The 144,179-nt window shown below is 44.7% G+C and overlaps 2 protein-coding genes across 2 annotated transcripts; one reads left to right on the forward strand and one right to left on the reverse strand.

The window, feature by feature from the left end:
* The first annotated feature begins 768 nt into the window (after window positions 1-768).
* MORC2 (MORC family CW-type zinc finger 2) lies at window positions 769-77,845 on the forward strand. Its single transcript, XM_056859327.1, has 26 exons — window positions 769-836; window positions 14,940-14,993; window positions 16,439-16,473; window positions 17,910-17,978; window positions 23,837-23,927; window positions 29,723-29,831; window positions 30,887-31,046; window positions 34,937-35,048; window positions 50,981-51,106; window positions 52,088-52,167; window positions 55,108-55,190; window positions 55,966-56,051; window positions 62,390-62,530; window positions 64,706-64,860; window positions 65,027-65,155; window positions 65,607-65,712; window positions 67,281-67,410; window positions 68,357-68,431; window positions 68,519-68,908; window positions 69,421-69,561; window positions 70,520-70,574; window positions 71,399-71,540; window positions 72,774-72,968; window positions 73,422-73,515; window positions 76,483-76,671; window positions 77,749-77,845. Exons 1-26 carry the CDS (start codon window positions 769-771, stop codon window positions 77,815-77,817), a joined length of 3,084 nt encoding a protein of 1,027 aa, XP_056715305.1. The 3' UTR covers window positions 77,818-77,845.
* A 17,888-nt stretch (window positions 77,846-95,733) lies between these two features.
* On the reverse strand, window positions 95,734-96,883 carry LOC130486364 (apelin receptor-like). The gene has a single exon (XM_056859626.1). It carries the CDS (start codon window positions 96,748-96,750, stop codon window positions 95,734-95,736), a length of 1,017 nt encoding a protein of 338 aa, XP_056715604.1. The 5' UTR covers window positions 96,751-96,883.
* Between the last annotated feature and the right edge of the window lie 47,296 nt (window positions 96,884-144,179).

The following is a 144,179-nucleotide window of genomic DNA, read 5'->3' on the forward strand; positions in this document are numbered from 1 at the left end:
GTCCCACAAACGGTCCACGAAGCTTCGGCATCTTCCCAGTACGAAGAGGACAAGGTGATCACAACCCGCAACCAGCCTTCCCTCCGCGCACGCGCGTGACAACACCCCCCCTCCCCAAATCTAACCCGTGGGGGGGGGATGTGGAGACAAGCAGAGGGAGGGGAAGCCGCACCTTTCTTTCTCTCACGACAGGACGCGTGTCCGCCGGAGAGCCGAGCTTCGCGTGTCACGTGGCCCCGCCTCGCCCAATCGCCGGGGAGCAGTGACGAGCCCAATCATTGTCGAGGGAGCGCGGCGAGGAGAGGCAGCGCGGCTGCGGAGCGGCGGTCGTGACAGGCCGAAGAGGAGGACGAGGAGGACGAGGAGGACGGGGGGGGGGGGAGGAGGAATCGCGGCGTCTCTTTGGTTTCCCCCTTCTCCTCACGATATAGATCTATATCGAGAGAGAGAAGTCACTCAGGGATTGTGAGAGTAGAGAAAACGGGGTCGGTCGGGGAGGGGAGCGGGGGCGGTTGTAAAGGAAGGTCCGTATTTTCCTTGCGGCGCTGTGACGCGAAAAGAAGAAGCGTTTCTGTGGGAAGGGGTGTGTCTCTCACTCGCGTGCGTCTTTTGTCAACGGAACTGCGGCGGGAAGGGCGCGCATCTCTCTCTCAAAAAAAAGAGAACCTGGTAGTCTCGCTTCTCGCGCTCCAGATTTTAGGGAGGCTCGTGAAGGCGGGGTGCGCGCGCGCGCGCTCTCTCGTGAGGGGAAAAGAACGGCGCTGCGTCATGGCATTCACCAACTACAGCAGCCTGCAGCGTGCTCAGCTGACTTTCGACTATCTTCACACTAACTCGTGAGTAGGAGGAAGGGGGGGGGCTAGAATGCGGCGTTAGGAGGTCTCTTTTCGTGGCATCTTTGTGCATCCGCTGCGGTTGATGATCCAAATAAGGAAAAGGAAAACAAAAGGATTCGCGTGGAAGAATGGAAGAGGAATGTCCTCGTAGGAAGAGAGCGATGGAGAGGGCCCGTTTATGGAAACGCCAGCCAGGATTCAGCGCACTGGATTCCCACCCACCTGTGTGAAAATTTCGTTTTGAGCACTTGTGACCTCAGCACATAGGATTTTGAGGAATCTGCTAGCTCCGTAGGCTGAGATGCCCCCCATTGGCTGAAGGAACAAGAAAGAAAACAAAATGGGTAGTAAGGAAAGAAATTGGCGGTGAAAGGCAATGCGAAGGCAGGATGCCGAGCTGGAGAAGATAACATTTTGGTGGTCATAATGGTGCAATATTTTCTGTGGAAGTGATGTAGATAGTATTGCTGATCTTTTGAGGTGCCTAATATATGTGTTCCTTGATAAGGCATCAAAGCCTCTGTAATGGGGTAATGATGTTCAGTCGGGGAATGCAGATTTTGTGGAACTATTGCAGTGTCAAAGTACTTATAACTATTTTATTCATATTGGTGACAGGAGTTATATGACTGACTCTTTAATACCAATGTAGAGATTGGTAATAGAAAGACGGTCCCAAGGCAGCCGAAAACTGCTAAACAACTATATATGCAAATCACGGGATGGATGGGGGATAGGATAGAAAGATGTTAACTTTAAAATAGCACAGTAACACATCTGTACTGATAAATTAGTTTGTTTCTAAATGACATGCTTGACAGTAACATGTCATTTGATTCATATAGCTGTGATTTAATGTGGTCATGTTTCTTGTGCTAGAGAAGTAACATGATTTACGGTCGTGGCTTGTTTGGCTTTCATTCAGTGGATGTAATGTCTTCGATATTGAAGACCCAGTTCGACGGCATCTAGTTTGTGTGTGTTAAGTGCCATCAGGTCACTTCTGACTTAGGGCGACTTATTAGTCAATGTCTTCCAAAACATCGTGTCATTAACAGCCTTGCTCAGGTCTTAAAGACTGAAGGCTGTGGCTTCCTTCATAGAGTAAATCCATTTCATGTTGGGTCTTCTTCTTTTCCTGGTGCCTTCCAATTTTCCTAGCATTATTGTCTTTTCCAGGGACTCTTGTCTTCTTATAATGTGACCAGTAGCCTCAGTTTAGTCATTGTAGCTTCTAGGGAGAGGTCAGACTTGATCTAGAACCGACTGATTCATCTTTTGGCGGTTCACGGTATCGGTAAAACTCTCCTCCAACTTTCCAACTCCAACTTTCACATGCACACATAGTAATAGGGAATACTATGGCATTAAGTAACTTGATCTTTGCTGCCAGCAACATCCGTACACTTCAGGATCTTTTCTAGCTCCTTCATGGCTTTCCTTCCCAGTCTCAATCTCCTGATTTCTTGGTTGCAGTCTCCCTTTTGATTGATGATGGAGCCAAGGAATAGAAAATCTTTAACAATTTCAGTTTTTTCATTGTCAGCCGTAAAGTTGAGTAATTCCCCAGTAGACATTACTGTTGTCTTGATATTCAGCTATGATCCTGCTTTGGAACTTTCTGTTTTAATCTTCATTAGTAGTAATTTCATTTCTTCACTATCCATATCTCAAATTGTTAATGTTCCTTCTGCCAATTTTCACTCCGCCTTCATCTAAATCTAATCCAGTGATATGCTCTGCATCCAGATTGTCTGGCACCTTTGCTAATTGGAAACTATTCTGTTTCTCCATATTCTGTCCTAACAGTAGTCTCTTGACCACATCAAAACAATCAGGTGCTGTGGCACACCCATTTTTTTTAAACCAACCATTGCTTTTCATGATCCACACAGTCAAAATTTTTGCTGTGATCTATGAAACAAGCTGATTTTCTTTTGAAATTCTCTCATGTGCTCCATGGAACCAACGTAAATGTGCAATATGATCTCTAGTGCCGCTTCCTTCCTGAATCCAGCTTGAATATCTGGCATTTCTTGGTCCGTGTATGATAACAGTCTTTGTTTTAAGATTTTGCACATCACTTTACTCACATGAGAAATTAATGCAATGGTCCGATAGTTGCTGCAGTGTTTGATGTCTCCTTTTTCGGAATTGGGATGTGAGTTGACCGTTTACAGTCTGGGCCATTTTTTGTTTTCCATATTTGTTGGCATATTCTTCTTAAGCTTTTGATGGACTCCATTTCTGTGGCTTGGAATAGCTCTATCGATATCCCATCTAGTCCTGGTGATTTGTTTCCCCCAATTGCTCTCAGTGCAGCTTTCACTTCACTTTCTAAAACTGTAGGTTCTTCAAAAGAATCTTCCTGAAAGGAATCTGTCATTCTATTTTGTATAGTTCTTCAGTATTGTTCCCTTTTCTTTATTTTGTCCTGTTTGGTTAATGTACTTCCAAGTTGATATCTCAGCATGCCTAATCATGTTTTAAATTTACCTTTGATTGCTTGGATCTTGTGGAACAGATCTTTTGTTCTTCCTTTTTTTGTTCTCTTTTTTTACTTTACACGAGTTATTGTAATAGTTCTCTTTGTCTCTATGTGCGTGTTGCTGGAACACTGCATTTGAACTTTTGATTCTGTTTCTGTCATCTTTTACGTTTGCTTCTCATCTATCTTTAGCAATTTTAAGAATTTCCTCAGTCATTCATCAAGACTTTTCATTTCTTTTTGCTACAGGAATAGTCTTTGCGCATTCTTCCTTGATAATATCTCTGGTTTCAACCCATAGTTCTTCTGGTTCACCTTCACTTGAACTTAGTCATGCAACTCAGTTCTTTACATGGTCTTTGAACTGTTCAGGAATGTTGCTTAGATTGTAGTACAGACTATGAATTACTAATATCGAAAATTAGAATAAAGCTGTAGAAAAACACCGAAACATTCACAGTGCCAAAATACAATCTGCTCCTGGTCTCATTTTAGCAGTAAAAATAGGGTTTCTCCATCTCCTGCTTCCAATTATGTAATCTATTTGATTTCTTTATTGGCCATCTGATGATCATCTGTCTGAAACATGTGGTCGCAGTGAACAACTTGTCTTCACAGAATTCTTTGAGCCACTCTCCAGCTTCATTTCATGCCCCTAGCCCAAATATTCCAACAGTATTTTATTCCACTTTGTTTCCTACTTGTGCATTCCAGTCACCTGTAGTTACCCGCACATCTTGTTTAGGTGTGTGATCAATTTCCTCCAGGACTGTTGCATAAACGTTTTCAATTTCTTCCTCATCAGCATCTGTAGTTAGGGCATAAACTTGAATGATGGTAATATTTATAGGCTTTCTATGAAGCCTGATTCAGACTTTGCATTATAGCCCCTGACTGCCTGTACAACGTCTCACCTCTCTGCTAGAGCATTTATTTTGTGTTTGTCATTCCCTGAGTAAAATACGTGGTAATTTTCTGACTGAAAGTGTCCTAATCCAGCCCCCTTTAGATCATTCACTCCCAGGATTGAAATGTTTACATTTTCCATTTCTCATACGATTTCAAGTTTAACTTGCGTCATACTTCTCATGTTCCATGTTCCTATTATACAGCTTTGGATTTTCCTTTTACATCCGTTCATGTCAACAACTGAACATCCTTTTGCCTTTAGTCCAGCTGTGTCATTAAGAATAGCTCTACTTATACTTGTCCTCCACTCTTCTCTAGTAGCTGACTGAGTGCCCTCTGACCTATAGGTTCCATCTTCCAGCACTATATCTTTTTTCATTTTGGATTGTCTCATAGGGTTTTTGAGGTAAGAGTTGGTCAGAAGTGGTTTACCATTGTAATCTTCTCAGTACTAACCAGGGTTAGCTGAAGTGGCACTGCCGTTGTATACAAAAGATCCTCCACCAGTGGCACCTTCCATTATTGCTGCTGTCCAGTAGTTATCCTTCAAAGATTCCTCCGTCCCCATCACCATTGGAACTGTCCTCTTCTGCTGATGTGGCCGTTGATCCCTGAAGGGGGTGGATGCATCTTAGTCTGGTGTCTCAGGTGTGACCATTCTGCCTTCAGTGACTTTGCTAGGAGTTTAGCCTCTTGACAGAGTCTAGGCCCCTTATGGTATTGCTCTCAGCTTTCCTGATGCACACAAACTCCCTCACCGTGTAAAGGTGCATCTAAGAGAGGGGCATCTAACTTGTGTGTGTGTAAAATGACTTCAAGTCGCAGCTTACTTATGGAGACCCCTTTTGGGGTTTTCATGGCAAGAGACTAACAGAGGTGGTTTGACAGTGCCTTCCTCTGCACAGTAACCCTGATATTCCTTGGTGGTCTCCCATTCAAATACTAACCAGGGCTGACCCTGCTTAACTTCTGAGATCTGACGAGATTAGGCTAGCCTGGGCCATCCAGGTCAGGGCTGGCAGCTAGCTTGCTAATTGTTAAATAATGCATTCTCTTTTTGAAACCTAGTTATGCTATTGGAAGCCGATATTTTGAATTTGTATTAAAACAGTCGTATTCTATAGATATTCTTGCCAGAAGGAAGGTGATCTGAATGTGCAGGAACTAAGAACAGACCCCTTGTCACAGGGAGATCATAACTTGCTTGGGTTTAGAATTATTGGGGTACACAGACTCAGCCAAGGTGGAGGATCAGTTAAGACGATCTATCCCCAGAGCCGGATGGATCCAAGTGGTTTTCTGATGGCTTTAGGGGATTTTTCTGATTATATGGTTGGCGCTGCTGTCAATGTCCTGGTTGACCTGTAGAATGAGGAAATTAAGATGATCTGTCCCCAGAGGCAGATGGATCCAAGTGGTTTTCTGATGGCTTTGGGGGTTTTTTTCTATATGGTTGGCGCTGCTGTCGATGTCCTGGTTGACCTGTAGAATGAGGAAATTATGCTGGCAGTTGACATGGTTGTTCCTAGGTGTCCTCTTTCAGGTCTTAAACCCCTAGGTTTACTGAGGGACTATGAAAAGATAAGAGAGAGAGCTAGAGCAACAGTGGGAAAAGACTCATGACGAGACCAACAAGATACGGGATAAAGCTCATTTTAACGCCTAGTTCTTGGCAGTGAAAAATGATACTTATCCACCACCATCGTATCCTCATAGAGGGTTGGATTCAACCAACTTTTCTTCTGGTGAAAACCATCCAAAAGGCTATTCTGGGATCATGGGACTTCAGTTGACAAAAGCTATGTGAGACCAACACTAGGAAGAGAAAGAATTGGGCAAGGTTGAGTGAAAAAGTGGGCTGGATCCAACCCAGTACAGGCCTGTGGAAGTCTTCTGGGTTGTCAGGGGCCTATAGGGATCTGGCCTATGAAAGTTAGATGACTGCTTGGTGGCCAGCTATAACTAGATTTCTCAGCACTCTGTAGATAGTGATGGTCAGTACTAAGGTGTCGGACACTTTTCAGTTTGTTCAGTCTGAGGATATGAACAGAATTCTTAGCAGTCAGACCTGCTGCCTTCTTGTGTGACCGGTGCCACTCCTGGTGGCTTAAATCTGCTGAGGGAGGCTGATTGACTGGACTGGGAGACAATAAAAGGCTCCTTAAGAGATGGGATGGTCACTCCAGCCTTGAAGCAGAAGTGTCCGCTCCTAAAGACATCTACTTTGGACCCAGGAGACTTAAATAACTGGTCAGCTTCAAATGTACCATTTTTGAACAAGGGTATTGAATTGGTGGTTGCTGGACAATTTAAAGAATGATTATTTCTAGTCTGGTTATGGGATAAAAACAGCCTTGGTCACCCTGGTGGATGAACTGTGCATGGAGCATGGTCCTGTTGATTCTTGTGGACCTCTTGGAGGTTTTTAATACCATTGATAATGTTATTCTTCTGGACTAACTTTCGGAGTTGGGAGGCTCCCATTTTGCAGTGGTTCTGGAATGTGGATTACTGAGGGTGATGCTGGTGGACTGCTGCTTGGCCTGAGGGAACCTGCAAGGTTCCATCTTGTCCTTCATGGTTTCTAACATCTACATTAAAAAGTGGGTGAGGTCATCCAGAGTTATAGGCTGGGTTGTTACAAATATGTGGAACAAGCTCATCTTTATCACACTCTTCCAGCAGATCTCAAGGAAGCTATGGAACCAGTGTCTGCAGAGACTTTGGGGATGGATACGGACTAATACCGTAATCTGAAGCTTAATCACAAAGCAATGCTTTGTAGGTGGGTGAAAGTACTGGCCCCAGTATTGACGTGATGGGGTTGCACTCCCCCTAAAGGGGCAGGTTCACAGTTTGGGTGTTCTGCTGGACCTGTTGGATAAGCAGGAGGCAGCGATATCTGGGATTGCCACCAGCTTCTGTTGGTGAGCCATCTGCAGCCTTTCCTGGGTAAAAAAAAGATCTTGCCACTGCAGTGTGTGTCCTTTTAACATCTAGGTTAGGCTAATGCAGTGTGCTCTAGCTAGCGCTGCTCTGGTCTGGAAAGTACAGTTGGTACAGAATCCTGTGGCAAGAATGCTGACTTGAGTGAGATGTAAGAACCATATTACTCCTGTGTTGTTCCATCTGCAGTGGCTTCCAGTGTGTTTCTGGGCCCGATTCAAAGGGCAGGTATTGGCATTGAAGCCCTATACAGCTAGGGGCCCACATAATTTTAAAACCACTTATTCTCATATGAACCTATAAAATCATTATGGCCCTCATTTGGGGCCCTACTTCAGGTGCCTTATAATCTGAGGCTGGATGGGTGACAACCTGAGAAAGGACCATCTTAGTCTTGGCACCAAAACTGGAATTCCTTGCCTGGGGAGGTTTGTCTCCCGTATCATTATCTTCCACCAGCTGGTGAAGACATTTTTGTTTTGTTTAGTATTCTGTTGTTGACCTCCTCCCTGTTTTTAATTGTTATCTTGTTCTAAACGTTAGTTTTTAATGTTGCAGGGGTAATGTGTTATAATATGAAGTCCGTTGTCTTGCTCTCATAAGTTCTGCATTTTAATCAGAGTATTTTAAAGGCACATTTGATAAGGTGTCCCTCTTGTAGAAAGGTTTGTTCCCTTTAGACGTTTCCTTAGTACTAATTGTTGTTGTAGAAGAGACTTGGTTCTAGAATTTTCTTTTTGTCATAGTTTTTGAAAATGGTCCACTGTGATAGCATGGAGCCTTTAAAAAATTGTCAGTTGTACTAGAACAGCAATGTATTCCACACAGTGCATGATTAGATGTTTTGGAGTTTTTGTGTTAAAATAAACTATATCTCACTTTAGATCTCTTGCCTTTTATTGGTAGTAATGGCGTATGTATGGCTACAGACCAACTCTGTGTAGAGAGAAGGCAACATTATTACAGTGATCTGGAAGGCAATGGTAGTATGGTACTGGTGTACTCCCTTTCTCCACCCCTTTCTTTTAAAGCTGAGAAGGGTGATCTGCAGAGAGCATCAGTCAAGAACACAATTTTTTCTGTAGTGGTTTGTGGAAGCTTCACCAAGATTTAGCTACAAAGAAAGATGGAGAAAGAAAGTGACCCCATTACTACTTGTTGTGTTGTCTTGTCCCCAAGTGCAGATGCATGAGTTTCCAAACATCAAGCAAAGGGCATATTATGTGGAAACCCTTCTGCCCTTACTGAATTTAATTGGAAGAACTTCTGGAAAAATGATTCTACAGCTAGCAGTAGTTTCTCGTCCCTGGTACTTTACTAGGAAAGGCCAGGCTTTCTGTTTGAGTGCTTAGGAAATTACGTGAACAATTGGTCAGGGAAGAAGAGAATGGTTGAAAATGGATAGCAAGTTTAATTGTATGACTAGACAGTTGCTGCTATGACCTGGATAGTCCAGGCTAGCCCAGTCTTGTCAGATCTTGAAAGCTAAGCAGGGTCAGCCCTGGTGGTGATGGGAAACCACCAGGGAATACCAGGGTTGCTACATACTCAGGCAGTGCAAACCACCTCTGAACATCTCTTGCCTTGAAAACCGTATGGGGTTGGCATAAGTTGGCTGTAACTTGATGACAAAAAAAAAGTTGCTGAGTACCTTGTTTTGATTACAATTTCTTTATGTCCATGTGCTTATTTCCTTAAGGACTTTATACTGCATCATGCTAGACTGTGGGTAGAAAATATACACTACTCAGTTGTTGGAGAAGATTACAACTTGTTGTGGTGGATGTGGATAGGGATAATGCATAGACTTGTCAATTTTGCTAGTAGCATCAGTAACTATTTACTTTTCAACCTTGTCATAGCCTGTCTTGAAGTTTGAAGAACCACATTACAGTTATTAACTTTGGTTACAAACTCAATTTTACAAGTTGTGAAGACTTTCAAAAACCTAAGGCGGCTGAGGGGAGACATGATAGAGGTCTATAAAGTTATGCATGGTTTGGAGAGAGTGGACAGGGAGAGGTTCTTAATACAAGAATGCGGGGTCATCTGCTGAAGCTGGAGGATGAGAGATTCAAAACAGATAAAAGGAAGTATTTTTTCACACAACACATAGTTTAATTGTGTAACTCCCTGCCCCAAAATGTGGTGATGGCTGCCAACTTGGCTTTAAGAGGGCAGTGGACATGTTCATGGAGGAAAGGGGTATTCATGGCTACTAGTTAAAATGGATACTAGTCATGATGCATACCTATTCTCTCCAGGATCAGAGGAGCATGCCTATTATCTTGGGTGCTGTGGAACACAGGCAGGATGGTGCTGCTGCAGTTGTCTTGTTTGAGGGCTTCCTAGAGGCACCTGGTTGGCCATTGTGTGAGCAGACTGCTGGACTTGATGGGCCTTGGTCTGTTCCAGCAGGGCTTTTCTTATGTTCATGTGACTAAAGAAATGCATCTGACTAATTTTACCCCATGTGTGTTAATGTGGGGGGACTGCAGTATCTAGTTCCAGGACTGAAATGTCTGAAGAAACCGTGGTATAACAATACTGGACTCTAGAACTAATTGATGCATTTATTGGCCTAGTTTTTGCTCTACTGTACTGTAACAATCTATGTTACTTTTGGAGAATGTTATTTCTTCTGTACCTACTTGATAGGTGGCTGAGAGTGTCAAGATGCTCTGAATTTTATTTCCATCAAATCATAGTTGACTTATGACGACCCTGTAGGGGTTTCAAAGCAAGAGACGTTAGGAGGTGGTTTGCCATTGCCTGCCTCTGCGTCACAACCCTGGTATTCATAGAATCATAGAGTTGGAAGGGACCACCAGGGAAATCTAGTCCAACCCCCTGCACAATGCAGGAAATTCACAGCTACCTCCCCCCCACACCCCCAGTGACCCCTACTCCGTGCCTAGAAGATGGCCAAGATGCCCTCCCTGTCATCATCTGCTTAAGGTCATAGAATTAGCATTGCTGACAGATGGCCATCTAACCTCTTCTTAAAAACCTCCAGGGAAGGAGATCTTACCACCTCCTAAGGAAGCCTGTTCTACTGAGGAACTGCTCTAACTGTTAGAAAATTCTTCCTAATGTCTAGACGGAAACTCTTTTGATTTAATTTCAACCCGTTGGTTCTGGTCCGACCTTCTAGAGCAACAGAAAACAACTCGGCACCATCCTCTATATGACAAGTACTTGAAGATGGTTATCATATCACCTCTCAGTCTTCTCCTCTTCAGGCTGAACATTCCCAGCTCCTTCAGCCTTTCCTCATAGGACTTGGTCTCCAGACCCCTCACTATATTTGTTGCCCTCCTCTGGACCTGTACCAGCTTGTCTATATCTTTCTTAAATTGTGGTGCCCAAAACTGAACACAATAGGTGAGGTCTAACCAGAGCAGAGTGAAGTGATAATATCACTTCGCGTGATCTGGACACTATACTTCTGTTGATACAGCCCAAGATTGCATTTGCCTTTTTAGCTACCACATCACACTGCTGACTCACGTTCAGTGTTTGGTCTACTAAGACCCCAAGATCCTTTTTGCACGCACTACTGGTGAGACAAGTCTCCCCCTTCTATAATTATGCATTTGATTTTTCCTACCTAAATGCAGAGCTTCATATTTATCTTTGTTAAAGTTCATTTTATTAGTTTTAGCCCAATTCTCCAGCCTGTCAAGATCATCCTGTGTCCTGGCTCTGTCTTCTACTGTATTTGCTACCCCTCCCAATTTAGTATCATCTGCAAATTTAATAAGCATCCCCTCTATTCCTTCATCCAAATCATTTATAAAGATGTTGAACAACACAGGGCCCAGGACAGATCCCTGAGGCACTCCACTAGTCACTTCTCTCCAAGTGGATGAGGAACCATTAACAAGCACTCTGGGTACGATCTGTCAACCAGTTCCAAATCCACCTAACAGTAATAGGATCTAAACCACATTTTCCCAATTTGTCAATGAGAATACTATGTGGAACCTTATCAAAAGTCTTACTGAAATCAAGATAAACTATGTCTACAGCATGCCCCTGATCCAGCAAGGTAGTGTAACTTTCTCAAAAAAGGAGATAAGTCTGACATGACTTGTTCTTGAGAAACCTGTGCTGGTTCTTAGTGATCAGATCCATCCTTTCTAAATGCTCAAGGACTGACTGTTTGATGATTTGTTCAAAAACCTTTTCTGGTATAGAACTCAAGTTGATGGATTGGCAGTTACCCGGATACTCCTTTTTCCCCTTCTTGAAGACGGGGACAACATTTGCCCTCCTCTAATCTTCTAGCACCTTACCTGTTCTCCAAGACTTCTCAAAAATAATGGACAGAGGCTCAGAAATTACATCTTCAAGTTCTTTGAGTACCCTTAGATTCAATTCATCTGGCCCTGAGGACTTTGTTTCATTTAAAGAAACTAGGTATTTGCCACTACCCCAATGCCAATCCAGTCTATGGATTCCCCATCGCTGCTTAATCACATAACAAAAACTTCATTGCCTGGCATCCTGTTCACCAAGTGAAAAGGCAGGATATAAATGTTTTAATACAATTCATTAAAAAGAAAACGTTTTTGGTAATTTTCTTAGACTTGGTACAAAAAATTAAAGAGGTAAGGGAAAGCATAATTTTTAAAAAGCTGCCAACTTTTATCATCATCATCACTTTTATTAGGCATTTACCGCACCGTAGTTATAAAACAAGATTACAAAACCAAATAGTTTATAGAAGCATTAAAATAACATTGTTAGTAACATTACCTAGGAGCGCGTACAAGCAGTTCGCATATCCTTGATACAGCTAGCAGGTATCTGGCTATTTGTTGAGTAATACAAGAATTTCTGGATGAATAGAAAGATACACCACCAACTGCTGGTCTGAGAAACTCTAAGCACTCGACAACAAAGGTCTGATATAAATATTCATCAGCCTTAAGTAAAACTTACAGGGCAGTAACAGATGAATTAAGGGTTCAGGCACCCCAACCATGTATGGACAATAACTGTCACTGAAGGAATTCTCTTACATCTACCATATAAAATGGCTGATAAAAGAATATTAAACCTGGCAAGCATAAATGCTCTGTGGACATGCCAACTTTATTGACCTTGATAGCCCAGGCTAGCCCGATCTCATCAGATCTCAGAAGTTAAGGAGGGTCAGCATTGGTTAGTATTTGGATGGGAAACTGTCAAGGAATACCAGGGTCATGACATAGAGGAAGGCAATGGCAAACCACCCCTGAATGTCTCTTGCCTTGAAAACCCTACTGCAGGGGTGGGGAACCTTTTTCCTGCCAAGGGCTATTTGCACATTTATAACATCATTCGGGGGCCATACCAGGTGTAGATCTCCCGGCGCGGGGAAGGCTAGGGTTGCCAGGTCTCCAGCCACCACCTGGAGGTTCTTATATAAATTACAGCACACCTGCTTCACCTTCAAAAATATCAAATATCAAATAAAATTTTAACATGAAACCATAAATAGTTATGTATATCTATTAAGGTTCAAACAAGAAAATATACAATAACTGAATCATACAGTCTAGTAATTAGGAATGTTACCATCACATGTCCACAATACTGAGATATACAATTGTAAAAACATTAAAGAAAAACAGTACTTCGTTCTGTAGTTACACAGTATCAGTGTCCAAAGTTCATTCACAGTTTCAGTTAGTTTAAGGAAGTCCGTGTGCTCCCGTTGGAGACTCTGCGATCCGTTCCTCTTGTCAATTTCCTTCACCAAGCTGCATACAGCATTGCTCAGTGCTCCAAGCACTTTTTACCCCTTTATTAAAAGAAGAGGGGTACAAGGGTTGCTTCACCCAAGGAAATCCCAAAGGGGATACCTGGTATGGTGTGAGAGTACGTGCCTTCCAGATATAACATGTTTCAAAAGCTTTCATCAGCTCATAACCCCTTATAATTATCTCTTCATTTAGACATTTCCATTTTTCTATAAATATAGATACATATAAAAATTAAACAGTACAGAACGAAGGAAAATTAATAATTATATTATATACAAGTAATTTCATCAAGAAAGTGGTTGCGGGCTCTTGTACATAGGAAGCACGGTGAGACCGGTTAGACTACGCATTGGGGAACACCGCTCCCGCATAAGGGCACGCACGAAAGACACGCCCCTAGTAGAACATTATATTCAGAGGCCCCATGGGGAGGATGATATAGCAATTTGGTATTATAGGTGTATAAACCACGCCCTTATCAGTCCCAAAATGTACAAAAGATTATGTTGCAAAACGAAACAAAATTTATTTATTTATTTAAAACATTAGCCCCTCATGGACTGAATACAGAGTTTGATTTATCCTGCTTTATATAATCATAGGGTAAACTCTTTAACAATGGATTCTATAGGAAGATATGCTAATACTAAGTACTGCTCTAATAGATAAGTGCCCTTTAAGATGTGGATCTGGCATGTTGAATACCTAATGAGATCCTAACACCTGAAATCTATTAATGACATAGCAACCTCAGAGATAGTATGGCTACTCACAGGAACCCACAAAATGAAATCTTGAAAATATAAGATAAAACATTAACCTTGATGAAATTACTTGTATATAATATAATTATTAAATTTCCTTTGTTCTGTACCATGTTTAATTTTTGTATGTATCTATATTTATAGAAAAATAGAAATGTCTCAATGAAGAGATAACCCTAGGAAAGGCTATGCAGAGGAGGGAAGGGAAGGAAGGAAAGAGAGGGAGGGAGGTTTCCCCACACACACACACACACACCCGCCCGCCCGCATGGGGATCTCACAAACATGCACTCATCGGGCCTCGCAGCTGCCCGGAGGCTCCCCGCCCCTGCCCTACTGGGTCGCTGTAAATCACCTGTGGGGGGTAAAAACATTTACTGACTGATAACCAATTGCAGAAGAGATCATTGGGGCTACATTCTCAAATTAACGGTTGCTATCTAATCTTTTATATTGACTTAGAATTTGTTTAACAAACGCTTCTTGGAGTATAGACTAATTTAAGACTAATTAATAGGTGAATAATAAAAATAAAAAGAGGAAGAGGCTAGAGCGGTATTACTGGCAAGGAACTACTTCCTCATCTAACTGCAAGATTGTTGCAAATGTATTAAGTTTGAGGATTGGAAAATACCAGGATTTGGCTGATGGACCTAGCATTAAATAAGTATAATTGTTAGACCAAATCAGTAGACTCAGTAATCTTTTTCTGGATTAGCAGTAGTTGCCAATATGTACTTTATGATGGTAATCTTACTGGACATTTGGAACACCTGAAAGTATCTGGATGCAGAATTCCTGTGTGCTGGAAAATAACTTGTGAAATCCAAAGAGCTGCTTTCATGAAAAGAAACCTCCTAACCCCATGCCATAATAATTGTTACAGGTTTTTATTTTTAAATGTGTTACAAATATTTTAAAGAGCATTAAAATCCAAAATACATGATAAAATATTAACATTCACAAATTGTGATTTCCCGTTAACTATTCACATCACTGAGCCATGTATTATGTAACTGATTCTTCATTTCTAAATTGGTATCTCAGTAGTAGCTGAGATGGCATTGCTCTGAGTTCGTGTTTTTGTGGGCTAGCATATATAATGTTTTTTTTTTTCCATTTTGGCAAGAAGCACAGTTTCAAATTAAGAGGGTTTTCAAAGGTTGACTATAGCTTTAAAGTAACAGTTAACATGTATCCATTCCCCCACATTCAAAGCAACATTACTATGTTTGTATTGCAGAACCACACATGAATTCTTGTTTGGGGCCCTTGCTGAACTTGTTGATAATGCAAGGTACGTATCGGAGATTGACTGCCACAGAGGCTTATTGCATTGTTGTGGTTGAGCCAGCTTATGTAACTGAGGCAAGTTGGCTCTAGATCTTCATAGGAAAGGGAATTAGTGCTTCCATTCAGCTTTGTACAAAAGGATGCCTCTTTCAAGCACATTCCCTACATCTGTCAGATTTCCTTACTTACTGCACTGTTCTTGTTTTATATCAGTTTGTAACTAGAGCATGTTATAAATTTGTGTCTGAAAGAAGAAAAAATCAGGCAGTTGATACAGTATGGAAGAGATGTTCTAGGAATGGAAATCGCTGCAGAAAAAAAGCTGAAAGACAAAGCAGAAGGTGATGGGGAAAGTGATTTTGAAGATGTGTTTGCAGAAAGATTGAGAAGATGGAAATACTTGAAAAGAATAATTACTTTGTGGTTCAGTATGTACACTTATCTGACCTGAAGCTTGTGTCTAAAAAAAATCATATTTTCAATGTAGCGGTTCTTAAACTGTGGATTATGACTCTCCCGGGTGGATCACATGGTGAACTTCGAGAGGAACCTTAGCAGTAAATTTGGGTTTGCATCTGCATAATTTTTGAATTGCCATGAAATACAGCCTGTTGTTCAGTAGCGCTATATATTTATAAATTTATAAATATGAAACCTGAAAAAATAAATTATAAACTTGTTCATTGTTAACTGTTGTGAAATTCTTACGTTTGATTTTGGGAAGGGGAAAAGTAGTGTGGAGTTACTTTGCAAGTGGTACCTGAAAACTGCTGCAAGTTTAGAAGTGGGTTCTAGTTAAGAAAGATTTAGAACCATTGTCTTCAGGAATTGCAGTGGAACAAATGTGGGATGCTGTTTTGTAGAATTGGAAGGGACACAGCGGCCTTCACCATAAGTCGATTCTCTAAGATTATAAGAATGTTAAAGATATTTGGCGAAGTGTTATAAGTACTTTCTGTTTTTACATGTTTCCTCCAAAACTGGTTTCCCTCTACTGCCAGTATATTAGCTGTAGAGCCAGGCATAGTGTGTGTATTCACCGGGGAGAAGAGACTGCCAGAGCAGGGAACAGTTAATTAGGAGCTTGTATTTTTTTTAGCAGTTGCCCATGCTTCCTTAAAAAGAAGGCTTGTTGTTTTTTAATCTAATGGCTTTAAAAGAAGGCCTAATAACTTGTGTTTCATTTTCGTGTTTACATTTTGTGTTCAAATAGCAAGGGTCTCATTTAATTTTGGTCTGTATATGTATGCTACTTTTACGATCTTGTTGCAAAGCATTAGCCTTGTAAGGATGGGGGTGAACAACATTCAGAGCTTACCCAAGTAATGTTGGCGCAGCCTTCTATGCGTTTTCATCCATGCTATCCCATCCTGATGACATTGCTACTTTCAACAGCTTTTCTTTCCATTCCATGTTTGGATACTGATTTTTGTGTCTGCTCTTTTTTAGAGATGCAGATGCCACAAGAATAGACATCTTTACTGGTAAGTTAGGTATATTCCGTTTCTGTAGGTGTCTGTGATATGCCTAGAGTGAAGAGTATGACTGAAAAGGAAGAAAGTTGAATACAAAGAAAATGAAGATTAGAACTACATGATGTCTGTAAATGTCAGATCTCTTGATAATAAGCTCAGTGTAAGAAAATGCTTACTTAATTAGTAATCCATGAAGATTATAGGATTGTTAGTAGCTTGATAGAAGATTTTTCTTGATTTGCAGTTTTTGGATACAGAATTAAGATTTTTTTTAAAAAACCAAACTAATTCCCAAAGGCACACTGAAAAAGAGGTTTTTACTTGCCTTGAGTGCAGTGCGAGTTCCTTAACTCCAGGACTGCATTAAAACAAGCACCTTGTATTGAACCTGCAGCCAAACTGGAAGTCAGGATTGGAGATATCTGAACACGGCAGCTCACCCACATCAATACATGGCAACATTTTGCACCTTTGGAAGTTTCTGAATTATTTTCAATAGGAGTCTTATGTAAAAGAATATGACAGGAAACCCTCCCAGCATATTAATGACAATGGCTAAGTCTTTCTCTTCTAGCAGCAAGTGTAGGTGTAACTGGTGTTATCAGCCAAAGCGAATACAAGGTCCTTTGAGCCACAGCGTCTTTCTGTGAGTCTAGAAGTTATGCCTGATCCAAAAGTACCCCCAAATTGGGAGGTATAGATGGAATATAACCCTATTAAGATTTTACCATTAGCCAGCCCATCAAGTTCCTTACTACAATCAACTCTGTGTTGTCTGGATTGAGTTTGTTCTATCTAGTCCAATTTCTGCCCCCTAGCATACATTCAGGATGTATAGCTAAGAGATAGCTTTTTTTAAAAAGGACCTAATGACCACCTCTTTCAAGGTAGTTGGTAGGAAAGCTTGTGGCAAAAAAATATTAACCAGTATTTGGCCACTTGACTAAACCATTTAGTCTCAGATGGCTAGAATTTATAAGCCAATATGAGTTAATTCCAAGAGAACCAGTTGTGGTCCGTACAGTTCTAAGCATCTTTTCTGTATCTTCACGTGAAATCAACTGAAACGTCTCCAAGTAATTTCATTTGACAGCTGCTTAGGAGCTTTGTGTTCAGACTCTGATGCTGATATAGTGTCTGAATTGGAGCAGATAAGATTGACATATCCTCAAAATATTTCCAGTCTGGTTCATGCCAAACAGCTGATCTAGGTTCCAGGCAGCTGGTGTTTTACTTTGCATGCTAACATTTTTATAACAAACACTGAACTTTAAAATCATTGTTATTGGTAGCTAGCAGATTAATCACATTCCTGAATCCAAGTGAACTTTACATGATTCTGTGTAGCCTTCTGTGTTGTTCCTGTGGTGTATATTGGACCTGTTTTATGTACATCTGAATTTTCATGCCTTTCGAGTTTAGGACTGTTAATTCTTCTCTTATAGAACATCGAGAAGGCCTAAGGGGTGGGTTCATGCTCTGTTTTTTGGATGATGGAGCAGGAATGGACGCAAGTAAGTGACAGTACATTGTATTGCTATTTATTCTGAGAGGAACTGGACATTTAAACCTGAAATGCTATTTTACAGCAGTGATTATAAAGGTATTGGTGAGGATAATCCATTACATCTCAGTGCGGTTATGTGAGATGTAGGTGTATGTTTATGCAAGATACCTTCAAAGTGAGAACAAAATTTGCTTTTTGTTTTGAAGAACCATTGTGAACCAATTAAAGGAGTGCCTACTGTGAATGGCTGGCTTAAAATGGTTTTTTATAACCAGAAAGATGATTTCTGATGATGATCTGTTACTGCTAGAAGATACTGAAGATGCCAGAAGATCTCCTGAAGAGCCATCTCTACCTGTATCTGAGCAGTCTGCTTATACACTCGCACATATTCAGGTGGAGGGAGAGGGATGTCAGGGAAATGATCAATAGCCTTATTTAACATGGTTTTCTAGTAAACCTTGAAAAGAGCTCCCTGATTTCATCACAGCATCTGATCCACCTGGTAGTTCTCTTCCACAACTCACTAAGCTACATAATTCTACCAGTGGAATGGATTGTCAAACTGCAAACTGTGATCAAAGCAATCATTTCCAAGACATCAGTGGATCTCATGGTCCTGGCACTGGACAAGGAGTCACGATCTCCTTATATGTTATATAACCTGGGCAAGGCGACATTCCAAGCTACTCCCTTAACAGCATGAGATTGCCAGCCAACACCATCTTCAAATAATAGTCCCATCTTCTGTCAGACTCTTCTTTTGCTGGTGGCACCGTCACCCCAGGCTGTTAAATGGTGCCTTTCAGTCATCCTCCATGCCTTTGCGTTACCTGGATAGGCAACCCTCCTCAAAAGACAAAGTGGTGTAGGGGTAATGGATGAAACGAGCAGTGTCCCACAACATAGCTGCCTGGATTTCAAGGTGGTACACCTTGCTCTGCAAATATTCCATCCAATTGTCTGGCAAGTATCTCTTAACTGGGACTGAATGCATGGTCACAAAAACATATATCATCTGCTAAGGACTGATATAGTTTTGTTGCCTTCACAAAGAGGCTTTTTGTCTCCGCAGCTGAGTGGAGACCAATCTCTTACCTCATTGTTTATGTAGGACATTGATAATTCCACGGCAGAATGGTTCATCCAGCAAGATCTTGCAGAATGGGCATTCAACTCCAGGGTTGTTTTTTTGTGTGTGTGTGTGATGCAGTGGAGTTTGGTGATTCATTGCTAGACATTTTCATCTCTCCAGTGAACCAGAAGGACTCACTCCTTTTTCCATTTTCTTCAAAAGGGGCAGAGAGATTGGGCACTCTCATTTTGGGTTGTATGTCATGTATACATCATGCATTCCCTTCCACACAGTTACTGGCCAGAATTCACAACAAAATCAGAGTCTCAAAGGGTGCAGGTCATTTTGGTGGCCCTGTACTGGCTTCCTAGGGCCTGATTTCCAGATTTAGTTCAACAGACCAGTCAGCCACTGTGGCTGATCCCAAAAATCTGCAGGCTGTTCCTCCCGACGCAGTTTATCTACCCAGATCTAGTATGGCTCCACTTTGCCATCTGGGGCTTGAGCAGCAACAGTTGGAAAGATGCAGATTCTGTGATACTGTCATCAAGACCAACCTATCCTCGTTTGGGGTTTCTGTTAGTTGGAATGCATTCTAGAATATCTTATAGATCCCTCAGTGGTTTTACTGTAAGCAGTTAACACCTCACTCCATTGGTACCAAAGAAGAGCTGGTTTTCTGCAGTTCAGCCTAGGTCATGGCCTCTGGCCAAGCATCCTCTGGTGCCAGGTCTCAGCAATCCCATCTGTTCTGACAGCCAAGGGATCAAAGTATCTGTCTTCACACATTTTTTCCATTAAACTCTCTCTCCTCAGTTCTCTGCCTATCCACAGACCCCTTTCTGGGATTTCTTGGAGCACTAACCAAGGCACTTTTCATACCTATACAATCAACTTATTTGTGCAACTTGCTATTTTCGTAGCATTCTTAGTAGCCTTTACTGATGCATTTCAAAACTCAACACCCTCTCAGTCCAAAAGGAACTATGCTTGTTCCATAATGACCACTTAGTTATTAGTCACACAGAGCTGACTTTGGAAGAATTAACACGGTTTCCCATACATCACAGGAACTAATTCTACTTTCCTTTTGCCCTGACCCACAACATCCTAGGCAGAAGGAGTGGCCTAAGTTAGATGTTCCACATGAAATGTAGAGTTCAGAAAGACAGGCTCCCTGTGCATGTCTGTTCATCTATTCACAGCGGGTAGGGCTTCAAAAGCAGCCTTGATGAGAAAAATCAAGGTCTGGATCTTAGCTCACAAAGTTCAGTGATGGCCTGTTCTTATCAGAGTAACAGCATGCACTGCCACGTGGACCTTTGCTCTCTGTTCATGACTACAAGCTAAATGTCTGTGTATCAGTAGATGCTGCATTTGGAAGGCAAGATATGATTTCTTTATGTAAATTAACGGTAATTCAGCAACCTTTCCGGGATGCTCATATTGCTCATCAAGATCATGACCTGTGAAGGTTGCTTCTTGGTGGATGAAAATAATTTGAGTCCACCTGGGATGGTATAAAGGGTAAACCGTCACTTGCATAATTCAGCCAGACACCCTCCTTTCAGCAGCAGATCTCAGAGCTTTCACTGTTCTTGGGCTTTTTTCTGCTTCAGATGTGTTTCTTGCTATTTCTCACTGTTTTTCCTTTGATGGAGATCTCCCATGTGGCGATCACATTATCTGCCTGCACTGGGGTGATGCCTCTTCTGGTTGAGATATCTAATTAGCTTAGTCTTATCTAATTAGCTGAGCCTTATTTATAGAGCAAGTGGGAGGAGTAACCTGACCAGGATTCCCTCTGTCCAGCAACAGGAAGAAATCTTGTTCCAGTGTTCTGAACTCTACACTAAATTGTCTCTGTGAAGGAATGTGAAGTACTCACAAGCCCCTCCAACCACCCACCCCATTTCTTCAGGTTGGTCCCCAGGAAAATGGAAATCCCTTGTGGCTGTCCCAAGTGTCCATTTTGCGCTGTTGCCACTTTCCCTTGCTTCCCAAGGTTGCCATAAAAAAGTATAACCCAGTGCCATCAGCTACCCTGAGAGTATCTACTACCAGATGGTGTTGCAAGTCTATGACTTTGTACCTACTTTGCCATTTAAAGAATCTGCCTAGTTGCTGCACCATCCAGCTTTGCTTCACTAGCTAGGACAGGGGCAGTCTACGTGCAAATTTGAGCTATTGTGTTCCAAGGATGGCGAGCTTACCCACTGTCTTTCCCTGTCACCACACTAGATGGCAAGATCAAATAGGTGTGGTATGTTTTCAGCGATCAGGCTCACAGCATTCAAAATATAATGAAGTTTAATATATGAATAAAAAGAATATACATGGTCTGTTCAAGCATTCAGGCTGAGCCAGAGTAGAAAGAAAAGGCGAACACACACAATCCTATTTGTCTGTATTAGGTGTGTGTCCTAAACTGAGATCCCTAACCTTTTGGAGTCCATGGGCACCTTTGGAATTCTGATACAAGGTGGTAGGCGCAACCACAAAATGGTTGCCATGGGAGGCAAAACCAAACACACATACAGAGAGAGAGAGAAGAAGAAAAAGAATGCAGGAAAGAAGAGAGCTAATAAAAAAAAGAAACACTGGGAAGAGGAGCGAGAGACAGAATATGACCAACACTATGATGACAGCTGCTACTGAAACATTTTGTAAAATCTGCACAACCAATCAAATCTGCTGTGGCCAGTCAGATCCTCTGCTGGCTCCACCTACTTTCTAAAAACATTTTGGCAGGTGCCAGGAAAAGTGTCAGCAGGCACTATGGTGCAGATGGGCACTACATTGGAAACCTTTGTCCTAAACAGTTTAAATAGGACATGCTAGCATTATTTGAAGTAGTAGTCGTTTGAAGTTCAGCATTACCCTGGTTCTGTTGGTTGGGACTTCTCTTCATTGCTCCTTGTCATGTTAAGAAGATGGAGTTCATAGGTAAAAGCTCAGTCCTGCGTGGCATGTGGCTCCCTGGTCTAAAGCTGTCGAACATACCTTTTTCCTTCTGTCCAGAGTTTAAATAAACTCTGTCTTGCTCCTTGAGATGACCTTACTATTCCTTCTTGTTCCAAAGAAGACTTTGTCTTCCCAGCCTGTGGATATGACATCCTAGCAGTATGTGAAATGGTAAACCATTGTCTTACCCTCAGCAAAGGCCACTAAGCAGGAGTTTGAGTGCTGTCTGCTTGGAGCTTGGTGTCTCCCTCCTTCAGCTTCCTGCTTTCTGTGAGTTTGCAGCTAGATTTCTGAGCACATACAGAGTGTAATCGCAACTGAAGTACTGTGGTGAATTCTTGGGAGGAAGTCATTTCTACATAGGTTCTATAAAAGAACTAAGGAAAACCAGAAGCAAATTGCCAAAACGGTCTCCAAGCTGTGCTGAAACCAGGATGCTATGAGGTCACCTGCTACTCATCAACAGCTTAGCTATTCCCTACCATATCATCATGAAATCAGCACTTGTCACCCTGAAAACAGCAGTGTTTAACATTATGGTCTGGTTTAAAAGAGCTACTTGTGTTTGGTTTGGTTTGCAGAATGGCCTAGTTGCTACTACGCCATATTCTGCTTGCCTCCTAAACTGGAAGAGTCTTGCGCAGGACAAGTAAAAATGCATAAAAATACCTTGAACAATCCTCAAGCGTTTTCAAGACAACAGAAAATATAGTATTGTTTGGCAGCTACATCTGCTATGGCTTACCATTTAGATTCAAACTGCATGAGGCTTATAGGATGGCATGGGTAGCTGCTGCAAGCTGGTCGCTTTCCAAGAAAGATGCAGATGGTGCACCAACCAAGTTCATGAAAAGTGATTCATGCCTGAAAGCTATGGGCTTCCATTAATAAGGACTGTTCTATAAACCCTTCAGATTACAAACCTGTTGTGTAAAAGGAATGCTATCCCATCTAGCACAGGCTGAATACCACCTTCTGGTACTATTGAGCCATCGGCTAACAGAAGCTCTGTCCTGTTGGGCTAAACTTCAGTTTATAATCTAATTAGCTGGCTTAGCCCTCATCCGCCTCATTGCTGGCTCCAGGCTCTTATTCAGTGTATCTCTAACCCTCTCTGGATCTGATGAAAATGGAAAACAGCTGAGTTTTGTTGGTGTCATGACGGTGCCTCACCCTAAGCCTCTGGACAATCCATTTTAGTAGTGGAAGTTCAAGTAATTGAAGACTACTGAAGTAACGCAGGGCAGCTGAATGAAATGGATTTCTGCTGATTGGGGTTTCATGAATAGAATTGGAAACAAAATTCTTCGTACGCAGAAGGTTGTCCAGTCTGCTTTCATAGAATCACTGGGGCGTGTAGCAAGGAGGCTGCATCAGAAAGGGACTCCAGAAGTAGCCCTGTTTGAACCCATAACCTTAAAATCACACCAAATGCTTTGTGCATCATACCCTAATATTCCATATATTCATCACTGTAAATGGAATGAAAACATCTGTCTCACTTTACCGAACACGAAGAGCATTGCAATTCTTGCCCCCCTCCATTTCTACTCAGCTGTGTGAACGATGTACACAAATAAATTACAGTATAATTATAATGCCTTTGTGCCATTAACGGTATTTCTGCAGAGACCACACAAGCACATCTGTGGACATTCAGCTGGAATGGTACAGACACCGTGAGTTGATAGAGGGAAGATCTCATATTTCTCAACTGGATCAATGCTGTTTAGATTCAAGATACCATTCATGTAGATGAAACTGAAGAAAGCTAAGCTATTGATATTGGTGCTTTGAGTCCTCATTTTCTTTCTCTCTTTTTTTAGATGATGCTGCAAGTGTGATTCAGTTTGGTAAATCGGCTAAACGAACACCAGAGTCAACCCAGATTGGACAATATGGAAATGGTTTGAAATCGTAGGTATATGGATGCCAGCCACCTGGAACTTGGGATTTGGCTTAGAATAAGTCATGTTGTTTATAATAGAAAAGTGGAACATCTTTTCTTAATAAATAAAAAAGAAAATCAAGTATCTGTTCTCCCTATCAGGGTATAATTGCTGAGAGCCTTTGCTTGCTTTTTAGATTTAGGTTTTCCTGCGTGAGTCTTTGTCTTGTTATTCTGCCAGGATATTGAGCTTAGTTGTACATCCACAGTGTTGCTGTGCCGTTACTGCAGATATTTTGTTAGGCTTTATAGGTATTAAAGAGCATCTTGAATCAAGCTCATTGTTATTCTGGTGTACGGATAATTTCATAAAGCAGTTGTGCATCGATGGTAATTGGGGACAAGATTAACCTTGTGGTCTCTTTTTCTGCCACTACCCACAAGGAGCTAGAACAGCAATCATGCAGTGCTACCTTCAAAAGCATCACTTCAGCTAGGAGTAGAACCACTATAAAGCACTGCCCAAACTTCAGATCTTCTCAGTCACATGAGAATAATGTGATGATTTGTTGCGCTGCTGAGAAGATGAACAGTGTCTCATTTCCTTCTGTCAAGCCACAGATCATCCACTAAGGCAATTAATGCAATTTCTATACCAAATCATAGCTTGAACCTTTAGCAGATGTGAGACTTGAAAGTTACTCATCAAAGAACGTTTCGAGTTGGCTGGAGGCTAAATATTCAACTACCTTGTCCAAGAATGGACTATTAGAGATTAGACAAAAGAGTCTGAATATGCACATTTGAGATTTGAATAATGGTAGAAGCCATATGCACCCATCTCTGCTTGCTATTTTTAATTAGCCCAAATGAGTGAGGGTTGATTGAAACAGTGGTAAACTGGAATATTCACATAACCTGGTACATATATTTGGGCGATATTGAATGAAATATTCATCTAAGAATATGAAGGAGACGTCTACTGCTAGATTAATCAAAATAACCTAACATCAGTTCTTGCTAAGTCTGCCTTTGAACAGAGCTCTCTTACCAGCTGAAGAATTGTTATTGTCAAGAAAGTCAGTTGATGCCTCAGCATTCCAGGCTATGGTGGTTCTGCAAATCCATTTGTCTGCCAATTCTAATTCCACATGAAGACACTAAACGATTATAGAATGATTCAGCAGGAGGATATTCGGACCGAAGTAGGCATCACTAAGTCATGTGCTGATATACCCCAGCCATTGAAAATGTCTTCATTTTCTTTATGATCAAATGTGCTCCACTCTCATCTTCTCCCTAGATATTCTACAAGCTCATGGTGGCTTTGTTGCTCACTTGTGTTTCTGGAACAGGCTCTATACTTTTCAGTCATTCAGAAATGAAAAAAAAGAATGGCGAGGAAATGATCCAGTACTTCTCCCAAATTCCAAGTAAATCTTGAAAACTCCCTGGTTCCAACCCCAAGACTGAAATATCTAGGAGTGGTGTTTAACATTATTCTGGACAACAACAGGATCACAAAATTGCACTTGGTCATCACATCAGTTCTTCATAAGACCATGGCCAATCTCACTGGTAGTCTGGTGTACAGACAATCTCTTTACTGTGGAACGTATTCAGGGGTTTATGGTTTCCTCCATCCCATCAAAGTTGTACTGGGTGATACTCCAATAGTTTGTGGTCCCATATCAAGAGGATATCAAGATGAAAGTTAAAAGAGAAAGTGCCAAAGCAGGATTACAGCTGAACATCAAGAAAACAAAAGTAATGACTACAGGAGAATTACACAACTTTAAGGTTGACAATGAGGAAATTGAAATTGTTCAAGACTTTTTATTCCTTGGCTCCACCATCAACCAAAAGGGAGACTGCAGTCAAGAAAATAGAAGGAGATTGAGACTGGGAAGGGCAGCCATGAAGGAGCTAGAAAAGATTTTGAAGTGTAAGGATGTGTCACTGGCCACCAAGACTGGATTAATTCATGCCATCGTATTCCCTATTACTATGTATGGGTGTGAAAGCTGGACAGTGAAGAAAGCTGATAGGAAGAAAGTAGATTCCTTTGAAATGTGGTGTTGGAGGAGAGTGTTACGGATTCCATGGATTGGCAAAAAAAACAAATCAGTGGGTTATAGATCAAATCAAGCCTGAACTGACCCTAGAAGCTAAAATGACTAAACTGAGGCTATCGTATTTTGGTCACGTCATGAGACGACAAGAGTCACTGGAAAAGACAGTCATGCTAGGTAAAGTTGAGGGCAGCAGGAAAAGAGGAAGACCCAACAAAAGATGTATTGACTCAATAAAGGAAGCCACAGCCTTCAATTTGCAAGATCTGAGCAAGGCTGTCAAAGATAGGACATTTTGGAGGACTTTCATTCATAGCGTCGCCATGAGTCGGAAGCGACTTGACGGCACTTAACACACACACACATCAAGAGGATGTTACTCTCCAACACAATCATCAGGTTCTGGTTCCAAAAGAATTCAGAAACTTACTGCTGGTGGTTTCAGCAACCCATCTGTCCAGGGGAGTGTCCTGCTGGCCTGGAGATGTGAATCTATTCATTAGAGATGTGAATCTATTAGGGTGGAGTGCTTGCTATGTAGACTCAAGGATAGTAGTCAGTGGGAGAACCATCACAGTATAAGGTGGTTGGAGCTCAGAGCAGTCCCACCTCTCTTTACAAGCCTTCCACAATTACTTGTTCTAGTCCAAATGGTCAACATGAGGTAAAAGTCCCATTGATTATCAGGAAGGAACAGTCATTTTGCTCCTGGTACAAGAGATCCTTTGGCCTCATCTAGTGGACCGAGTCCATCTTGGCATTTCTAACATCAGTACACGTTTAAGTCACTTACACGTTTAAGTCACTTACAATTCCATAGCAGACTGTAAGTTAATAAGATCTTGATGCCATAAAAGGGGTCTTCAACCCTACAGTATGTGGGATGGATTCAAATTTGACACCCCTCAGTGAACACATCTCTAATGAACCACAAAGTGCAGAGGGTCTGCTGTTTTCTTGCAGGACTGGCCATCAGACTACCCCTTCAACATGTTGCTAGCCAGGGTTCTTGGGAAAAATCAGTGCTTCCAGAGCAGAAGTCATCTTAGTGATAGCATGCTGGGCTTGCAAGTCCTGATTTTCAGTTGTTGTCTAATAAGCCATGACAGCTTATTCTGTCCATGATCTTCTACCCCAGGGTTCGTTTCTTCATCCGGATATGGCTTGGTTCTACCTCTCCGTCTGAAGGTACTGCCATTATTCTGCCTTCAAGTGAAATATCAAATGCAGAAGAAATGGCATACGTTTGATGTCCATTGAGCCCTGCTGATCTATATTAGATTTGCCGAAGAGCTCTGTTGAGCAAACAGCCTGTTGGTTTCCTTCTACCCAGCCTCAATGGGGGAAACCAGTATCAAAAACAACACTTGTAAAATGGATCAAGGCATGCCATCTCTAGCCTCTTAGGTCCAGTGCCTATCTGCGTTGTCCAGATACATTCTACAAAAAGATGTAATGTCAGCCACTTTCAACACCCAAGCAACTGTAATATGGTCATGTGGACGTCACTTTCTATTTTTACACACCATTACAAAAATGGTTGCATAATGTATTTGACATCACAGCTTTTGGATTGGGCTCAAACGAGCCATCTCTCCCTAAAATCATCTAGTAGTTAATCAGATCACCAAAGATATACACACTGCTTTTCAGCATTCTGGATTGGATGCCCTCCTTTGCTAACAGAATGGAACATTGGAACTTACCATGAGGTCTGTTTCTTGTCAGTGGATAGAGAATTCTACTTCGTCAAAACTTCCACCAATTGAATGTTATTTCCCTTCTAATGTGGCCATCTGCAGACAGCCTACATTCATCCCAGCACCTTGGTGACAACGATCTCGACCCCAGATCGAATTAGGAGGTTACTTTGGGCAAGCTGCCTTATACATGACAAATGAAGCACATGAGACTATAGCTTACATGTTAAAGCAGTTTCAACTTGAGTGTCACGTTAATTGCCATCTCTTTCAAGCCCATAACTCTGAAGGAAGGATATCTAGGTTTCTGGACAGAGTGAATTTGTACATTGACAAATAAGAGGTATACTTCTTTGAGAATATACTAGGAAACTGCCTGTCTCTGGGAGATGTACATTCATTCCATTTCCTCAGTGACGGTGTATGTGGCAGAGACCTTAAACATATTTACAGAATTTTTTAGTAGAGCAAAAATAATACTCATGAATGATGGCTTAGGATGAAGTACCTTAGACCTGTCTCTGTATTGGGTTGTCCAGTACTTCGAGTTCTACCAACAAAAAGTTCCAATTGCTTTGCAATGATACATATTCTTCTCTGTGTTTCCATGAGTAGCCAAAACTCTCCAGAAGCTTAGGAGCACAAGCACTATTTGAAATCTGGTATCTCTATTGAATTTGCCAGCAATAGTTTACCATTCTCTCTTTTTCACAGTTACATGTTTATTCCTCCAGGCAGAGAATTCCTAATCTAAGGCAAATTCTCAGTGACAGCATGGATATTCTGCTCTTCTCCCTCTTGCATATTACCTCATTTATATGATGAACTTCTTGCCAGATTCTTTGATATGAAGATTGCTATATCCTCAAAGCCAACGTCTGCCGATTCTAAGAAATTTTCTAATACAAACTCTCAATATTAACTATGAGTGTGAACTTAACCGTTTACACTGAGCCACATGCTTGATACCTCCCATGAGATTCTTCTAGGACTTAAACTTCATGTAGTGACCAACACAGGAAAATTGAATAGAGCAAAATATAATTGACAGTTTCACATCTTTTAAAATTTATATTGATGAAATGCATCATTTTTTTAAATTTCACGTAGCCATAGCCCTATTTTAAAAGCTTGTATCCAAGTCTAAAATATATAATGCATAATATCAAACCATTTAAATTAACTGGTTGTTAGTTGTAATACAATAAGTAATTTTGTCCAAGTAATCATTTGCATTTTAATTAAGTTTGGCACTGATCTTCTTATACCCCCAGAAATTGGCATTAAGACTAGATCTCAGAGGAAGTTATGGAATGTGAATTGTTAGATATGGTGGGATTATTTGAAGGAAGGATTGAAATTCCAGTTCCCATTGTAGATGTGAATAGTAACTATCTGCTTATATAGTAGAAATGGTTGATACTGAGTGCATGATACTGGATTAATAAACAAGAACGTATTTCTTTACATAATTTTCTCCCTACAGTTTATTAGGAAATCCGTAACAGAAAATGATTTTTTTATAGCTAAACTAAACTTGTGGAAGGTTATAGTTAAGGGCCTAACTGTACAGTGTATTTTCCCTTGATCTGTTCTTCCCAGGCATGCTTGGGACCAATTGGCATCAGGACCACAGTGCACTGAGAGAATGGGCTTACACCTTCAAGTCATGTCATATTTCCAGCCTGAAACAACTAGGGTGGGGAGTATTCATGTTTCCATAGAGGGCAAATAGTGCCCCACCCTGGCTGTTTCATGTTGGAAAATGGCCTGGGTGGGAAAGTCTAAGCTCTCTTTCCACATCCTGAGGTTCCAGTCTGAATTGGGCCCTTACATACCTGGGAAGTATGGAACTTCAGAGTATTCCTCTCCCCATAAGCTGGGGATGTCCCAAGAGAAAACATAATGTGTTGTTCAGGCCATAGTTAATGTACGTAAACTAGCAAAATAAGCTCTAGCCTACTTCTGTTTAATATGTGACTGACCATTACACATGTTATGTTTTGAGTAAAACCAGTAATTATATATTCCAACACTGAAATCTCTTTGCAGGGGCTCCATGCGGATTGGCAAGGATTTTATTCTCTTCACTAAGAAGGACAGCACCATGACCTGCCTTTTCATGTCTCGCACATTTCATGAAGAAGAAGGCATTGATGAGGTTTGCACACAGTTTATGACTTTAAAAATCAAATTACAGACACAGGTCTATGTAAGCGATAAGTCTCTTTCTTGATTATCAAGGGTAAAGACTTCTTTAAATGGGTTTTTGTTGTTTGTGATAGCTTTTGGCTTTTCCAAGATGAGACTTTGATGTAGGCATTTCTGAAAGTTTTCTCAAGAATTGATATATGTTCTTTGCTAATCATAAGGCTATATTTCTTGACCTTTTATATTTATAAGCAATTAAAAGTTCCAGTATAAAAGAATCACATACTTTAAAGAAACATAATTGAGAGCCTGAAGGAAAAATATCTTCAGCTGACATTAGAAATTTCACGAGTTTGACCCCGGCTAAAAGACTTTGGGGAAGGTGTTCCATAATTGAGGAGTCACCCTAGAGGAAGCCCTGTATTATGTGGCAATCCACCTTACTTTAGGTAATGGTGGCACACTGAGTGAATAGGGCAAGTGAATCAGTAACCAAGGTTGTTTCTAGCACAGGTGTTTTGCTCTAATTTATTTCAGACACTAGTCTTGCTGCTGTATTTTGAACTAGTGGAAGCTTCCAAACTGTCTGCAAAGGTAGCATCATGTAGTACATTGTCATAATCTATCTTGGATGCAATTTGAACATATAAATAACTGCTTAAATGAGATTTTTCAAGGAAGAGTTGTAGCTGGTGAGCCAGCCAAAGGTTACTACAAGATACGATGTGGCAAAGAAGAGATCTGACTTTTCATTTGTGAGCACTCCCTGACTGAAAACCTGTTATTTGAAGGGGCGTGCCCTGAGTCCAGAAAAAGCTGTCTCCTCAATTCCAGATTTGGTCAGCCAACAGCACTTCTTTCAAAGGAGGTGTGTTGCAGGTCATCTGCGGCTGAATCAGTGTTCATCTGTTGTACTCCTAGGAAGATGCTGTCTAGTCACTGGAAGCAGCAGAAAAAGGATCAGCTTTATATATTGGGCTTCTGGAAGCAATGGTGTCATTGTATTATAGCTCAACTGATTTTTTAATAAAATAATCTTTTTCTCTCTCTCTCTTTGGCCTTTAGGTAATCGTTCCTCTCCCCTCCTGGAACGCTCATACCAGGGAGCCCATAACAGACAACATGGAGAAATTTGCCATTGAGACTGAGCTGATTTACAAATATTCCCCCTTCAAATCAGAGCAAGAAGTAATGGAGCAGTTTAGGAAGATTCCTGGAGAGAAAGGTGAGGTGTAATCACAGTGTGTGTTTGTGATAAGGTCAAGGCTATGTGTACTCTGCATTAAAAAAATCTAAAGTATTTTCTCTGTATCAGCTGGAGTACATCCTTGCAAGATAAATTATCCCAGTCACTCTGTAGGCAAAGCTGTGTAGGTTAGGTAGAGCCATGGCGCCGCCAGGACCTTTCCTGGTGCCTGCCAAGTGTTTTTAGAAAACGGACATGGCCAGGTGGGGCTTTTGCCCAGCAGGGCTTTTGATTGGCCATTGGGGATTCGATTGGCTGTGCAGATGTTTTAAAACTTTGATTTGGAGCAGCTGCCATCACAGCACCAGGATCTTCACTGTGTGACTAAACATAAGCTCCGACAGCCTTTTGGGGGCTGGCTCTGCCTCTTGTGGCTGCCATTGTGTGGCCGCCATTTTATGACTGTGCCCACCACACTATATCCAAATTCTAAAGGTGCCAGTAGACTCAAAAAGGTTAGGGACCCCTGAGCTAGAGACTTTCCAGTACCTGAATGGGAGATTCTTCAGTCCTTGTCCTGCCGCCTTTGTAGCAACAAGACCCATTCAGAGCTCCACCTTTTATGCTCAGCCATCCTGGCAACCTTTTTTCCATTCCCTCTTTTCTCTTCTGCATTAGCCAGCTAGACAAGGAGCCAACAGCATGCCTAGAACAGCATAGAAAAGGATTGCTATGTTTGTGGCCCTCTCACAGCTGATGTTCTCTGCAGCTGGAGCTGGCATGGAAGCTACAGCAGCCATGGTCTCTAATGGCTGTCTGACAACTTTCACTGTGCCCACCTCCAGTCAGATGGCAACAACAGTTCTGCTAACCAGGCTGCAGCACAAGGTACCACTAGTTTGGTGCAAAAGGTGGCCATTTTGGAGTTCTGGGTCCAGAGGGAAGTTCAGGGGGACAAAAGCTTGCCATTAGCCCAATGGTTCACTCCTTGACATAGGGCTCTTTGTACCTCGGCACGTTCCTGGAACAGCTATACAATGATCCATGATGTTAAGGAGGCCTCATTCAGATGCGTAGAAATGTGGAAAGAGGCACAACAGCTAATGGAGGCACTGCCCTCCCTCAGCCAGCCCAGTTGGTGTTCAACTGCAAGGAAGACCCAGAAAGAGCCATGTTCCATTCAAGTTCATCCCATATAAATGGTTGGGTACTGCCTAACCCCCTCTGTTCCACAAGGAGTAAAGGATCCTCCAGGCCCAGCAAACATGCAATAAGGGGTCTATCCCTAGCTTTGCATCTAGGCAGGTTACACCTTTCCCATATGTGGGTAACCCAATGTAGTTCAGTTTTGTGACTCTGACACATAAACATGTATGTGGAGTTAGAACAAAGAGGAATGGCAAACATACCCTGAGAACTTATATAAAATTATATTTCTTACCTGATTCCACCATGGACTCATTTAAGGTTCCTTTGGTGATTGCTCTCACATCAAGGATGTCTAGTGGTATATAAGGATTGTGGCAGATCTGTTAAGAACCCCAGGGGATCTCTGTCGTGTAAGACTTGTGAGGCCTCAGAGTTGGCTGCTATGTCTAGCGCTGCTAAATCTTTTTTTGCAAGGACATCCATTTTCTGGCTAGAAGTCCTACAAGAGCAGCAGTTTGATGAAGATTTTGATGGACTCTCCATAAGTGTCTGATGCTTCCTGTGGCCTTCATGCTTGACTATAGCTTGAACTCTGTTCAGTTGTCTGCACAAGCTAGAATAATGGTTTGAAGACACTTACGGCTAACATACTGCAGTGTGGCTTACCCATCTAATTTTTCTGCTGTTCCTTTTTGGTGTGTGGGTGGTGAACTCTTCAGGATGCTGCACTCAAAGAAATTCTGGATGAGATCAAGGATGAGAGGAAGGCCATCCCTTCAGTGCCTAAAGGAGACAAAGGAACAACCACTCTGGGTATAGCACCTTTAAAAGTCTCGACAGGCCACAATATAAAGTTCAAATTCAGCAGACATCTAGCTCCAAATCCAGCTTCCAGACCAGAACCAGTCATCCTTGGCTATCTTATAACACTGCTTCCTCTAACTCAAGACCATTCCTTTCAGGCATGATGGCCAGTCTCCCTCTATGAGGGGCGTTTTAGAAAACATAGGCAGTTTTCATCTCACACTATTGGGTTAGATGCAGAAATTCTTAGGCTCCTTTTTGTATCTGTTATACCCAAGAATAATGGTAAATGGAGATAACCAGACTAAAACACCAACAGACTTGTGAGCAGAGAAAAATTCCTTTTGGCCTCCCCTCAGTCCTACAATTCTTCACCAGGCTCATGATCACTTTCATTGTACACCTTTTGGTTTGGGGCATTCACTTGTACCCTCTACCTGTACAGTTTTCTCTTCACTCCCCATCTCAACAGCAGGGGAGCATGGATCTGTAGAGCACTGCTGACATTCTTAAAATCACAGGTTCTTGGTAAACTATCTTAAGAGGGGACAGCTTCCTTTTTGGTCAGTCAAACATCTAGGAACAGTCAAAGATACCTTGAATGCATATACTCCCTTTTGGAAAGGACCATCAAGACATCCTCCATCCCATCAACAAGTCCTTGGTGGATCTGATAACTTTGGCCAAGATTCTGGTGGTGGTGGAAAGTGCTGTCAAGCTGCAGCCAATTTCTGGGGACCCCATAGTGTTTTCAAGGCAAGAGACATTCAGAGGTGGTTTGCAATTGCCTGTCTCTGCGCAATAGCCTTAGACTTGCTTGGTGGTCTCCCAACCAAATACTAACCAAGGCCAACCCTGCTTAGCTTCCAAGATCTAATGAGATCTGGCTAGCCTGGGCCATCCAGGTCAGGGTCCAAGATTCTAGACCTCATGATTACACGTATGGATATGTTCTGGGAGCAACCTGCACTCACGAAAGTTCATAAACAATCAAAAATGTTGATAGTCTTTAAGGTGCTACTGGACTTTTGCTCCCATCCCCTGCAGTGGATGTTGTGGCATCATCAGGACATTGTGGCATCATCAGGACAGTGTTGTACAACAGCAGCACCTTCAGGTGGCTGTCTTACATAAAGCCCACCAGTTGTTCCTATGGAGGCTACAGTACTAGAATATTTATGAAGACAAAACCCTGAAAGAACATCACAGCAGAGGTTGCCAAAAATTGCTGAGGCAGCACATACTCCATTTCTCCAACAGAAAACGTTTTCTTCATTGGGCAGAGCAACACACTTTGCCTCAGTCCAGTGCTTTCAAGGTGTGGTTGAAATCAAGGTGGACTGGCTGAATTGACAAGACATGAATCCAGGGGAGTGGGTTCTCAGCCTGAAGAGTATTCTGCACAGTAACCAGGAGATTAGGCCAGCCAATCTTATGAATATCAACCCAGAATGGTAGCCATCTTTTTAGTCCTTGCAAGGATGCTTTTCTCCACTGATGTGACAATTAAACTTCGCTGTAAGGGGTTCTTCTCATTGTTGGAATGAAGGGTATTCTTCTTTACCCTAGAAGTTTCATGAATGACTATTGGGATACAGTAAAAAGACTTGTTCCTGGGTCTTATTTCTCTGTCACTATATTTTTTGTAGTTTATGCTTCGTATTTTAGCTGTTAAGAGGTTTCCAATATTTCACTCTTGTGAGCATTAACTGGGGGACCACCAATATAGGAACCAGAGAGACACTAGCTGATCTATACAGCCCTGCTTATAGAGTGAGTGATGGTTAACCCCTTAAAAAGAAGCCCTCAATTCCCTACTGAGAAGAAAAACACCCTTTCTTCCACAGTGACTCATGTTTAATTTTCAAGATGCCAAATCTCAATTTTGTACTGATAGATGAAATACATGTGGCTTTCTGCCCAAAAGAGGAAGTAGGTATATGCAATGATTAATCCCCTTGTGTCTGATGCCTCAGGGACTCTGGTGATCATTTTCAACCTTAAACTAATGGATAACGGAGAACCCGAGCTGGATGTTACCTCTGACCCAAGAGATATTCAGATGGCAGAAACCCCACCAGAGGGGACGTAAGTGTGACACCACTGGCTGCTAAACCTTGTTAGAAAGCATGACAAGATTTCCCTTGCTCTCTAGTAGCTGAAATGTTTATTTCTGGGGAAGGAAAACTTCCTTCTCTGAATTCAACCCTTCATGGAGGCAACTGCATGCAATTTCTGAGCTGCAGCCCTGTGGGGAAGGAAGATGAAATTGTGGGCAATGAGGGGACAGTGCCATTCAAAACACTGAGATTGAAGCCTAGAGTTAGGATAGTCATTTACAGACTTTCGTTTCACAAGCAGGTTTGAAAGCACATAGAGAAAGTTGAAGGATGGAAGGTTAGTACAAAGCAGCCTTGTGTGTTCATCTTACAGTGACAACTTTAACAGACAGCAGAGAAGCAGCGTTGGCAAAGAGGACAGATTCGGGCTTACTTCCAAGGAAGTCAACCCAAACTCAGAACTCCACAAATTTAGGCAGGATCTGGTAGCAAGCTATTGCCATCCACTCTGCCTGTTTTTTTGCATCCTTGGCATATGGAGGGAATTCCAGGGAGGATTTGGATCTCATCTGTCACTTTGTGTCAGTTTTAGAATTTCTCCACTGAGGGAAGGGCATCTTCCATTCTGGGTGGTTCTCATTTGCTTGGCCGGGGATGCAGGAAGAAAAGAGTTAAAAAGGGTTCCACCCCCTGCTCCACAGGCGGGAAACCGTCCCTTTCAGTTTCTCTTCCTGCCTTTGCCGGGGAGTGCACGCTTTGTAGCAGCTCTGCTGTATTTTTCCTACAGAGTTAGATTCTGTACCTTTTACCTTCTTTGTTCCTATTCCTCCGTGTGTGTGAGTGGCTTACCTCTTGTTTTTCCTTCCCTCCTCACTAATTCCTCCCAGTCCTTGTCTGTTTGTCTTAAAAAAAAAATTTTTTTAATGGCGGCTGCTGCTTCTTCAAGAGGGGACGACTTCCTCTCAGGAGACCACGATGACGGGCAATTAACGGCCGATCAGGACAATGGCCCCAGCCCACCTGGCAGCCGCAAACTTGGTTTTGCCAATGAGAAACCCTCTGGTGAGGCCAGAACGACCAAAAAGAAGTGGCAAAGCGGGCCGAGAGAAAAAGCCGCAAAAATGGTGCCGGCCCCTCAAGACACTGCTGCAGCACTCTGTCGAGCCAAGACCAACTTTGACAGAGCGCAGGACCATCAGGAAGCCGCATGGAGAGCCGTGGTCGGTAACCTGCCCTCTAATTCTTTTTGGGGGGATGAGGAAAATAAAATTCGCCTGCATAGGGAAATTAATGCAGTTGCGGGGAGCATCCTTAGAGACCTCTTGCAGGGCCTGCAGGTTTCTTCCTCCCTATCACAGGTTGCCTCTCAGGCTTCCCTTATCAGTGCCAGCCATCAAGGCTCTCCTGGGCACACTAGCTTTAGAGGGGCAGGGGAGCAGAGCCAGGAAGATCACAGTGGCCCTTGGCCAACCAAGGCAGCCAGAAAGGTGGGGGGACAAGTGAATGTGGATTATGGGCAGCATGATCTTTCTGACTCCCTACAGGGGTCTGATATGGAAGATAAGAAAGGGAGTTCTCTTCTGATGAAGAGGCACCTCCCATAGATAATCAAAAGACTAGACTGTTTTCTAGTGATGACTATCAGCCCCTTTTGGCAAAAGCCTTGTCTGCGCTGGATCTTAATCAACAGACGCAGGCAGAGGACCCTAAAGGGCAACCGGGGCCTGTGGGCCCTAAGGACTATTTCCCTGTGGTAGAGGAACAGAGCGTTACTGTCCCCTTCCCAGCTTACTTTAGAAAGCTGCTAACTGCGGAGTGGGAGAAGCCCACTTCAAATCGCCAGTTCCATGCCAACGTCGGGAAGTTCTACACCCTGGACCCGAAGGCCATGGATCTTCTCAAGGTTCCTCTGGTTGACGGTCCCATCGCAGCCCTCCAATCAGCAGAACTCATGTCTGATGATGGCATGGGGACCATTAAGGACCCCTGGGATAGAAAGGCTGGTTTTACTTGTAAGAAAACGCATGAAGCAGCAGCTCTAGCTGTTCAGGCTTCAGCTACAGCCACCATATTCACCAGGGCGTCCTTGATATGGCTGAAGAAGCTCATCCAATTGATTCCCAGTGAAAATAGAAGGGTGGCAGAGGGCTTCAGCAGAGTTCTGAAGGCCACTAATTTCGTGGCGGACACCACGCTGAACTCAATGACCTTTGCAGCAAGGGCCCTGGCTTCGGCTACTGCCACCAGAAGAGCTCTTTGGTTAAGAGTCTGGCAAGCAAGGTACAATTCTAAGAGTGCGGTCATGGCATACCCCTTCCAGGAAGGTCGCCTTGTAGGTGACGCCTTGGAAAAGATTTTGGTTGAAACAAGAGAAAAAAAGAAGGCTATGCCTAAATCATTTCGGAGGGAGGGGAGGTGGTCTTCCTCATCCTATCCTTCCTTTTGATCGTTCCATACCATTCCCAGACACAAACAGGACCAGAGGAGAGGGGGTTGGTTTAGTGGGAGGGGTTATTTTTGAGGAGGAAGTAGGTTCAACAGGTACTCCAGCTCTAGTGGATGCAGTGGCAACAACAAGATTGATAAACAATAAAAGTCATTCAAGCAATGATGCCAAGACACAAGATATTGGGGAAGACTTCAACAATACCAGACTCAATGGGAAGCACTACAGCTGGACCAGTGGGTGAAAAATCTGATACAGGACGGTTATTGTATAGAATTTCGCAATCTTCCCCCGGACAAGTTCATTCAGTCTCCAGCGTCCCCGCAGACCAGCAAAACAACTAAGAACTATCAAGGCCATTCAACATCTGCTTCAAATAAAGGCCATAGAAATGATGCCTCCGGAGGAACATCAGCAAGGAGTTTACTTCATATTTTTCACAGTCCCCAAGAAGAACGGGGTCTGGAGGGCCATTCTAAACTTAAAGTTCGTAAACAGATACATCATCAAAAAACATTTCCTCATGGAAACGTTAGTCCATCCTGGAGGCTCTTCGTCCAGGATCCTTTCTGACTTCCATCGACTTGACAGAGCCATATCTACACCTGCCAATACATATTTCCCACAGAAGGTTCCTGCGCTTCTGTTATCAAGGGAAGCACTATCAGTTTCGGCCCTACCCTTCGGCCTCACATCAGTACCTCGGGTATTTTCCAAGGTCATGGTGACGCTGATTGCTCACATGCGCAAGGAAGGTCTTCAGTTGTTCCCGTATCTCGACGACATCCTGATCAGTGCTCCTTCGAAAACTCTCGCCTCAGAACATACCCGAAGAGTGATTCAAGCCTTAACATCTCATGGCTGTCTCATCAATTGGGAAAAGAGTTGCCTGTCACCTCAACAGAACATCTTACACCTTGGAGTAGTTATCAATACTCAAAACAACATGGTCTCCCTGCCAGTGGAGAAAGCCAGCAAGATTGCATGCGCATCCAAAGAAGTCATCAGGTCCTCGTCGGTGCAACTGATGTCCCTTGCTCGACTACAAGGGTTGATTATTGCCTGCATCAGATGTGTGCCGTGGGCCCAATTTCATGCCAGGCCTCTTCAATGGCTCCTGCGTCCCTACCAGATACAGATCCTAGCCAAAGAGACAAGGGCAGTCATCGTCACACCGCAAGTCAAACGGAGTCTCAGATGGTGGACCAGAGTTTTTTTTTTAAATTTTTTATAATGTAACACATACAACAAAACAAATACAATAATAAAAAAACCAAAAAATATATCAATTATATAATCTGCTTAATACAGTCAAAATTGCAAAATTACAAAATTCAAAATATCCTTTTGACCCACCACCCACCATAGAAAGTGACCCATCACCAGACGTCCGGTGTCGCGGTCCGTGCTGTTAAGGTAGCCCAGCTCCTAGAATTGACCCCTTCCTAAAAAGGGGTCTGTTTCTATTCAGCCTGTTACCCACTAAGCAGGGATCAACACTTTCCAACTCTCGTGAGATAGACTTTCTATTGAATTGTTTCAGTAAAAATATGAAAAGAATATTTGAATAAAAATACTATTTATTTCACATAAATTATATGCATGTAAACAGTTACAGAAATAAAAACTATATTAGTTCAACAGGAACAATAATGTCCTTTTATGTATGCAACAATATTAGTAATATCAACAATCTCTATGACTATATGAGAGTTTCTCAAGTATATATTTCATTCAAGAAATAATACAGTTTACAGAAATCTTGTAAAATAATGGTTAGTGCATTGAATAAGTTTTCTACTTCAAATTATTTAAATTTAAGACATACTTTACCCAGTTATGTCATTGCAGGGTTTCTGTAAGGATTCTATGAGTTCATTTAGAATAGTTAGATTTCCTTCAGGTATTCTCTAAATATTATTCTGTTATTTCAATGCCTTTAGTATTTATAAAAATAGGAGAGATCTCTTTGGTTCCATAGTTTCATGTTAGAGCTGGTTCTATAGCTCTCAACATCAGTCTATTTGTGACTGAAGGCATGAAACCATAGAGTCTCTATATGTTTGAGGTTTAAGGGTCTGAAGCCCATGTTCAGATTATAAAAAGGCTATGTGAAAGACAGTTCTAAGCATGCATTTGATGTAAGCATTGCTGTATAACTAAGAGCCGCTTTGATGGTCTAACTATACTGTAATTAATCAGTATTTGAAGCTATGTGTAAAGCTTAACATTATGTGTAGAGTATAAACTCTATTCTACAATCTCTCTGGCAGTGCCAATCTTTAGAGAGTATTGAATATAGTTCAGTTTAAGAGCTTAGGGCTCCATGGATCTCCATCCATGTATTTCCAATTATGTGTATTTCAATTAGAGTAATTCTATGTGTAAGCCATTGTTGGCTGTGATGCATGTTCATGTATGCATGTGTATGTCAGACAGTTCTGTGCGAGATCTTAGTCTTAGAACTGACTGCAGAGTATATTCAGTGCTCCCTCCCTGTGTAGAGAAACCCCTGGAATATGCTCAGTGGGCTTCTTAGAGAAGCTGCATTTACATCTTGTCTGTCAGAACTAGGAAGTCTGTATATAAGACAGATCTTATGAGAAGACAGAAGTCTTGTTAGAATAAATGAACTGTCAATGTCACCATATTCAAACATGGTAAGATCCATACCCTTATAGTCCTTAGAGCATAAGAGTCTTCATCACATATTCAAGATGAAGCATTTGTACAGACAGTTATTCCAGACAATCAGTCTTCAGAGAGACAGACTGTGTGGCATAATAACTCTCTTTGTAAAAGTTCTCCAGAAACAGAGACAAGAATAAATGAAGTCCTGATTCACGCAAGAATCAGTTTCCTAATCCACGCAAGGACTAGGCTGCCAAGGCTTTTACATCTCTTGGTAGATGGAGGAAGTCCATAGGTCAGCATGTTCCGACCATCAGGAACCTCTCTAACCTGTAGTCAGAGAGAGATCTCTATTTATACCTTTTCAGAGCCATTTTATCTTGTAGATGGGCTGGTTCAGCCATCTTTTAGTTCCAGCATCCCTTAGATAAGGCATTCTATAAATAAACCATAGCTAGTTTAGTCAGTAGTTCAATAGGCTATTCAATTATAAACGGTACTGTACACTTGACTGACATCTGTAATAGTTAATGGATATGACCTTGTCTATCTTTGTCCAGCTGTATGCTTTGCTTAATCAGCATCCCTGCAGCTGTGACCTTTAATGATATGAAATGATTTTAATAGCAAGTTACTAGCCTTGAGCTTAATGCAGTCACAGGTGTTCCAGTCTATGAAATGACATCATTTCTATAACATATTTCTGTCCTCATGAAGCCTAATGGGACATGCTTTCATATCAAAATCCTGTTCACATATGATAGCCCATGACACCGGAGAAGTGTCTAAACAGTTTAAAGATTACATTATTGACAATAAGATTAAAAAAAGTTAAAATTATTTCTATAACTCATTAACTAAAATAGTAAAATCCATTTTTGCCAGTTTATCCCAATATGTGACGGCCTTCGCCCATGTTTTTTTAAATTCTTCCATATCTTTTCCATGTAGGAATTCTGTTAATTTGGCCATCCTCATATCCACCATAATTTCTCTCTCCAGTCACTAATTGAAGGTTTATTTACTTGCTTCCAAACTTTGGCTATTATAATTCTTGCAGCAGCAAAACTAAATTGACAAATGACCCTATCATTTCTATCCATTTTTTCTTCAGGAATCCCCAATAAACAGAATGCAGGATTTCTTTTTACTCTCATATTAATCAAATTATTAGTTTCTCTTATTACTTTTTTCCAATTTTTTAAATTTTTTTACATATCTACCATGCATGCATAAAAGTTCCTCTTTCATTTCCACATTTCCAGCATAGATCCTTGTCTCCTTTTTTCATTTTGCTTATCACAGGAGTTATATACCATCTATAAAACATTTTATATAAGTTCTCTCTAATTTCGTTGGTTATTGTAAATTTGAATTTTTTCTTCCATAAGTTTTCCCATGTTTCCAAATCAATATTATATCCTAACTCCTTCATCCATTTCACCATTACTGGTTTAATTCTTTCTTGTTCTAAATTTACTTCAGTTAATAACCTATATATCCTTCCTATCAATCCTTTATTTTGCTTTATTAGTATACCAGCGGTACCCGGCCACGCGTTGCTGTGGCCCAGTCTGGTGAAATGGAAAAGAAAGAAAAGAGAAAGCACACGTTTCTAATACGTTTCATTTCACAATGCTTGTGGCTATACAGTATTTTTTGTTGTTCCATTGTCTGTGCAGATATAGAGATTGTGTGGTTTGCCGACTCTAGAACATGCAACATATAATTGTCCATGTGAGAAGCACTCCGTGTCTAGATCTAAACCGCATAATTCATAAGATTGCCCGAGCTTTGTTGATGGTGATTGCAAACGCCAATCGAATTGGGAATTGCAATCTCTGAAATTGAAATGGCATATCCGTTGGAATCATATGAATGCGAGGAATGAGGACATCTTCACCGTTGAAAGGCCCTGTCAAGATTGTTGCTTCTACGACGTATTTTTTTACTCATGAATTTTTTTACTGCAAGCCGCGTGCCGTTGCAAAGCTTTGGCTGGTTGATATCTCGCAACATGATAATTGGCACGCCGATTTTCAATTGCAGTACGTGCGGTGGCATCCCTGGCAGATCAAGTGAATTCAAAAATTCTGTTGGATAATTAACCGTTTCATCTGCTTCTACAACAGTGTCGACGGACTTGTATGTGACTGGCTCGCTTTGAATGTGAGACTGAATAATATTGTTAAGTTCGTAGACGTCGTTCTTGGCCGCAAGAATAGCTCGTTCACTCAGCCAATTGTGATTCTTATAATTGGTTTGAATATTGGGAAATACTTTTTCAACCAATTCTTGTTTTGATGTCACTAAATTGCTGAAGTTATGAAGCAATGAAATTCATCCTGAGGTCAGATCAACCGGTACCTTTCCGTTCCCAATTTCCAGCAATTGATGTGAGAATATCTCAGCTGATCGATCGTTTTGCAGCTGGACACGCATATTTGTAGTTAATTTTAACGTCTTTACGTGTCGCCACAAAGTAGAGTATTTCAGGCAAGCATTTATTTCGTCCGCTGGTGTCGATCGAGGAATTACAGGTAATGTTTCCTGAAATCTCCTGCAAGCAATATTCATGCGTTCCCAAATGGTCTGATGTTTCCATGCAAATCTTGCAATGATAGATCAAGAGCCTCGAGCGATTTCTTGTGCGCCATTGTGCATTCATCCCAAACAATAAGTTTGCATTTCTGCAATACTTTTCCCATGCCGGATGCTTTGGAAATGTTGCACGTGGTAGTTTCAATTAATTGCATGTTCAATGGCAATGTCAAAGCGGAATGAGCAGTTCTTCCACCTGGTAGCAATGTCGCAGCTATTCCGGACGACGCAAGAGCTAAGGCTATGTCATTTTGGGATCGCATTGCTGCCAGAATCAGTCTAATTAGGAACGTTTTACCAGTTCCTCCTGGTGCATCTAAGAAGATAACGTGTGTTGCTTTTACGTCCGACAGATGGCGCTGTTTTTCAAGAAAAGCATGTTTTTACCTGTCACGGGTGTGACATCTATATAATATAGGTATATAAAAATACGCGTGTATTCGAATGCAACATTGTCAAAATTTCAAAGCAATCAGTGAAGAACTTTTGGAGATTTAAGATTTTGAACAAACGAACATGTACATTTTTATTTATATAGATTTTCTAATTTGGATTTATTTTTATTAAATCCAACTTGCTTATCTTTGATAAATGTATCTTTTAATTTATAATACATAAACCAATCTTTAATATTAAGTTCTTCTCTACTTCTTCAAACCCAGTCTCCTTCCTTATAATCTACAATTTCTCTATATACATCCATATCTAAATTTAATTGTATCCTTCTCTTCATAAATGCTTCTACTGGATTAATCCATCTTGGAGTTTTATTTTCCAAAAACCTTTTATATTTTTTCCAAGTTTGAAATAAACCAAATCTAATAATATGAATGTTAAAATCTTTGTTTACCTTTCCCTTATCATACCACAAATATGCATGCCATCCAAAACGTAAGTTAAAACCTTCTATTTCCAATATTTTGGTATTCTCTAACAAAATCCAGGTCTTTAACCAAACAAAACAGGATGCCTCATAATACATTCTCAAATCTGATAACCCCAAACCTCCTGTTTCTTTTAGTTCAATTAAGTTATTATATGCTATTCTATGTCTTTCTTTGCCCCATAAAAAATTTAAAATATTTTTTCCAAATTTTAAATATTTGAGCCCCTTTTATAATTGGTAAGTTTTGAAACAAAAAAAGCATTTTAGGTAATACCATCATTTTAATCACCGAAATTCTACCCCATAATGATAGGGGTATTTTTCCCCAATTTTTTAAATCTATAACAATTTGTTGCCATAACTTAATATAATTGTTTTTGAATAAATTAAGGTTGTTTGAAGTTAACCAAATACCCAAATATTTTATTTTATGTTCAATAGAGAAGCCTGCCCTTTTTGATAATTCTTGCTGCTGCAAAAGTGTCATATTTTTAACCAATATTTTTAGTTTTATTTTTATTTATTTTAAAACCTGCAAGTTTTCCATAAACCTCAACCATTTGTTCCAATTATCAATTTGACTAATAGGATTAGTAAAAAAAAAAAACTAAATCATCAGCATAAGCTTTAACCTTAAAATGATTTCTCCCCAATTGACATCCTATTATATCTGGGATATTTCTAATCTTTCTCAGTAAAACTTCTAACACTAAAATAAACAATAAAGGTGAAAGAGGGCAACCTTGTCTAGTGCCTTTTTGGATTTCAAATTGTGATGTCAAGTTACCATTGATCAGCAATCTAGCTGATTGATAAGTATAAATATTTCCAGTAGCTGAGTTGAAATTTTTTCCCAAGCCCATATACTCTTAATATTTTTTTCATAAATTTCCAATTTACATTATCGAATGCTTTTTCTGCATCTAAGAATATCATTGCTATAGGAGTAGTGAGAGATTCTGCATATTCTAAAAGATCTATTACTATTCTAACATTTTGACTAATCAGTCTACCTGGGAGAAATCCAGCTTGATCTTCATGTATAACCTGATTTAATACTATTTTAATCTATTTGCTAAAATAGCTACAAAAAATAATCATTATTCAGTAGTGAAATTGGTCTATAATTTTTGACAACCAATAAATCCGAGTTTGGTTTTGGTATTAAAACTGTGTTTGCTTGTTTCCAGGTTTGTGGGATGGATCCGTTCTGCAAGCAGTGATTCATCACCTTTAATAAATGTGGAGATAGTTGTTCTATGAAGGTTTTATAATGCTGTAAAACCATCTTCGCCTGGAGATTTATTTAATTTGCTTTTATCTATAACAGTTTTTAATTCCTCCATAGTTATTCTAGAGTCCAATAACTCCTTATGCTCTTGTGATATTCCATCCCAGTAAAATTGATTTAAATAAACATCCATTTCCCTCTCTGTAACAACATTTTGTCTATATAAATTTGAATAATAATCTATGAAAGTTTCCATAATTTTTTGTTTGTCTGTTGTTATTTTACCCTCCTTCTTAATTTTTAATATTGGTAATTTCTTCTCTTTGTGTTTAAGCTGCCAAGCTAATAATTTACCCGGTTTATTGGCATGTTCAAAAAATCTCTGTCTGTTAAACATTATTTTTTCTCTATTTCTGAAGTTATTAAAAATTCATATTGATATTGTAACTTTTTAAACCTATCTATCTGTTCTTGTTTGATTGATTTATCTTGTGATTTTCTTAGCTGTCTTTCTCCCAGTTTAATTTCTTCTAATATCTTCTTTTATGCCTCCCTCTCTTTAAACCATCTTGAATTTTGTTGTATCAAAAGTCCTCTAACTACTGCTTTACCGGCATCCCATACTACTTCATCTGAAATTCCTTTATCTTCATTCTCAGAAAAATTATTTTGTATACCTATTTTTATCTTATCTACAATTTTTTATTTTTTTAAATAAAAATTCATTTATAGACCATGGTTTATTTCTCTTGTCCCCAATCTTAATTCTAATTGAAACAGTGTTATGGTCAGATAATACCTTAGGTAAAATTTCCGGATTTTCTGACAAGTTTATAATTCCTTTAGAAAGCCATAACATGTCTATTCTTGAATGGGTAAGATGTCTAGATGAATAATATGTATATCCCTTTTTATTACCGTTTACCAATCTCCATATATCAAACATTTCCCACTGGTCTATAAGATGGTTAAAAATACTGGGTAATTTACCCTCACAGTTACCCTTTTTTTTTCTTTGCAGATCTGTCCAACCTTGGTTCCATCACTCCATTAAAATCTCCCATCCAAATCATTTTTTCTTTAGCATATTCAGCTAATATTAATGCCAAATTATTATAAAACATTTTTTGGTTTGTATTAGGTGCATAGATACCCACCAACAATATCTTTTGAAACCACTTACAGTTTCTATCAACAGAATCCTCCCATCTTTATCTTTATATACAATCTTAGGTTCCAATAGCAAAGGAACATACATAGTTGTTCCATTAATTTTTTTCTTTTCATTGCATGAAGTAAAAAGTTTACCCAGTTTTGATTGTTCCAATCTTATGCTATCCTTTGGTAAAAATATGTGTTTCCTGTAAACAAAAAACATTGGCATTAGATTTTTGTAAATGGTAAAATATCTTCTTCCTCTTATTGGGAGAATTCAAACCATTAACATTCCATGACAATACTTGTAGCATATTAACGTTCAATTAACCTCATTTCTTAACGCTTTTTAAAAAATCTAGCCCCCCCTCCCACCCCCCATTCTTTTAGTATCATTTTTATTTTTAATAGTTCAGCCATCATCTGAGAGTCCTCCTCAGTTGTTTCTGGTAACTTTGGCCCACCAATTGCTTCTGCCGCCTTATCTTCTTCAGGGAGATCCTTTTCAGAAAGATCTTGGGATGGATGACTTGTTGGTTTACGGAGATTTCCTTTGTATCTTCTTAGAAATTGTTCAGCCTTGACAGTGTCTATAATCTTGAATCTTTTAGCTTTGAAGAGAAAAGATATACCTTGTGGAAATTCCCATCTGTATTGAATCCCGTTGAATCTCAGCTGTTCCACAATCTCTGCAAAATCCTTTCTTTTCCTAAGTAGTCTTCTAGGAATCTCCTTCATTAGCCTCACCGGTGTACCTTCTATTGTAAGTGGATTTGAATAGTGTTTGTCCAAGATCAGATCCCGATGACTTCTGGAAAAAAGTTGAACTAGACAATCCCTTGGAACTTCATTTCTTGTTGCGTAAGCAGAGTTGATTCTGTAAGCTATTATGATCATTCCTTCCACGATTGCTTCATCTTCTTGGATAAAATTAACCAACAACACCTTTAAGAATTTTTTTAAATCTTTCCCTTCAAATTTTTCTTTGAAACCACGTATGCGAATGCAACTTTTTTATTTTAAGTTCCAACATCGCTGAGTGGTCATCACGCTTTTCTTCTCTCTCTTGGCTTGCTTCCATTGACAATTCCAAAGTATCAACTCTTCTTCTGGTTTCTTTGTTATCCTTTGAATGTTTCTGAAGTTTAGCCTCCAACTTGTCCTGTCGCACTGTCAAAGATGAAATGAAATCTTTCAAAGCAGAAATGGTGGCTGTATTTTGTCCAATAGCCACTGTATTTTGAGTCAGTTCTTTTTTTACTGATTCTACCTCCTGCTTTACTGATGACACCTCCTGAAATGTTTTAGTCATCAGTTCATGTAAAGAGTTCAGGGTGACTTCAGTTTTTGGTTTAGGTGTCATTTTTACAGCCACAGATATCCCTGTTTGGACTGGTGAAGTGGTTAATGGAACAGTTATATTAGATGCAGAGGCTCTTCTCTGGGGTAGTGAAGTTTGCTGAATCTGGAGCTGCTTAGTATCTTTAAGGAGTCCTTTAGGATGTTTTTCTGTATCTTTTTTGTCTTTGTTTCCCATTCCAAAAAGCCTAGATTGGCTGCAGTTTGTAATCCAGAGGGGGGGTGGCACTTGTAGTTTAAATCATCAGTTTAAAAATCACATAAAGAACTGGAAATCAAACTTAGTTCAGAGAGAGCACTTTAGCACATCAGTTTCTTCAGTTTGCTGTCATTTGCCAGCTTTTCTTCACCACAGAAATCTTATTTGAGCACTTTAAAATGGTTGGCTGAGCTGGCAAGACTGAATTTTAAGTGCGCCACAGCTGGCAAAAGGCCAAGTTTCAGTTTAGAACTGTTAGTGAGTTTTAGATAAAGTCCGGAGTACTTTCCTTTTGTAAACAAATACGCTGTCTGACACGTCAGTCGTGTGAATTTTTAGTTATATATGAAATATAGAAAAAAAACTTGCTATGTGAAGATCAGGGTCTCCCCACCACTCTTCCCGGCTGCTTGAGACGAAAATGGCGGCCGCTCCTCGGCTCACCCGTCCGAGCGATCGTTGCCGCTTCTGCAGCAACGACCGCTCCTAGGACGGGGAGCTCACCGGCGTCCCGTTCAGCATCCCCTCTTACACAAGGGGTGCCGCTTGCCAGGTGGGGGGGCGGTTTCCCTGCCCCCCCGGCAGCTTCGAGCCAGCCTGTGATCAGTCGCGTGACCGCGGCGATTCCCCCCCAATCCGAAAGTCGTGGACCAGACTTTCCAGCCTGCAGAAGGGCCTAGAATTCTTTCACGGAGAACCGAAACAACTGTTCTCCGACGCGAGCCTGAAGGGCTGGGGGGCTACCCTAGAGGGACACATGGCCCAAGGCATCTGGTCTGTGCAGGAGAAGACCCTACATATAAATGTGCTGGAGATCAGGGCGATCTGGAAAGCATTATTTTCCTTCCAATCCATTCTAAAAGGTCACCACGTCCTAGTACGCACAGACAACATCTCTGCCAAAGCCCACTTAAACAAGCAGGGGGGCTCTCGGTCCTCCACGCTACACCAGGAGTCGGAACCCATCTTGTCCTGGGCAGAGAACCATCTGAAGTCCTTAAAGGCGGAGCACATCAGGGGAATCCTGAACCGGTAACGGCTTGACGAAGCGGAATGGACACTCAACAAGGAGATTTTCCAGGAACTACCTCACAGATTCAGCCGTCCAGTAATGGACATATTCGCATCCAGCTGCAACAATCAGCTCCCAAGGTTCTACTTGAGATTCCACGACAGGAAGGCCTAGCAGACGGACGCACTGATGGTTCCATGGCCAAAGGGCACCCTGTATGCATTCCCGCCTCTCCCTCTGCTACCTCAGATTATTAGAAAGATTCGACGGGAACAGGTGAGCATGATCCTAGTGGCTCCGGATTGGCCTCAAAGGCTCTGGTATCCATCCCTGAAGAAACTATCCGTCTGCAAGCTGTGGACATTACCTGTTCATCCTCAGCTCCTGACACAGGGTCCTCTATACCGTCCAAAGCCAGGATGGTACAGGCTCACCACTTGGTTTTTGAAAGGAAGCGGTTCTTAGATGCGGGATATAGCTCTGATGTAGTAGACACCATAATGGAAGCACATCGTTCTTCCACTAGAAGGATATACAACTGCTCCTGGAAGGCCTTCGTTCGGTGGTGCAGGAGGAAATCAATAGATCCTATACACCCGCAGACATCTCAGGTCCTATTCTCTCTGCAAGAGGGACTGAAACAGAAACTTAAGGCCGCCACCTTGAAATGTCAGGTAGCCGCCATCACAATGGTGATTCCCTCTTTGGATGGCTTCGACTTAGCTCACCATCCTCACATTAGGGCCTTTTTGAAGGGAGCAACCCAAGTTTATCCAGCCACAGCACAGAGATTTCCAACCTGGCGGTTACATATTATACTGTCTGCATTAACCAAGGCGCCCTTCGAGCCCCTCAAGGGGACCTCAATGATCCTACTCAGGTTGAAAACGCTATTCCTAGTAGCCGTCACTTCGGCGCAAAGAGTATCTGAACTGGGCGCTCTTTCCGTTAACAAGGGACTATGTGTCTTCCATAAAGACAAAGTGGTTCTGCTCCCAGACCCAACTTTTATTCCAAAGGTAAATACCCCCTTTCACAGAGATCAGGAGCTCTGCCTTCCGTCCTTTTGCCCAAATCCGTCCTGCCAAACGGAGAATGACTAGAATACCTTGGACATGCACAGGGCCTTAAAGATTTACATCGCCCGCACGGCATCCATTAGAAAGACCGAACCGATGTTTATCTCCTTGTCACCGGCCAGCAAGGGTAACAAGTTATCTAAGTCTTCAGTCAGCCAGGTCATCAGACAATGCATCGTCCAAGCATACTCCTCCAGTCGGATCCCAGTTCCGGAGGGCATTACAGCACATTCAGTGTGACCTCTGCAGCCTTCGCAAGCAAGCCTCTGTGGAGGACATCTGTAAAGCGGCCACTTGGTCGTCTATTTCAACCTTCGTACGTCACTATAGAATAAATTCCTTTTCCTCAGCAGATGCAGCCTTCGGAAGACGAGTCCTTCAACAAGTGACGAGCGAATTACATTCCCACCCGTAACAAGGGACAGCTCTTGGAGGTCCCAGAATTGAAGATGCCCTTCTCTCAGTGGAGAAGGACCCGTGTTTACTCACTGTGAAGGATCCTTCTCTCTGAGGTAAGAAGGACATCTTCCCCACCCGGATGAGAAGACTGAAGAAGAGACTGGAAATGAAATGTAATACAAATAAAATAAAATAAAAAAGGGGGAAAGAGGCAGTATATTTACAAGGGATTACTTAGGTCAACTAGCAAACCCAGTTACTAACTCATGGTGTTTATTCTTATTGTTTAAATGTTGCAACCTATTGTCAAGTTTCCTAGTCAGTTGTTCCTGTTCTTTCAATGTTGATTTTCAGCTCGTTAAGAATAGAAAACTGAAAGGGATAGTTTCCCGCCCATGGAGCAGGGGGTGGAACCATTTTTAACCCTTTTCTTCCTGCCTCCCCGGGCAAGCAAATGAGAACCACCCAGAATTGAAGATGCCCTTCTTACCTCAGAGAGAAAGACCCTTCACGGTGAGTAAACAAGGGTCATTCTCTTGCATCTTCTGATCTTCCTAGAGATGCGAAGGCCTGGAAAAAAATTATAGAAAAAATAAGTTTCTTTCCCTCTGAGGACTCCTCCTTTCCCCTACATTTGGAAATTTTGGAGAGCACTGGGGGAGGAAAACTCTTGTAAAACTTTCTGGAATGAGGGTGATGTTTTCTCAGATTTTCTGCAATTATTTTGCTCACTTCAGTGAAGGGTAGAGAAATGTATGGGTTGGAAGGTTTGATTGAAACAATCATATGAAGAATTACATCTGTTGGGTTTGCCATTTATGGCAGACTACTGTTAACCACATAATGGGGTGCAGCTTGCAAATGGGTGGAATTGGACTAATTTTTCTCTTCAAGCAGGATTCGTGGACTGTTTCTAGTCCAGAATGGATTTCCTGGTTTCTGTAAGCTCTTTTCTCTTTTAGGAAGCCAGAGCGTCGTTCCTTCCGTGCATATGCTGCCGTGCTGTACATTGATCCTAGAATGAGAATATTCATCCATGGACACAAAGTACAAACCAAACTCCTTTCCTGTTGCTTATACGAGCCTCGGTATGAGCCTTACTAGAGAGTTTCCATTGCTACTGGTGCTGTGTGTACCACTGTCTTAAGCATAGTGTTTGTTCTGACCACCACATGGATCTTGACAATGTATGTGTGTGTGTCAAGTTCCATCAAGTCACAGCTGACTTATGTTGACCCCTTTAGGAGTTTTCAAGGCAGGAAACTAACACAGGTGGTTTGCCATTGCCTTCCTCCGAATCTTGACAATAATGTAACATAAAAATGAAGAAGAGTTGGTTTTTATATGCTGACTTTCTCTACCACTTAAGGAAAAATCAAACCGGCTTACAATCAGCTTCCCCTCCCCACAACAGACACCCTGTGAGGTAGGTGGGGCTGAGAGAGCTCTAAGAACTGTGAGTAGTCCAAGGTCACCCAGCTGGATTCATGTGTGGGAGTGGGGAAACCAACCCAGTTCATCATCTGCCACTCATGTGGAGGAGTGGGGAATCAAACCCTGTTCTCCAGATTAGAGTCCAAAGTCACAAGTGGTAAAATCTCCATATTACTGGGCATTGATTATAATAGTTTGGCCTTTCTCTGTCACCACTATCTGATCTGGCCTAGATCCTGTTAAGTATTCCTAATGGTACAGAACATTCGAATGCATCTTTATGGATATCTACTCCTTCCAGTACCAGAGGTAGTATTCTTCCTTAAATCAGTTGCTAGGGAGCTCAGGTAGAATGTTACTGTTGTGGTCTTCCTATTTGAGGGCTTCCTAGAGGCAACTGGTTGGCCACTGTGTGAACAGAATGCTGGACATGATGGACCTTTGGTCTGATCCACCATGGTTCTTCTTATGTTCTTATGGTTCTTTCTTAAGGATAGGCTTGTTCTGCCTGATCGTTTCATCATTCTCATTCACCAAAGGCTGACTGCCTGGCCTAGAAGAATTAGCAAACCATTGAAGTTATTGCTATTTTACTAGTGTTGAGATTGTATTTTGTCTCTTTCCCTTTTATGCAGGATGTATAAATATGCTTCCAAACGCTTCAAGACCAGAGCGGAACAAGAGGTGAAAAAAGCTGAGCATATGGCTCGGATAGGTGAGTCTGTGGGGCGTGTTGCTTCCCTCCCTCCCCCCTCCCCCCTCCCCCCTCCCCCCTCCCCCCTCCCTCAGTAAAAAGGAATGGTTGAGAGGCCTCTTCAATAGCTATTACTGAAGGATTAAGATCAGCTGAACCTGTCCTTTGTGCTTATTTTCCTAAATAATCCTTCCTTAGGCTGTGGTCAAAGAGGCACCTTTGGAGAGGGCCTGTGGCTCAGTGGTAGAGCATCTGCTTGACATGCAGAAGGTCCCAGGTTCAGTCCCTGGCATCTCCAGTTAAAGGAACCAGGCAAGTAGATGATATGAAAGACCTCTGCCTGAGACCCTGGAGAGCCGCTGACAGTCTGAGTAGACAATACTGACTTTGATGGACCCAGGGTCTGATTCAGTATAAAACAGCTTCATGTGTTCATGTGTTCAACACAAAGCAGCACTTAACCTTTACAGATAGTTGCATGTAAACAAAGTTGTAAGCAGCCTGCTACCTTCTGATCCCGTTCCTTAAGTTTGTTCATAAAATACTATTTGGGTCAATGCAGAGCATTATTTTCAAGGCAGTAACTTACTGCAGTAGGTGGAATATTGCTAGGTGATGAGAGTTCTCGCAAGTCCAGGAGTGTAGTGAGATCATCCTCACCACTTGGAAGGGAAACTGTTTAGCCGAGTAGTTATATGCACCCTGTGGCACTACCACTTCACAAATGCCTTTCAAGGGGTTTGCCCATCTATATGGGCAGAACCAGGATATTAGATTCCCTTCATTTCTGTTTTGTCCTCTCACTTGCAAAATGTCTGTAGCTGTTAACATCTTCAAGCACAGGAGAGTTTTTTGTCTTCATCCTGTTTTGGTCTGGTTCCTGTTTTTGTTAGTGCGAAACTGTTATTGGTCGTGCATAACATACAGCAGTCAGCAGCATGATGAGGTAATGGAATTGACTATATCAGGGGTATCACACTAACTTGTCATGAGGGCTGGATATGACAAAATTGTCACTTTGTCAGGCTGGGCCATGCATCGCCAGCCCAGATCGGCTGTCTTGGCTGGCTCGCAGGTCGGATAAGGGCTCTCAGAGGGCTGGATACGGCCCCTGGACCATATGTTTGAAACCCCAGGACCATATTGCTTCAGGTTAGAGGTGAGAGATGTCATTTTTTGAATGCTTCCCATTTATAAAATTATTTGCAGTTAAAACAAACAAATCTAGTGCAGCAGGAAAAAATTCTAGTCCCGCCTTTTTACTTTGCTAACTCTGCATGTTCAGAAAGCTTTTTTTGCTTTGCCCAGTAAATATTTTTAAATGTCAGCTCCCACCTGTATTGTAGAAATGGCACACAGCATTTTATCACCTCATTCCCCCCTCTTAAATGTATTGAACATTCATTGAGGTGGTCAGGTGCGCTAACTCTAATTTTTGGGATAGCTAAATATTGTTGTTCTTTGATCTAAAAGCCAATAACCTGCAAGCGTGGACTGGCCTTAAAGGCCACCGGGGAAAGGTCTGGCAGTCTGACCCCTATGGCAGTGCTGCTTATAGTATGCGGAAACTGCTATCTGCCAGCCTTGCAAGGGGGGTGAGAGCTGTCACCGCTACAAGCCAGTGGCCCTCCCCCCTGTGAGCCAGCCCCACCTCATGGGATCCACCTACCCCACCTCATGCAAGGACGACACAAGCCACCATTTCAGCAGGGGCTTCTGCAGATGCCAACCTGACAATAGGCAAAATCAGCAACTGCGTATATGTGTTCTTTCTCCGTTGTGACTCCCGCCTTGCAGAATGGTCTTCCCAAGGAGGTCAGGAAAGCTCCCATTCTCTTGGCTTTTCACAAACTGTGCAAAACTACTCAAGAGGGCTTTTCTGTTCACGTAACAGGGTTGCACTGTACAAAATGTTTCACAAACTTACTTGGATAAATGATTGGGACTGTGGGCCTATACTGTGTGTGTAGCTTATTGTAAGCCGGATCCTATTATGTAATTTCTGTACCGCTTAATGTTAGTACTTATGCTAAGCTTCAGTTCTTTCTAGTGGTTCCAGACTTCTAGAATCTTAATGCATTGGTTATTGAATGTCTCATTTTGTAGTTTGCATGGACTCGCTATGTGTAATACTCCTTGAGGTGGACTATGAATAACGTAAATAACGCTCCTTGTGGGAGCCAGTGGGAGCTGCTGCCACAGTGAGCTGGCCGCTCCTGCCTAGCACAATGCAGATAGGAGCAAGCTGGATTGAAGCCATGGCAGCTTGCTCTTTCTTTTCCTTCCCCATTGGCGAAGCAGGCCCTCTTTCTCCCCTCCTCCGTTGGAGGGCAGGGCCTCTTCCAGGGCTGTTTTTGCTTCCCAGTCTACCCTGGTAACATAAAAATAAAACAAAAGCTTGGTTTCCCTTTTGCTTCCTGTGAAGTATGTAATCTTTGTAGGATGAACAACAAATTAAAGTAAATATATCCATTGCCATGTTACATTTGAAGTAGCCTACAGGTGCCATGTGGGTTCTTGTCGATATTCTGAAAATGGTTGCTTGCTTCTGGTAAATCATATATGTGGCTTTCTTTCTCTTTCTTTCTTTCTTTCTTTCTTTCTTTCTTTCTTTCTTTCTTTCTTTCTTTCTTTCTTTCTCTTTTTCTCTTTCTCTTTCTCTTTCTCTTTCTCTTTCTCTTTTTCTCTCTCTCTTTCTCTCTCTCTCTCTTTCTCTCTCTCTTTCTCTCTCTCTCTCTCTCTCTCTCTCTCTCTCTCTCTCTCTCTCTCTCTCCCTCCCTCCCTCCCTCCCTCCCTCCCTCCCTCCCTCCCTCCCTCCCTCCCTCCCTCCCTCCCTTCCTTCCTTCCTTCCTTCCTTCCTTCCTTCCTTCCTTCCTTCCTTCCTTCCTTCCTTCCTTCCTTCCTTCCTTTTTGGCCAAGTCCTAGTCTCCATATTAATGCTAATATTTCTCTTTATTTTAGCGGAAGAGAAAGCTCGAGAAGCAGAGAGCAAAGCCCGTGCATTAGAGCAGCGCCTAGGAGGGGATCTCTCAAGGGAGTCCAGGGTAAAAGAATAAATAAATACAATGTCTGGCTGGTGATTTGAAATTCCAGGATTCACGAGGAGGATTCAGGTCAGCTGCTCCTTAAGAGAGAAGAGTTGCCACAGATGCTAAATTGTCATCAGTGCAAGTGGCCTGTGGTATGGCAGAACTCATTCCTTCAAAACAGCTTGAGTGTCTGTGCGCAGGTGGGAGTTAAAGCTTGCCCAGGTCTGACCTGACTTAATGCTGCCACAACTGGTCATCCTATATTTCAAGGAATCCCTGTTAATCTTTGGTGTATATGTAACCCAAGGCTGTGTCCAGGGGTAGTGTGTTGGGTGGGTGGGGGTTCTAAAGTGGGATGTAGAAATTTTAGAAAATCCTGTTTATGGGATTTAGCAGTTAATTCTGATGTCCTGATCAAATTCTTACCCTTCAGTAGTTAAGTTAGAAAGTATATGATTTTATTTAGCAGGAGTGGAGTCTGTCCTTGGAGTAAGATGATTTAAGTTAGAGTTGGCCAAAGGTCCTAGTGAGGAATATAGAAAACTTATCCTGTTCAATAACTTATATTCAGCAATCAGTGGAAAAAAACTGTGTTGTGTGTTTCTTTTGGGGTTGCTGAATATCTTCTGTATTATAATCCCTCAGAGAGCTCCATTCCCATTGCTGCTATTTGGATAGATGTGTTTTATGGTGATTTGAGAGAGAGAAAAATAGTTGTAAAGACAGCAATGATAAAAAGTTAGTGCTGTGTTCACCCTATTTAAGATGTGGTGCTGTTTTTCATCTGCAGGTCATGTTGCGCCAGGCCCAGAACATGGCAATAAACATGCGCAGAGAGGCTGATGTCAAGAAGAGGATGAAGGAGGCAAAACAGCAGTAAGTGGCCATGTTATAGTTCCTTCATGCTTCTTCCTTTGTGGTTGCTTTTTTTCCCTCCACAAGTGAATGGCTGTAGATGGAGCAACACCTTTGAAATTGTGTAGTTATTTCATTTGTGACCCACACTCCATCCAGGGGATTCAGGGTGGTGTATATTGTGTGGGGGAGGAGCTGTTCCATTGTAGTTTCCAAAGAATCTTGTGTGGAAGGTTATGCTGAGAAAATAATAACTTTGTTGGAGGCCATCCAGTGTGCATCAGGGATGAGCAGTGGTTTAAACAGATGTTTTCCAGCTTTGTGTTCCATATGCTGTCCACTGTCCTGCATTTGTAGATAACCAACAGCAGTTGAGTTCGTGTCACACTTTACCTCTGAAGGCTTTCGCTGGAACAGTAAGCACTCTGTTCTTTTGTAAGGAAGGTGAAGCCTGTGGTCCCAACCGAGGTTTGTTATTTCTGCCAGTTGCCTGCCTTCTGGTTTTCAGATTTGTGTGTGATACGGAATCCCTCATTTCCTTTAGGTAGTTGAGCAGAAATCAGTCTTCTTGACAAGTGTTGTTATAAACAGTGTTGTTTGTGTGCTGCAATTCCGTGAGCGGACAAAAACCCTACAGAGAGGTCCTGAGGTGTATATGTAGGTGGCATAATGGTTGTGAAGATATCTCTGAAAATGAGTGGCCATTCCCTACTGAAATATCAGAAGCTAGAGGGGATGCTGAACGAGACTTAACAGGGATTCAGTGATCCGCCAAGCTCCTTGCTGTGCTTTGTTCTATCAAAAGTGGTGTAAATCATGCAAAAGAATGAGATTGCAGAATAAATCAAGTACATTTGCATAGCTCCTCTTATTTGGTACAACTTGAATAATTCATGCAGTTTTCAAAACTGGGTGATCTGCACGCTGAATATGGATGACCTTGGTACAGAAGTTAAATTATTGTGCATTCATGGCTATAGAAGGCATTATCTTCAGTAACTGCTCATTTGCTGCAGTATTGGGAATGCTGAAATTCTGGAGGGCATTTTCCCCCTTTGTTTCTTTGCACCAAATAGACTCTCATGAACAGAAACCCTGTTGGGATTATGTGTTCAAAATATTACAACCTCCAAGACAATACAGTCTTTCTTGCTGGGAAGGTAATATCTTGAGGAATTACCTTGAACGAAAAGCACTATTTATTCAGCCAGTTCCCTATCTGGCTGAATAATTGTGGATTAATTTACAGGGTGATTTTGAGGTCTGATGGGAAGGGCCATAAAGTGCTTCTGTAGTGCTGGTCAGCAATGAGTTTGCTAAAGAACTACTTTGTCACAGGAACAGTTGGCAGAAGCCCTCTACCCCATCTTTCCTTCCTTCCAAAATTAATTTCTACCGAGTCTCATTCTTTCTCATGTGTTCATCCACACATCTAATTTTCTTTTGGAGTTGGAAGGAGGAGACATCACTGACGTGAAGAAGTGGATTTGCTAACCTCTCTTCTGTAGCAATGAAAGTGCCCCAGCTGCACATGGCAGTGATCGTTCCCTCTTCATAGTATGGCACTGGTCTGAGGATAAGAATAAGCGTTGCTGAAGTCATCTTATTTTGCTGTTGTATAGTTGCTGCAACTGGAAAACTGACTGTCCAAAAGTTAACCCTACCGTTAAGTACATGGACACATGAAGCTGCCTTATACTGAATCAGATCACTGGTCTATCACAGTCAGTATTGTCTGCTCAGACTGGCTGCGGCTCTCCAGGGTCTCAGGCCGAGGTCTTTCACATTACCTCCTACCTAGTCTTTTCAACTGGAGATGCCAGGGATTGAACCTGGGACCTTCTGCATTCCAAGCAGATGAAGAAGAAGAGTTGGTTTTTATATGCTGACTTTCTCTACCACTTAAGGCAGAATCAAACTGGCTTACAATCACCTTCCCTTCCCCACAACAGACACCCTGTGAGGTAGGCAGGACTGAGAGAGTGTGACTAGCCCAAGGTCACCCAGCTGGCTTCATGTGGAGGAGCGGGGAAACATCTAGTTAACCAGATTAGCCTCTGCCACTCATGTGGTGGAGTGGGGAATCAAACCCGGTTCTCCAGATCAGAGTCCACTGCTCCAAAACACCGCTCTTAACCACTACACCGCTCTGGCTCTGTACCACTGAGCCACAGCCCCTCACTGTTAATTTGCCTTGGTGTGGATTCAGCATGACATTGTTTCTGTGGTTAAAATTATATACTAATAGGGATTTCTAGCTCCTGAGATTAAAAAAAAGTTCTGATACCTGGACAGGCCCCAAGATGGAGCCAAGACTCAAAGCTCACCAGGTTTGGTGTACATCTTGGAGCAAAGCCCAGCACAAAAGCTGTCTCTTTACGTGAGCTGTGCAGCTAAAATAAATGACCTTGCTCTTGTTTTTCTGTTAATTGGCCTGAAAGCAAAAAAAAATCCCCCCATTGTTTTGCAACCCTTCTAATTGCTAGAAGCAACTTCACCTCTGGGGCTTTCATCTGGTGGGCTTTCATCTGTTTCAAAACAAATTAGTTATATTGAGATAATATATCACTTTTCCTTCCTGCCTTCTCCAGGAAGCCCCCATATTCCTCCATTCAGGCATTGTCCAGGGTGAGACCAGCTTAGCTTTAACAGTTGTAACAGTATCTCGTGCTGCTGAGCAATGCTTGTTCAAATGAATGAGATGTTGAAAGTGGTCCCAGGAGCTAGAGCTACTGTAGAAAACAATCCATTCCCTAGGCTTGCAAATAATTACGTAGTGTGTTGTTGCTTTGTTGATTCCCACAGAACATGAGCCAACTTACCTAGTTTGTTATACTTTAAAAAAAAAATCCTTTTGGACTTTCCATGTTTCCATAGCCTGCCTATAAACCAGCTTTCTACTCCTTTCACGTAGTTTAGAAATGAGAGCTAATCGCAAATTATTGTACAGGAATTTTTGTTGCTTATAAGCTAATGCGGGCTAGGGCTGTCGATTCGGTTCCATCTGACATGAAAAACAGCCGAATTTTCCCTGATTCGCCAGTTTCCAGTTTGGATAGAGCCGAAATCAAAAAAGGTGGGAAAACAACGAGCCGAACTCGGTGAGTTCGGGCGGACGCTGGATAAATTCGTACAAATTTGGCGTCCCCGAATCAGCATTCTCCCACAGCCAATGGTGGCCCAAGCTGGGTCTTCTTCTGGCCAATTAGAGCAGGGATTCTCTTTTGAATTGGCCAAGAGAAGAGTATAAAAACTCCCGTCCCGAGTCTGTATTCATTTCCTTCCATTTTGGTGGTGCTGCTCCTGAGAGATCCTGAGCTGAGCTGCTGCTGCTTACTGGAATAGGATTGGATTTACTTCTCCCTGCTCCTGCTGGAAGACATCCACACAGTTTGATTTTTTGGGGTTTTACCTTTTCTCGTGTCTGTGGGGGGGGGGGAAGCAGATTCTGTGTGTGTGGGGGGAAGCAGTTTCTGTGGTTGGGGGGAAGCCAAAGGGGGGCTGTTTCCTGTTCTGCTGGGGGGGTGCCCGCTCACCTCTGTGGGAGTGTGCGTTCTGCCTTTTTCTGCCCGTTGCCACCCTCGCCTGGAGTTGAGTCAGTGCGGCGGTGCAGTGTGAGTCTCCCTCCGCTCAGCACCCGCTCCTCCTCCTTGGTTCGTTTGTTTGGGGTTGAGCTGAGCCGTACTGGTTTGAGGGGGGAGTTGCCTGTTCTGCCGGGGGGCCCGCTCAGCTCTGCGGGAGTGTGCGTTCTGCCTTTTTTGCCCGTTGCCACCCTTGCCTGGAGTTGAGTGCAGTCGTTCCCGTTGTTTCTAATGGGCTAGCCTGTCATTCGTTTTAGTACATCCAATGTCAGTGAGTCTCTCTCTGTCTGGCTCATTCTTCTCCTTCATTTGGAATTTGCGTCTTCTGCTTCAGGGGGGGGTCTGCTGGGGGGGCTTGATTGCCTCTGTGGAGTGTGATTTGGGGGGGTTACTTGTCCTAGGGGGACTGATTGCCTCTTTGTGAGTGTGATTGTTACTGTGGAAGATTTGAATCCAGCAGTATGAAATCTTATCAGTACTGAAGATACGGAATTTGCGCAGGTCGCACCTACGCTAGTAGCATTATAAGATGCACTTTGGCTGTGTTGAAATGCAAAGATACGTTACCCATGCTAGTTACGCTGTTTACTTACACTTTGAGTGTTCTAGGATGCACTTTCGGTGTAGTATGAAAGCTTTTCTTGCTTGTGTTACATCGGCTCTTAGAAGCCATGGACTGGCTTCTACTGTGTGTGAGGGAGGGGAGCCAAAGGGGGGGTTACCTTACCTGTCCGGGGGGGGGGGCTGGATCTCCTCTTTGCGAATGTGATTGTTGCTGTTTTCCCTCGTTTCACAGTGCAGGTCAGTGAGTCTCTCTCTGGCTGCCCCAGACACAATGGGAGGTTTTGCCTCGGATTTGCCACTCTCTATATGCACATTTCCCCCCATCCAAATTCTCAAATCTCAACAATAAGCCCTCTGCAGAGTTTTGAGAATTTGGCTGGGGGAAATGTGCATCTATAAAGCGGAAAATCCAAAGCAAAGCCTCCCGTGCATAAATAGCCAACGAGAAACAATGGGAGGTTTTGCCTTGGATTTGCCACTCTCTAGATGCTCATTAAGGATTGCCTGCTCCCATTCATTCCAATGGGTGGATGGGGGGACCCCTTCCAGACCCCATAACTTGGGACCCCCTGACCCAATCGTAACCAAAGTTGGGGGTTCTTGCAAGTAGGGTTCCTCCAAGCTACCCTGAAAGTTTGGGACCTCTACCTCCAAAAATGCTTCCCCCCCCCGGAACCACAAAAAGCCGCGAATGTGCTTTAAATGGTTTTATTTGGCCGAATTTATTCGGGAACGCCGAATTTCATGCCGAATTCCACGGATCCAAATAGGGGGAGTTCAGACTTCGGCATTTCCCGAATAAAAATGAGCCAAATTTTGCAGAATCTGAATTTTACCGAATTTTTTTTTTCAACAGCCCTAATGCGGGCAGGGTGTATTGGAATCAAGCAGCTTGCAGTAGATGTTATGGTTCACAGTGGGAAGTGTGCCTTGGTTGTTTTTACAGGGACCCTGGAGAGCTAATTCTTGAGAATTACAGCTTATTACAGAAGAACAGACAAGATAAGGAGGGATAAAGAGTCTCATGAATGTACAAAGCTGACCTATATTGAGTCAGACCACTGGTCTGTCAAGGTCTACTCTAACTAGCAGCAGCTTGTTAGGGTTTCTGGTGGTGGAGATCTTTCACATTACCCATAACCTGATCCCTTTTTAACTCAAGATGCTGGGGATAAACCTAGGATAGTCTGTATGTCATGTAGCTGCTTTATCACTGAGCCACAGCTACTCCCCTAGCCGTGTTGTTCCACATAGTATTTACAAAAATACTTGTATTCTGGCTCACGGTGGTGGTGGTGAAGCAGTTTGTACAATAAGACAGCAAAACATACTCCCACCGTTGCATCTGTTCTTTTTAGGCCTCCAAGTCATACATCAGTTAGACAAGACTGAGAATGGATAGCACACCTCAAAAATAAGCCCACTGCACATTTTGAGACAACTTCCTTTTGGAAAATTGAGGAAATGGCTAGAGGTTGAACCAGTTCTGATTTGGTTCTGAGTGGCAGGGAACAATTGATGTAGAATGTGAAGCAGGAAGAAAGCAGTTGGAGACTGCAACAATTTGAGATGCCCCAAAGTGCATTACACACACTGCAGCAGTGATGATGAGTCCTTTTGCAAGTGTCTTCAGTCAAGCCCACCCTGGTGCATGGATGCAGACTTGCATACCTTACTGTGTTTTTTCCTCTAATTTCCTGAGCTGAGGAAGATGCTTTAGTAAAGACAGGGAGGTAGGCCTCTGTTCCATAGCCAACCTACAAGCCTCTTCCTCCTGTCCACAATAAACAGCCATTGCTTGTATGGTACCCATGCACTGCAGTAAGATTTCACAAAGCTGCACAAAGCTGGTGATGCCCAGATGAAAGCCAGTGATGTCCTGTATAATGAAAATTAGCTTCCAAATGATGAATGGTAGGAGTGTAACCAAAGTGGGAATGCAGCCCCTTCATAAATCAGTGTTAGTGTTGTCACACACAGCTACTTGTTTACCCTCTCTTGACTTATTCTTACAATTTGCTTCCAAGAAATGTCACTGATATTATTTCATTATTGTGAGTAATAAGCAGTTATTTGATGTATAGCCCTTTTAAGCGGTTTGGTGCTGCATCTGTGGACTTTCAAGCATTTTTGCCATGGTCAGGTTTGTTTGGTTTATTGTCTGTTAACAATCCTAAGACTTTCATTGATGCTGTTTGTTTATATCTGTCCTAGGGCACTAAAGGAGCCAAAAGAACTAAACTTCATCTTTGGTGTGAACATAGAGCAGCGACATTTGGATGGGATGTTTGTCTATAATTGTAGCCGGCTGATTAAGATGTATGAGAAGGTGGGCCCGCAGCTGGAGGGTGGCATGTGAGTTCCCTGCAGTGATTTTTGTACAGCTGTTGCTTTCACAACAAAGGCTTGAGTTTCTACAGCACCGTGGAATGAACTGTCAACAATTAGGTTTCTCCCCCTTGATCACTCTACATTAGAATGATTTTGGTACAGAGATGGCCTTGTGTATTCTAAAACAGGTTACAGTTCTGCACCCTGGTTGTCTAAATTGTGCACAGAGAAAATATTAATTCTGTATTCTATATCAATATTGAAATCTGAGAAAATGTCCATAATTATTTTGTATAGTTTATTCAGTTTTTACTGTTTTCATATTGTGGTTTTGCTACTCACTAGGAGCACTGAAGCCTTGGCATTATGTTTTCAAACCTATCTTTGCAGTGATAAGTGCTAGAAATCTGCTTTTTAAAAAACAAAACAAAAAAGTTGAAGGGTAAGATTCACAGTAAGTTGAATTTGGTTGTTCTCACGTTCATGATACACCACACAACTCTATATTAGTAGATAAATGCCTTGACTGTTGGATTTCAAGCAGACTCTTGTTAGCCTTTTTCCCTCTAGAGGCAGATTCTCTTCCTCAGTTAAGAGCCTTCTCTGCAGCCTGCAACATTTTCTCACCTGCCAGAGCTCATCTCACAGTCTTCCCCCCACCCCGTAGTTCGGTGATCAAGAAGAGAAAGGCAGAGCACAAGTAGGGTTGCACTGAGATCGATACAAATGCACACTACCAAATGACTCTCTTCCTCAGAGTAGTTTTGCCAGTTGCCGCTCTAAGGAGTGTTTAAGAGTTGCACACTTGCTAACCCAGCTGGGTCCTTACAGCCAGCTGGGTCCTTACAGCAGGGCCTGAAGAGCCAACTGTTCAAGCTGATCATATTCAGGCCTTGGCAGGGAACTACTGTTCAGTTGACACCACAACTTTGCTCTGTGCAGCGCAAGTTGGCAAAGGTGGGACTTTCTGTTTAGACTTTCTGCACCGCCTTCTAGAAGAGTATTTTTATAGAGATAACTCATACAAGGGAGCCGTGTAACAGACGTTTATGCTGCACACCTTTTAATACACTGAAGTTTCTTAATGTGTTTATTTTATGTGCACCACAGCATTAACTGAAAACTTTATACCTGAAAGAAAGTGCTGCACTAATAATCCATATTCTAAATCCGGATTCCCCGTGTGGTGCCTGCCATGTGCTTCAGGAAAGTAGGCAGGGCCATTGTGAAAGAAGAACAGTGACTGGCTGCCTTTATATGAATAAAGGGACATTTCACTTGGATCCTCCTCTCTGCTCACTGGAGAAGGATCCAGATTCCTGTAAACAAGACCTACAGATCATCTGTGAAGCAGTGGGGCTTAGGAAGCACCAGAGCAGTGGAGCACTCCTGTCCCCCTTTGGACTTCTGTCTATGAATTTCATCCCTTACCCCTATTGGTCTTTTCTATATTTGTGTGTTATCCCCACTTTGACTTCTCTCTGTGTGTGTTTATATTCCCCATACCCCTTCCTCGTATGTGTGTTTGGCTCCACCTCCTGTGGTAGCCATTTTGTGCTTGGCTCCACTCCCTGTGGCAGCCATTTAGTAGTGGCACCTGCTACCCTGCCTCAAAATGCCTGCAGGCTTAGAAAGGTTGGGGGTGGGGGGCTGGTCTAAATCAGTGGGACCCAATTTGCTGTAGCCCTTGCAGAAGACAACAAAGCTTTTTAGTTATGCCATTCTTAGTGATAATTAGGTAACGGTAAAGGTCCCCTGTGCAAGCATCGGGTCATTCCTGACCCATGGGGTGACGTCACATCCCGACGTTTCCAAGGCAGACTTTGTTTGCGGGGTGGTTTGCCAGTGCCTTCCCCAGTCAACTTTCCTTTACCCCCAGCAAGCTGGGTACTCATTTCACCGACCTCGGAAGGATGGAAGACTGAGTCACCCTCGAGCCGGCTACCTTCCGTCGGGATCGAACTCAGGTTGTGAGCAGAGCTTTTGACTGCAGTACGGCAGCTTAACACTCTGCGTCACGGGGCTCCTATGTTAGTGATAATTAACATGCTAATAATCCTGGTACACATACTGCACTGAATAATGTGCACATATGGTATAATTGGAAGATGGGGAGAATGGTTTTCTGTGCTGTCATTCTTAACCCAGGCAGTTCAATTGGTGCAACGAGTATATCACAGTGGCTTTTTTCCTTCTTAGGGCATGTGGCGGCGTTGTAGGAGTGGTGGATGTCCCCTATTTGGTTTTGGAGCCAACACATAACAAGCAGGACTTTGCAGATGCCAAAGAGTATCGGCACTTGTTAAGAGCAATGGGAGAACATCTGGCTCAGTACTGGAAGGATATTAAAATTGGTAAGGAGTCCTTGCACCTTGGTGAAAGTTGGTCATGGAAGGGAATTAGGGAAATCTAGGAAGAAGAAAGGGGGCAGTAGGGAAGGAAGACTATGTATCAGCCACACAGTTTTACTCCTATACACTGTCCGTTCAGCATTTTAAAACTTTCTGTTTTAATTTTTAGCTCAGATGGGCATTAGCAAGTTCTGGGATGATTGTGGCTATTTATCAGCTAACTGGAACCAACCTCCATCAAATGAGTTACGTTACAAACGACGGAGAGCGATGCAGATCCACACTACCATTCAGTGTGGTGAGTCAAGCTGAGATTCTGGTATTTTGGGAGTAGCTGAGACCCCCAAGTGCTACTTTAGAAACAAATAATGGTTCCCAGACAAACATATTGACTCTTGCAGTCACTTTCTAAATCTGCCTTTGTATTGGGACTCTGGATCCTCCCTCTACAGCTGGGTGACCACTTTAGATGTTTGTTCTTGGTTAATTGTGCCAGTTAGAGCATTAGAAACCAAGATAAATTTGCCTTGGTGTGGATGCTAGGAGCTGGACATACCCAAATATGCTGAGGTCCTTGCAGTCCTGTGAGAATTGGCCCATGCATTCCGTTCCCACCCAAAGCCTAAATATGTGTATATTTTTAGATACAGAGTTCCCTGTGTGTCTTGCTTTTAGCCTCTGGTTGCCAGCCGATTTTATTTAGCAGGCCCTGCAAGTGACTGACTGTGTGATGTGTTTCTGTGAAACAGACCTGTGTCTGAAATGGCGGCGCCTCCAATTCCAGCTCAGCTCTGTGGAGCAGGGATACCCAGATTCCTGGGTGTGTGCGATGAACACTGAACCTGGACAAGACAGGTGAGCATAATATGTAAAGCTCTTTGAACAGACTAGTTATTGCTGTGACCCTTACAAAACCTTTGTAAAGTTGATCAACCTTCTTTTTTAGCATATTGCCCTCTTGCAACCAACAAGGAAAAGTCGCTAAGGCTAAAAGTGAGTAACTTGCCTAAGGCTTTCTAATAAGTTTACGGCTGAGGCGATGTTTGAAGCAAGGACTTCCTGTGTCACAGTTTAGTGTGGCCACTGTACGGGCATCATCACAGGAGATCACTGGTTCTGTAAAATAATTCACAGTGTTGCTATTTCAGACTTAGGCAAGCCAAGGTCTTGCAGAGATGTTGCTTGCTGTTGAGATTTTCCTAGTAGTAAGAACACTGAGTTCTCTGCAAGATAAAAAGCAAGCTTCCACTTTTGGAAAGTTGTGGTAAACAAAAGTTGTGCAAATGGAAATGTAGGTCTCACAGACAGTAGGTAAGAACATAAACCTTTTTCTGAGGAAAACAGGCTACAGGTGGGGGGGTGTCCACAAATTGCTTCTGCGTACAAAGCAGATTCTTTGCATATACAAAGCTAGATGGAGAAAAGGGTGAGAGCCTAGTCTCTTGTCATCTGGTTTCTTACATGCAAGATTTTTTTCCATATGCAAGAGAACTCAGGTTTCTGCCCACCTGCAGTCGCAAGTAGTACAGTTTGTGACAACTAAGTCCAACTCTTCGCAATGCCTTCATTGTTAGCAATATGCAACTTCGGGAGCTTGGAGAAATGAAATAAGAAGATACATGGGGAGAGAGGTAAAAATTTCAAAGCCTTCTAAATGGCCAGCATATTTTTGCGCTTCTTTAAGGTTGTGGCTTGTAAGAACTGTGCTGTTGAACCAAATCAAGATCCATCCAGTCCAGCATTCTGTCTCCAACCAAACATCCCTAGGAAGCTCATGAGTAGAGCAAAAGGATGAAGACCTTTTTATACATTTTCAGCATTGTCAATTGGAGATACCAAATAAGGCAATTGTGGTCAGCTGCTGCAACTAATAGTCAAGGACCAACAAAATTATGGAGGATGGGTCTATTACTTTTAAAATGTTTCTATGTTGGTGGCTATTGCCACTAGTAATAGCGAGTTCCATAAATCTTAACACCAGGCATTATTTAAAAGTGCTTTTTAAAAATTAACCCTGGACACAGGATGGCTGATAGGCTGTTCTGGAACCCTAGAAGCAGGTGCCTGCCATCCTGTATTGCTAGAATGCTTCTCTTAGGAAAAATGTGCTCTACAGTGATCACAACATTGTGCAAGTGAAGAAAAATGTGAGGAACAAAATAGAAGACTTCTTCCTTCTGTAAAGGGAACCTGCCTCCTTGTGGACTGAGGAGAACACCGTGTGATCTGGATCACTGGATGATGACAGAGAGAACTAAACTTTGTTGTCGTTTTGTTTGTTACTTGAGCGATACACTACATCATGCAGAAGCTTAGGTGGCCGAACAGTTCCCAGACTTGCTCTGAGTGGCTAAGGTGCAGTCCTAGCAGTGCTTTGTCTTCATTTCACTGAGCCTACCTCTTGTTCTTTTCTCCCTTCTCAGATGTGATGCTCCTGAACAGAAGCTGAAGGTGCCTCTGGGAATTTTGAAGAAGGAGAAATCACAGGAAGACAAGCAGAAAGAACTGACAGAGAAAATTCGCCAGCAACAAGAGAAGCTGGAGGCCTTACAGGCATGTCTGGGCCTTTGTGCTTGGGGTTTTCAAATGCTCTTACAAGTGGGACATGTCATCTGCTTTCGGATTTGAAGTAAACCTGTTGTCAGTATACATTAGAATAGCATCCACTCTTAACTCTCCTGTGCATACTCTAATTTGAAAGAAGGGTTTAAAAAAAAATCAAACTCAGTCTGTTCCTCATGATGAGGTTCAAATTGACCCAGTGGCCTGCCAGAGCTCAGACTTCCATGGTTGGTTCCAGATATGTGCTGTCTTTGTCTTTAGTAATGGGTAATCACCTGTCAAAAAGGATGATTTCAGGTTGGGTTTTTTATTCCTCCATTGGTTTGCGTTGGCAGGGGAGGGGTCCTGTCTGTCACCTTAAGGATAGTAAATTGACAACATCACTTTCACAAGTCTACCAGACTCACACAAAGAATGACTCAGGGGAAAAAAAGAATAGTTCTGGTATAGTTTTGACACATGGTTGCTACGCTAGCTCCTGCAACAATAGTGCTTAAGCCTCAAGTAGAGACTTATATATGTAAATGAACCACCAAGAATCAACCACCACAGGCAGAACTTCCATGGAATCTATTCACACTTCAGCTTCCATGGAGTCTGCTTCAAGGTGTTAGGGGCTGGTTCACACATGCAATATCCATGACCTGATGATTGCGACTTCAGTTGTCTAAATGAGCCATCACAGGTACAAAACTGCAGATAGACCTTCCATATGTCTTTGAATGAAATGATTTTTTTTTCGAGTGGTGTCAGTTCATATATTGGCTGCCATCAAGTAGTATTCATGCATGTGTGAAAAGACTGCTACAGACTAAGGAACTGATTCACAACGGGATTGTTAATCCCAGTTGGTTTTCACTAAGGGGTCAGGACAGTGAGTTTCTGGTGAATAGTGGTTGCTCATAAAATGATGAATGATATGATTGTTCTGCTCCAGAAAACTACACCAATACGTTCCCAAGCTGACTTGAAGAAACTGCCCCTGGAAGTCACCACTCGGCCTGTGCCAGAGGTAAGTGTCATCCCCTCCTTTGAAGGGCCTTCTCTCTGCCTCAGGAGCCTATGGTGACTTTTGTTTCTCCTGTCCTCCTCTTTGCAGAATTCAGACCTGCTGATCAGACCACAGCGGCCACGGTCTCCTCCTTTACCCGACGTGATTAAAAATGCTCCTAGTAGGCCCCCAGCTCAACTTTCCAGGTGTATCACACAACAGAAAAAGGCCCCCCCAGCTCGACCAGCCATTAGCTCCCCCAGATCGCAAAGCGTGGTATTCAGGGAGGAATTGAACATTTCCAGAATGCAGCCTCAAGCTGTGGCTCATGGGAAATCTACAGCCACCCTTGTAAGGCCACCACCCAAACCGGTGGCAGTAGGGAGGTCACCCCCAATGCTACTTCAGAACTCCAAGAGCCAGCCCAAACCTCCCAGCCCGAAACACTCAAAGCTGCTTCTGCCACCAAAGAAACCCTGTGTTGTCAAGCCTCCCCAGGTGAGTAAATAAGGACCGGGAGTGTTTTGCTCCTCCTTTTTATTTTGAATGTTCTTCACATCATTTAATTTGGTTTGTAAATTTGTTAATTGAGCTTAGGTATATACAAGGCCCAAGGAAGATTGTTTTCATTGTTTTCTAAAACTAAAGTATAATGAAAGAAATTGCTTTACATGCAGTAATTCCAGGGCGATAAAGTTTTTAACTGTCTGATGCGTAAAAAAACCACAGCGGTGTCTATATACCCAGGGATTTAAATTAGGCAGCAGTATGGAATACTAGACACAGCCACTTGTTGTCGGTGGTGAAGAACAAAAGGAAATGTTAATGTTAAAAGAAAGAAAATAAGAGACTGCATTTCACAAAGGCAGTTTGGAAAATAATTTGTGTCTTGCCATTCCTGGCAGGTAGCTTCTTCATGACAACACTTCTGCACGCTTCCATTTTCCAAATTGATGTATGAATGCTTTCTTGTTGTTGAAGATCATCTGTTCTTGTCCCCATCTCTTCAGGCTGCCAGTTCCCGGAAGAGAAGCATAAATACGATCGAGGATGAATCAGAGGAGGAGGTTGGACAGAGAAAAGAAAAAAGGAAACCGGGCAAAAATGTGACTGTCAAAGAAGAGAAGGATTCCAATGAGGTGGTGGTGGAGGTGGGTGAGCAGTGAGGAGAGCACCTTGACTCCTTGCCACTTCAATTTGCTGACCAAAATTGATAGTCACTGTTCCCTTTCATTTGGAGATTTTACCCAAACTCAGCTAAATTTGAGGCAAGATAGTCATTGAAAAATGTGTCTGGTTAGACATCCAAAATCAGTGATCAGCCCTAACTGACTCATTCAGTAGATGCAAGATTTGGAAGACTACTTCTCTAGAGAGCAGACTATGTGTAGCGACTTTTACCCTATCATGCTACTTTTCTACATCCTATCAGTCATAGACTGCAACATCACAGAACCACTGGAGAAAGATAATTTATCAATACCTGTGAATTCTGAGACTTAGTACTTCCAGAGTAGCGTGATGTACTCATTCTTAAGTAGTATGAAGGAATGTCAACCGGAGTTTTGGGAAAGCCCCATGCCACCCCCTCTGTCATAGCCTTAGTTCAGGTCTAGGGGCATGCCCTAGCCTCCTCAGGTTTTCCTTTTAAATTCTACAGTATGAGAGTTATGGCTTCAGACATTTGATTCTTATTCTAGTGTTAGGGACTTTTCCGGTTTCGTGGCTCACTCTGCAAGCTAAAAGGAAGCTCCATTCAGTGGTATCTTTCTGCATGTGGCCTTGCCTGCTGACCCAATAAGAGGTGGAATCCCATCTTTCAAAGATTGCCTCATCTCAGAACCATTGAAAACAAGAATTCTGTTTCATAGAAAAATCCTAATAGATTCATGTCTAATAAATATTATTTGCTATTATAAATATTTCACTCCACAAGAATCTTGCTGTGTTCTCTCCAGAATGCACAAGAATTAATGATGTCTGAAAGTTAAATGAAAATGCCAGCAGTTTTCTACTGAACCCCACAATCTCACTTCTTGTTAGATTCTGAGCATTTAGTTCAGTGCTGATGCGTGCAGTATTAAGTTATCCGAATTTCTCTGTTTTCAGCTCACAGACAGCGCAGGGGAAGAAGAGTCAGCAGAATTGAAAAGGGCGCAGAAAGGTAAGAAGTAAATCATATTTATGGAGATATGAAACACTGCATGGGTTAGACATCAGTCTAATAACAAAGTGTGTGTGGAGGGGTGCTGTTTAAAACTACTTTACATTTAGGCTAAACCAGAAATCTGTTGGCTCTTTGAATGCAGCCATTATTGCATTCTGACTAACCTTCAGAGCTACATACATTGAGTTCAAGGCTGTGTCTCATTCCAATGTACCACATTCAGGCATATGATCTGTTTTGATTGCAGTTCTGATAAGTGACTTCAGTTCGAAGATCTTGTATCGAAACTGTGGTGTAGTGGTTAAGAGTGGCGGACTCTAATCTGGTGAACAGGGTTGGTTTCCCAACTTCTACACATGAAGCCTGCTGGGTGATCTTAGGCTAGTCACAGTCTCCGAACTCTCTCAGTCCCACCTACCTCACAAGGTGTCTGTTGTGGGGCGAGGAAGGGAAGGAGTTTGTAAGCCGGTTTGATTCTCCTTAAAAGGTAGAAAAAGTCAATATATAAAAACCAACTCTTCTTCCTCCTCCATCTCAAATTCATAAAAGTCCTAAACATTATCTTCTCTCTCTCTCTCTCTCTCTCTCTCTCTCCCTCCCTCCCTCCCTCTTTCTCCCTCTCTCTCTCCCTCTCCCTCTCTCTCTCTCTCTCTTCCCCCCCGCTCCCCTATCACTTAGTAAGGGCTATTCAAGGAACAAAAAATTATGATTGTGACAGTAGTCTCATTTCAAGAGCATTATTTTAGAGGAAACTCAAGCTACAGTTAAACTGTAAACGTGCATAGTGCAAGCCTTTCAGCATCTGCCCTTCCATCTCTCAGATAAAGGGCTACACGTCGAAGTACGTGTGAACAAGGAGTGGTACACCGGACGTGTTACAACTGTGGAAGTGGGCAAGAAAGCCGTTCGCTGGAAGGTGAAGTTTGATTACGTTCCTACGGATACCACCCCAAGAGATCGCTGGTAATTGTCACGTGTGTGTGTACGCATATATGTGTTTAGGGATGCAAGGGCTGTCCATGGTGACCTTTTCTTCCATAATCTGTTTCTGGGCTGGGGGAGGTTAATACCATCCAGTATCTGATGAGACCACTTGTTGTGTTTGGGAATGCTGTTGGAGAGGTGAAGAGCTGTAGACTGCCAGGTATATTGAAGAAGTCGCCAGATCTCCTAGTAGCTTTTCTCTTTGACTTCATCTCATTGGGGGAAAAATCAGGAAAAAAGAAAAGGAAGAGATTCTCCAGACAACCAAAAGGTTGTCCACTCCCCTCTTAAAGCCAGCTTGGAGGGCTTTAAGAGGGGAGTGGACATATTCATGGAGGAAAGGAGTATTCATGGCTATTAGTTAGAATGGATACTAGTCATTCTGCATACCTATTCTCTCTAGTATCAGAGGAGCATGCCTATTATATTGGGTGCGGTGGAACACAGGCAGGATGGTGCTGTTGCAGTCGTCTTGTTTGTGGCTTCCTAGAGGCACCTGGTTGGCCACTGTGTGAACAGACTGCTGGACTTGAAATAAAAATATGTTGTACAAAAACAAAGCAATTAACTATATTTACTAACCCTACATTCATATTATATAAACCACAATTATCAATCAGTAATTCAGCTGAAGACCCAACATCCTCAGGGCAATACAGCTGCTTACCAAAAAAACACTTAGCTTATGATCTGATGCCTTCATGTTCTAATAGCAGTATTAACCTTACATAGAATAGAGATACATCTTTCTGTTTCATGTAGGTAAATACACTTTACAAGAAAGTTACAAAGTTGTAGTGCAGCATAACCACATGATATCCAAGAAAAGACCCTTTTATACTACTTAAGTTTAGAGAATTGGCATATTATACAGATAATCTTCCAAACTGAAAAACAGTTACATAGTACTCTTAAGAAATTCAAATATGAAATTCGCATCAAATATGAGCATTGTCCACCTTAAAACAATGCTTCTGTATCCCTTGATCAACAAGGTGGAATTAGGTATACATAACTAAAGTCCAAAAAACAGATGCTTTCATAATTAAAGTGTAGGCTTGAAAGCTCACATAGGTCTAAATATGAATATCTGAACGTCTTGCTGTCTAGCAGAATGGTAGCATGTGTCTCGTGGGAGATGAGGGGGTGGTAAAGGCTGATATCTTGATGCATAGAAAAGACTTCCTGTGAAATTCCTGTTGGTCCCTTTAGGGTAGAGAGAGGTAGTGAGGATGTGCGGTTGATGAAGCCTCCCTCTCCGGAACACCAAAGTCCAGACACGCAGCAGCAGGAGGAAGTTGTTGCAGCCAAACCTTCTACCTCAGAGTGTGTCCGAACTGAGCCAGACACCACTGCCTCTGCAAGCAGCAGCCATGAGACTGTAGACCTGTTAACCCAGACACTCCGGTGAGCATCGTTGTCGTTTTGCCAGCTACTTGTAGCTGCAGGCATAATCTCCTCTTCAAATACTAAATGTAAACCAGGGCTACATATACTCCCTGCTTAAAATGTTAAATTGCTGTGCCCAGACAATCTCAACTTCTGTGACCTGTTTGAATCATGCAGATTGGGTGACTGCATAATTTAAATTGTGGGGAAGGGCAAAAAACCATGTAGGGAACTGAAGCCCCAGCCAACTACTCTGCTACCTTTCTGGCTTCTTGACGTTTCGGCAGGCATTGCCTGCCCACTTTCAAGCATGTCTTAGCAGCATAAGAGGTAGAATACTTTTTAAATGAAAGCCGAACTTCTCTTGAAGCTGAATTCTGCACCCAATAAATGTATGCTGTGCTCTATTGGCACTCTCAGCATTGCACCTGTTTCACAGTTTTGATCTGTTGTCTTCTCTTTTTTTGGTAGGAATTGTTTGCGTTATTTCTTGCCTCCCAATTTCCCCATCTCCAAGAAGGAGCTGAGTTCCATGAGTTCAGAAGAACTGGTGGCTTTCCCACTGGTAAGTTTATGGCTGAGGCAAGAATCAAACACACGACTTCTTGGGACTTGATTTTCGTCATTGCACTGAGCAGTTTTTAATTTTATGAGCTGCAAATTGTCACCTTCTTAAAGCAATCACGCTTGACCCTTCAGTAGGACTGTTTTTGGAGTCAGCAGCTTTAATGGTCCATCTCCCTCCCTGTACATCACCATATGATATTTATAAATTGTCTAAATTAGGAGCTGAACACTTTCAAATATAAGCGCTACACACAAAGGAGAGGGGATGGCGTGCAGCTGTAGTCTGTCTCCATTTCAGAGACAAACAGTAAAAGTATTAAAGAAGTTAGAATTATGGTATCTGTCCCAAACATTATCACAGTAACATATCTGTACAATGTAGTAAAACTGAATTAAATGTCATTCTGCCTTCCTGAAAATGGCAAGAATTGTAATTCTTAAAAGGGGGAAAGGGGAGAGTTCTAAGGATCTCTTAAGAGACTTCTGAGCATCTTCACCAAATTACAGTTTCCAGAACTTTTTGGATGAAGCCAGTGACATTTATAGTGGTGTAACCTGGACGCTATAGGGTGAGTTATGGGTTCAGTTATAGAGGTGAAACAAAGCACAACCGTCTAATCTAAAGTGTACGGTATTTTATTATGCGCATTTTAGCCAATCTAAAATATATATATAGCATGCTTTCACTGGAATAAGCTTTTAACATTTAATTAACTCTGTGTGTACATAAACACCTTATTTAGTTTTGCTATATAGTCAAATTTAGGAAAATGGAGAATATGTTTAGCTGGTGAATTCTCGTTGTGCTTGTTTGCCAATGCTGGGCCCCAGCATAGTCCTCTCGGTCCACTAGGAGGCAAGTTCTTTTACAGAAGAAAGAATGGTCTGGGGCTGCATTAGGATGTACCTCCCAGTCCTTGGCTGTGATCACAAATCGGACCCTGTTAGAAAATATAGCAGTACTGGGGGGGTGGGAACTGACAGTCCTGGCCACAGTTCACCTATTTAGTGGATTCTGGTGCATTGTCGGGTGAACAGGTAGAAGGAGAATTCATCAGGTAAGCAAAGTCTCTGTTCTCCCTACTTGTTGAGAGGCAGCATGGTGTAGTGGTTTAAGAACGGTGGTTTGGAGCAATGAACTCTGATCTGGAGAACCGGGTTTGATTCCCCACTCCTACACGTGAGCGGCGGAGGCTAATCTGGTGAACCGGGTTGGTTTCCCCACTCCTACACATGAAGCCAACTGGATGGCCTTGAGCTAGTCACAGCTCCCTTAGAGCTCTCTCAGCCCCACCTACCTCACAGGGTGTCTGTTGTGGGGAGGGGAAGGGAAGGTGATTGTAAGCTGGTCTGATTGTTCCTTAAGTGGTAGAGAAAGTTGGCATATAAAAACCAACTCTTCTTCTTGTTGCCCTCAAGCGGCCCAGACCACCAGGTGATGACAGTGATAAACCTAGGAGGGTACCAGAAGCTGGGCTTAGGGCAGGAGAGCATAGTGGAGAATTCTTATGCCAAAAGCCACCTCAGCAGAGGCAAAAATCCTAGGAAGGTGATGCTGACCTAAATCATCCTTAGGTTCTCTTCAACTGCTAGGGAGCTCTGGCAGCCAAGCCTATGGTCCCAGAAGATGGATGGGTGGGAAGAAGGCCTCTGAGCACACCGCTGGTTGACCCCAGCACAGATCGCAGGTGCTACTTACCTGCCTTCCCAGTGGCCTGCACTCTGTACTGAGCAGGAAGAGAGAAGATGGCAGAATGGGAACTCACCCCTGATTCCTTCTCCCCAGCAGCAGAAGCAGATCTTCCTTCTTTTTTCAATGCCCTGGCCTGTCAGCAGGGGTGAGCACTACCCACTATACCAGAGGATGAGGAGGAACTAGTGATTGTCCACTATGAAGGCAGGAGAAAGACAGGTTTTGGGGAGGATGTGGGAGGTGCCTCCTAATCCAGCCCCCTGGTCATTTTTTTCATCTATAAAAAGAACCTCCCCCCCCCCGAAAGAGAGGAGAGCATACCATAATAGCAGGCTACCGGAGGATGATAATTTGAATCAGTTTGTAGAAAATATTATTATTAAACAACCAACTTCTTTGAGGGTTCTTCTCAAAAATAGTATGAAAGCTTTAACAAATTCTATACTTAACCACTTAAAACAGTGATCCGTCCAGTGAGACAGCATTGCCTGAATTCAAAGATACAATAAATATCTTCAATTTTCACAACATTATTATTATTATAATTGTCTCTCCTCTTTTATAGTTTATCTGTTTAATAGTCCAGTTTTAATAAATCCAGCATTTCACAGCCACTCCCTTTGAAAGGGGAAAATGTCTCTCAATGCTGAGCCCAGATAATCTGTGCTACATCTACAATATTAAAACATTTTAAAAATATTTAAAGTCTGCTGTCCAGCTGATAGTTCGCCCTAAATTTATTATGAATGAAAGTGTGTCGGAGACCTTTTCTACACAGTTATTTGTGGGAAATGCTATTCTATTGGAAAGTGAGTCGTGTCCCCCCCGCCATTTTTCTACTTTCGTTTACCTGGTACAGTTGTGCACCTCCCAAGATTTCCCTGGCTTTTTTCCAATCTTTACCATACTTGCTTAGCCACAAATACAACAAAGATCAGTGTAGACTGATAGAGTTTGAATAGCTCCTGTGGGATATGAACAACTTCTGTGCTTTCTAGATTCTTAGCCAGCAGAGGGCAACATGTTGTTTTACTTAAGAGTCTTTTATTGCTAACAAAACTGGTAGTAAAAGCAATATAATGTGACTTACATTATGTTAACACATTCTGTACAGAATCATGCATCTCTAGTCAAGGCTGTATCTATCAATGAAGTGTGTACTAAGTTTGCAAATGCCTTTCCTGTTACTGTGGGGAAACTGCAGGCATCCATACTGCTTTTCTTGTAAAAAAAAAAACCCCATTGATGGCTCTGTGTTGGTTTTCCCCACAGAAAGAATATTTCAAACAGTACGAGGTAGGTCTCCAGAACTTGTGCAACTCGTACCAGACTCGGGCTAATGCTCAGGCCAAAGCCAGTGAAGAAAAACTTCTTGTTCAGGAACAGAAGCTTGCAGAGACGAAGGAAAAGCTCCAGAAGCTAAGGACTAACATAGTAGCACTACTCCAAAAGGTACAAGAGGTGAGTAAAGCCTCTGGTTGCTGGAGTTCCCCTGAGTCAAGCCTAGCACAGGAGCTTAAACCATTAACCACTTTGCATCTATGGAAATCTGCAGTGTAGCTCACAAAGCTAGTTAAGTTCCCAAGTCTTGCACAGGTTGGTTGTAACTTGTTTAGGCCCTCTTCTACTCTGTCAAAATTCAGAGTCCCTCCTTAGTAGAGAATTTAGACGCATGCCCCACAAGAGCCTAGTAGCAAATTTACACAACTCATGTTCAGTTCAGTGGTCTGTACACACAGTTCAATCCTGAATAGGGGGGGCAGAGCCACATAGGAGCCTGCATGATCCCACACCTGCATCCCGTGAGTGCCAGCGTCAGGGGGGGGGGATCCCAGTTGGGGAGATCACCAAGAAAGATTCTACAGAGGAAGGCAATGGCAAGCCACCTCTGCTTCTCTCTTGCCTTGAAAACCCCTTGCTAGGGTCGCCATAAGTTGGCTGTGACTTGATGGCACTTCTATACACACCCTGTCAGCTGCTGTTGCACATCAAAGCATGAATCCTGCTGCAATGAGCATAGCAATGTGCTCAGTACTGACAGGGTACTCATTACTGACTCAGTACCTGCCCCTCATATAGAGCCCAGGTTCATCCATTAATTCCCCACTGAATGTGAGCTCAGTTCTCCATACAGTGCAAGATTCCCTTTCCCAGAGTGCATCTTTGAAACAACCTGTTATTATCTTTTTTAAAAACACAATATAACTGTAGAAGAATAGGAAACATGAGTCCTAGTTCTTAATAAGGGACTAAAAAAAAAAGAAAGACCACAGAGTATAGTGATTCTCTAGACCTTAGCTTACTGCCTGTCTTCCTCAAGCATCAATCACAGCATATATTTTTTCCAGCATATACCTATACAGCATCTACAACTTGGTTGCTGCTGCCTGGATTAAACAGCTGAATGGAAGGGCAGCAGTAAGCCAGAGCATTAGGGGAAACTGTTCCAAAAATAAGTCTGCTATGTTGGTTTGTGTTCATGGGGGTGGAATCTCATTTTAAAGCCTCTCTGTCTCTCTCTCTGGTGATTTTTTTCAGGACATTGATATCAATACAGATGATGAGCTGGATGCCTACATTGAGGACCTAATCACTAGGGGAGACTGAGCATTCCAGATTCCAGCATGAGAACGAAATGGCCAGGGAGTCAGTCCCCATGTCTTCCATGACATGAATATATGTATGGAGAGCAGCGCAGGCCAAATAGGGCCGGCACCATTAGAGACCACATACTGTTACAATGTATGTTGGTATATGACTTGTTCTTGTGGGATTTTTTAAAAAAGACATTAGTGCTGTTTTTAGGCTTTGTTTATAAACAATGTTTTTTTTAAAAAAAACAAATTGGATTACTGTCTGGTATGTTGTGCAGTTTCTTTAGTTAAAGTTGAGGTAAGAAAGATCAGTTTTTTGAAGAACTCGTGCTCTGGAATTCATAAGATGAGCTGGTACCACTACAGCAATTTTGACATGAATGCAGCACCACCATGACTTTGCCTCTATTGCATATTAAATGTAGAAACAAGTCTGACTACAGAGGGCATTGCAGTTCTACCACAAGAGATCTTTGGCCTGGAGAGTCTGTATTTGCTGATACCCTGGAGATGGTATGTTTAAGCATTAAACTTTAGGTGCTCTGCTGGTCCTATCAGCTCCAAAAGTGAGGCAAATCTCAAAATCAAAAGAATTCTTCATTTTAGGAGGTCTTGTGTAGGTAGGGATGGTTATTTAACCTTCAGGGAGCCGCAACAACTCTGTGCCTTGTTCATAGAATCATAGAGTTGGAAGGGACCACCAGGGTCATCCACTCCAACCCCCTGCACAATGCAGGAAATTCACAAATACCTCCCACACACACACCGCCAGTGACCCCTACTCCATGCCCAGAAGATGGCCAAGATGCCCTCCTTATCATCATCTGCTTAAGGTCATAGAATCAGCATTGCTGACAGATAGCCATCTAACCTCTTCTTGTTAGAGATGTTTGAGTTGTTGCTGGTACCACCATGTTTCTCTGAGTGTAGACAGTAGTAGCCATAGCCCAGTGGCTCACTCTCTAAATAACACCAGAGTTCAACAACAAAACCTTTGTGGTTCAGAGCAAGTTTGGAAGTCAAAAGAGACAGTCTCAGCTTTTGCTGGTTCTTTTTTAATGGCATCATATTGTCATTTATTTATTGCTAATGGCCAAAGGCAGTTGCAGTCTTGACATAAAAAAATAAAGAATTTATAAGAAAAGCAATACAAGGGCAGGCCATTCCTGAGCTTTTCGGCGGCCGGGAACAGCATAGCCGAGGCGCCGCTGTGACACCCTGTGACACCCTCCAAAGCTGTTCTCCGGCCGCCAAAAGGCTTTAAAAAGTCTTTAAATTTCTTTGCCCCATTGCAAACAGCGAGGCCCCACCAGCAAAACCTAGAGCAGCAACGCTGTTTCAGAGGGAGACGTTCCCAGCCCGAAAGGTGTCAGGAGACCGCCTTCTGGCAGCCCCGCCCCCGAAACACCCCTGGGACTTTCCAAGAAGTCTAGTATAACCTGCCATCCAAGCAGTGCCTTTCTGCATTAAAACCAAGGGATTGCTTTGCAAACGGGCTATCTGGGAGGCTTTTCTGTTCCCTTGGGTACTTAAGGCAAATGTGCACTTGAGCCCGGACTGAGGGAAGACTGAATTTAGCATGGAGCAGGGCAGCAGCATCACCAAGGCGCAGAGCTAAAATCTGTTTTTGTTGGGGGGGGGGGAACTGTCTTCAAGTCAATAACTAGTACATCATTCCAACCCCAGACTTTTGCGCTGTATAAAATTCGGGCTACAACTTTATTCTGAAAACGTTTCAGGTGGAGTTCAATCAACCCCACCTTTTGCATGGTAACATTTTAATATAGTCCATATAGTTCTGAAAGCTATGAACTTTATTTCTAAATGGGCCTTCCAAGAGTGAGTATCATTAAGAGTTACACCAAAGTATTTAAAATTGGTCACTTAAGATGTTTATATACCATTGACATTTACAGGGCTTCTTCCCAAAGACTATCACCTTGGACTTAGCATAATTTATATTTTCTTCCTTAACAGTATTCACCAAGCTTGAGTAACTCTTTATACGGGCATCAGCAATAAGCCAAAAACAGGAAAGGGAGGCTCTGTCTCAGAGGAGTATCCAGTAAATGTACAAGAAATGCAAACTGAGTTTACCCTGCAGCTGCCAGGAGCCTTGAAGGAATATTAGGAAAAAATAATCTCTTCCCTGGTTCTTTGTAAGATAGTGACAACACTTGACACAAGTTCCCAGAGGAGCCATCCAAATAAAGGGAAATGAGTTTTTCTCTCTCTTTATATAGAATTGCGCTTCCTGTGGAGAGGCTGACCCAGTCATGCTGTTACTGGAGACAAAAACAAGGTCCACACCTATGTCTGTGCGAAGTAAGGAAGGTGGAATTGCAGTGAAATATAACAGAGTCACATCTAGACCAGTGAGGAGGGGAAGTCATGCAAGTAACTGGTTTGCATGGATAGTGAAATGCAAGATCACAGTTCCCATCCTATGAGAAGGACTGTACCTTTCTAATTTTCCCTTTCACAGAAGTGAAGCTATACTCTCTACAAGCTAGTTGTTTATACAGGCAGGGTTTTAAAAAATGCAAATCGGTCTTTGAAATGTTGTTGAAACTGACGCAACAGAGTCTTGAAATGACTGTGTTTGGAAACGTCCCAGAAGTCAGCAAGACAAATGAGAATGTCTATGAATATTTATACTGGGGTTTTATCATTATGCTTAATATATATTAATATATTATAATACATTACGAAGCAGCACCTGAAGATTCCTTTTAGAATACTTCATAATCTAATAGACATGAGACAAACAGAATACATGAGACCAACAGAAGAGAAGCAGGAGACAAAGAAATAACACAGTCCAGGTGGGACCAACTTCAGTGCCTGCTGACGTATGTTTTGAAACAGGGACTTGTTCAGCCAGGCTTATGAACAGAGCCAGATTGCCTCTCCTGGCATTCTAGCTGGAATGACCACTGATACAAGAATGAAAATTCTTTATTTTTCAAGTCTGCATCCTACTCTTTTGGCCTATTACCACCATTGAGGCAGCTAGTGATAAAATCCTAATGGCTGGTCCAGGTTCCGTTTGCTGGACAGCAAAGGGGTCTGTTTAATGTCCATGCAGAATCCTTCACTTTTAAGCTCTTACCCAAGAATACAGTGTAAGGTTATTAATGCAGGTAGGTACACATGGAGGTACACACCGCTCCCTTCTCTAGCTTTTCTTCTGGGCCTTGTTGTCAAGAGATTCCCTCCCCTCTTGCAATCACTGAACCCTATTTTATGATGGTTGCTGCATGTTGCCAAGGAGGTGCAGCTGGCTGATTAAAGAACCCCCCATTGATAAGGCAGATGAATGAAGGGACTCATTGTGCAAACAGTGGGCTCCCTCAGAACCTGAGATCAACAGTAGCGCCTTCTGGAGGTATTTTCCCTCATGCGCTTGCCCTCATCGCCACAGTAAGCTCCTGTGTTGAGAGAGACATCTCTGGACCATGACAGACATTTGTGCGTGCCTGGTTGCTTTGGTTTCTTTAAGGAGATAAGTAAAAGTTCTTCCTTTTCCTGCCAACCCTCCCTCTGTCCTCCACAGCTGCCTGGGAGCACCCCTTTCCCTTAACTGGTGAGAAAGCCTCAGCTGCTGATAGTCCTCATGCCAGGACGGGAATGGAAGGAGCCGCACAGCCCACGTGCCCGGGGTTGCCAAGTTCCCTGCTGCGTTCAGACACTGGAGCCTTGTTGGCCGTCTGGCATTCTGTCTCAGCTCCTTGGGGAAGATGCTACTTGAAGGGGGGGAAGAGCGGCCTGCAGGTGTCTGCCAGGGCAGGGTTCCCAGGGGAAGCGCATAACGGCCCCATTCTGTGCTATCTTGTCATGTGCCTGCCCGTCAGTGTCCCAAGCAGCTGGCCTGTCTCTTCCCCCTCCCCTTCCACTGCAGATACAGCTGGGTACCTTCTCCAAATAGCTACTGTGTTTCCTCAGGAGATGTTTTCCCATACTTTGGCAGCCCCTCTTTATGGGCATAGATGCGGGGGGGGGGTGAGAGAAGAAGAAGAGTTGGTTTTTATATGCCGACTTTCTCTACCACTTAAGAATCAAACCAGCTTACAATCGCCTTCCCACCACAGACACCCTGTGAGGTAGGTGGGGCTGAGAGAGTTGTGACTAGCCCAAGGTCACCCAGCTGGCTTCATGTGGAGGAATGGGGAAACCAACCCAGCTCACCAGGTTAGTGTCCGCAACTCATGTGGAGGAGTGGGGAATCGAACCCGGTTCTCCAGATCAGAGTCCACCACTCCAAACCACCGCTCTTAAAACGCTACACCACACTGGAATTTGATTCTCATCCCAGTTTTTTCCCCTGAGGATTATCTCAGTTATTCTTTGCATCTTTTGTAATGACACAGGTATTGGGTCCTGCATGAGCTCAAAGTGCTGTTTGGGACTTCACAGAACAGGAGTGTCCAAACTATGGTCACCTGGCCCCTGCTGGCCTGCAGACCCTTTTCATCAGGTAGGCCAGCAGAGAATACAAATACAAAAAATTGTGAGCACATTCAAGGTTGCTGAGTTCCCCGGTCAGCTCCATCTGTGCCTCTGACAGCATGTCTGGAAGTAAACACTGGTTCTCCGGGTATGACATGGAGCCAACACTATGCATGACCCAGACACCTATCTCTAATGGGGAGACTCTATCCCCCTTTAACAGCCCTAGAGTGGCTTGGGCATACATTGTATGGAGAATGACGCGGAAGCCAGCGGATTGGCAGTCTGTCCAGGATAACACCATCAGAAAGTCCTCTGCTACTTAGAAAAGTGTAGTTTATTTCACAGTGCAAAGATATAATACAGATACTTCTTACACACTCTCCGCTCATAGCATCCCACACAGAGCTTCAGTTCCACTCCATTATATACACCTAGTGGACGCAGCCACCAATCACAGTAGATGCCTAGTCATTCTGACATGGCTCCTGTATTGCATCAGCCTCCTGGTCATAACTGGATCAGGCCAGCTCCCTCTAGCTCTCCAGGGAGTTTCCAGGCTGATTGCATCATTACTAGATCCATCTGATCTAACCTGCACCTGTCAAACTAATCTGACAGCCTTGTAATCTTGACAGAGAAGTGGATTGGAGGACAGAACAAGTGAGAGTGGTGGAGAAGGAAGAAGGGGTCCAAATTCTTCTAATTTTAATTAAAACTTTCTAATTTTCCTTCCTAATTTTCATTAATACTGATGCAATAGTAAAATGATGCAGACAATGCCCCCCCCCTTGACCCTCTACATGGTTTTTGTATCTCAGTACATTCCTTGGAGCAAAAACTTTGGATGCCTTGTTCCGGAACTGAAGCCCAGAAACTGGTACTTATGGCTCCTCTATGCAAGGGGAATATCTTCCCATTTGGTCTGGTGAGATACTATGGGAGATTACAAACAGCAGCTCGCTGAATGATTTATTTTCTCCGTGTGAATTGAATGGGAGGACTACCTGTATGTCAAAGAACGGGGGTGGGTGGCGGATAGCTTTATGGAAAGAGGGCCTGTCCAAGACCCATTATATTAGGTGCTGTGGAACGCAAGCTGGACAATGCTGCTACAGTTGTCTTGTTTGGGGGCTTTCTAGAGGCACCTGGTTGGCCACTGTGTGAACAGACTGCTGGACTTGATGGTCCTTGGTCTGATCCAGCAGGGCTTTTCTTATGTTCTTATGTTTTAAGCAGATGCCAAATTTTGAGCATTTTGAGGTCGAGAATCTACCCTCTCCACCACCAACTCCCTAACTTTCCACTAATTTGAATTAACCTTATGCAGAAGAATGATCTAGGGGGCTTGTGCCCCAACATGGGTCAGATTTGTGTCTACTTCTCTGCCATCTTTAACAGGAATCCCAAATTACTTGCCAGGCACAGGTTCCTTACCCTATCCCTGATGAAGTTGCCTGTACATGGAACTCTTTTCTTTGCTGAGCTTGTATTTTCTGTGTTCAGAATATGGACACAAAAGGACACATACCCTGATTTCAGGTGCTAACCAGCTGTCCTCAGTTTTTTGTTGTCGTTTCAGTTAACTGCTATGGTCAAGTACAGTTCTGAGTATTTCTTTTTAGCTTGTGCAACTGAATGGGTTGTGCCTCCTGTTAGCCTATATCTTCCCCCCAAGAGCAGAAGTAGCGCCAAAGGGGAAAGGCTAAATGTCCCCTCCCAATTCACAGCCTCCAAAGGTTGTTTTTTTATTTAAAGGGGAAGGATAGTGTGAGAGAATTGTTTTAATTAGGTTTATTTCTCACTGTGGTGATCAACCCAACCAGTCCCCCCCACACCTAGCTTCCAGGGTGTTGGTGTTCTTCAAGTCCTGAGGCCAAATCTATTGGAAGCATTAACCTCCCTCTTGCTACCCTATTACTGTTCTCATTTACAGCCCATTTGCTTCCTTTCCCTTTGACTGGAGTATAATTGTTGACACCAAATGTTCCTTCTTCCCACATGTTTGTGAATGGAATTATTTCACTCCACAATCACTTGCAACCTACCACTTCCTTTGTGTGGATGCCATACACTCCAACTGTACCCCTTTAATAGGCCCAATGTACCAGCTTCCCTCCCCTCACACACATACCTGTTGCTAGTGAGTACATAATGTGCGTCTACTATTGAAGCCTAACTTCCACATGGTTGACATTGGAAGAGATTTGATAAGTGGTCTTGCAGAAATAGCTTCCTGGAGAGTTGGAATTTTTAAAATCAGGGTGTTTGTTTATTGAGATGATTTATAGCCCACCTATCTCATGGAGAGTCAAGGCAGATTACAGTGCACAGAATTACTGTAATTATACAGTATTGAACATCCACTAAAGAATGCAAATAGACAATGTGAACAGCAAACTGCCCAAGCTCGCATACTGTGAGCAATGCCGAATGTGGGCTTTCAAAGGTACGAGGCAATGCAATACCCACTCCACACTCCTTCTGCACCATTTTGTTCCGCTACAGTTTCACGTCCCATACAAAAATACCCTCCTGAACATTTCTGGTTTGCACACTTTGTGGAATGATAGTACCCTAGGAGCCTTCCTGACCCCCTTTGGCAGGCCATTCCACAAAAGTTTCATCCCACCTTAGTGTGGGTTCGCAAGCCCCATAGAGTAAAATAATTTTGCTTCCCCAAAAATATATCAAAGTGCTTGGGGGCAGATGAAAAGGGGATGGGAAACCATAGAAATAATTCATTTTTTACCAAACACAAGATTCATAACTTTCTCCTACCAAGTAGTTGCTGAGGGGATAGTTGGGAAGTTTATTTAAAGATTCTTCCCTTTGGAGGATTGTGAAAAGGAGATGCAAGTACCAAAGGGAAGAGAGGCCATGGTTGTCATTCAAATCACCCCTTTTCTTACCTCAACAACAGTGAGTGTCTGTCTGTCTCTCTGGAGGGGAGTTGAGCGGCTTAGGCAGTATAATGCCAAATGTCTGCAAATGGCACTACATTGCTTCGCAGGAGAAAAGGGCTCTAATCGGCCCTTCAGAGAGCCTCCTCCAGTCTCATTCCTCAGAAACAGAAGGGGCTGTGGCTCAGCTGTAGAGCATCTGCTTGGCATGCAGAAGGTCCCAGGTTCAATCCCTGGCGTCTCCATTTAAAGGAGCCAGGCAAGTAGGTGATGTGAAAGACCCTGGAGAGCCACTGCCGGTCTGAGTAGACAATACTGACTGTGATGGACCAAAGGTCTGATCCAGTATACGGCAGCTTCATGTGTTTTCAACAGTAGAATATTCATAATCCAGAAATGGGGCTGGTCTTATCAATATGCAATTCTAGGGAGCTGTCTAGAGCAGAACTGTGTATGGGGTGACACCTTTGCCGAGGAAATAGATGGCATAAAGGATCACCCTTTTTCAGATACTGCTTTAGTATATATGTGAGCTCTTCCAAAATACCCAACGGCAGTGATGCTGTTTCCCATAGCAAGGAGTTGATGTTCATGGAAGGACAAGATGTAAAGCAAGGCCAGAGGGAAGCAACAGGCGGGAAGGACAAGATGTAAAGCAAGGCCAGAGGGAAGCAACAGGCGAAGGGTCACAGCAACAGTTTGAGAATGCAAGCAAACCTCCTCGTGGGCGCATGCCATTTCTGAGGGTCCTGTGTTGCCCAGATTGGGGAGAGACAAATGGGCTTAAATGAGAGGGGGAGGGGGAATCAGGAAAGTTCTGTTCTACGGGTGGAAATGTCTTCTGTTAGTTGAAAGTTTAATCTGGATCCAACCCACAACTGAGCTTCACAACAAAGGGGGATTTGACCCCACTCTGAGTCTAATACTCTAGACCAGTGGTGGCGAACCAGTGGCACGGGTGCCAAAGGTGGCACTCAGAGCCCTCTCTGTGGGCACGCACGCCGTCGCCCCAGCACAGAGTTCGTCTGAGTTTGTTCCCCCGGCTGAGAAGGCTGGGGACCAGTGGTGCCTTCCCGGCTCCTCCGGGAAGCGCCGGGCTCCTTCCCAGCGCCTTCTCCGCAGTCGCTGGCTGCGCGCTCCAGAAGTGAAGACAACGACAATGAGCCTTCTGCCAAGGACTGGAAGAGGTGGAGCCAGGACGGGGCTGGACCGGGAGTGGGATGCCCGGGCAGCCGTCTGCGGCAGGCTGGTAGTGACTGCAGGGCGGGGGATTGGCGATGAGGGCCGAATGGGGGCCCGCCTGGCGTTTGTGCTGGAGCCGAGCCCTTTGCTTAGCTTGGATTTCCACTCTGCTCGTTCATGCAACTGAAGGTGCCTCTGAGCGTGTGCAGAGGGCTGTCCCTACCATCAGCCCCCCCGCATAACAGTCTTTTTAAATTCGTATGAAGATAACAGTTGGAAAAAGAACCAAACTGAAGGGGTGGGGGCTATGCTCCAGCTGCTTTCCTTCCCCCGCTCAGCCGCCCATGCAGGGTTGCCAACCTCCAGGTAGTAGCAGGAGATATGCTATTTCAGTTCACCTGGAGAAAATGGCCGCTTTGGCCATTGGACTCTATGGCATTGAAGTCCCTCCCCAAACCCCACCCTCCTCAGGCTCCGCCCCAAAAACCTCCCACAGGTGGCAAAGAGGGATCTGGCAACCCCTAGCCCCATGTAGACTTCTAGCTGTGTTGGCACTTTGCGATAAATAAGTGGGTTTTGGGTTGCAGTTTGGGCACTCGGTCTCTAAAAGGTTCGCCATCACTGCTCTAGACCAGCAGTTCCCAAACTTTTTGAGTCATGGAACACTTTTCAGGAGAGAAATTAGTCACGGAGCACTAATTTTCACCTGGCGCCTATATGCTAAACCGAATGACAGTAAGTATTTTTCTTTCCAATCTCTTCATGGAGCAAAAGGAGATGTTTTGCGGAACACCAAGTGGGGCACAGTTTGGGAACCACTACTCTAGACACTGCACCACACCAGCTCTCCCCCAAAAAATGTTTTATATAAATGCAGGGTACTGTTATTTTCTGCTAACTGCAGAATTTGAGAGTTTATGGGTGTTTCTGCATAACTCACGAATTGTATAAGGCACAAAGAAAGTAAAACTAGGACTAAGAGAAAGGGCCTGGAAGGAGGCTTGAGAAGAAGAAGGAGAGGCAGATGGTCAGGGGAAAGCGTGGGAAGCCGTGCAACCCAGTGAGAGGGGATAGGCATGCTCTGATCTCAGGTACCAGAGGTGTTAATAGGAGCTTGAGAAACTCTCAGGGGTGAAAGACAAAGATCAATGGATCAAATTAACTTCCTTGAGACCTCAGCAGGTAAAGCAAACAGTGGGCCTGAGAGGGCAAGCTCTAGCCACAGGAGGAAGAATTGGTTTGCCCCCTCCCAAAGCGTCGGGAGGGACTGACAAGGATGGAAAGATAAACTGGGTATATACAGATTTTTCTCCCTGTCATATAATGTTAGAACTCATGACCAACAAATTAAATTGGCAGTTGCTTCACAACTGGGCCCTTCTTTTACAATGCATGAGTAGCGTGTAGAATTTGCCGCCATGGGCCAGGCTAGCCAGATCTTATCAGATCTCAGAAGCTAAGCAGGGTTGGCCCTGGTTAGTATTTGGATGGGAGACCGCCAAGGAAGTCCAGGGTCGCTACACAGGGGTAGGCAATGTCAAACCACCTCTGAACATCTTTTGCCTTGAAAACCCTACAGGGTCGTCATATGCCAATTGCAACTTGACAGCACTTTCCACCACTATTGTGCCTGCGCCAAGCCGTTGTTTCAATGGCTTGGCTGGAGACTAGCCCTACATGGAAATGCTATATTCAGAGTCTTCCTCTGAGGGCCTACCTATTCTTTACATTGTCCTTGTATCCTCTCGAGGTGAGAGCCTCTCCGTGGTGAGAACCAGCGTGGTGTAGTGGTTAAGAGCGGTGGTTTGGAGCGGTGGACTCTGATCTGGAGAACCAGGTTTGATTCCCCACTCCTCCACATGAGTGGCAGAGGCTAATCTGATGAACTGGATTTGTTTCCCCGCTCCTACACATGAAGCCAGCTGGGTGAGCTTGGGTAAGTTACAGCTCTGTTAGAGCTCTCTCAGCCCCACCTACCTCACAGGGTGTCTGTTGTGGGGAGGGGGAGGGAAAGTGATTGTAAGCCTGTTTGAGTCTCCCTTCAGTGGTAGAGAAAGTTGGCATATAAAAACCAACTCTTCTCCTCCTTTCACCTCCCCCCACCCCATGATTATTCCAGTCTTGTCTACTATACATGCTGTGGGACTTCTGTGCTTGGAACAATTCCCAAGCACCCATAGCCTGGTTTGGACTGGAACTGTAGCATGCAGGGGGGGGGGTTAAATCCTCACTACTTGCACCATTTTCTTGGCATGGAATGGCCCCAAGGAACTATTTGCCCCATTGGGGAAACTTACATGTAGCACAACAGTATGCGCAAGTTTCCCTAATGGGGCAAATAGCAGCTCCCTGGGGCAACTACAGGTCAGGGAAAACAGCAAACAGGGACTCTCTCAGTTCCTCTGTCTGCTGTGTGGGGGTGCCAGGCAGAGTACTTTTAGAAATGGCACCGTACTTCGTACCCAGAATTCAACAGATCGCCCATTGGATCAGACTGCTTTGATGGTGCATTCTTCAGTTAATTCCTGTAGAAATTTCCCAGCCCTCTGCCTGACAAAGAGATAGGGAATCTCCCCCCCCCCACCCTTCACACAAAAGTGAAAACCGTCAAAAGTCCTTTGAAGGCAGAGTTTTCTTCACACCTCCCCAAAGAGAAAGCAGACCTAGGATGTATTTAGAGGACTGACCTGCAATTGGTGAGTCCCTAACAAACAAACTGGCTCTGTTTTTCTGAGGCTTTGATAAGGGTGGAACAGCCACATATAGGGGCACTCTAGTGTACTTAACACCCAGTTCTCACATCAAGGACTATGCTTGAATTTCTCCTCCCCTCTTCACGGTATTTATTTGTTCTTAAACTGTTTTCATTTAATTGTGTTAGATTATTTTGTATTAGCCTGATCTTTAACCATTTTTTTAAAAAATCTTTATAGTCCGCCTTTCTCACTGGAATTGAAGGTGGATTACAAACATGACAGAACTATTTGATCGATAAGCTGATGACAAATATGATAACATTTGAATAGTAAAAGATTGCAAGTAAAACAAAGCTATTCAGTCAATCAACAAGCGGATTGCAAAATATGATAGCATTTGAATCTAGCAGCAAAGATTCCTTGTAAAACAACATATCATCAAGGGGTTGAGATTGAAGAACCAGAAGGGGGGAAAGCCCACATTCTCCATGTTAGATGTCACCCAAGCTACACCACAATAGTACTACCTCTACAAGAATGCCTTCTGGAATAATTCAATTATGCACATTTTGTGAGATGATAGAAGTGTGGGGACCTTCCTAAGAGCCTCAGGCAGACTGTTCCATACTGTGGGAGCCACCACAGAGAATTCCTGAGAACAGGTGGTTGCCAGTTTTACCTGTTTGCAGGGTGGCAGCTTCAGAACACTTTGATCAAACGAATGAATCCGTCACAGTGGAAAATATCAGGAGAGGCAGTCTTGCAGGTTACGTGGGTCCAATGCCATTAAGGGCTTTGTAAGTGATAGATGAAGGAGCCCCATGGCGCAGAGTGGTAAGCTGCAATACTGCAGTCCAAGCTCTGCTCACGACCTGAGTTCAATCCCAATGGAAGTCGGTTTCAGGTAGCTGGCTCAAGGTTGACTCAGCCTTCCATCCTTCCGAGGTTGGTCAAATGAGTACCCAGCTTGCTGGGGGTAAAGGGAAGATGACTGGGGGAGGCACTGGCAAACCACCCCGTAAAACAAAGGCTGCCTAGTAAACGTCGGGATGTGACGTCACCCCATGGGTCAGGAATGACCCGGTGCTTGCACAGGGGACCTTTACCTTTTATTTAAGTGATAGTTGAGACCTTGAATTGAGCCCTGAGAATGTCTGCAGAATGATGTGCAAATTCCACTTAGCACCCAAGAGAAGCTGAGCTGCGGCATTTTTTACCAACTATAGCTTCAGAGTTGTTTTTCAGGGCAGACCCATGTAGAGTAGTCTAGCCTTGAGGTACCCATAGCATGGATCCATGTGGCCAGGTCAGCCAAGGGACATCTTGTGAGCTAAGTGGAGTTGGTAGAACACCCTTTTTGCAGCTTCATCAGCTTGCTTCTGCAACAATAAAGCTGGATCCGGAGTCACCCCCTAGGCTCTTAACTCAGTGAGAGACAAGTGGACCCCATTAAAACTGGGAAGGCTTAAGTCCTTTAAAGCATTAGCCTTCCCAACCAGCATTACCACTGTCTTTTCAGGGTTCAGTTTCAAGTTTGTTTACCCTTAGCTATTCAACTACAGCAGTCAGGAATTGTTTCAGAGACTATAGAGCATCACCAAGTGATTAGGATAAAAAAAGGTAGAGTTGGGTGTCATCAGTATATTAATGGCACCCTTCCCCCCCCCAAAAAAAAGCCTTGTGGCACAGAGTGGTAAGCTGCAGTACTGCAGTCTAAGCACTGCTCATGACCTGAGTTCGATCCCGATGGAAGTCGGTTTCAGGTAGCCGGCTCACGGCCTTCCATCCTTCCGAGGCCAGTAAAATGAGTACCCAGCTTGCTGGGGGAAAGGTATAGATGACTGGGGAAAGCAATGGCAAACCACCCCAAAAACATAGTCTGCCTGGTAAACGTCAGGATGTGACATCACCCTATGGGTCAGGAATGACCTGGTGCTTGCACAGGGGACTACCTTTACTTTCCAAATATATAGTGTTTGCTCTTTTGGTTAAAGATGTGCTAGACATGTGACATGGCTTTTGATTTAAGATTTTGCTTAGGAACAATGTGGCTACCTGCAGCCTCTGTCTACTTTAGCAATAGCTGGACTTAGCTGAGAGAATTCTTCGACTGGAGGGAAGAAGAAACTGGGAAAACACTGCACTTATGACCCCCAACATTAGGTGATATTCCCCAATTTATCTTCCATGGAGTCTTTCCCTAGTACTTCAACTGAAATTAGTCTCCAGTATGGGTAATGCTTACCACATTTTTCCTCTTCTCTCAGGGCCAATTTACATGTTACAGATCCATGTGGATTGTCAACAGGCTTGTGCCTGGAGTTTTGTGTCAGGAACTCAATTCTCAAGTGCACGTGGAGAAGGGGCCTTCACCATCCATACATCAATTGCCTAACCTGAAACACCTCAGGAGCAGTTATTTGCCGTTTGGGAAAACCTACATATACCCATAAGTACATGTAAGTTTCCCCTATGGGGCAAACAACATCCCCACCCCACACACACACATACTGTTTCAGGTCAGGAATACCGCATGGGGGTGGGGGGTAAGCCCCTTCTCCCCATGCAAGAGTGTCCCAATCTAAATCAGGGCTTTGCATGCCTGGGGAATTGAGTTCCCGATATAGAACTCCAGGTGCATGTCTGATCCAAAGTCTTTGTGGAGCCACATGGCCTTTGTAATGTGTGAATCTGCCCTTCAGCCTTTTAAGGGACTAATGGGCTCTGTTTAGCGTCCGTGTTCATCAACTTCTGGTTTCTGTATTTTAAATTGGATTCTTCTGTTTTTGTTTCCTCCCAGAAGATCAGCAGTACAAGTTGCCACTCCACTAGGCAGCATTTTATCTATGTTAGCCTGCTTTGCATTCCACACACCATGCTCATGAAAGACCTTTAAGATTATGGCCTGAAACATCTCTTTTTTTTAACCCTCCTCTCTCCCCCCCCCCCAACATCCATTCAGGTAAAACGTTCTGGAGAAGTTGGGAGCTTTGCATACTGCTTTGTACTGTTTTTCTTGCTCTTAATAAAAGGGTATCACATGTCTTTTGTTTTTATAAAACTATGCTTCAGAATGTTATCAGCATAGGGTTTCTGATGCTGAGGTCTGTTTCTCCAGAGGTGTAACCGAGGGGAGAATCTGGATTGGGGCCACAGTGCTGGGGAAAAGAGAGTTAATTCTTTCCCTCTGATCATCTCTCTACTGGCTTCTGGTCTACACACACACACCATTTAACTCAGAGGACAAGTATGGCCACTCAAGTAACACCAACAACATCTGAAAAGAAACTTTTGGAAGCACAATCAGGGCAGAGATAACACAAGACCGGTGCCCAAAAAATCTGGACTAAGCAAGGGAAATAGAGACCATGGCGGTGTATGAAGATGGGAGCCACAAGCCATTTGGGATATCAGTCACTGCATTCCTCCCACCCAATTGCTAGGGAATAATGACTATGACATGAAAACACAGAAAATGCCCACCAGCCAGGGCCCGAGCCATTTGGCACTGCAAACATCTGCTTGGGATGACAAAACTCTGGGTGGGGGGCTCATTCAAAATTCATGGAGAAGCACAATTCCTGCCTCCCTCACCGCAGACATTTTGGGCAACGTGATCTAAGATGTGGGAGCCAGCAGTGCACTCCAGTTTTTGAAACTCTTGCTTACTTTACCAGTATGGAGCAGGGAAAACCGGCTTCAGTTGGGAAAACCCTCTTGTAGGTGTATGGGGATGTATGTGAACATAATTCTTCTCTGCATTCCTGATCCCACTGTTGAAATGGGCTGCCCCCTCCCCAATTTTCCTGGGAGCAACCCTTTCCCTTGACTGTATGATTGCTTGGAGAAGCAGTCTATGATGGGTGAGAAGGGGACGTAATATTTTCACCTAGCTTGTGCCGGACCTGGATGCAAGCAATTACAGGCCAGCAGGAGGAGGTGTTGGACACAAAACTGTAAAAATGACAGGAACCCCTCAAGACAGAAAGAGTAAGGAAATAGTACGAGGCGGGGGCCATGGTAGCCGGTTAACACAGCTGTGGACAGGGAATAGAAGGGGGCTTGGGATGCAGAAGCCTTGTTAGGGCTGGACCTGCCACCTTATGAGGCCATTTGGATAAGCAAGGACTGCCAAATTCACTAGCCATTTTGAAGTTGATCTTTCACAGCCATGAGGACTAGAGCCTTGCTTTGTGAAAGAGAACAGATACTTGGAGCATCCTGGGCTGTATTAACTTCTGATTCTGTTCTTGCAGAATGCATCTAGAACCCTAGACAAAACTAGAAAGTTGAAGGTGATATGAAAAAGGTACTATTGTTCTTGCAGAATACATTCTTTTTTTGTCCCACTATCACCTCTAGGCAAATGGGATTAGCAAAATTTTAAGCATACAAAGATCATACCAGTCCTATGAACAGGGTTCAGCACAAGCAACAATGATCCAAGTCTAGCTTGTCCCCAGCCAAGAACCTCACCCCTGGAACCCCAAAAGCGTGGATATCAGTAATGGTTATTAATGGCAAAAGGAAAAGCACACTGCACATGCTCAGAAGCACTCTTGTTACTGATATACCCACTCAGCACAGTCTCTTCTGGTTTAGCACCATCTCTTCTGAAGTTTACTGTTGCTGAACTTTGGTTAGCTCCGAAGACTTAATACCTGCTTTAGTTGTGTCAGTGAGTTCCACAGGTCATACAGACTATGGGGAGTAGGACTCATCCTCTGTCCCTGAACCTCCTGTTCTCTTTCCAGTCTTTGCCTGCTCCCCTCCCAGTGCTGTTGTTCACCTGAGGGCGGGGGAGAAAAAGAATAGCGACTGGGAAGAAATCTGTTGTGTGTTGGGGGGTGGGGGTGAGAGTCCAGATTCCCTAGCTTTAACAGAGAAGGGTTCAGAGAACCACCTATGGGCAAATGACATGTGGCTAGGAATCAGCAGGGGAAAGCTGAAGGAAGTGGGGGGGGCAGAAGGAAGTGGGGGGCAGATTCAGGGTCTTAAAAGTGCCCCCAAACCAGTTCCTGGAAGATTGTTTTCCCTTTGAATCTAGTCCTGTGTAGTTGCAGGGTGGAACAGCCCCCACACACACACACACACACATGCACAACATACCCCTTTCTGCAAACTGCAGTTTTAAGAATACATACCCAGAGGTAAGCCTAGTGAGCTTTAAGTGTTTATTTGGGTTGCAGCCTTGCAGCATCTGCTTTCCTGCAACCCAGAAAAGAGGATCAGGGAACCCCCAGGGAGCCACCTAACCCGCAGCATCCCTCCCTCTCCATCCCAATCAAGGCAGTCCAACCTCCTCCCTCCTCCTCCTCCCCTCCCTGGGAGGAAAATAAAACAAGAGATTACGCCTGCTTGAGGTTTTTTTTCTCTCCTGAGGAAACAGTCAAACAAAACATGGTTTATTGATTACAAAAAGAGAAGAGAATCGCCCGCCGCAGGGACCTGCCCAAACCCGCGGGTTGCACAGAAAAAACGGAGTCTGAGGTACCCAGGTAGCACCAAAAAGCCAGCGTCCGACGGGGTTGGGGGGAAGAAAGCCCTGAACCACCAGCAGCTCGGTCAGGGAGAAAAGTCAAGTGCTGGGACGAAGAACCTGAAGGAGCATAGCGGCACCATTGGGAGCTGGTATGGGGGGCGGTTCCCAAAGTGGGGGGGGGGGTCCAGATCCCTGGCTTTAACAGAGAAAGGTCCAGAGAACCACCTATGGGCAAATGACACGTGGCTAGGAATCAGCAAGGGAAAGCTGAAGGAAGCGTGGGGGACAGAAAGATTCAGGGTCTTAAATGTACCCCCAAACCAGTTCCGAGGTACCCGGATAGCACCAGAAAGCCAGCGTCCGACGGGGTGGGTGGGGTGGAAGCCCTGAACCCCCAGCAGCTCAGTCACGGAGAAAAGTCAAGTGCTGGGACGAAGAACCCAAAGGGGTGCTGCCAGGGATGCCCTGTCCAGTCAGGCAGCGTCTCTCCCCTTCATTGGCGCCATCGGGAGCTGGGGAGCGGGGCAGTGGCGGACTGGCCAGGGTGTCAGCTTGGCAAGTAAAATGGGTCCTCTTCAACATTCGACAACACGTTAAAAATAAAAAATTAATAAAAATCAACCTATAGCCTTATAGTTGGGGGTGGGCCCCCTTTGTCTCCTGGCAACCAATATTTTTAGACCCATTCTGCCACTGGAGGGGGGCGGTTCCCACAGGGCCCTCCGGATAGGGTTGCCAGGTCCCTCTTCGCCACCGGCGGGAGGTTTGGGGGGCAGAGTCTAGGAGGGCAGGGTTTGGGGAGGGACTTCAGCGCCATAGAGTCCAACTGCCCAAGCGGCCATCTCTCTCCAGGTGAACTGATCTCTATCGGCTGGAGATAGCAGCAGGAGATCTCCAGCCAGCGCCTATAACAGCACCGGCTCAAAACTATTGTCATACAAAAACGTCAATCCAGGATTCACCAAGAAGTCAATATGAGAGAACCAAGATAAATGGCAATAAACTGTATTCTTCAGGATAAAGAAACCAGTTCGTACAAAAACGTCAATCCAGAATTCACCAAGAATTCAATATCAAAGAACCAAGATAAATTGCAAGACACTGTATTGTTCAGGGTCAAGGAACTCGGTTGCTTCACCGGGGGTGTTGCAAGCTTGGGCCCCACGAGCGCCGGGGGGGGGGGGGTTCGGCCCGCCCGCCTCCGGGCCTCCCCCGCCCTACACCTTGGTGCCCAGGGAGGGCGCCTCGGACTTGTGGGTGTGCCCGCTGAGGGTGGAGGAGGCGGAGGCGGGCGGGGGGCGTCGGGGGGCGCGCAGGCCCAGCAGCTGGCGGGCGCGGGCGCGGAAGCGGCCGTCGAAGAAGGCGTAGAGGAAGGGGTTGAGGCAGCTGTTGCCGTAGGCCAGGCAGGTGGCGTAGGGGTGCAGGCGGGGGATGAGCTCCTGCCAGGCGCAGGGCAGCGGCACGAGGCCCACCCAGCCCAGGACGTAGAGGCTCTTGAGGAGGTGGAAGGGCAGCCAGCACGCGGCGAAGACGGCCACCAGCGCCACGAGGATGCGCAGCAGGCGGCGCCGCTGCCGGCCCTCCTCGTGGCGCGCGCGCGGCGGCGGCGGCGGCTGCTGCTGGAAGTGGCGGCGGACGGTGGCGCCGACGGCGCAGTAGCACAGGCTCATGAGCAGCAGCGGCAGGGCGAAGCCCAGCGCCGTGGTGGCCAGGCTCAGGGCCGCCAGCCAGCGCTCCTCCTCGGCCGGGCTGGACGCCACGCCGCTGAAGTCCATGTCGCAGTGCAGGGCGGCCTCCCCGTCGGCGGGGTGGGCGCCGGCGGCGGGGCGCGTGCGGCGCAGCAGCAGGGCGGGCAGGGCCAGCAGGCCGGCCAGCAGCCACACGCCGCCCAGGGCCAGCAGGGTGGCGGCGCGCGGCCGGCCGGCGGCGCGGGGCAGGGCGTGCGCGACGGCCAGGTAGCGCTCGACGCTGAGGCCGGCCAGGCAGAAGGCCGAGGCGAACATGTTGAGCAGCACCAGGTAGCTGCTGAGCTTGCACAGCGCCGAGCCGAAGGGCCAGTGGAAGCGCAGCGCCGTGTAGGCCGCCCACAGCGGCAGCGTCACCACGAAGGCCAGGTCGGCCAGCGCCAGGTGGCCCAGGTAGGCGTCGGCCGAGCGGCGCTTGGCCCGCGGCCCGCGCCACACCGTCAGCAGCACCAGGCCGTTGCCCGACAGGCCCAGCACGAAGACCAGCATGTAGAGGACGGGCAGCAGCGAGAAGGACACCTCCCAGTCCGCCTCGGCCTCCTCCCAGGGGCACTGCGCCGCCCCCGCGCTCCAGTTGCCCAGCGCCGCCCCGTCGTAGTAGTCGGCCTCCAAGTCCTCGTAGCGCGCCTGCGGCTCCATGCTGCCGCCGCCGCCGCCCCCCGGGAGCGCCTCCCAGACCCCCGACGGCAGGCACGGGCCACCACCTCCGGCAGCCCCCGGGCCGGGAGGGCGCTTAAAAGAGCGGGGCTCGGGAGGCGCCGCCCTCGCAGCCCAGCCCCCTCGCCTCCTGTCGGGGGGCGGGTCGGGTCAGGAACCAGCCCGGGAACGGGAGAATCCCTGCAGCGGCCGCCTCTTTCCCAGCCCAGGCGACAGGATCTGCCCTGGAGGACAGCTCGCCCTCCCTCCGCCCCCTCTCCTGCTCACCCCCCCTCCTTCTCATCCCTTCTGTTGCTCGGTGGGGAAACGGGGAGGATTTCCCCAGCCACTGCTTGGCCCCCTCGCTGGGCTGGGCTTGTCCCTTGGGACTCTCATGAATTAATTTTTTTTATTGTTTTCTCTTTTAATACATCTCATAAATCATTATTCAGTTCTGCAAATCTTATTCATGTGTAACGAAATTAGAAAATTGAAAAAAACAAAGTATCTAATATAAACCCTTCACACTCTTCCGTCTAAAATATAAATTGTATATACTTTTGCTAAAATATAATCCCCCATCTATATCAGGGATCAAACCAAAGAGTATCCTTTAAATTGACCGATCGAAAAATAATCTTGGGACTTGACCCGTCAACTGTCTGCGACCCACCCAGCACCCAGGGTTGCCGCGTGAGCCCCATAGATCCTTCGGCACAATCCCCTCTCTGTCCGCGCACACCCCTTTTTCTGCATACCCTGTACTTTGGCATCTGTTTTGGAGTGTTCCATATTTCTCCATGCAAAGGTCACAAATTTCACCTCTGCCGTGCATCACACCCTGTACAAATCTCCACACCTTTTTTACTGTTCGTCACCTTGTGACTTCTTCAGATAACTCCGCCCGCTTGTGCATTCCCAAGAAAATCCTCCTTCCTCTATCCTGCTCTCCACAAAAGTCCATTTTTTGTGCTTCTGCATATCCTACACCTTTGCACAGTCTACGGCCAGGCAACAGTGTTGAGTATCAACTCCTGCCCCACACCCATGCCCAAGGTACTCTAGCCTGTCCACACTTCCATCTCAACTAAAAAAAAACCTTAATGGAAGGATGACAATAGAAAGATCTGCACTGGAGCTGGAAGTCTCATCCTCCCCCAACTCATGTCTCTTTGGATTCTTCGTGCATTTTATTCCATCCATTGAGATCACAGTGTTTGGTGAGAGTCTGCCTTAGTTATGGACATTATTATTGCATTTGTTTCCTCCTTCAAAATGCATGAAAATGTTACCTCCCTTTCCTTTCCCTGCACCTGGCCACCCCCCAAGCATCTCACCCATTGCTCATAAGTGTCCAGTCCCCAGTAGATCTGTCCACAGCCTGGGCTTTGCCACTGCTTCCCACATTCACAGCGCCTACAAGTGTGCAAGTGACCTGGGAAGTTGCTTTCAGTTGCATCCCTGTGTTACCTGTGCCAGGTGCCATGCTCTTTTGTGTGCATTGGCTTGTCATGTTGAATGACCCTGCAATGTGGTGGCTTGTTTGTTTGGTTTATGGAGACATCACATGACAAAGCCAATTTACACAGCGGGCCATTGCACACGAACCGTACATTCTTCTGCACAAGCCCCACTGAAATGAATAGGGGCTTCATGAAAGCATCCTTGCTTTTCATTTTAACAGGGCTTGAGCAGAAGTTTTCCCCAGTGAATCCCCCCCCCATGTTAATTGGAGAAGGGGGGGATTCTATTTGAATTTTCTTCTGCAGGCACCAGAGTGCCATAAGCTGGTGCTGCATCTGGGTGTTGAGCTGCTTGGTTGCCACTGCCCACCCCGCAGCTACCCCACACCTCCAAGGACAGAAAGATGATTCAGAGTCCCAGGGAAGAGAACAAGGGAGATCCCTGTTTAGTTTTCACTGGGTTTCCTGTGGGAACTCTCCAGACTGGATGCCGATGCACCATTCATCGGGGTGTGCCATGGGTGTTCAGCTGCTGCCTCCCTCTGGGAGCTCCACAACCTGGGGCTGTAAATTTTTCTTGTACCAATGCAGAGGTGAGAAATACAGATGTTGCTGCATGTAGCATGACAATACACACAAACTACAGACATGCACCCATGCACTCTTGACGTTGTGCATTCACTTCCCTACACAACTGTGTTGTATTGGGAGTATTTCCATGTATCTGTTGGCAATGTTTGGCTGGGGGTGGTGAAGAGGGAAAGAGCCACTTTGTGAACCTGTCCAGATGTTGCATCCTCTCTCTTTGCAGCAAAGGCACCATCTTGCCAAAGTTAATTTAGGGAAATCCATCCACTCATGGAAAAGGTCTGTTAGCTTTGGCTTCTTTGTGCTCTAAAGTTTACCCACAATGCTTCTGTTCTCCCTAACGTAAATAACCCCCGACTGGATCAGACCAAGTGTTCATCTAAACCCAGCAGTGCCTGACCACAAGCAGGACGTGAAGATTTTCCCAGCTTCTGGTGTGTACTGGTATACTGCCAGGAGGTTCTGTTCAGTTGTAGTAGCTAACAATTGCCGATAGACCTAAGGCCTGCCATAAATCTGCGCAATCATCTTCTGAAGTTGATCTAAGCCATCACCCAGTTTTTGGTAGCAATTAATTTATACATTAATTAGGCATTGTGTGAAGAAAGAGATCCTAATGGTTGTGTGTGTGTATAAAGTCCAATGCAGCCAACCCCATAGGGTTTTCAAGGGAAGAGACTCCCACTCCCTCTCACAGAGGCATGTCTTGTGCCTATGTAATACACATTCCCACAAACAGCTACATCCATCTGACTGTGACACAATCCCTGAAGATTCCCTCCTGCCCCAGAGGATAGGCTCTAGGGCTGCAATGGTGGCGGTGGGGGTGGGGGTGGGAGGTTTGTTTGTGTTCTAGTTTCACCCATGGGGATCATATGAGAAGGGGGCCAGCAGGGTCATTTCTCCTCTCTCTCCCTGGGGTCTAGAGAGAAACCCAGTTTGTTTTCTCTGGCCTTGCCCGGTGTTTTTCTAAGGCTTGCCAAATTGGATTCTGCAAAGGCTGAGGCTGATAAGTGGTATGAAAAAAAGCAGTTTCCTCCTCCCTGTCCGTCCTTATCAGTGCTTGGAGGAAAAAGATGAAGCCAGTGCAGTAGTTCTTCAGCGTCTGTGGGATGCATCGGTAGGTGAGATCCTTGGGCGTACCGGCTCAGTTCTCAATTTGTATTGATTTAGTTTAAAATTGATCCGAGTATGTTTTCTCACAATGCAATCCACTTTCCATGATGTGAGCCCCATTGAATAAAATGGGACTTCCAAGTATACCTGCCTTTAACAGAATCTTGATCTGCAGGCATTAGCAGGCAATGATGCTTCTTTCCACACCTGGTGGAGAACTTCCCCTCCTGGTTTTTGCAGATCTCTGTGTTGCTTCAGGTCACAGAAACAAGCTTGGCCCCCTTCCCTCCTGGCCCCACTCCAGTCGCTTGGCAATCCTATGCTGTTACAGGCTAGAATCAGTCCTGTGAAGGGTGCAGCAATCGTGATCTCTTAGCCCCTTCTCTTTTTATATGTCATTTTCCTGTATTCCTGTTGGCTTTGAACAACTTTGCATTTTTAAAAAATAAATCAATCATAGATCTGATTTTTGTCTGTAGCAAAGATAGCACATGCAGCTGGCAAAGAAACAGTTTTTGCATTGTAAAATAGTCCCTGGCAGAGGGTAGTAGATCAGTGTTATGAAACAGTGAAGTGGGCACAGTTTCTTGACTTGGTTGACAGTAAGGCTTTAAAAGACACAAGCAAAGAGTGTAGAAGTGGCCAAACATGCCAGAAAGCGGCTGGAGACTCTCCAAGAAAATTTGGCCCGTGTAATTAGATGAAAGATACAAAGCCTGGGATGTCTATCTTGTGGTTCTTATCTGTTGGATATTTTTTTTATTTTACATTATTTATTGTCTCCTTGTCTCACTGAGACTAAAGGCAGATTACACAGTGTAACTCAATGCAGTCAATAGGATGGGACATCTCACAAGCAATGTAATAGGATTAGGATGTGGAAATTAAAAACAAGTCAAAATATGGAACAAAGCTGAAACAAAGCTTAAATGTTAACATGGCATATTAAACTGTGAAGAAATTGCCTAATGGGATAATACATACAGTGATAGTGCATACTATACACAACGCAGGACATCTGGAAATCGTTTACTAATCCCCCCAGATTATCTGAGGCCCAAGATTCAGTCCTTTTGAAATTATATGTTTAATTAAAAGAGAATTATTTTTGATAGAAGTAAAAAGGACGTCCTATAGTTGTGGACTAAGATGTATGAATGCCGGATCATCAAAGATATAAAAGGCCTGATGTCAACAGTGTTGATTTGGAGAAGACTACTAGTCATAGCTACTAGTTAAAATAGATACTAGTCATGGTGCATACCTATTCTTTCCAGGATCAGAGGAGCATGCCAAATATATTAGGTGCACTGGAACACAGGCAGGACGGTGCTGCTGCAGTTGTCTTATTTGTGGGCTTCCTAGAGGCACCTGGTTGGCCACTGTGTGAACAGGCTGCTGGACTTGATGGGCCTTGGTCTGATCCAGCATGGCCTTTCTTATGTTCTTAGGACACCTTATCTGTCCAATTTGCATACAATTCTTTGCCTCTCCCCAGGCAAGCCTAACATTTTGAGCAGATTTGCAAGGTGAGTCTGTCTTTACTGTGGTTACAGGGCGCTAACTCTATAGGTTAGCTACAGGGTGTGGGATCTCTAGAGGTAGAATCTCAATGCGTTGCAAAGCTTACTAGTAAGCTGAATTTTTAGAAAAGTGAAGTGCTGTGTGCATAAACCCAAGTCTCATCTGTGATCCCCCCATTCTGTGTTGAGGATCCCTTTAAAAGGTCAGGTTATCAGAAATCTGATCTTTAAGACAGTTAACGGCTGCCTCCTGTCCTTATGTGAGAAGACAGGAGGGAATGTCTGTCGCCTGGGCACAAAGTCTGTGGAGGTTGGGATTTTGCTTGTTGATAAACAGGGATTTACAAAGTGGATCTGGAGCCTTGGGAAGGGGCAGCGCAGGGAAGGCAGTGGGTTTATTTACAGAGATAAAATGGGGGATATTTCTGCCACCCAGGCCATTCCAGAAAGGTGGGGGCGGGGACCTCGGAGCTTGTCAAGAATCATTTGGGATCAAGATGGGGGGCCCGTTTACACAAGGGCAGAGTAGCCAATGCCTGCAATCGGCCATATGCAACCTGCCTGAGAGTTAAAATAAGAAACTGCAGCTGCTCCTCTCCAACCAGAAGAACCTTCTTGCTGCACCTAAGCAGGCTAGCCTGCTCCTGTGCTTTTAACAGAGGAGATAGCCGTCCTGCTGAGTGGTTGAATGGCCAGCCATTGTGGGTTTTGCCTTTAAAAAAGAAGTCAAGGATTGGTTGCAGGCATAGAGAAAATAGAATAAAATTCTTTAAAAAATCAATTACAAGCCACAAGCGTGGCAGGCAAGCGACCAAAGGAGTCTTCCCTTCCTGCCGGAAACTGTTTGTGTCTTTGTCAGTGCTAGGGCTGCCAGGTCCCTCTTCGCCACCAGTGGGAGGTTTTTGGGGTGGAGCCTGAAGGGGGCATGGTTTGGGGAGGGGAGGGACTTCAATGCCATAGAGTCCAATTGCCAAAGTGGCCATTTTCTCCAGGTGAACTGATCTCTATTGGCTGGAGATCGGTTGTAACAGCAGGAGATCTCCAGCTAGTACCTGGAGGTTGGCAACCCTAGTCAGTGCCAATGACTGCAGAGTGAAGCTGGACGGCCCCTGCCTTTAAAGTGTGGACGAACACACCAAAAAGATGTCAGAAAGCAAGAAAATTAGTTTGTCAGCATCATATAATGAGTGGAAAGAATATTCACCAGGAATTTATTCCGAGGTTCGATGTAAAGAGGGCAGGGCAGGACATAATGGGGTGGACCTTCCACAGAGCTACCACACATACGTGGAGCCCAGGGTTTTTTAAAAAAACGACCAGCAAGAAGATCTATGGCTTTAATTTGAAATCGCAGTGATGTGAGAGCTGCTCTGAGACTTATTGTAGCAGATATTTTCACAGACTTGCTGCAGGGCTCTTGCTGCAATAGGCAAACTTAGGTGCTGTCATTGGGTTTTAATTCATAAAAAGGATTTAATTCATAAAAAAAACAATACAAAATGTCATTGGCTAGGGCAGGGGCTGGCAAACTCATTAGTCAAGAGAGCCAGATATCATCAGTACAACGATTGAGATTTCTTTTGAGAGCCAAATTTTTTAAACTTAAAATATATAGGTAGGTACACTGTTTATTAACTTAATAAACTTTAATTAAAGTTTTAAGTCTTAATTAAACTATAGGTACACTGAATAAAACTTGACATCATACTTAATAATGATCTTATTTATTGATAAAAATTAAATTGTAAGTAACGTATCCATAACATTAAATCATGACAATGACTGACAAACAATGTGAACAATGGCCTTGCATCTCCTTGGAAAGTTTGGGTAAGTCAGGTTTGTATGTTGTTGTTTTTAATTTTAGGCACGATTCCAGGTTCTCATCAATCAGACGACTTCTCAATTTACTCTTGATAAGGTTCATGCTTGAAAAAACCTGCTCGCATGAATATGTAGAACCGAAAAGGGAAAGAACAGCAAACGCTAGTTTTTTCAACTGTTCATATGAGTCAGGAATACTATTCCAGGTGTTAAAAATCATCATGTCTTCCTTCTCCAGATCTTTCAAAGCAGACCACTTGTGCTGTGAACTGGCCGAGGGGCCAGGGAGGGTGCCTCGGGGCTTAGGCCCCTCCGTTGTTGGCAAGCCCCCCTCTACACTGCAGGGAGCGCCGTGCTCTGGCGCTCCCCTTGCCAGCCCGGGAGGAAGGAGGGCCCGCGCGGCAGGAAGGGGGGAGGTGGCGGCCGCCAGGGCAGCTCGCTTTCTGCCTCCCCCTCCCCTCCGGGCTGCGGGCGGCCTCAAGAATGGAGAGAAAGGCGGCGCGCGTCCTTTGGCGCAATGCGAATTAGAGGCTGGGATGCTCCGTCACAACCCCTCCCAATCCTAAAAGAAAACTTGGGCTTACCGTACAAATATCGACATGGCGGCCGCTCCCTCCGCTGCTTAAAAAAACCCCAATCCCCACAGCAGGCCTGCCAGCATCAGCGGCACGCGGTCGCTCCTTTGTCACGCGAGAGCCTCCTGCGCAGACTCTCTCCCGCCCCCTTTTGGTACTGCCATGCTGGTATTCGTCTCGTTTCCCCCGCCCCCCCCCGCCTCAGCCGACATTCGCGACCTGCGCGTCCACACATGGGAAGAGCCGCACTCGGGCCCAAAGAGCCACTTGCGGCTCAGGAGCCGCACTTTGCCGACCCCTGGGCTAGGGTGACCAAGGGACCTGGCCTGCTCTGGTGCCTTTAATAGCAGCCAAAATCAGCCAGTGATGCTTTTCAAGGCCTGAGAAAACCACTGTCAATTGCTAATATTTGCAGAACAAGCGGTTGTTAAAGGCACAAGAGCAGAGGCCAGTACAAAAGTTGGTACCCGCAGCACAAATGAGTGACAGCTGTTTGTTATTGTGTCAAACCCAGGGCTGATTCCAGGGTTTTGTGGGTTATCAGGCAAGGGATTGGCCTGCCCCTTAGCACGAGCATGGCAGGCCTTCATTCCTACCCTCCCTGCTGGTCTTTCAAGCAGCAGGAAAAGCAGATCAGGATGACTGGTCCGTGGCCCTGTCCAACATTGATGAATTTGAGCAGGTGGGTGTTTAGCCATGCTGGGCAGGAGCATTCCAATCAGAATTCCAGCCTCAGTTCTCCTGTCTGTAAAATGGAGGATGAGGTCTGAGGTTAGGGCAAAGCTACATTTGTGGCATGCAAAATATGTAGCAGTCATTCACTTCCTAGTCCAGTTGATTCCTCCCTTTGTCTTTCGTTGCTGCTTGTTTCGGTGACATGGGATTAAGTCCTTTTTAATTTCTTAAGTTCTTCTGGTGAAAGGAGATGTGCCAAGTGGGTCTCCTATTGCAAAATCTGGAGCCTTCCAGACTCCCAGACCTGGATTACAAGGAGTAAAAGGAATCTAGGTGAGTGATGGAAATGTTTAATCAGATGGAGAGGCTGCCTTTTGGAGCTCAGAGGCAGCTCCGGCTCATTCTTGAAATTCTCAGGGGAGAGCAAGACTCTGGAATGACTGAAGCATTCAGATGGTGTGTGTGCAAGCAATCGCCAGGTGATGTTATTTAACCTCATGCCATGAAAAGCTTCAGCTGCCCATTTCCACTCATTAATGCCTAATTAAAGGGACAGGACTCCCCCCCCTCTCCAGTCGGCAACCTTATGCACTGCTGTCAAAAACCCCTCCAGTTCCTTGAAAACCTCCAGACCTTTCAGGCGGCTGGGTCCATTGATAAATGGTTCATATCAGAGCATATTTCAGCAAGCCTCATTTGAGGAGACAGTCTTTTTAAAGGCACCAAGGAACTAGAACGGAGAGAGTTGGGATCTAGCATTTACCTATGGGGATCTGATTTGTTGTGCTTGAGAGGAAATGTCATGGTCATAGAATAATATGAGTTGGAAGGGACCACCAGGGTCATCTAATCCAACCCCCTGTACAATGCAGGAAATTCACAACTATCTCCCCCTCACACACACCCAGTGATCCCAACTTCATGCCCAGAAGATGGCCGAGATGCCCTCCCTCTCATCATCTGCCTAAGGTCATAGAATCAGCATTGCTGACAGATGGCCATCTAACCTCTTCTTAAAAACCTCCACATCTTTGTGGATGCCTGGTCTAAGTACTGCTCTTATTCTATGGATGTTTAGAACAAAATGTGCCAGTCATATAGGCTGTGGGAAGTCATGAGACGTCTCTAGGGAAGCTTTTCCAAGACAGTTCCATTTGGGGCGGAGGCATTTGTGTGTGGATACACCTGCTTCCCCATAAGCAGACATGTCCCAGCATGTAGAAAACACATCCAGAATGGAGGTGTCATCCTAACTTTATTAAAAAAAATATGCCACCTGACAACAGATCTGCAAAGCAGTTCACAAAGTACAAGTTCTGATGCCGTAAAGAAGAGATGTTGGGTAGTGATGACTTCTCTGAAGGCGTAAGGACACCATTAAAAACATACGGAGAGCTCTGCAGGATCAGACCTGTGGTCCATCTAGTCTACAATCCTGTTTCATGCAGTAGCCAAGCAGTTGCCCTGGAGAGCCAGCAACAGGGCATAGAGGCCGAGGCCTTCTCCTGACATTATCTCCTGGCACTGGTGTTCAGAGGTTTACTGCCTCCAATTGTGGAGGTTCCCTTTAGTAACCATAGGCAGTAGCCACTGATGAGTGGACCTGTCCTCCACAAATCTGCCTAGTCCCTTTTAAAGCCATCTATGCTAGTACTGGTCATCGCTACATCTGCTGCCAGTGTAGGGTTGCCAGGTCCCTCCTGGCCACCAGCAGGGGATGGGGAGTAGGGTTGCCAGATCCAGGTTGAGAAACTCCTGGAGATCTGAGGAGGACAGGGACTTTAGTGGGGCACAATTCCATAAAGTCCACCCACCAAAGCATCAATTTTCTCCAGGGAAACAGATCTCTGTAGTCTGGAGATGAGCTGTAATTCCAGGGGATCCCCAGGTCCCACCTGGAGGCTGGCATCCCTATGCCAATGAATCCCACAAAGTAAGTACTCATTGAGTGAAGAAATACTTATTTTTATCCATCTACAGCCTGTGGCCCAGCAGTTTCTACAGACATAAAGCTTTAAAACCAAATTAGGGAGTTCTTGAGGCCTTAATAATGAAGGCTTGTGCCTGAAACAAGGCAGCGGCGGGTGGGGATGGCTTGCTTCTCCTGCATGTCCTAACCATTCGCTGGTGCAAGCCCGGGCTTGTATCTTCTGTCGCCTCTTACATGATTGCTTCATTGTCCTAAATGTGCTTCAGGTGGCCTATGAAGCCCATTCCAGGCTGCCTTGTACTGGCACCTAATCATTAGCATGATAACAATCTGGGGGAAGAAGAGGGATGGTCACCAGGTGTGAAACTTCTTCTGCTTTGGGGGGCTTTTGTTGTTGTTAGAAGCACTCATCTCTGGCAAATGCCTGCCCTTCATTTCAGGAAGGGCCTCCAGCCTTTAATTAACACCTAACCAAAGGAAAGGCAGCAATTTTGCAGTTCCTGGCTCTCCTTTCCGCTGCAAGAGGACCAGGGATGTATCTGAAGGGCAGAGCGGTGGACTCCACGAGCAGATCCCTGCTACATGGGGCAAGGAGAGGAATAGCTTCTTGCTCCCAGGCTGCATGCTGAGCTAGTCTAAAAAAACATGACCCAGGTTCTGTCTCAAAAGCCAGAGATGTTGAATCTGAACTCCCAGATCTGTGTTGTGAATTCTTTCCACTTGTGTTTCATTGCTCCTGGGAGAGTGAGTTGTTCCCCAGTAGACTGTCCTCTGTGACATGCCAGGGGATTATGGACTGCTCCTTGGGTGGTGGAGTTGCTTGAAATGGGAAAATATCTTGAGACGGCTCAGTGCAAGCTTTCTATTTTGGGTCTGAACTAGTTTGTTTGTTTTTTTAATAATTTGTAAGTAGTCAAATCTCAGCCCCCCTCCCTTTAATCTGCAAAATATGCAGGGGGAAACATGTAATGCAGTGGTGTAACTAGAGGGGGGGGGAGTTATTGGATACCAATCTTTGCTAAGTAAAAACTTCCTTCTATAGTATCTATAATAACAAGGGAAATGGGTGTGTGTCTTTGAACTGAAGCCAGAACAAGAGAGAGAAAAGAGTGATAGACAGGCCCAGGAGGGTTGAAAAGCAGGTTTCACGCACCCACGTGTTTGTGTGTGTGTGTGTGTGTGTGTATTAAGTGCTGTCAAGTTGACAAGTCGCTTCCAACTTATGATGACCCTATGAATTAATGCCCTCCAAAACATTACAGCCTTGTTTAGGTCTTGCAAACTGAGGGCCATGGCTTCCTTGATTGCGTTAATCCATCTCGTGTTGGGTCTTCCTCTTTTCCTGCTGCCTTCAACTTTTCTTAGCATTATTGTCTTTTCCAGTGACTCTTGTTTTCTCATTATGTGACCAAAGTAGGATAGCCTCAGTTTAGTCATTTTAGCTTAGATTTGATCTAGAACCCACTGATTTGTCTTCTTGGAGGTTGGCGGTTCATGGTATATGTAAAACTCTCCTCCAACACCACATTTTGAAGGAATCTACTTCCTGTCAGCTTTCTTCATTGTCCAACTTTCACAACCATATGTAGTAATGGGAATACTATGGCATGAATTAACTTGATCTTGGTCACCAGCATCACATCCTCACACTTAAGAATCTTTTCTAGCTCCTTCATGGCTGCCCCTTCCCAGCCTCAGTCTCCTTCTGATTTCTTGGTTGCAGTCTCCTTTTGGATGGTGGAGCCAAGGAATGGGAAATCTTGAACAATTTCAATTTCTTCAGCATCAGCCTTAAAATTGTGTCATTCCCCAGTAGTCATTACTTTTGTCTTCTTAATGTTCAACTGTAATGCTGCTTTGGCACTTGCAGCAGTAGTCATTTCAAGTCTTCACTATTTTCTGCCAGGAATATGGTGACATCTGCATATCTCAAATTGTTCATGTTTCTTCCACCAATTTTCATTCCACCTTCAACTAAATCTAATCTAGCTTTCCTTATGAAATGTTCAATCTATGATAAAGATTGAAGAGACGGGGAGATAAAATACATCCTTGTCTGACACCTTTGCCAACTGGAAACCATTCTGTTTCCCTATGTTCTGTCCCAACAGTAGCGTCTTGTCCAGAGTACAGGTTGCACATCAAAACAATCAGATGCACCCACATGTAACTCAGGTGAATTTGGTCCCTTGGCAGTTCAGCATTGATGCAAGGTGGGAGCTGAGCCCCTGCGGCTCTGCCACACTGCTAACGAATTAATCAGGGTCAGGTTAGAGGGCAGGCAGGTTGGTAAGAACAGGAGGCAGCTGGGAATGGCCTGAGGCATGTGGGCACCTGTGAGAGAGAAAACCCAATTGGTGTTCTGTGCACAGGGGCACAATCCTTCAAGAGCATCAAAAAGAAACATAGGGAAGACCCTGCAACTTGGTTTACGTCTTTCAATTGAGCCTTGGATACAAATTGGCGTTGTTTTGACTTAACCTAGTGCAACAGATGGGTGGTCTTAAATCCCACCCCAATCCGTTGCAAGTCTCCGTGATTGGGAAGTGCTATTTTGGCATCTGAGGCACACACCAGGGGAAAAGAAGGAAGGGGAAGAGGTGGAAAGCTGTAAAGGCCGTGGCCCCAGACTCTTCCTTAAAAGGAGCCCCCATTTGGGCTGCCTTTGAAGTGGGCGCCACAGTGTGGGAAGTTTGCTTGGCAGGAGGGAGGGCCTGCTCACTGCTCTGGAGGGATCTCATTTCAAAGGGAGTTCCCCCAGGACTCCGCTCTTAACCAGCTCTTACCTTCTGATTACTCCAGTCCTCTTTATGATACTGAAGCTGGAGCATGGGGTTGGCCGAAGGGCTCTGGTTTCTTGGGATGGCTTTAGATAGGCTTATCTTTCCCAAAGTAACACTTCTTGCTTATCCAGGGCTTTGCTTGAGCAGGGCAGATCCAGAATCCCCACTGCCATGGCTGGAGACCTGGAACCTGTACAATACTGCAGAGGTAGAACAGGGCTTTCTCCTCTTCATTGTATAACCATAACCAGTCCCCATAAATCTGGGCTTAAGTTGGGTGGGTCAATCAGCTTAGATCTGTGGATCAGATCTTGCTTTCCACTGGGCAGCTTTAGGGAATCCCCTTCCCTCTGTTTTGCCTTGCCTGCTAGGTTTAAAAATGTAGGCTCCTTCTCTCTGTTGCTGTTTCTCTCAAGCCCGAACACAAAGAAGCTGTTGCTGTTTCTCTCAAGCCCGAACACAAAGAAGCATGGTGGATTCACAGCTAGCATCCACTAGCCATCAAAAGCAGCAAAAAAGCATCTATACAAAGCAAATTTATTAATACAGTCAACTGACCAATCACATGCCAACACATCAAAAATTCCAGACTCAATAGTTTTGCACCGCAGAATCACCAACTGCCCAAACATATAAAGGTATAAGATCAATAAAAGCAACCCCTGATTAAAATTATCATCTTAAAATTAATAAAATTGTAAAATAATCTGACAATCATTTTCTAATCAAGTTCTGCATATTTTAATAGCAACAGCGCAGAACTTGGCAGTTTGGAGCGTAAGCTGAGGGTCTTCTCCTAATAGGAGCTTCTTTGCCAAAAGTTCAACTGACTCTTCAGGGAATTTACCAAGTAGGGGGGAAATGAGCTTTGATCTAACTTCGTGGTAGAATGGGCAACATATCAGAAAGAAGCATCTATCAGTATCAACTCAACCAAGGGAACCTAACCTTGTTGAACCCGTCAATGCTTTTGGAATGTTGAGAAACAGGTATTGGGTACCACAGGTGGCATCATAACCCAGATGACTACATCACTGTATCTCCTTTTCATCAAGGGAGGGGTTGCACATGCATTGAATACTGCATGTGCAGCCCCCCAGTGGGGAAAATAACACCCTGGGACCATTTTGGGTCATGAAAGTAGTGTGGGCAAAAGGCTGGAGTCCCTCTTGTGCTCCCACTGAGGTCGCAATTCAGATTGGGCCTTCACGGTGCTTCAGAATGGAGCTCCCACAGGGAATTCGCAGAGGCGGTGTGACTGCCAGTCCCTGTGAAGGGCACGTGGTAGATGTTGCAGACCCTGTACATAAGCCAGGGTCTGGGTATGTGTCTATGGATTTGCAGTGAAAATTCAGAAATTACTTTCCGGAATAGAATTTGGCACCCAGGAAACTCCTAGCTTCAAAAAAAATCTGACGCTTATTTGGTAGGAGGACTATTTCCCCTTGCTTCTTTCCAAGCTAATTCCAAGAGATTTGCAAATGAAACCATCCTGCAATGGAGCTTATGCAAGGAGCTTTTGGGAAAGCCTCATAAGTCGTGTGGATTGATCCAACAGCTCCATCCTGCAGAGCTGATCTGAAAATTGGAATGAATTTGCAAAGAGGCGCTGGTCCCGTCCACTCCACTCAAATCAGTTTTGATCTGGGAGCTTGGTTTGGCATATGTTTTGCCTGGTCTCTTAATTGCTGGTCAGACCGTTCACGAAACCCTCCCAGGCAGAAATAAACTCATTTTGGAGCAATTTTGCTTTTGGCCACTTCCATTGAAACCAGGAGGAGAAGCTGTCATGGATATAATTGTGCATCAGCAGGAAGACAATAAATCAATTCCGAGGGTGGGTTGGACAGCCTGGGGGCAGGACATTCCAGGGACAGAGACCCATCCTTTCAGAGCCTCCCCTCACACCAGCTGCTGCTTTGTTCTAATGCTTCTTCTCTATATGCTGTTAAATGCTCTCATGCAGGGCTCCAATTATGATGGGGAAGATGGAGGGGGGGTGCTGAATGAAAGCTCCAAGCTCCACCTTTAGTTTGGCTCCTCCCACTGGTCCCTATAAGAAACACCCCCAGCCTTGCCCCCTACTGGATACTGTACAACTAAGTCGTACAGATCACATTATGGAACATCCAAGGCCTGGTCTTGGTTTTAGTAGCAAGTTCACATTCAGAAACATCGTTTTTTCAGCAACTGGAACATTGTTAGTACATTTACAGTGCAATCCTGAACTAACACCTTGAATGGATTTAGAAGGGTGTAAGATGGCTCAGGCTAGCCTGATCTCGTTAGATCTCAGAAGCTAAGCAGGGTTGGCCCTGGTTAGTATTTGGATGGGAGACCACTGAGGAATACCAGGGTTGCTGTGCAGAGGAAGGCACTGGCAAACCACCTCTGTTAGTCACTGGCAAACCACCTCTGTTAGTCTCTTGCCATGAAAACCCCAAAGAAGGGGTCGCCATAAGTTGGCTGCGACTTGACGGCACTTTACACACACACACAACTCTTCTTAGGATCGTGCTATTAGAAACTGTCCCAAATGAGAAATAAACCCCCTTTTTACAAACATCACTCCTTTTTTTACAAACGGATGACGTAAATATATAAGGAAGCTGCTTGGAAAAGCAGTAGAGTCACTGCAAGCCAGGTTTATGAGGGTCTATGCCAAACTATCAGCAAAGTGCTTGGGAATCTGATGCTCTCTTCATTTTAGATACCCACCCTGTACCAAGGCCAGCAACCTCTTACTCCAGCTTAACGGCACTGAGGTGAGAGAATCAGTACTATGTTCTCATGAGTGTTGCTTTTTTGGTTCTTGTTAACAAAAATAAAATATGTGCAGCCATAATCCTCTTCCCCCATCATTGTGCTATTGGGGGGTTCAATCAATCACCGAAGAAATATGACTACTGTTAGTATTCTTTACGTCTATATACCAAGGTTCTCCTTCCCCTGCCTATTCTCTTGCGATGTTTGTGTCCATTCTGGTACAAAGAATAGGTGCAATCTACAATATGGTTCCCGTGTACAGGCCCTATTGAAATGGATGGGAGCTATACAGGAAGAGCATTACACGTCATCGTACTGATTGGCTTTGCCTTGTGAGAATCACAAATGTGCTCCCATGTGCTGATGGCTGGTTTCTACTGCAGCGAAGGCTCATTTGTGCATTAGCAATACCAATGACTCCTAAATCTAAAGAGATGCCAAAAAGTGAATGGCAATGTTTGATAAAATCTCAGAAGCTAGAGAGGTGGCTGAACGAATGACACTGCCATCCTAAACAGATAACAGAATTGCACCCTTCTAAGCCCATTAACTTTAAAGAATGTAATTGCTTAGTGTGGCACAGTAAGATATTTAAATTAGTTAATGGTAAAGTTTATTTTCGACCCACAAATTGATGTGGCAGTCAGCAAGCAAAGAGCTGGCATGTGTAAAACTTGCCTTTAGTTGTTGAGCGCTCCTCCCCCAACACACATACCTTGATTTGATAAATACCACCTGTCAGCATGCCAGGTGTGGGTGCACGCGTGTGGGCGGGGGGGATGCTCGTAAGAAATCTTCACCACTTCAAACTGTTAAAAACAATGGGACTGGACCAAAAATTTAGCACAATTTGCCCACAACATAAAACCTAGAAATCCTTGACTTCTTAATAGTTCTGTTACCAAGTGAAAGGAATCTTAGTTAGCTAACCACATCAGTAGCAATTGATTAGGCAATCAAACAATTCTGCATAATTTGCATATGATCAAGGCAATCCTGGCCTCCCCATCTCCCGCCGCCCCCCCACTCTTGCTATCTGTTGGGGTTGATCTGCTTGAAATCCGGTCCCATGGCAGCTGTTGGTTTATTAAATGCCATCTTGTTCTATCGTTTTCTATCGTTTTGATGCTGTGTTTTAACTTTCAATGTTTTTATAGTTTTATGTGATTTTAGAGGTTGTCACCCATCCTGAGCTCGATCTGAATTTGAAAAAAATAAAATAAAAATAAAACCCTGCAGAAAACCAAAGCTTGCTTAAGTTTAGCAAGCAAGCACTACCGGCAAAGAGACAGAAGTTGTATGTGTCAAAAAGAGGGAAGGCCTTTTCTGAAATGCTGTCTGCCAGTACTGTACATTCTGGTATAATTAGCTATTTAAAAAACAACAACATTCTGGTTCCTGATTAAGGAGGGGCACATTCTTAAACAAAGAAAGGGTTTTAATTAGTTAATGGCTGGTTAATCACATAGCTTGCAGATGTATAAGTGCGCCAGTGGGGCTCTGGAGAGAGATCCTGCTGATGAACAGTAGCTCCGGGACTCTGTGCCGCTCCGAACCCTAGGCACAAGACCAAGACTTGTTGTCCAAGTCTTTGGTTTACAGTCCGGGCTTCCTCCTTCTCCTTCCACAGAGAATTAACTAATCACAGGGTCTTCCTCTGACTGTGCTGTCCCTTCTCAAGGGCATCTTCCTGAAGACGGGCAGCGGAAGGCTGGCTAATGCAGAAGCTGCATCCTGTTTGTGGGCTGCAGCCAACGGGGGACCATGACCTCTTTGGTCTCTTAAGGTGACCCCGATGTGGCTCCACAGCAGCAGTCAAAACATCTCCCAGAAAGGAGGGCTCCCTTCCATGGAACAATGCCATTTCCCCGCACGGGCCCACCCAGCTGACTTCAGCTCAAGAAAAAGGAAGGCAAATGACGGGTTGGGCTCTCTTGGTGGGATGGGGGGGAAATGGTTTTTGTGTACACCAGAAGATATTTTGGAAGAGGGATCACTTGAGATGTAAATTTTGTGGACATTCTGGGCAAGAGGGGACCCTGAGGAACAACATGGGGGGTGGGGCTGAAGCAGTCAAGGGGGAATCTGTTTAATTGGGGTTGGCAGGTTTCTTTATTAGTCCAAAATCGTGTTTTGGTTAGAGGTAAGGTTGCAACATCCAGGTGGTGGCTGGAGATCTGCTGTTCTTACAACTGATCTCCAGGTGACAGGTCAGTTCACCTAGAGAAAATGGTTGCTTTGGAAGGCGAACTCTATGTCATTACCCTCCACTGGAGTCCCTCCCCTCCCCAAACCCCACCCTCCTCAGGCTCCATTCTTAAAATCTCCAGATATTTCCCAACCCAGGGCTGGCAACCCTAGCTAGAGGCAACAACAGTACATTGTAAATCTTTGTGTACATATTGATCGCCCCAATGGTTTGGTCAGTAGCTGCGTTGGACCTGTGGAACCTCTCTCTTGTGAGTGGAATGTCCATCAATGGCCCCGTCTAGAAGCTAGGGCCCAAATGGGCACATAAAATCAATTTCCATTTAAATGAATTAATTCAGTTACTTTAAGGATACTGAACATCTTTAGGTTTTTTACTATTTCGCATTGACCTGATGCTTCCCCCACAGTTGCTATGGGTTTGCAACCTTGCCTATGTGCATTTGGCTCTGTGCTCTGACAATGGCCACTGATATAGAAAAATGATACGTGTCGAAGCTCAGTGTTATATATTTGATTGCCAGTTGTAGGGGGATGGGACAACAGAAGAGGGCTGTAGCTGTCATGCCCAGCTTGTGGTTTCCCAGAAGCCATGGTCTGGCCAGGGTGAGAAACAGGATCCCGTACTCAATGGCTTCTCGGTCTGATTAATCAGAGTTCCTCTTATGTTGTTCTGATCAGGGCTTTACTGCTTCTTGCCTCCAAAAATGACTCAAGAAGAGGATGCAAGTAAGTGACAGAAAAGGTTGGGCTTGGGGTTTTTGGCTGACCTACAGAAGGCCGTGTTTGTCAGAGGACCCAGCCAGATGTGGGCCTGAAGTCTCTTGACACCCCCCCCCCCACCAGGGTGGTAAGGCTCGGCTGGGAATGAAGCTGTTTTCTGTTCCCATGCACATTTTTTCTTCTCTCTGGCAGGTGCTTTTTTGTGTGTGCTGTATCTTGACATTTTCTCCCACTGGTTAGAGCCAATAAAAGCTATTGGGGCGGGGCGCGGGGGGGGGGGTAGAAAGGCAGCTCCCCAAACAAACTTGGATTTTGCAGTCTGGGGTTTATGGGAAGTTTCAAAAGTACTGCGAGTGTCGAATGATTAATAGTATTGAAAGCAAATGGATTTGGAAGCCTTTTTCTGGATTTGCTTTTTAAAAGTTTTGTTTATAAATTGTAGGTGGTGATGATATCCTCAAGTGTTCAGGGGGTGGCGAAAAAGGGTGATTCTGTAGCTTGAGGTATTATTTTTCCCCATTTCCATTAAAATATACAGATCCCTGTCTATGAAGTTGAGAGTTAAACTCCAGAATGATGGGAAGCAGCACAGGGTATGGATCAGTGTGCCCCATATATAGGGTTGCCAACCTCCAGGTACTAGCTGGAGATCTCCTGCTATTGCAACTGATCTCCAGCCGATAGAGATCAGTTCACCTGGAGAAAACGGCCTTTTGGGCCATTGGACTCTATGGCATTGAAGTCCCTCCCCTCCCCAAACCCCACCCTCCTCAGGCTCTGCCCTAAAAATCTCCAGGTATTTCCCAGCCTGGAGCTGGCAACCCTACCCATATACCCTCTTCAAGGATTGACTAAATACTTTTCTCCCCAATTGTTCTCTCCTTCTCCATTTTATCCTCACAACAACAACTCTGTGAGGTAGGTTAGGCTGAGAAGCAGTGCCTGACCCAAGGTCACCCAGCAGGCTTCTATGGCAGAGTGGGGATTTGAGCCTGAGTCTCCCAGATCCTAGTCCGACATTCTTATCCCTCCACCACACCACTGATAAATTTCAGCATTAGATGTACATAATTTTATTTTTATTAACACATTTTTATCCCACCTTTCCTCAAAGTTCAAGGCAGCTTACAACAGTAGTTTATAAAATATTTTCAGTTAAAAAAAAATAACAAACCCCAAATCTTTCCCTTCCTCTCCCTTAAAAAGATGACTGCCATTCAAAGATCCTCAAAATCGGTGGCAAACAAGTAGGGCATATTTTCACTACACTGCAAATTTTAACTGATTTGAGTCATTCTCAGGGAATAATGGGCATTTTGGTTCTGAGTGAGGAAAGGAGTTGGCATAATGAACAATCTTCAATTCTTCACCCAAACTGCAAATTCTTTGGTTGGGGGGAAGCCATGACACTGAGGCATGAAACACAAAGGTATGAAATGGATGGAGTTCTGTAATATAGAAAGGACCTTAATATACACCTGCAAGCTAAAGCGTAGAACTAACATGGACATTACAGAGCAAATGACCACCTTAAAGATTACATTCAAATGAGACTCAGGGATATAAGCACCGAAGACCATTTTTTTCTGCAGTCAAGTCACAGTTGACTTATGGCAACCCCATGGGGTTTTCAAGGCAAGAAACGTTAGGAGGTGGTTTGCCATTGCCTGACTCTGCATCATGACCTTAGTATTCCTTGGTGGTCTCCCTTCCAAACACTGACCAGGGCTGACCCTGCTTAGCTTCCAAGATCTGACAAGATTGGACTAGCCTGAACTATCCAGGTCAAAGCCTAGTCCATCTAGACCTTCCCCTTCGGTTGCCAGGTCCCTCTTGGCAGCCGGTGGGAGGATTTTGGGGTGGAGCTTGAAGAGGGTGGGGTTTGGGGAGGAGAGGGACTTCTATACCATAGAGTCCAATTGCCAAAGTGGCTGTTTTTTCCAGGGGAATTGATCTCTATTGGCTGGAGATCAGTTGTAATAGTGGGAGATCTCCAGCTACTACCTGGTGTTTGGCAACCCTCCCTCCCCCCCCAACTGTTGTTTTGAGGACATCCCTCTCCTGGCATCCCTCACAATTTTATCAGGACTTCCTCAGTTAGATGATTAATAACAGACAACCAAGTTATTGTTCACTTATGACCTTTCCTCCCCACAAAATTGCTGATGACTTTCACACACAATCATGTTTAAATAATGAATGAAAAATAATTCCAAAATATACATTAAAACTGTAGAAAATGCAAAGTACATTCCTTGGAGACTCAATGGACGATGGCTGGAGATCAGTGTAATAGCAGGAGATCTCCAGCGAATACCTGGGGTTGGCAACAGCCCTCGCTCCAGGTGGGGGCAGCCAAGACGGACAAGACAGAAAATGTCAAGCAGTGGTATTTGGATAGACTTGCAATGGAGCAAATACAACTACCACAACACTTAATCGGAAAAAGCTTTTGGCACAGGTGAAAAAGAACTTTAATGAATCCTCACTGAGTAGGGAAAGGGGGGGAGAGAGAGAGACATGATTAGATACAAAGAAAATAGCTGGAGGAAACATCCCACTGACTCTTCCTGCGATTGTGTAGCTGAAGGGGTCAGGAGAGGATAGACCTGCATAAACACTTAAGAGGCTTCCTTTGGATCTCCATCTGCAGCGAGTGCCCCGCCTTATATAGAAGCAAATGTGAAGGAGGGCATTGAGGGGTAGCGCCCATCGCCCTAATCTCCAAAGCCAGATGCTGCCGACTTTGACCCCTTAAGGAAGGAAAGCACAACCACACACAAACACACTCTCTCTCCTTGGCAAGCAAGGGTTCACAGTCTTTAGTGTTTTTATAGTACATTTCAGATGTTCAAAGCGCTCCTGCCTGACTGGATTGTTTGCAAGCATTTTGAACATTTGGACTATGGGAAAGTGCAGTAGAGTTGCCAACCTCCAGGTAGCAGCTGGAGATCTCCTGCTATTACAACTGATCTCCAGCCGATAGAGATCACCTGGAGAAAATGGCCACTTTGGCAATTGGACTCTACGGCATTGAAGTCCCTCCCCTCCCCAAACCCCACCCTCCTCAGGCTCGCCAGTGGCGAAGAGGGACCTGGCAATTAGTAAAGACTAATCCCCAACAGTGAGGCTAGGTCAAGGTTCTGAAGTGGTTGTGATATGTTAACAGTTAATTGATAAGAAGACAGTGTCTGTTTGAAGAAAAGGGAGGTAGGATTGCCAACTCCAGATACTAGCTGGAGATCTCCCGCTATTACAACTGATCTCCAGCCAATAGAGATCAGTTCACCTGGAGAAAACGGCCGCTTTGGCGATTGGACTCTATGGCATTGAAGACCCTCCCCTCCCCAAACCCTGCCCTCCTCAGGCTCTGCCCCAAAAATCTCCAGGTATTTTCCAACCTGGAGCTGGCAACCCTAGAGGGAGGTGATATGTGTGTGTGTGTGTGGCTTTAAGTGAGATCTCAAGAGCTAGTTTCTAATTCACCTCTGGTTGCCAGCTCCAGATTGGGAAGCTCCTGCATATTTGGGAATGGAGCCTGGAAAGGGCAAGGTTTGGGGAGGAACCTCAGCAGGGTATAATGCCATAGAGTCCACCCTCCAAAGCTGCCATTTTCTCCAGGGAAACTGATCTCTGTAGTCTGGAGAGCAGTGGTAATTCCAGATCTGCAGGCCCCACCTGGAGGTTGGCAACCCTATTTCCTCCCTCGAGACCTATATGGGATGGGCCCCACTTAGGTATTGTTCTGTCTGCTTGGGTGTTGGTGGGACTGTTCCCACTATTGGTGAGAACCATGCAAGCAGCCCAAAGCTCCTCAGAGGAAAGACAGGATGAAAATAAGGTATCTAGAGGTAGCCAGCTACACTTGCTCCTTACAGCTTTTCAGAAAGACACAATTGTTGTTTAAATAGCCGTTTGGTCATCTAGGATGTTGGTAAAGGTTGATTTTAATTAAACTGTATTTTTTTTGGTTGATGACTATTTTTTAATTTGTTTTTGTTCACTTGGGGTTTTTTTTGGGGGGGGGTGTAAGCCACTTTGAAATTTACAAGCTATCTGGTGAATATCGAAAATTTAAATTTGCTGAGGATAATTTTTAAATTTTGGGACGCGAGTTCCCCCCCCCTCCAGCTATGACTTGAGCCAAAGTATGGCAAAGCAGAGATAACCAACCCACTGCAACACCCATGCAATGAATGGTTATTTGTGTTGTATTTTGCCCTGACCTTTCTCTCTCATTATGAGTGAGCAGCCCTGGATTTTTATTTTTATTTTAGTGCTTGCAGAGTGGTGACCCTTTATTCACCTTAGAGGAAAACAGCGGGCCCACCGGCTGCTCACCCCTTCCCACCCTGTTGGGGCAGCCAAGGCTTCCCTGTTGATGGAAGGTAACCAAGGAAATGTCTCTAATGGGTTTGCCAAAGTGAGTTAGGAAATGGCTATGATTGATTCAGGAGCCCGGGTTATCTTGCTCCTTCAGCTGCTGCTGAAATTGCTTCACTTAGTGCTGACAAACTCAAGGGGAAATGGGGGCGGGGGAGAGAACAAATGAGATTTGGGTGCTTCCACCCAGCTAGAGATGCCAACTGGCTGGCAAGTTACTGAGCAACCAGTAAAACAACGTCCAGGTATCTTCCTTTCCACTGTGGATATTTGCTTTCCTGCTGGTCTTGAGAACCAAACTCTGCCAAGAAGTACTAGCTCGAGATCTCCTGCTACTACAACTGATCTCCAGTCGATAGAGATCAGTTCGCCTGGAGAAAATGGCTGCTTTGGCAACTGGACTCTATGGAATTGAAGTCCTTCCCCTCCTCAAACCCCGCCCTCCTCAGGCTTCCCCCAAAAAACCTCCCGCTGGTGGCAAAGAGGGACCTGGCAACTCTAGCCAAGAAGTATTTGCTGGTTTTCCTTGCCAGAAAACTCAGTACACTCCATATTCTGCTGGACTTTGTTCATCATCCACTTTGATTCTATCCCAGACCTAAGAGCATGAGAATGTAAGGAGGGCCCTGCTGGATCAGACCAGTGGTCCATCTAACTCACTGTTGTGTTTCACACAATGGCCAGTTGCCCTTGAGGACCAACCAACAGTACATAGAGACCAAGGCCTTCCCCTGATACTGCCACCTCGCACTGATATTCAGGGGTTGGTTGACTCTGGACATGGAGGTTCTCTTTAGTCACCATGGCCAGTAACCATTGATGGACCCCCTCCTCCATGTATCTGGAGGACACCCAGGTTTGAATCCCTACTCTGCACTGGAAACTTGCTGGGCACATCACACTGTCATCTTAACCTACCTCACAGGGTTGTTGTGAGGATAAAATGGAGGAGTGGAGAATGTTGCTTTGGGTCCCCATTGCAAACTAAATCTAATCCCCTTATGCTAGTGGTCGTCTCCATGTCCTCTAGCAATGAATTGCACAGTTTTATTACTAATTGTATGGAAAAGTACTTCCTTTTATCTGTCTTGAATCTATTGCCCATCAATTTTATTGGGTGCTCCTGACTGCTAGTATTATGGGAAAGGGGGAAAGTTCTATCTGCTTTCCCCACCCAGGCTTTGCTTTGGTCCATGTTCCTTGGCACTGCCCAGCAAGTAATTTTGAAAGCCCAAATTGGCAGCCCACTATGATGGAAGGAGTCTGAAGGCTGATGGCTTCCCCTCCAGCTTGGCCTCTGGAAGCATCTGCTTAAGGCCTCCCAGTCTGGGTGTGCACAAATACTGGAGCCGAGGCTCTTTATGGTGCAAGTCCAGCTTTTGCTTCAGTGCCAAGAACCTCCAAACAATAGATGCTGCCTTGACTTCTTTGGAACAAATGTGTAAATACTGCTGCTTATTGTTTAAACCATGATACAAAACCATTTAGAGTGGGATTCTTTTTAGCTTGTTATTTGTATGGGCTGTATTTGATGACTTATTGCTCATTGTTTTGGAAGCCACAGAGAGCGTAAGATGAATCTGGACATGAATGCATGAATAAATGCCTCACATTTGAAATAAACTGGATAGATATGCAAACAGGGTTGACTCCAGAAAGTGGCCAGTGCTTTGGGTTTCCAAGGGCCTCAAGTCTGAACATGGACATTCTAATTTTGCACAGAACACATAAAAAGTGGTGTGATCAGGAAAATCCTTGGGTTGCTTGTCTCCTAATAAAAGATAAAGGTAGTCCCGTGTGCCAGCACCAGGTAATTACTGACCCATGGGGTGATGTCACATCCCGACATATACTACTAGGCAGACTATTTTCATGGGGTGGTATGCCATTGCCTTCCCCAGTCATCTACACTTTACCTTCAGCAAGCTGGGTATTCATTTTACCGACCTCGGAAGGCTGAGTCAACCTTGAGCCGGCTACCTGAAACCGACTTCTGTTGCGATCGAACTCAGGTCATGAGCAGTTTTTTTTACTATAGTACCACAGCTTAGAAGAGGAGTTGGTTTTTATATGCCGACTTTCTCTACCTCTTAAGGAAGAATCAAGCCGGCTTACAATCACCTTCCCTTCCCCTCCCCACAACAGACACCCTGTGAGGTAGGTGGGGCTGACAGCTCTAAGAGAGCTGTGACGAGCCCAAGGTCCCCCAGCTGGCTTCATGTGTAGGAGTGGGGAAACCAACCTGGTTCACCAGATTAGCATCTGCCGCTCATGTGGTGGAGTGGGGAATCAAACCCAATTCTCCTGATTAGAGTCCACTGCTCCAACCCACTGCTCTTAACCAACACCTGTTTTTACCACTCTGTGCCACGGGGCTCCTTTGTCCCTGATTAAAGAGAGCTAATAAGGATGTTCTATCCCAAAATCTTGGAGCTGGCATTGCATGTAATGAATAATTTATGAACCAGGGCCCCTGTGGCGTCATGGGGAAAGTGTCAGAGAGCCAGGTTTGAATCTCCACTCTGCCATGGAAATCTTGCTGGGTTTGACCTTGAACCAGTCAATATCTCAGCCTAACATCCCTTGTTGGGGTGTTGTAAGGCTAACATGGAAGAAGGGAGAACAATATTCTAAGCTCCTCTGGTTCCTCATTAGGGAGAAAAGCAGGGTATAAATGCCTGAATAAATAAATCTAAACAAATACAATGGCACCATGACCCCCCCACCCCAAGCTTCGACTGCTCCCTTCCGTGCCTTTCCACCTTTAGTGCAGGCCATCAAGCTGAGCAGCTACTCAGAGCCGGTTGCAGCTTCTTTGCCTGGCTGATTTTAGACCACCTGAGGGCCTCCTGTGCACCACCGCCTGGCCTACAGTTCCCCTGAGGCCCCCTCCTCTCGCCCCTGTCCTGGGATACAGGCTACTTCTACAAGGAGTGTTAAGTGTGCAACATACCTGGTAACAATCGCTGCAATCGTTTATGGGTTTCAGAGGAGAGAAGTAACAAAAGTGTTTTGCTCAGTGTTTTGAAAGGCATGCTCTTAGAGGTCCAGCTCCAAGAAGTGTGAAAGCTGCTCAGGGCTCCCCAGTGGGAAGTATAGTTTGCCCATGCTCAGAGGCACCTTCCTGCTTGTTGTTACCTGAGGTGTTCCCAAGGTCTGGGCTCTGGCACTGAAATCAAGGCTGGGGTCAAATTAAGCTGTTACTTGGAGACGAGACTTCAAATAAGGGTCCGAGTTTTCTGGGAGAGGGTGTCAATAGTCCCTTTTCTGATTATTTATAACTAAGCTGCTGAAAAGCTACCAACTGGCTAGCAACTCTCTGCTTTTCCAAATGCTTCCTGCCTGCATTTGGCTCTCACGCCCAGTAGAAAACCTGCTGTCAGCAACTGGGGGGAAATCCAGTGCAGGGCTAAGTAGCAAATCCAAAGAGGAAATGGGTTGGGTCCCTCTCAGGCTTTTAAATAGCTCCGATTAAGGGTAATCGGATGATAAACAATCCTGGGAAGGTTGTATTTTCTTTACAGTTAGCATGTTTTCTTCATCAGCTAAGTTGCAGTCCACAGCACCAACCCAGCACAGAAGGGGCTCATCCAGGCCAGGGTCTCAGCCCTGATTTTCAGAATCTGACAAAAATGAGGTGTATGATCTCCTGTTGAAGGGTAGGCAGGCTGGGGTGTCCTAAGACTGTTTGTATTGGCGCTGGGAAAGAATACTGTAATGACAGTGCTTCCTACAGCAGCCATAATGCGTAGGGGTGCCATCAGTTAGCAAACTTAATGAACCAGACAGGCATTCATTCTGCCAGGCCTCCTTGTGCCTGTTGTGTCTCTGTGAGAGTTATTGGCCTAGGCTTGCCTTCTTCAATGTGTAGGGTTGCCAGGTCCCTCTTCACAACCGGCGGGAGGTTTTTGGGATGAAGACTGAGGAGGGGAGGGTTTAGGGAGGGGAGGGACTTCACTGCCATGGAGTCCAGTGGCCAAAGCGGCCATTTTCTCCAGGTGAGCTGATCTCTATCGGCTAGAGACCAGTTGTAATAGCAGGAGCTCTCCAGCTAATACCTGGTGGTTGGCAACCCTATCAATGTGTCTCTAATTTTTTTATTCGGAAAGAGTACATCTCATCTATCAGTAGGTGGGGAAGTGTTTTTGAGATAGTTCACATATATTAGAATCAGAGCAAATGCAAATAGCAATAATAACCCACACGTTTCAAGCATCATTTGTGACAGGGGGTACGGGAAGAGTTTTCTTCTGAGAGGTTCAAGTAGCGTTGCATTTCCTTATTTATATGTTTTTAAGTAAGTAAAAAGGCCCAGCCTACATAGTTGGAAAGGTGGAGAAGTTCAACAGCTTGCTAGGATGAGACGTAAACACCTCTAGAAAATTACCTAAGGTGTTTAGACAAGGCACACATCTTGCTGACCTTACAACAATGCAGCTGGTTCCTCCACACCTGCTTTTGGTAACACACAATTAGACAAATATAATTTTGAAGATGGTGGTTAGCAGGTAAAAGGTCAGCTTCTAAAACTCTTGTCAAGTTTGTGGTCAAAATTAAGAAGCGCTTAATGAACACAGTAAAAAGAGGTTTGAGTGCCACCTGCTGGTAGAAAGCAGGAGTGCAGCACCTGCTTAAAAACCCAGCCTGCCACTCCTTGTTCGTAAGCATCAAAATCCAGGTTTACCCGGCAATCCCTTCCCTGTACACAGCATTGCATAAGTCAAGGGAAAGAATCTAGTCCTGTCATCTCAAAGAGTATGGTTTATAAACAGCATAAATGAATAGATGAAACTGCCCATGTCTGACCAGTATCATTATTCTATTTATTATTTAGTGCATTTGAACCCTGCCGGTTTTCCAAAGAGCATGGGGTGATATAAATGGCTCTTCCCTTCTCTATTTTATCCTCACAACAACCCTGTGAGGTAGGTGAGGACGAGAGATTGTGACTGGCCCAAAGTCACCCAGTGAGGGCCTTTGCAAGTTAGTAACTCCAGATTCCATGGATCTAGTGGATCCAGTGGTCCTTCTTTCCCATAAGCTTAAACCTCACTACATCTCATTTTAAAAATTACACATTGTTGGAAAGGTGAAAGCAAAGGCTATTTGCTCCTTCAAGCTCTCTTGGGCCATATGGCATTTAATGCACTGAACATCATCCCCCCCCCCCAAAAAAAGTTTATTTTTCATATCAATATAGATTTAGTAATGCACCAGGCACTTTTACAGGCAAAAACTGAAGACAAAGCCCCCACCTCAAACAGCACAGTCCCACCTAGAGAAATTGTGTGACACTAAATCAGAAGTACCGTATTTTTAATATTTTAGAAGTACCATATTTTACCTTTTTCTTCCTGCTACCACTCCAGCCAAATGCCTCCCTCTGTGGCAGAAAACCCATTGCTCTGTTGCCTGCAGTAGCTGCCAGTGCTGGCACAACATTTCCTTACGAAGGAAATGTTACCATGATTTCCAGGCCTGGGGTTCTTCGGAAGCTTATCAGGGGCTCGGCGATGACAAGGTCAGTAGTGGCAAACAAGAACCCCCAAATCACAGCTGGCATCCCATGGCCAAGCTTCCCTTCAATGTGCAACTGGAAGAGAATAGCAAGGGTGTTCTTGGCCACATTCACAAAGAGTGACAAGCCAGGTAGGGTTGCCAACTGCCTGGAGGAAAAAATGGTCTGGCTGTTTAACAGTATTTTACTCACCGGGTAATGTTATTTACCTCTCTGTCATAAACAGCCTCAGCTGCCCATGTCCATAGATTAAGCCTCTATTGAAGGGGCAAGACGTTTTTTCTCCAGACCTGTTGGTAACCCTAATACTAGGCCAGAGTTCCCACAAACCATGAGCTCCCTCAATCACTCCCCACAGTATCTATGCATTGACCAGGGTTTCCTCAGCAAACCCTGATGGAAGAAAGAATTTTTAAGTCCTGATGAGGGGTATGTGTTTATAAGGGGCAGCTTAAGGAAACGTAGAACCTGAAGCTATGGAAGCCAGCTGTCAATGAATGCCCCAGTGAGGATGCAGGCCAGGCTATGGGCCCCCTAAGGCAGCCAGTCTGGGAGAACGCAGGCTCACCCCCCCCCCCCACACACACACAGTTTAACTGAGTAGCAACTCAGAGACCTCTCCCCCCCAGGGTTTCAAGCACCACAAATGGCTTTAAGAAAAATGAAAGGTGATCCAACTACAGCAGTAGACAGTAGGCCAGTACAGTTCCAGAAGAAGAATTTCTGGTGGATCACATCTAGCGAGATACCAATAAATATCTCAAGCTGTCTTAGACCACATCAGACCCTTGGTCCCTCTAGCCAGAGTACCTGACTGCTCCAACTGGCAAGAGGTTCTCCAGGATTCAAGGGGAGAACTCTCCGGTAGACTCAACAGTAAAAGGCTTTGGGCTTTTCAGTTGTTCCCCCAGCCATTTTAACCTCACTTTCCCCACAGCTGTGACCCAAAACAACAAGACAGACTTAGGGCAGAGGATTTGCAAGGGAACATTGGTGGGCATCGGAGGGTTTAAGCACAGCTTCCTCTGTAAACAATTCTCCCTGCACTGTTGTATGACACATTTAAATTGCATAAAGGGGGTAGGCAAGGATGTTAGGCCCTTCCTGTTCAATCGTTCTATAAATGATCTCCCTGACAAGCTTAGGCTGTGTGTAGGGTTGTCACATGAACACATGAAGCTGCCTTATACTGAATCAGACCCTTGGTCCATCAAAGTCAGGATTGTCTGCTTAGACTGGCAGCGGCTCTCCAGGATCTCAGGTAGAGGTCTTTTACATCACCTACTTGCCCAGTCCCTTTAACTGGAGATGCCGGGGATTGAACCTGGGACCTTCTGCATGCAAAGCAGAGGCTCTACCACTGAGCCACAGCCCCTCTTTGCCACTGGCGGGAGATTTCTTGGGTGGAGCCTGAGAAGGGTGGGGTTTGGGGCTTCAATGCCAGAGTCCAATTGCCAAAGCGGCTATTTTCTCCAGAACTGATCTCTATCGGCGTAGGGTTGCCAACTGCCAGGTAGTAGCAGGAGATTTCCTGCTAATTCAACTAATCTCCAGCCGATAGCGATCAGATCACCTGGAGAAAAATGGCCGCTTTGGCAATTGAACTCTATGGCCCTCCCCAAACCGCGCCCTCTTCAGGCTCCGCCCCCAAAATCTCCCACCTGTTGCGAAGAGGGACCTGGCAACCCTATATCGGCGGGAGATCAGTTGTAATAGCAGGAGATCTTCTGCTATTACCTGGAGGTTTGCAACCCTAGCTGTGCGCCTGTGCTAGCAAACTCTATTTCTACTCTTATGTATGCTGACAATACCTTGTTCACAGCTCACTCCCCGGATGAATTGCGTCCTCTGTTGAAAGCATTTGGAGATTATTGTGGCAACGAGGGTTTAACCATCAACTACGATGTCTAAAATAGTAGTATTTGCTAAGAACCCCCAACCTACCTCCTCTGCTTGGCGACTAAATGACAATAAATTGCAGCAAACAAATAGCTACAACCATTTAGGTATGAAATGTCAATCTAATTTGTCCTGGAGTAATCATCTAGGCCTTATGACAGAAAAGGCCTTAAGATCGTCTAAAGGAATTCAGTGCTTTCTCATTTCCAGAGGCAGACAATATATTCCTTATGCTATTATGCTCTCTGAAACAAAAAAATAGTTACCCAGCTTCTTTAGGTGAGCATCTTGAGGCTATTCTGCATAGCTTTCTAAGAAAGTTACTGGGTGCTCCTTATTGTGTGGCAGGGATCACCATTAGAGCTGAGTTGGGGATTCGTTCCGTGGAGGCGAAAGCGTAGGCTTTAATAATCAGTTATTGATTAAAAATTTCTCTTTGCTCTTCCTGAGGGTAACTTTCTAAATTTGTTATAAAAGGACTCATAGGTTAATCCCTGGTTTGGGTATGAAGATGCTAAACTTCAGAGGCTGGAATTGGCAAATACCTTTTTGGTCAACTACCGTATGTCTTTTTCTACCAGCTTGCTCTCAGGTGGAAAAAAGATTGTTCCAGTGGGACCTAAACAGCACTGCTCTCCGTGCCTGCCATGTGTACTTTCCTGCTTTTGGGGAGGTTTACATATTCAAATTCTTGCTGTCCGTATATTGATTTTTTAACCATCCCAGTTTATAGAAGAGCTGTCCTTTCAGCCAGATTCAATGTACTAACCTCAGCCGTGTTATGTAAGCGCTATTCTAAAAAGCCCGATGCAGAGTTGGAACTAGTTCTATTGAAACCATGGAGCATGTCTTATTTTACGGTAGAAGATATAAGCAATTAAGAACACAGCTGATTAATCCATTAATTCCTGATGTAGACATGCCCGTAGCTAATAAGCTACAATTTCTGCTGGGTGGTTGTGATCCGGCTAAGACAGTTCCACTAGTGAAATTTATTCTGGGTTTATCTGAATCTAAGACATGAGGTGACTCTAAATAATATATAAATTATATAAAATAAAACAATTAACGGGAGGGGGAATTCTGCTTAGCAGTTCAGTGTGGTTAGCTCAGAGCCTTTTGGCTAGGAGCTGGCGGGGGGGGGGAAGAGAAATTCTCCCCTGCAGTTCCTTTTCCTGTCCCATCTTGTAGTTGCCAAGATAATAGTACACTATTTAATACCTGGAAATCCTGAGGCAGGGATTTCCCAACCTGAGAACTTTACCAGGAGAAGCAGAAAGGGCAAAACTGCATGTTGTGATCTATGCAGTCTCTGACTTTGACTCAGGTGGTCTCATGCCAAGTGGAAGGGAACTCATTTCCCAACTGAGTTGGTTCAGGACCACACTGGAGGGGGGAGAAGAAAATTCAGCCTCCCCCTGACATGAAACAGCCCCGGGGGGCATTGTTTGCATCACTGGGGGACAGCGTGGGCACTCTCACATTTATCAGCGGCTTCCCACAACTCAAATCAGTATTTCCCTGGTCCTGTAGTCCTAATGCCTCTCCTCACAGTTTTACATGAACACTAATCCCCCACCTTTACCAAAATGAAACATAAAATGTCATACCCTGAAAACAAACAAACAAAACCCTCTACGTAGTTTGTGAGCCTCTATGATCCCTGTCTACCGCAGGCAGTAGTTCGATATCAGATTAGTTATCTATAACATATTTTAATTTCCTTTTGTACATGCAGTCAGGGTTGTTAAAGGAAGGTAGGAAGGTGGATTATTTAAAAAAAAAAATCCAAAGCAGACTTCTAAATGCAGATGGGAGAGGCAGGATCTAACCCGCTTGATTGTTCAGCACAAAAACGATGAAGATATTCATCTAGGAGAAAAAATGGCCCTTGGAGAGCAGAATTACAACCTGAGGGTTGTATCTGCCATTTAGGGCATTAAAATGGGTAAAAGTCAGATCTGAGTCATAAGGCTCAATCCACCAAGAAAAGCTAGGGATCAAGTCCTATTTAAAACAGATCTATGCGATTCAACCTCTGTGCTAAGGGTTCAGTCGATGCCTTTGGGAAAAGAAAATCCCTTGCTTATGACCTGTAAAATGGACGTAGTAACAGTGTCCTATTTTTTAGCATCCCTCTGTAGGCAAATGAGATATGGAAATGTGGCTTTCCAATAGACTAGCAGATTAGAATCCAAACAAAGGATCACAAATACTTGCCCAGAGAAAAAGAGGGCATGTGCTTACAAAGATATACCTTGAACTTTACACAAAGTAAGGTTGGCAACCCTTTTTTTTCCTTGCATGATGGACAGAAATTCAGCAAGTGAAGTTTTTCTCAGCCCAAGGATGCAGGGATGGAGAAGTTGCTCTTGCTGCATTTCTGCTTGTCACATGGCCACTGGTGCCTTCCTGGAGGGAAGGCATTGGAAACCCCGATGTATGCCACAGTTACCACCACATTTGTCCGCCTCCACTTTAGGCAGTTCATATTTTTTCCCCTCTCACAATTAAAAAATTGCATATTTCATGACACGTTATCCAAACACAATTAAACATTAAAATATTCATTTACGTAAGAAAATAGCAGCCTCGCGGCATGGTTGGATTTCACGGAAATCCGTGATAGCCATTGTTGATTGTGTGAGTACATTAACAGTACCAGCTTTCAGTTCAGGCTGCCAGGCCTAGACTGGTGTGCAGTGGAGCAGAATTTGGCCACGTTAGCGAATTTTGGGATGCTGCGCACAAAGAGGATAGAGCTGCCGGTGCCAAACCTCACCACTTGGAAAAAGACTCCTACCATCAGGCAATCTCCCCCCACCCCAGTGATGAATTGGGGGGGGTGTCATTCAAGGAGGCAGTGTGGGAGGTTCTTCAATGAAGCACGGCCCACAGAGACCTGGTTGGCCACTGTGTGAACAGACTGCTGGACTTGATGGGCCTTGATCTGATCCAGCAGGGCCTTTCTTATGTTCTTATGAGACATTTGCCTTGGTCTGCGTCACTGAAATGAACCTCCTGGCTCCTTTTCCATTCATTTCAGTGGGACTTGTGCAGAAGAATAATCCTGGTGGATTGTACTGGGAGAGTCAGTGGTGTCATTTGGATCTATGCTTCTAGAACCAAGTTATCTTCGGCCAGCTCTGACAATACTCCCAAGGAAGGATTTCCCTGTGCCAGTGCTTAGAGGGGAAGCTGGATGAAGGAGGGGTGCTCCAGCCCCTTTCAATTATCTCCAAAGGCCCTTAGTCAAGACAAGACCATTCAGGTTGATGCATAGGGTTGCCAGGTCTGGGTTGGGAAATACCTGGAGATTTTGGGGGTTGAGCCTGAGGAGGGCAGGGTTTGGAGTGGGGAGGGACTTCAATGCCATAGAGACCAATTGCCAAAGCAGCCATTTTCTCCAGGTGAACTGATCTCTATCGGCTGGAGATCAGTTGTAATAGCAGGAGATCTCCAGCCACCACCTGGAGATTGGCAACCCTATCGATGTGCAGGTCTCTGATCCGGCAAAACAGCACGATGCAACACACCAGCAAAGACCGAGGAAGTATGGCTAAATCTGCCACTGGAGAAACTGAGACTCAGAACATCTATAGGCACAGTTCTCTTGGCTGAAGCTACAATGCAGAGATGGGTGGGTGTAACACCCGTGGCTGCTCAGTCCCACATGCTGCGCTTTGGAAATTTGTCTTGTGCAAGCGACTCAAGCTGTCCACTAGGCGAGTCAAGTGCGCCCTCTGCAGGTTCAGTTTCGCCTTCCTTGCAATGTTGCTGGATCTGTGCTTGGGGTTGGAACCAACATATTGCAAAAAGGGTCTGGAGGCATGTGTGGGATATGAAAAGAATGGGGGCAGGACAGATGTGTAGGGAGCCTGTACTACAGAATAACAAAATGTTACTTCTGGGGAGTCTAAGACTAATTGGTAATGTCACTCTCACAGAAGACCCTCTGGGGTCTTGCGTATATGGGAGGGAAGAGGACAGTTAATCTGATTAGAGGTGGGGATGACTAAAATCCAAGGTGGAAGGGCTTATGAGCACGATTTTCTGGCTAGCTTTGAGCTTCAAAAAAGAACTTCTCCCCCCCCAACTTAAACAGGGAAGAAAACAAACGAATTCTACCCCTTCTCCAGATCCCAAAACAAAATATGGAACATGGCCCAAAATAAGGACTGCCTTGTTCAGAAGAAGAAGAGTAGGTTTTTATATGCCGACTTTCTCTACTACTTAAGGAAGAATCAAACCAGCTTGCAATCACCTTCCCTTCCCCTCCCCGCAACAGACACCCTGTGAGGTAGGTGGAGCTGAGAGAGCTCTAACAGAGCTGTAACTTGCCCAAGGTCACCCAGCTGGCTTCTTGTGTAGGAGTGGGGAAACAAATCCAGTTCACCAGATTAGCCTCCACCACTCATGCGGAGGAGTGGGGAATCAAACCCGGTTCTCCAGATCAGAGTCCACCGCTCCAAACCACTACACCGCACTGGAAGAAGACAGTTAATCTGATTAGAGGTGGGGATGACTAAAATCCAAGGTGGAAGGGTTTATGAACATGATTTTCTGCCTAGCTTTGAGCTTCAAAGACAACTTCTGCCCCACTTAAACAGGGAAGAAAACAAAGGAATTCTACCCCTTCTCCAGAGTTCAAAAAAAATATGGCACCTGGGCCAAAATAAGGACTGCCTTGTTGGATCAGGCAGCACTTCTGCCTAACACAGGACTCTGTCTTCAACAGTGGCTAGCCAGATACTCTTGGAGCAAAATTTCGGGCTTTAGGGTGATAATAGTCCTCTATAGTTTGTCTCCCACCAGTAACGCTCCGAGGTAGACTGCCTCCACAATTCAGGTGGAACTGAAATCCGAAGTGCTTTCTTCAGCTTCTTACTCTTGCAGCTAATTGGCCAGAGGAGGTATAGCACCCCAACAAAGTAACGCATAAACTATCTCACATTTGAGGCTCCCAAATATTGGCCTCCCCGGCGGAGTCTTTCTCCGCCTTGGGCTCCTGCAGTTTTAGTAAGAGAAGCGCCCCCACAGAAACCGTTTTCAGGCTGACCACGCTCACCGCCTCTTGCGGGACCGGCACGCCCGAGCTTTGCAAGCAGGGGGCCCATTCTGCCATATTCTTCCCAGGCTCACTCTTCAGTGTGTGGATTCGCTGATGTTTGACGAGGTTGGCTCTCTGGCCAAAGGTTTTGTCACAGTGCGAGCATTTGAAAGGCCCCTCGCCCATGTGGATCCGCCGATGCCGGATGAGGGTGGAGCCCCGGCGGAAGGTTTTATCGCAGTGAGGGCACTGGTAGGGCTTCTCCCCATCGTGCAGCCGCTGGTGGCGCATGTACTCCTGCCTGCACGTGAAGGTGGAGTCACACGAGGCGCAAGGGTAGGGCTGTTCCCCAGTGTGGATTCTCTGGTGCCAGATAAATTCTTGCTTGTACCGAAAGCTCTTATCACAGCCCGGACACTTGTAGATCTTCTCTCCAGCATGGCTTCTCTGGTGCCACGTGAACTCCTGCTTGAAACGGAAGCTCTTCTCGCACTCGGTGCACTTGTAAGGCCGGTCCCCGACGTGGGCTCTCTGGTGCCACATGAACTCCTGCTTGAACCGGAAGCTCTTCTCGCACTCGGCACATTTGTAAGGCCGTTCCACGGAGTGGGTTTTCAGGTGCCACGTCAGCTCCTGCTTGAAACGGAAGTTCTTCTCGCACGTGCCGCACTTGTGGGGCCACTCTGCTGTGTGGGTCCGCTGGTGCCACATCAGCTCCTGCTTGTGCCTGAAGACCTTTTCGCACTCGTTGCACTTGTAGATCTTCTCTCCGGCATGCGCTTTCTGGTGCCACGTGTACTCGTGCACGTACCGGAAGCTCTTGTCACACTTCCCACACTTGTAGGGCCTCTCCTCTTTGGGGACTCTCTGGCGGGCATTAAGCACCGAACAGTGCATGCATGTGCAGGGCTGCTTTCCTACGTGGCTTTGTTGATCTGCAGAGGCAGGAGAGTTCTTCACATTGCCGTTCTCACACTCGGGACAAACTTGTGTTACTTCTCCTGTGGGTGCCACCGTGGGGACACCGTGAGCGGAACGGGCAGGGAAGCATTTCTGGCACTGGGTGCAGATCAACAGCATCTCCTCATGAGTACTGGACTGAGGAACAGCGATATGCATGGGCCAGAGGGCACCCACAGCTGCACCAGAGTGCCCTGCATGAAACTCCAAGGGTGTTGACTGCTTGCCTGCCATGGTGCCATTTGGCCAGGGGAGTTCAGGATGCCAGGGAGGCAGGGCAGCCGCCCCAGTCATGGCAGAGTGACTGAGCTGGGCTCTTGGCCAGGGGGGCAGTACATAAACTCTTCCATTGTTCAAACTCCCTGCAGATGCCTCTGGACGTACTTGATGCCATGGTACTGGCTCGAGATTTTCCTGGAGACAGGATTCCTCCTTTATCAGTAACTGGTTGCCTGCTGCAACACAGAAAATGGAATGCAAATGTTACATGTCAGCAATAGAGAACCAGGTGTTGTATACAGAGAAGCCAAAATCAAGCAAAATAACACCAGGCTATGAAAACTAACCAATCTATATTAGCAAAAACGAGTTATAATAGCAAAGTAAAGATCAAGTGTATCACAGTTACAACATCAAAACATACAAGCGCAAATGCGCTAGCCCAACCTCACAAAGAGGTAGAAACAGGTATAGTCCAACAAGTCCACAGTGAACTCCAAAATGAAATGTCTTCTGCAGGGAATAACCACCAAGATGCTAAAGAAAACGTGCTTCTTCAATAGGTAACCGGCAGTGGTGAAGGTGTATCAAGGGAGACGGACATTTCGGATAGACAATTAAGATCTGTTTGCGCCAGTGGCTTCATCAGTCACTTGATCCCCGTGAAGCGATTATCTTCTACTATGTTTCATTCATATTTATTTCAAGCTCTCATTGAGTCAGCTTCTCTAGCATCGCTCTACCTCTTTGTGAGGTTGGGCTAGCGCGTTTGTGCTTGTATGTTTTGATGTTATAACTGTGATACGCTTGATCTTTACTTTGCTATTATAACTAGTTTTTGCTAATATAGATTGGTTAGTTTTCATAGCCTGGTGTTGTTTTGTTTGATTTTATCAATAGAGAACCAGGCAGATCACAACAGAGCATCCACTTACATGTCCATCACTTAGTGAGGTGCTTGGCTTCTATCCCAAGCATGGAGAGGGCCCTATTCTTGACAACTATCAGAGAGGAGAGGTATCTAGGGCCTTTCCTTGGTTGGCACCCTCCCTTTAGGCCTCTAGGCCCCATCCCTCCAGGCTAGCAATGTCTTCCTGTGTGCAAGGCTTCTGCAGCTAAGGTGAATTTTTAATAGCAAATTTTAATGTTTTTTTTCATGCTGACAGTTTCCCATGCTCTTTTATCTTGTTGCTTTTAACTTTTATGTTATTAAGATTCATGCTGGAGTGATCAAAAGGCGGATTAAAATGCAATAATAATCACAGAATAAATTGCTCAACATAATAACAGCAACAATGGTGTGAAAGCAATTAATTGCAATGTAAACAAAAATTAAAGTAGTAACCAGAAGTAGCAGGTTAAAAGCATCACCTTCTATCTTTTGTTTCTTTAATCACCAAATGTTCCCCAAAAGAGGTGGGCCTTGCGGTGAAGCTAACAGAGGGACATCAAAGAACCTTCCCAGAGAGGCTGTTGCATAAACTTGGAGTAATTGCAAACATTCTCCACCCACCCCACCCCCAATCAAATGGGCATAAATAATGTGGAATATTCCCCCAGTGCAATCGCAACACAGCAGACTAGCTTTTCTTTCTTGGTTCAGATCTGGCTTTGAGTGCCTGAGCCGAGGGGCAGCCGGCCTTCCCCACTTTGGCCCAGAAGATTAAAAGCCTGACGTTTGCATCTGCTGCTGCTCCTTGTTTACTGCCCAGCATAAGTAAATGTTTGAGGAAGATGGAGTTTCACAGGGCAGCCACACAGCACAGGTGGCAGCCCCATGTTGCCACGATACCGTGTGACAGCAAAGTCCCATGCGAGAGCTCTTTTGCCCTGGCCGTTTAAATCAAACGTTAGATTACTTGTATTCAAATCTTGCCACTTTGCACTGATTTCTACCTCCCAGGGTATCCCTATGCCCCACCACCAACACACACTGCAAATTTCTGGCTGTGGACTTGGATTACCCCAGGACTGCCAGGTCCCTCTTCACCACTGGTGGGAGGCTTTTGGGGCGGAGTCTGAGGAGGGCGGGGTTTGGGGAGGGACTTCAATGCCATAGAGCCCAATTGCCAAAGCTGCCATTTTCTCCAGGTGAATTGATCTCGATCGGCTGGAGATCACTTGTAATACCAGAAAATCTTCAGCTAGTACCTGGAGGTTGGCAACCCTAATTACCCCGCTGGTTAAATTCATCTGTTTAGGAAGGCTCCCTGCTATGCTACTTACACGAGAAGTCCTGGCTTGGAATCCCGTGTGCCTTCAGGTCCTGGAGTCTCCCAACAAACGGCTCCTCCCCTTGCTCAATCCGCAGGATGATGTCAGGCTTGGGGGCAGCAAGGCCTGGTGGGGGAAACAGAGAACAACCTGGCAGTAATTTCTTGACCACTGCAGAGTTCTGACCACATGTCAATTCCCCCCCTTTCTTCTCCCCCACTTGATCCAACCTGTTGCTTCTCACCACTGGGAGACCTGAATGTGTGCCCACATGATCACATGAAGCTGCCTTATACAGGATCTGACCATCAGTCCATCTTGGCCAGTACTGTCTACTCGGACTGGCAGCAGCTCTCCAGGGTCTCAGGCAGAGGTCTTTCACATCACCTACTGCCTGATCCTTAACTGGAGATGCCACTGGGGATTGAACCTGGGACCTTCTGCATGCCAATCAGAGGCTCTAACAATGAGCCACAGCCCCTCTCCTTTCCTTCCAGCTAAGAAAACTTTGTTTGCTTTTTCGCCTTGCCCAATTGTGCATTTTGGAGTGCTCTTTAAAGCAGGGCTAGAAAATGTGTGCAATGCCACCTGCCAAACCACAGCTGTGCCGAGGTACTTTGTCAACTCAAGCAAGGGATACCGTCTTGAGCTGCCACCAGCCGGGCCTGAGTCCCTCTGGCAACACTCCAGGGGCCTGGCTCATACCTGGATGGCAGCACCTCTTGTCTAGGAGGCAACACCCATTGTGTCCTACGCTGTTCATGTTCTGGACCAAGCTGAGCCCCTGCTGGGCAGCAACACCCTCTCTCTCTGTGCTGCTCCAAGCAGTGTCTTGGGTGGCTTGGCCAGAGGCAGGCCCCCGCTGGGAACTTCAGTTAGTCTCCTTGAAACCTTTTGGGCTTCCCACATGATTCCTGACAAGGTTTGGCTGCATTTTGGGTGGAGCCCTCCCCCCCCCATTCATTGAGTGAACCCGAGAAGCAAAACATCCAGTGGAAGAGCTACCTAATGAAAACAGTGTCTCATAGTTGTCCCGCATGACATCCTTGTAGAGCTGTTTCTGCCAATCAGCCAGCTCTTCCCACTCCTCTGGGGAAAAATAGATGGCGACTTCTTCGAAAGTCACAGGATCCTGAAAGAGCAATGAAACCAACACTCATTCGACCCCTGCGGATGCCAGCCCTTGTGTTTCCAAAGGTAAAAGGTAAAGGTCCCCTGTGCAAGCACTGAATAATTCCTGACTCGTGGGATGACGTCACATCCTGACGTTTACTAGGCAGACTGTGTTTACGGAATGGTTTGCCAGTGCCTTCCCCAGTCATCTTCCCTTTACCCCCAGCAAGCTGGGTGCTCATTTTACCGACCTCGGAAGGATGAAAGGCTGAGTCAACCTTGAGCCGGCTACCTGAAACCAACTTCCATTGGGATCGAACTCAGGTCGGGAGCAGAGCTTGGACTGCAGTACTGCAGCTTACCACTCTGCACCACGGGGCTCTATCATGTTTCCAAGGAAGCTTAAATAAAGGCACCAGAATATTGTCGAAGGCTTTTATGGTCAGAGTTCATTGGTTCTTGTAGGTTATCCGGGCTGTGCGACCGTGGTCTTGGTCTTTTCTTTCCTGACCTTTTGCCAGCAGCTGTGGCAGGCATCTTCAGAGGAGTAACACTGAGGGACACTCAGTGGAGTAACACTCAGTGTTACTCCTCTGAAGATGCCTGCCACAGCTGCTGGCGAAACGTCAGGAAAGAAAATACCAAGACCACGGTCGCACAGCCCGGATAATCTACAAGAACCAAAGGCACCAGAGTTTCTCCTACTCTAGATAATCTATGCTGTCATTTTTATTCATTTGCATAACTGAGTTCTGCTTTATTTATGTAGATATTTACATCCCACTTTTCTCCCCACTGGGGAACCCAAAGTTTCTCACAGTGCCAGTCTCTCCTCCTTCATTTTATCCTCACAACAACCTTGTGAGGTAGGTTAGGCTGAGAGTGTAGGAATGGCCCAGCAAGCTTCCATGGCAGAATAGGGGTTCAAACCTGGGTCTCCCAGACCCTAGCCTGACACTAGGAAATGAGCTTTTGTGAGCACATGAGCATCATATTTTGCGGGACCTAATGCAAAGTCTGGGGGTCAGACTGCACCACACTGGCTCTTTAGCCATGGGAGGGGCATCGAGTTATGCAGGGCACTGAACCCTCATCCGGAACCCTTCCTTCTGTCTTCTGAGATTTCAGCAGGCATTGCCCACAGGTTGGCAAGCTTATCTTCACAGCCACAAGGACTAGCAGCTTCCTCTCGTTCTTAAATAAAAGCAGACCTATCTGCACATTTGTCCTCAATCCCATTGTGTGTGTGTGTGTGTGTGTGTGTGTGTGTGTGTGTGTGTAGTGCCGTCAAGTCGCAGCCGACTTATGGCGACCCCTTTTGGGGTTTTCATGGCAAGAGACTAACAGAGGTGGTTTGCCAGTGCCTTCCTCTGTATAGCAACCCTGGACTTCCTTGGTGGTCTCCCATCCAAATACTAACCAGGGCCGACCCTGCTTAGCTTCTGAGATCTGACGCGATCAGGCTAGCCTGGACCATCCAGGTCAGGGCCAATTCCATTATACTACCTGCCATATTCTGTTTCTCTAGTATAACCAAGTACAGCAACAATGGCCCAAATTATAAACAATAACAAAAAAAACTGTCTATAAACTCCTCATCTTGTATACAACCATATGTATTCAAGTATCACACATTGTAGTGCAACCACATTTGGTCAATTTCACTATGCGTACTATACAAACTCAAAAATACAACTTCTACAATAGGAGTCTTTTGTATGTATCAAAGTCCTCAGTGGTCCAAAAAAATAAACACTAGGCTGTACAGGTATCCGGTAATTGTAACCTGTTTCCATATATCTTCATCAGCTGCCCATTGATTGCCACCAGCAGGCGAAGATTGCTCGCCCGATCCTATTTCTCAGCAAATGCACACGCAGCCTGGCTTAAGGCCTTTCTCGCAACCAGTCCGAAGGAGAGGACTTGGCTGAGCCCTGGATTGCAGCACCTCTCGTCTAGAAGGCAATGCCAGAAAGTTCCCACAGCACCGTAGCTTAACGTAGGGGTCATCAAGTCTAATAAAATATCTCCCCCCCACAACACACATTATTTGTTGCCTTTTCTTGGTCTCTCTCACAACCAGCAACCTACAGTACTGGGGGAAGCCCAAGATCGATGCTACACGAAGCATCTGAAGAACAAACCAGCTCCAGGGAGACGTCTGCTTCGAGGCAGGCTGCTGCGACATTTCTATTTGGGGTATTTTCTGTGGGAAAAGGAGCTGGAGGAGCATCTAATGAACCAAGTATGCAAGTCTATTTCAGTGGTGGAGGAAACTGAGTATTCAGGGTCTCTCCAAAGTGCAGAAAGAGGCATCGACAGTTCAAAATCAGGAGGTCTTGGGCAGTCTTCAGTTATTAGTATTTTTAAGCCCCTGTGTACCCAGGAAAACAAAGTGCCCTGGATTCAGCACCTCTGCCCTGAAGTCAGCAATGCAAGAGACGCTCCAAATTAAAGGCAGATTTCAGACTAATTAATTCCTGCTGGATTCTCAGAGGGCAGCCGTTCGCTTGTTCTGTTCCACGGTTCTGTCTCCACCATTTCATACCCACGTAGGGCCGATTCCGCTGCTACATTTCCCCCTTTGTGCACAGCATGTGCCTCGATTGCTGTGGAAGGCACAGATCTGAACCACAGCAGCGCAAAACTGGGGGTCCCGTGCTGGTATAAACCCCTACAAGGGAAAAAAAGACAAGTGCCCATCCTTTTGTTTAAAAGGGCCCTAAGAGCATGAGGGTGGAGTTGGTTTTGATTAGCAAAGTGGCACACGGGGATGGAAGGGTTAACCCCTTCCTCCCCTTTCTGTGCAGTCCCAACCTAAATTGGGAGCACAGCTGTAATTCTACTTAAAAAGATGCCAGGAAGAAATTACCACAACTTTCCCAGTATTTCAGGTTTTTACCCTGAGAAAAGCTCCAGTCCTATACACACTGATTTTGGAGTACGATCTGCTAAATTCAGCAGGGGCTTAATTGTCAGTCAGCAACCCCCTGTGGGGTCAGACTATAAGCATCCCGTGCAAGCTGGGAGCCATTTTATATATCCCGTGGTATCTGTGCCCAGTAGAACAAAGAAGAGGGAGAAGGCAATGGGAAACCAATGCACTGACCTTGCTTTGCGTAGGTCATAGGCTGACAACGCAAAAACAGATTCCAGGCTCTAAGGCTGGCCCTCCTGCAATTCCTCTCCAAGGATCTTGTGCCAGGAGAATGCCTCCTTTGTTGTCAGCGGCTGTCCTCACATAACCCAGGGCTGGCTCTTGACAAAGCAAGTAGATCCTAGGCTTACGCCCCAGGTCAAATTAAACCCAACCTGCTGGAATGTATATTGCAAGCTCCTCAGGGCACAGCCCCATCTCTTTCATTTACATTACCTGACAACAAGCCCTGTATGCTGGTGGCCCTATAGAAATTATGAATAAGAATACAATAGCAGTCATAGATCACGACAGGTAGCCGTGTTAGTCTGTCAATAGCAGTAGAAAAGAGCAAATCTCTTACAAAGGGATTTCAAAGGGAGATTAGAAAGAGAGACTGCTGAATTACAACTAATAATGAAGCTCAAGACAATCATTCTCCTGGATTGAATAGAGATCTGGGATTCCTGTCTCATTACCAATGCTAATTTCTCCACGCCGACTACCCCTCTGCACATCACACCTAATCCAATCATGCCTGCTAATATCATTTACTTGCTTTTGACATTTACACTGTCATTGTGTGTCTAATTCACCCTTCTCTACTTAAGGATAGATGGAATCACATTCCAGCTGTATCTGAAGAAGTGAGCACGAAAGCTCATACCCTGTCAGAAATTTTGTTAGTCTTTAAGGTGCTGCTGGACTAATAGCAGTCATAGACGCTTTTGCAAAGATGCCCATTGAGCGCAAGATCCTCCTACCCAAAGGGCAGACCCAGGGGTTCCAGCCATGCCTCAAGCCGACGCTCTTCTGAACGGACCGACCAAGGCGTGGTTGTTTTGCCAGCCACGGAAAGGGGTGGTGGTGGCAGCGGGGTCAGTGCTGCAGCCGCTTTTCTCCATGCAGTCCCCCTTTGGCAGGCAGCGATTCTGTAGCAGGCGCTGAGAAGACCACCCTTGCTGCAGATCTGTCACCTGTCGAGGAGAAGGAAAAAGGGAGAGAAGAAAGGAGGAGGGGAGGAGAGCAGTGTTTAACACCAGGCAGGATTGCCGATTCCAAGTTTCAAAACTAAAAAGCGACTTTGAATAAATTTGCATGAACCTTATGCAAATCATCCCTCTGCTTCAGGGAGGGGAAAAAATAAAGCTCATTTGCATCAAGCAAATGCAAATAGGCCTCTGCTCCAGCCTGTGTTTTCCTCTTGCAAACAGGCAGCCATTTGTTTGCATGGAAGTGCTGCTGCAGTGGGGAGATGGTTTCTGGCACAGCCCCTGGCTGGGTCTTCGCTCTTCTCTTCCCCCCAGTGGGATGTCAGGGACTCCATTCCAGCCAAGGAGCCAGTCCTGGACCTTGGAATTCCAGGAGAATTCACACATTCATGACCTTCGCTTGGTGTAGAGCGGTGGACTCTAATGCGGAGAACCGGGTTTGATACCCTGCTCCTCCACATGAAGCCTGCTAGGTGACCTTGGGCTAGTCACAGTTCCCTCTGAACTCTCTCAGCCTCACCTACCTCACAAGGTGTCTGTTGAGGGGAGAGGAAGGGAAAGCAATTGTAAGCCGGTTTGAGACTCCTTGAAAAGGTAGAGAAAATTGGGATATAAAAAAACCAGCTCTTCTCCTTCTTGCTTGGCGATGGCATCAGCTGCACAGGTGAACAGGTGATGCCACAAGGACAGAGATTTCCTATTGCCCCCAAACAGACCCTTTTCTATTAGAGTCCATTGGGCCATTTGGGTGAAACTCACTGAGTGTCAAGAAATCACAAGATGGCTATGCACGCATGAATCAGCCCATAGGTCTGGTGTATACGCAGCAATGAGGAATGCAAGAATGCCCCCAAGCAAATGCAGAATGCCTTTATTTAACCACTGACTAACCCCACGCAATGGCTTCCCCTTTCCCAGAAGTGTGGAATCATCCCCCAGACACCTGCCAGCCATTGGCTGGCAACTGGTAGGTGTCTGGGGGATGATTCCACACTTCTGGGAAAGGGGAAGGATGCATGTACGGGGTGGGGGCAGTCACGTGGGCGTTTTTCTCCTCAGAACTTTGCCAACAAGGTGGGTGGCAATCTGCTGGGACAAGGATTGCCAACCTTCAGGTGGGGCCTGGAGCTCTCCTGGAATTACAGGTGATCTCCAGAGATCAGTTTCCCTGGAGAAAAAGGCCATTTTAGAAGGTGGATTCTATGAAATCACATTCCTGCTGTGCTCCTTTCTCTCCCCAAACCCCATCCTCCCCAGAGTCTGCCCCCAAATCTTCCCACCCCAGAGTTGGCAAACCTATCTAGGACAGAGCTACCCACATGGAATGCACACGATCCCATTTAAAAATGACTGAAACTAGATTGGCACATCTCACAAGAACATAAGAAAAGCCCTGATGGATCAGACCAAGGCCCATCAAGTCCAGCAGTCTGTTCACACAGTGGCCAACCAGGTGCCTCTAGGAAGTCCCCAAACAAGACGACTGCAGCAGCACCATCCTGCCTGTGTTCCACAGAGCTTAATATATTCGGCATGCTCCTCTGATCCTGGAGAGAATAGGTGGCAGTGAATGCCATAAACTTGATCATGTGTGTTTTTGGAGGGGAGACCCTTTGTTTTCTCAGTCAGTAACCTACTGCTAAACAATTTCATTGGGCGACCTTTTTTAAAAAACTAGCAGATACTAGGGTTGCCAATTGATAAGGGGGGGAGGGAGCCAGGGAAGCCCAATCTTGTCAGTTCTCAGAAGCTAAGCAGGATCAGTCCTGGTTAGTACTTGGATGGGAGACCTCTACAGAATACCAGCGTTGCAATGAAGAGGAAGGCAACGGCAAACCACCGCTAAACATCTCTTGCCCTGAAAACCCCACAGTTCTCCAAAAGTCAGCCGCGACTTGTCACTTTCCACCACCCCCTCTTCTCTTCAACAGCAGCTTGTTCTGAAGAAATCAGCAGATGACCTTTTCCGCTGCACTATCGCTTTCTAGTAGCTGGGATTGATCTGCGGGCAGAAGGACCAGCTGGGAAGACTAGCAGATGCATTTGGGGGCCCACCTGTTTGCCCCTGACTTTCCCCAGTGTGGACAAGGGGAAAATAGATTTTTACTCAAATGAGATAAATTCTCCTTACACAGCTTCAGAAAAAGCCTCGGCCCTGGGGGGAAAATGCTCAAACAGTTGCCTCCTGCAGCAGTTCTTTCCCAAACCAGGCCCTGGTGTCTGGCTCATTCATGTAAATTTTATGCAAACGGCATGAGCAATGTGCAGATCAAACATGCAAACGAGTGCCAGCCCTTGGGCTTCCCAATACATTTCCATGGCAGCCCTCTGTGCTGAGCGCACCAGCCATCAATGCGCCATGTGATGCGGTGGGGCTTCAACAGGGGCACCATGCAGACGGGAAAACCAAGGTCAGGCAGACGGTGCTTGGGCCGGTGCAGGTGCCAAAAATGGAAGTGTGCTGCTGCTTTCTTGCTCCTTCCCTTGTCTTATAGGGAACATTAAAAAATACATCCCCGGCAGCTGTTTGAATTGGTACAGTCCTCATTCTGGGTAAAGTGGGAAAGGGCTCTTGTTGACCCGCGAGTGTGCCAGCAAAGGGTATGCATGACACAATCAGAGCCCTCGTTTGGGTAGGTGGGATTAGTATCTCTGAGTGCATTGTGCAGGGGGTTGGACTAGATGACCCTGGTGGTCCCTTCCAACTCTATGATTCTATGAGTAACAGTCCTAGGATAGCCACCTCTGCATCTGGGTTGAGAAACCTGTTCTCCTTCTCTCCTGGACCTGGGCTATACCACTTCAGACAGCAGGTGAGGCATGTTCCATCTTAGAAAGAAATTCCTTTCACCTAGAAAACTAGCATGTCAGGGATATTTTTCTCTGCATAGTGCAGCATTTCATTGTGAGCTCTCTCTTCCTGCAGCCTAAAGGGATGCAGCCCAGGGACAACTTAAGCACCTCTGTGCAAACTAGAACTGGATTAACTCCTTACATTATGATGCATTTTGTCAAAAGGCTAGACGGTTTGCAGCTGCAAAGTCAGGACCAAATTGCTTCCCACAGTGGCACAGGGAAAGAGCTGAAGGGGAGGCTGAGAGAAACATATATATTCACAGCACTGCAGCCCTTCCATGATCGCTAGCCAGGAACTGCTCAATCCCATTGCCTCCCTCTTCAGGGAGCCCGGTGTTCAATTGGTACAGCCCGTGTGAATGTGACACCAAGCCTGAAATTGATTCCTCCCTCTGCACATGCATATACCCTTGTAAAGAAAATAGCCTTTCTTTTATTTTAAATTACCAAAGATTGGTCTAGGCTTAAGCCTGCTATGTTTTAATATCAAAACTCTGGGAGCTGATGACCGAAACAGCTCTCTCGCAAACCATTCCCGTGGGAAGCCACTTCCATTCCTGTGGGAAGTCACTTCAGTTTGGGGGAAGGTGTGAAGGCCGGAGGCTGCGACCTCCACTTCAAAGCAAACCTCCCTATTGTAAAACAGCTATCTGTTCTCAAGGTGACAATTCTGTCAGAAGCCTGGCATCTCTAGAGCCTGAAAGAGACCAGATGTTTTGCATTGCTTCAGAAATGCAAATTCATCCTTAGCTTCAAAGGCATAGAGAT

The sequence above is a fragment of the Euleptes europaea genome, chromosome 13, assembly GCF_029931775.1.
Source record: "Euleptes europaea isolate rEulEur1 chromosome 13, rEulEur1.hap1, whole genome shotgun sequence".
Taxonomy (NCBI): Eukaryota; Metazoa; Chordata; class Lepidosauria; order Squamata; family Sphaerodactylidae; genus Euleptes; species Euleptes europaea.

Coding starts and splice junctions, on each gene's coding strand:
- MORC2 (XM_056859327.1), top strand. CDS start 769: ATGGCATTCACCAACTACAGCAGCCTGCAGCGTGCTCAGCTGACTTTC. Junction 68,909..69,420: donor GTGTTGTCAAGCCTCCCCAG/GTGAGTAAATAA, acceptor CCATCTCTTCAG/GCTGCCAGTTCCCGGAAGAG. Junction 71,541..72,773: donor ACCACCCCAAGAGATCGCTG/GTAATTGTCACG, acceptor TGGTCCCTTTAG/GGTAGAGAGAGGTAGTGAGG.
- LOC130486364 (XM_056859626.1), bottom strand. CDS start 96,750: ATGCTGGTCTTCGTGCTGGGCCTGTCGGGCAACGGCCTGGTGCTGCTG.